Genomic DNA, 110,077 nt, shown 5'->3' with positions numbered 1-110,077 from the left:
TTACAGTATTGGGCTCAGTACCACCTGAAGCTACTATGAGGAGGGGGAAACTTTTCCTCTGCTATGGTTAATGCTTCCAGGCTGTTGAACTTCCTGGAAGGGGATTCCTGACAACTGAGTTCCTTTTGGAGGACCTGTTACAAAGGGAAAAAGAGAGAAAGCCCTTCCATCTATGCTGCTCCTCAGGTGTGCTCAACATCCCCAAGTGGCAGTGCCCAGGCTTCTTTAGCACCATCTCCCTTCTGAACACAATTGCTGCGTCACTCAGCAATACTAGAGCCCAGGCTTCCAGGGTTCCCTAGTCTTCTCTCCTGAAAGACATGAGCACATAGACTCGACTCCCTGCACTGCCAAGCTCAGAATCAGGCTGTGCCTGCTTTGGGGGTCAAGTTTCCAGGAAAGCCAGACCCCATTTCTTTCAGTCTCCACAGAGCTCCTGGAACAGTGCCCTGGGAACTTGGAGTTAGTTAGCTACAACATTATGACAGAAGAGAGGTGCAAAGAAGCCCCACATGTATCTAGAGACCTTGTCAAGCCCTTCTGAGAGGTGTTTACGTTTACCTCCACCATCACCAGTATACCCATGGAGATCTGAAGTTCCTGGTTGCATAACACCTAAGCTCACTCACGTTTGTCCACGTATGGGGTAGTGATTTAGTTTTAGTTGATCTGTAGTTACTTCTGGGGGGTGGGGGAAGGAAGGTAGAGCAGGACTCGGCATTTGTCTGAACTTCCTCTTCAGCATTCTCCAAGTCATATAGTCCTTTATCTCATCCACATCACCAAAGTCATTGCCCTCAAAATTGTTCTCATTGTCTGACATGACACCCTTCCCCCAGTGACCTTGTTTGGCACTCCAGACCCCTGTTCAGACTCACTAGCCAGGCGATCATACAAGGTGGGTGAAAACCCTAGCTTCATGTGAGTTCCAAGCTCAGAGGCTTTGCAGTTAGTTCAATGCATTGATATCACCCTCATGAAATTCTGAATGGCTTTTGAACAACGAAACTCATATTTCCACATTTTGCTGAATGGCTTTTGAACAACAGAACCCTTATCAAGCACTGGGCTCCACAAATCATGTAGCTTGTTTTGACTGCCATTGCAGGATGGCTGGGGCTGAACTGCCCAGAATAAATTCATTCACAAATCTAGGGGCCTAGCAGGATAGCTTGAGAGGCTGGATCAGGATCTCAGATCACAAAGGTCAGAAGTTACAGGGTATACAGTAACCACCAGGACTAGTCCAGACCCAAGAAGAAGAGCTGGAGAAATGGTTGGGCCACTGTGCCACAAAGCGTGTGGGAAGTCATCTTGGGAAACACACTGCCACATGCTGTCTATGTCCTATCTATCTAGCAGACCTGACTTCATCAAAGAAGTTGTGACTGCACCTTCTGCCCTGTGCTTCTCTGCCACACTCCCTGTCATTTGTTGATTTGGTTTGCTTTTCAGATCAGGAATCTATTCTGTTCACCTAGACTCAGAGGAACCCTAAAGGACTTGCCTTGGCCAAAGAGGCTGAGATGTCTATAAATCACTGTGGAGGGGCCGGGAGTTTGGTCTAGTGGTTAAAGTGCTTGCCTAGCATGCACGAAAACCCAGGTTTGATTCCTCGGTACCACATACATAGAAAAAAGCTGGAAGTGATGCTGAGGCTCAAGTGGTAGAGCTCTAGCCTTGAGAAAGTCCAAGGACAGTGCTCAGGCCCTGAGCCCAAGCCCAGGACTGGCAAAAAAAAAAAAAAAAAAATCACTGTGGAACAATGGGGAAAAAGTGGGCTAGGTGAACAGTGTCAGGTTTCCTCTAAGCAATGAAGACAACTTAAATGAGGAAGGCAAAGCAGGGGCAGAGTTTGTTTGCTACTCTGCCTAACTGTTCCTGGACAGAGCACTAGCTGCCCCTGGAAAGTCAGATGGGAATCCTGAGTCCCCAAGCCAGTCATACTGCTAGAGCTACAGCAGAGTCCAGGCAGCTCACAAGCAGGGCCAGGTTGGACCTGTAGAACACTGGTGGTGGGTGCTGGCTTCACGATGGTATCACTTAGGAGGCCTTTCCCACTCCCAACACTCTGGCCATACCCTGACACCAAACAAGCCAAAATCTCAAAGATGGGGTGCCAGCATTATGGTCATTTGTTCCTCACTGGGGTTCCCTGCTAACCTCCAAACCCTTGCACCAGAGATTCCTCACTGACTTTTCTCCAAGGACAAGAAGGAGGCAGCCTGAGCCCCTCTGCAGCTTATTCCAGTGGGATTCGAGTTCTCTGCAGCAACATTGGCTCTCCCTGGATAATTCTCTGAGGGAGAGTAGGAATGAGGGTGGGGGGGTTAGCCCATGCTCTTTCTTCCCACACCACCCCCACATTTGAAGACAGGACTCCAAGGGGGCAGTTTTCCATGCACGTGTGAACAGCAAACAAATTCAGTCTGGACACAAACTTCCTCACAGGAACCCCAGGCGGTGTTGAGCAGAGCCCTCCCACTTGAGCCCCCAGCTGATGGCCAACCCCTGCACCTGGCCGGGTAATGTCTCTCAGGACTTCTAGTGTCCCATCAGCGTGGCTTCTCCCATCCCGCTCTCCTCCTGGACTCACCCTCCCACCTTAGGGCAGGCGGCAAAGGCTCTCGTCACAGCAGCCCATTTGCAGAGCCTAAACAGGTGGCTGGGGACAGGGGAAGGTCTGATTTAGTACATAGGGCTTTGACTGGTTGGCCAACAAGCCCCAAAGTTCTCCACTGCACAAGTGTTGTCCACTTTGGTCCTTACCCGTCCTCTCTGACCAAGGCTTTTTCTGCCTTGCTCATCCTCAAAGGTGGCCACCCCTAAAGGACCAGACTAGCCTTTTTCTCCCCTGCATCATTTCTTTCTGCATCTCACTTGCTCCTGCACCCTGCCAGGCAGGCTTTCCTTTCTCTGAAGATATCTGCAGAGAAAGGTCTCCTGCTGAGAGCCTTGGACTGCCAAAGTTTCATTGATTTCTCCATCCAGATTCCCAGAGAAATTGGCCCCTTTGGTTTGACTTTTAGTTTTTGCCTTTTGTTGTTGTGTAGTTGCAGATGAATCTCTCCCTTCCCTCCCCTCTCCTCCCAGACCCAAGCACCCTGGGGTGGAAACTAATCATCGCTGCTCTTTGTAACTCTCATAAAACACAGCTCACAGAAAGAGCCTCAAACAAATACGTGTTTGTTAACTTCAGTCTAATTAAAGAACATAGATTTCAGAGAAGGTCTTCAAAGCAGCATTCGTTTAAAAAAAAAAAAAGTTTAGAAACACCAGGTAACTGCAAAGTGCAGTGTGTGTTAGCATACATCACCCCTAGCTGACTGTGCATTCCAAGGCGGAAGGAACAAACAACCTTGTTTGCTCTTGGCCTGTCAGGTGCAGGGGATGCGGGAGAGGTAAGGAAGGAGATGTGTGGGTTGGAGCTCAGATGGCCTTGGCAAGACCTGGGCACAGGAGTAGGTATGGAGTCGCAGGCCCTCTTACCTTGCAGAGCACTCACTGCTTAAGACCTGATAGGGTTGCCTACCATTTAGCATCTCTCTTGTGTTGGGTTCTGCTGTTGTTTTGCCAGTCCCGAGGCTTGAACTCTGGGCCTGAGTGCTGTCCCAGAGCCTCTTTGTGCTCAAGGCTATTGCTCTACCATTTGAGCCTCAGTGCCACTTACAGCTTTTTCTGAGTAGTTTATTGAAGAGTAGAGTCTCACTGACTCTTCTGCCCGGGATGGCTTTGAACCTTGATCCTCGGATCTCAGCCTCCTGAGTATAGAGGATTCTGGGCATGAGCCTCTGGCACCCATCTTCATCTCTCTGTTTTTGTTTCCATTATTAGTTTTGGTTTGTGCCTATACTAAGGCATTAAGTCCAGTGACCATACTCTCCCACTTACTTGGGAGTTTTGCTCAAGGCTGGCACTCTACCACTTGAGCCACATCTCTACTTCTGGATTTTCTTTTTGCTGGTTTTGGATTTGTCTGCCTGGACTGGCTTTGAACCCAGAACTTCAGATCTCAGCTTCCTAAGTATCTAAGGTTGTAGGTGTAAGCCATCAATGCCTTGTGTTGTTTTGTCGTGTTGTGTTCTGTTGGTAGTCCTCAGCTTTTAATCGAGGGCCTTGCACTTGCTAGTTAGGCAGGAGGTCTACCACCTGAGACAGCTAGCACCTCTTTGGGGGATGAAAAGGCTTCCTTTGGAAAGAGGAGAGAGGAGAAAGGAGAAGAGAGGACTGAAAAGGAGGGGATGTACATGGGACAGTAGCTGGGCACTGGTGGCTCACACTTGCCATCCTAGCTACTCAGAAGGCTGAGATTTGAGGATCACACTTCAAAGTCGGCCCAGGCAGGAAAGTCCCTGTAAAACTCTTATCTCCAAAAAAATACTATAAAAAACTCTGTGGCTCAAGTGATAGAGTGCTAGTCTTGAATACAAAGAGGCTCAGAGACAGCACCCAGTCCCTGAGTTCAAGCTTCAGGGCCAGAAAAAAAAAAATTTACTTTGGCCTGGTACAGGTGGCTCATGCCTGTAATCATAGGTACTCTGGGGGGGGGGGGGACAGGGAGGCTAAGATCTGAGGATCATAGTTTGAAGCCAGTCTGAGCAGGAAAGTCCATAAGACTCTTATCTCCAGAGATAGCACCCAGGCCCTGAGTTCAAACCCCACAACAGATAAAAGACAAAATGGAAAAGGTGAAGGTGGCAAAGATTCAAGGTATTGTGGGGAAAGGCAGCAAAGGGTGCACTGGAAGCTCCACTAGGACTGAAGCTGTGGCTGCATCTGTGTTTCTTCCCACAGTCCTGAGAAGAAACTTGTCCCTTACTCCAGTCACATACCTTAGTGCGGATCCTGAGTGATCTGGAAATGTTATAGTTCTTATAGTTATTATTATACTTCCCTCCTCTTCTTCTTTATTCCCTTCACCTGCAAACTAATGGATTAAGACAGGAGGAAGAGACCATAGGGGAGAGAAGAATGGGGAGAGGGGAAGAATTGGTTTAAGGAAGCTGGAGGGCTCCTAGAGAAACACATGTATGCATATATGTACATAGGTGACAAATATTTGTGTACATGAATGTATATGTATATGTACACATATACACACACTTTGATACATATACCCAGAACATACCCACACATTCACACCCATAATTGTATTTTTTTTTTTGCCAGTCCTGGGCTTGAGCTCAGGGTCTGAGCACTGTCCTTGGACTTTCTCAAGGCTAGAGCTCTACCACTTGAGCCTCAGCACCACTTCCGGCTTTTTTCTATGTATGTGGTACTGAGGAATCAAACCTGGGTTTTCATGCATGCTAGGCAAGCACTCTACCACTAGGCCAAACTCCTGGCCCCATACTTGTATTTTATGAGTGCCTATTTCTGTATGTTTCACCAAAACCAGATATTATCAATTCTTTTCATCTTTTTTGGGGGGGGCAGTCCTAGGGCTTGCTTTCAGGGCCTGTGCACTGTCTTTGGGCTTTCTCAAGGCTAGTGCTCAACCACTTGAGACACAGCACCATTTCCAGTTTTTGCTGTGTATGGGTACTGAGGAACTGAACCCAGGGATTCGTGCATACTAGGCAAGCACTCTTCCATTAGGCCACTCTTCTGGCCCTATCCAGTACCTCTTTTAGGTCAGTTCACAGGCTTCATACTATTCTCTTCACCAATCTGCTCAATAACCACTATGTCCTTTTATTGGACTGCTCAGGATGCCAGACCTTGTGTATTCCACTATTCCTGAGCTATGGGCCCAACCACTCCTAGACCACTGTCTAGTCTTGTGAGCCCAGCTTCTAAATGCATGAGTCCCAAACACAAACGATGGCTCCTATGCTGCAGGGACTGTAACAAAGTCACTGTCCCCACATTTCCATGGCATAATCTTGCTTGCAGAGTTCACAGTCCTCAGCAGTATTCCATACACAGCGAGTTACCATGCAAAGACCTGAGGCTTGAGGTACAAGGTAAAAGGTGACTCCCTTACTGGCATCTATCTGTCCTAAACTGAAGTGTCTTTATGTTTTAAGCAGTAGAGTCCTAGCCTTGAGCACAAAGTTCAGAGATAGTGCCCAGGCCCTGAGTTCAAGCCCCACAACTGATGAAAAAAAAAAACAAAAAACTTTTATCCAGGAGCCACTGGGTCATGCCTGAAACCCTAAGTGCTCAGAAGAGTCTGTCTGCCAGGGCAGAAAAGTCCCTGAGACTCTGCTCTCCAATTAGCCAAAAAAAAAAAAAAAACCATAAGAAGAGCTATGGCTCCAGTGGTAGAGCACTAGCCATGAGCAAAAACAGCTCAGGGTCAACACCCAGGCCCTGAGTTCAAGCCCCAACACTGGCACAAAATAAATAAAAATAATATCCATGAGCCTGCCACCACTCAGCTTTATCAAACATTTTAGAAGTTGTTTTCTGTAAAGAAATAAAACAATACCCAAAGTTGTCCCTCCCACATTGTATCAACTCTCCCACTACAGACAGAGCTCATCTCCATTTTGATTAGACCTTTTAATCTTGGGTGCTGTCCTTCTTCTATTGTGTCAACTTGGCTACATTCCTCAGAATTTTATTCCTAGCATGGCTCTGGGCAAGAGTGGCCACAGAGAAGTCTGGGGGAAGCTCAGGATGTTTTAGGGCTAGGAGAGCAGCCATGTTCATTTGCTGGCTTAATTTGAAAAGAGCTAGCTCCAAGCTTCTTCAGCTCCACCCAAGCCTTTTTTATTTCCCTCAGAAAAGTATCTGAGCTTAGTTCCAGCATGAAGGACTTCAGCTCATCTTAGGGGCACCCATACCAGCAAAGAGAACTTGGAGGAAGGGCCTGAGGGTTGAACTCAGGGCCTTGCACTAGCTCAGCTTGTATTCTTCCACTCAATCCATACCTCTAATCCTACATTTAAACTGTTAATTTGGAGATAGAATCCAGCTGACTTTTTTACCCCCCTGGCCTCAAATCATGCTCCTCCTTGTCTCAGTCTCCTGAACAGACATGTACCTTCAGCGTGTGGCTCCAGTACATTCTTACTCTTCCCTCTGGTTCCACTTTGTTTTTACTTTTCCTTACCTTCACATCCATCCTTCCATCCCAACTACCTACCTGAAGACCTCAGTCCAAAGAAATAATGCTTTCATAAAAATGTAGGTAATCAGCTGGGTGCCCACCTGTAACTCTAGGTGTTCAGAAGACTGAGATCTGCCAGCCAGGGCAGGAAAGTCCCTAAGACTCTGATTTCTGATTAGCCACCAAAAAATGCTCCAGTGGTAGAGCACTAGCCTTGAGGAAAAAAAAAAAAAAGGCTCAGGAACAGCACCTAGGCCAGGCCAACAAAACAACAACTATGTAACCAACTCTCACAATTATATAGGGTCAAATTCTCCTAAGAAATCCTTATTCACTCAGAGTTCTGCTTCTCAAGATCATGACTGATAAAGGATCTTTTAAAGAGGAACAGTAAATTGTGAACTTGGTCTTGTTATCTGAAGATTCTGTGATCTAATTAAACTTAAATATAGTAAACACTCTCAGCAGAAGTTACTGAGGGTAAAGAGATAACTGGTAGTTCATACTAAGTAATAGAAGGAAAAAAAATCATCATCTGTAAACAACACTAATCAGGTATTTATAGGAGTCAAAGCTTTGATGAGGGGCCAGCATTTTGGCCTAGTGGTAGAGTGTTTGCTTAGCATACATGAAGCCGTGGGTTCAATTCCTCAGTACACATACACCGAAAAAGCCAGAGTTGGTGCTATGGCTCAAGTGGCAGAGCACTAGTTTTGAGCAAAAAGTGTCCAAGGACAGTACCCATGTCCTGAGTTCAAGCCCAAGGACTGGCTTAAAAGCAAAACAAAACAAAAAACAAACCTGGGTGGGATAATGTGATGAAACGCGAGCTTGTTGGTACAAGTTGGGAATCTCAACACTTTGGACTGAGAGGCAAGAGGATTAAGAGCGCAAATCCAGCTAGGACACTGGGAATGTGGCTTCCTGGTAGCATATTTATCTAGGCCCTGAGTTCATCAAGCCCCAGAATTGGCAAAAAAAAAAAAAAAAAAAAAAAAGTCAGGACCCAGTGCTTCTTACTTATAAAACACAAATGCTTGGGTTTCAAAGCCACTAAGAAAATTCTGTGAGACCCTCCATCTCCAATTAACCAACAAAATGCTGGGCTAAATGTACGGCTCAACTTGCAGTGTGAAGGACTCCTAGCTCTTCTCTAGGACAAATTACATTCCCAACTTGCAGATCTTGTGGTTTTTTTTGTTGTTGTTTGAGCTCTTCAGATCAAGGCTAGTGGCTAGTGCTCTACCAGTTGAGCCACAGTGCCACTTCCAGTTTTTGGATGGTTAACTGGAGATAGATTCACAGACTTTAGTTCCCAGGCTGGCTTTGAAGCTCAATCTGAGGATTGAGGATCTCAGCTTCCTGAGTAGCTAGGATTAAAGGTGTGAGCCACCAGTACCCAACTTTGTTTTTGTTTTTTAATGTCTGTTGTGGGGCTTGAACTCAGGGCTTGGGCATTGTTCCTGAGCTCTTCAGCTCAAGGCTAGTGCTCTACCATGTTGAGTCACAGCACCACTTCTGATCTCTTCTGTTAAAAATGAGATCTTTGGTTGGGACAGCAGCACCCAACCCCTGAATTCATGCTCTAGGACCAGCACAAAAACAAAAACAAAAAAATGAGGTCTTCAACTGGAAAGAAGTGAGATCCTGAAAACCATAATGGGCAATACGTATGGTCAGATGACAAGGAATCTATAGACCATGAGCTAAATTCTGATGAACTTTCTCTCAGAACTCTTCTTGCTTAAACTACCTGTAACAGTCCTCCCTCAAGTGATAGGCTTCCACCTACTTCCAGTTCCTCCCAATGCTTGTAGGCCAAAGTCCAGAGAAGTCCCAGAAGACCAAGTACAAAGCATTACATTGGGAAGATGTGATAGACACCAGTTTACATGGACAGAAACCTCAGGAAATGTATGGACACAGATCCCAAACATGTGACATCAGGATAGAAACAAAATCAGTAACTCACTTAGCAGAGATTACACACTCAATGTGTTAGCTTCAGGGACTCTAACAGCTTGTTCAGTGACATGAGTGTGTGTGCATGTGTGTGTTTGTATATGTACTAGGACTAGAACTCGGTCTCAGTGCTGTCCCTAAGCATTTGTTGTTTGCCAGTTGTGGGGCTTGAGCTCAGGGCCTGAGCACTGTCCTTGGACTTTTCTCAACGCTAGAGCCTCTACCACTAGAGCCTCAACACCATTTCCAGCGTCTTTCTATGTATGTGGTACCAAGGAATCGAACCTGGGTCTTCGTGCCTGTTAGGCAAGCATTTTACCACTAGGCTAAACTCCTGGCCACCCCTAAGCTTTTTTGCTCCAGTCTTGTGCTCTACCATTTGAGCCACAGTTCCACTTCTGGCTTTTTTTTTTTCCTAGTTAACTGGAGAGAAAGCGTCTACTGGATTTTCCAGAAATGAACTTCTATGATACAGTATAAAAGGATTCTACCAGCTAAAGAATATTAGAAAGCTAGTATAGATTTATCACAGAAGATCTGTTTATCTATCACTTAACACCAGGTCTGTGAGCAACACATTCAAGAGGAACGTTCTGATATCCTTTAAGAAATCTTTAGTGGCTATCCTCTGTTGCCTAGAAATGATGATGGGAATGTCTGCTATGGGGATGGTGAAGTACCAGGCCTGGATGATTAAGTGATAGAACTTAAAGACAAGCTAGACACAGTGGCTCACGCCTGTAATCCAAGCTATTCAGGAGGCTGAGTTCTGAGGATCAAGGTTCAGAGCCAGTCCAAGCACAAAAGGACCCGAGACTCTTATCTCCAATTAAGCTCTAGAAAACAGGAAATGGGGCTTGGCTCAAGGGTAGGGCAGTAGCCTTGAGCTGAAGAGCTCAGAGATAGTGCCCAGGCTGAGTTTGAGTTCAAGCCCCATGACACATGACCCCCAAACACACACACACAAAAAAAGAATAAAAAGAAAAAGAACTTAAAGACAAAGTAGGTATGTTTACTTTTTCCAAGAACACATGGCATAAAAGAATTGACGAAAAGCCAGGTTGGAGGATTGGTGGTTACATACCTATAATTTTTTTTTTTTTTGGCCAGTTGTGGGGCTTGAACTCAGGCCCTGAGCACTGTCCTTGGACATTTCTCAAGGCTAGAGCTCTACCACTTGAGCCACAGCAACACTTCCAGCTTTTTTTCTATGTATGTGGTGCCAAGGAATCGAACCCGGGTCTTTGTGCATGCTAGGCAAGCACTCTACCACTAGGCCAAACTCCCGGCCCAACTATAATTTTTATTTTTATTTTTTGCCAGTCCTGGGCTTGAGCTCAGGGCCTGAGCACTGTCCTTGGATTTTCTCAAGGCTAGAGCTCTACCACTTGAGCCTCAGCACCACTTCCAGCTTTTTTTTTTTCTATGTATGTGGTACTGAGGAATCGAACCCAGGTCGTGCATGGTAGGCAAGCACTCTACCACTAGGGCAAACTCCTGGCTCCATACCTATAATTTTAACATTTGAGAGACTAAGACAGGAGGATTGCAACCTTAAAAAAAAAAAAAAAAAAGGGGGGGGGGGCCGGGAGTTTGGCCTAGTGGTTAAAGTGCTTGCCTAGCATGCATGAAGACCCGGGTTCGATTCCTCGGTACCACATACATAGAAAAAAGCCAGAAGTGGTGCTGAGGCTCTAGTGGTAGAGCTCTAGCCTTGAGAAAGTCCAAGGACAGTGCTCAGGCCCTGAGCTCAAGCCCAGGACTGGCAAAAAAAAAAAAGGGGGCGGGGAGTTTGGCCTAGTGGTTAAAGTGCTTGCCTAGCATGCATGAAGACCCGGGTTCGATTCCTCGACACCACATGCACAGAAAAAAGCCAGAAATGGTGCTGAGGCTCAAGTGGTAGAGCTCTAGCCTTGAGAAAGTCCAAGGACAGTGCTCAGGCCCTGAGCTCAAGCCCAGGACTGGAAAAAAAAAAAAAAAAAAAAAAAAAGCAGGACTAGTAATGTGGCTAGTGGTAGGGTATTTGCCTAGCATGCTTGAATTCCCGGGTTCAATTCCTCAGTACCACAAAAGACAGAAAAAGACAGAAATGGCACTGTGGCTCAAACAGTAGAGCCCTAGCCTTGAGCAAAAGAAGTTCAGGGACAGTGCTCAGGCCCTGAGTTCAAGCCCTAGAACTGGCAATAATAACAACAACAATAATAATATCAGACCACAAAGGGTCAGTGGGTCCCCAACAGGAAAGGCAAACTGAGTCTACAGTATGAAAATCAACCAAATACTAGAAAGGGGAAAATGCTTTGATCTTACTGGAAAATATGTTTTCTGATTTAAGCTGGTCTTCCATCAAAATTACCATTTATAAGCTTATAGACTACCTCATTTACTATCATGGCATTATTCTGATCAAATCATGGATTTCAGAGCAAATGAAATGCAGGTTTCACATAAATTGAACATAGAAATGTCCTATGATTTCACAACTATTCCTAGGTATACACTCAACAAAAATTCACAAATATGTTTACCAAGAAGCATGTTTAAACTGGGCGTGGTGGCTCATGCCTATAATCCTAGCTACTTAAGAGGCTGAGATCTGAGGACGGTGGTTCAAAGCCAGCCTGGGCACTAAAGATGAGGAGACTCTTATCTCCAATTAATCTCTAGAAAAGGGGAAGTGGGGCTGTAGCTGTAGGGGTAGGGCAGTAGCCTTGAGCTGAAGAGCCAATGGTCAGGCCAGGGGTAGGGTGGTAACCCTGAGTGGAAGAGCTCAGGGACAGTGCCCAGACCCAGAGTTCAAGCCTCATGTCCCACAAAAATAAAAAAAAAAAAAGGAAGAAAGAAAGAAAAGAAAAGAAGCATGTTTAAGGGTTGGGATGTAGCTCAGTGGCAGAGCACTTGCTGAGCAAGTGCAATGTCCTGGATTCAATCCCCAATAACGAAAAGAAAAGATATATAGGAATATATATAAATATATATAGGCTTATGTTTAAGCCATCATGCCTGTAATCCTAGATCCTCCCAAGACTGAGATTTGATTTTAGGATTATTGTTCAAAGCCAATCAGGGCAGGAAAATCCTTGAGACTTATTTCCAATTAATCATCCATAAAGCTGGAAGTGGAGCTGTGGCTCACATAGTAGAGTTCTACCCTTGAGCAAAAGAAAAGCTGAGGAACAGCGCCCAGGCCCTAGGCTAAAGCTCCAAGACCCTCACAAAACAAACAAAAGTTCCAAAAGACCCCACCTCTGCCCCAGGAAGGAAGCCCAGCCCTAGTCCCTCCCTGCCCCGCCCCTCCGAGTTTAAAAAACCTTAGCACACAGTCAGGTTTAGGGTCTTCTCCACGCAGCGCAGGGGCCCTGGGCTCCTCTCCGGTCCCGGGGTCGCGTCATGCCCGACCCTGCGCCCCAGCAGTCCGATCCGGCGGCAGCTCTGGTCCTGTCCCAGCGCTCGGGGTGCTCTCCAGCATCCCAGTCCCCCGGGTGCCCTCGCTGCCCGCCGCCGCCGCCACCGCCGCAGGGGCTAGGCTTGCCCGCAGCTGGCGGTCGCCTGGAGTCCTCCTTCTCCATCGAGGCCATCCTGGCGAGGCCCGGTCCCCGCGCGCAAGCCACCTCCCCTCCGCCAGTCACACGGTGCCTGGGGTGGAGCCCCTGGGCCGCTCTCCCCGGGTGTCCTGCCTCGGCTCTGTATTGGACCTACCCGACGGCAGCAGCGACGTGGCTGCCCACCTACCCGTTGTACTCCCAGCCCTCGGTGCCCCAGCTGCACATGGAGCACTTTTACTGTATGCAGGGCCCTGGCATCCCAGGTAGGTCGGGTTTGTGGGCAGAGGGATACAGTAGAGGACTGGGGCATTTGAAATGATCCAGTTGTAGAAACTCCTTTTTCTAATGGGAAAACTAGCCCTTTGTAATGAGTATCAGATATTTTCCCTCAGCTCATTGGCCTTTCAACTTGGATTTTGACATTTTTGTTGTCAAGTAGAAGTGTTTTGTTTTGTCTGGCCCGGGGCTAGAACTCCAGGCTTAGGCCCTCTCCCCATCTTGGCACTCCATTAACTTAAGGCTAGCACTCTATCACTTGAGCCATAGTGCCACTTCTGGCATTTTTTGTGATTAATTATAGACAAGTCTCGACTTTCTTGCCCTGTCCAGGCTGCCTTCAAACCATGATCCTCAGATCTCAGCCTCCTGAGTTCCTAGGAAGATAGGCATTATCTCACTGGCCCTTGGCATGTAGAAGATTTTTTAGATTTTTATTTTTTGTACTAACACTGAGACTTGAACACAGAGCCTGCATGCTGTCAATTAGCTTTTACCCCTGGACTGGTTCTCTACCACTTGAGTCATACCCCTACTTGCTTTTAGATGAAGAATTAGAGATAAGAGCCTTGTGGATTTTCTGGCCTGGGCTGGTTTGGAAATTAGATCGTCAGATCTCAGCCTTCTGAGTAGCTTAAATGGCAGGTAGAAGCCACCAACACCCAGCTACTATTTCAGACTCTGAAATAAGTTAGGAGAGACCAGGTAGGTGAGGCTATGTTTCTTCTGATCTTTTCCTTGTCTTGTTGTTGTCATCATCATCGTTGTCATCATTATCACATCATTTGTAGAGTTTGTTTGTTTTTTTTTGTTTTTTTGTTTTTTTGCCAGTCCTGGGCTTGAGCTCAGGGCCTGAGCACTGTCCTTGGACTTTCTCAAGGCTAGAGCTCTACCACTTGAGCCTCAGCACCACTTCCGGCTTTTTTCTATGTATGTGGTACCGAGGAATCGAACCCAGGTCTTCATGCATGCTAGGCAAGCATTTTAACCACTAGGCCAAACTCCCGGCCCCTCATTATCACATCATTATCTGTCAATTATCATCATACTCACCATGGTCTTTTATAGTCAGTCGTTTGAGGCTTGATTTCTGGGCCTGAGCGTTGTCCCTGAGCTTTTCAACTCAAGGCTGCTGCCCTACCCCTTGAGCCACAGAGCTACTTCTGGTTTTCTAGTGGTTAATTAGAGATAAGAGTGTCACAGACTTTTAGGGACTTTAGTGCCTAGGTTGGCTTTGAACCTTGATCCCCAGAGCTCAGCCTCCTGAGTAGCTAGGATCATAGGCATGAGTCACCGTACCCAGCTCTTGTCTTTTTATCCTCCTGCAGGCAGGCACCTTCCTGGTGGGTTCAGTTTGGAATCCTGGCACTCACTCCCTTCACTGGGTAGTCTCGATTGCCAGGCATCAGGGCCTCCCTCAGGTTAGGTGGGGATGGTTAATGTACTTGTCAAGTCATGCCTTTGTCTAGAACATTCTCCTCCCAGATAGAGCATGCAGTGGTTCACTCTCTCATCCCCTTTGTATCCTCACTTTATACCGTAGCTGATGTGTCTTCAGTGGCTCACAGCTTGACGAGCTGAGTGTGTGTCCCATAGAGAATATTTTGCTGGAGACATAGCTTAAGTGGTAGAGCACCTGCCTAGCAAACAGAAGGCCTTAAGTTCAAACCCCAGTATTGCCATAAAAGGGCAAGGGCATTTCTTTCCCCAGGTAAACAGAACACTTTGGCCTTCAGAAACTGGGAAGAAGGTGGTGCTGGTGGCTTATGCCTATAATCCTAGTTACTCAGGTGGCCGAGGTCTAAAGATGGTGGTTTGAAGCCAGCCCAGGCAGGAAAGCCTGTGAGACTCCCATTTACAATTAACCAGCAAGAAGTTAGAAGTAGAGCTGGGAATGTGGTTTAGTGGTAGAGTGCTTGCCTAACATGTATGAAGCCCTGATTCAAGTCCTCATTTCCATATAAACAGAAAAAAGCAGAAGTGCTAGAGTGCCAGCCTTGAGCAAAAAGAAGCTCAAGGCCCTATGTTCAAGCCCCAAGACTGGCAAAAAAAGATAGAAGTAAAGACATGACTCTAGTCTCTAGTAGTAGTAAGCCAGCTTTTGGAGAAGGGGGAGGGGAGAATGCTGAGATAGTGCTCAGAGTTCAAGCCCAAGTACCAGCACAAGAAAAACAGATGGGAAGAATTTTACACCTCATTCATGCCTAGGACTTTCTATTTTGTCTTGATGCCATGTTTGACCCACAGCAAACATTTATAAAGTAGTTATTGAGTGAATGAAAAGGGTTAAAATTCTGGAGGTTCCTTCTCAGCTTTACTCTGCTCTTTCCTAGAACAAAGAAAGAGCAGGAGTAGGAAGGTCAAGATGGAAACTCCTATTTTGAGCCAGAAGTCAAGCCACTTGGCAAGAAAGTAGTGAAGACAGAAGGAGTCTCATGACATTGTCCCTTCTTTCTCATTTCTGTGTTATGAGTTATTTCTGCAGTTTCTTTTGACTTTGCCTTCTTAGCAGGGAGGAAGGCAGGGCTGTGGGGAAAGTGCTTTCTCGCTGCTGGCTAACGCTCCTTCCTCCCCTGCTGATGGCTTCTATTTAGGCTTGGAGCTGGCTCACTGTCCTGGTCTGTGGAGCCCCCTAGACTTGGTACCTCCCAAGGATCGTGGAGAAAGTGAGAGACACCCAAAGAGGGTTCGAACTATGTTTAACCTGGAGCAGCTGCAGGAGCTGGAGAGAGTGTTTTCGAAACATCATAATCTGGTGGGGAAGAAGAGAGCCCAGCTGGCTGCCAGGCTCCACCTCACGGAGAACCAGGTGGGAGCAGGAACACCTGTGGAGCCTGGGCTGTGCCTGGGGGGGCTCACATTACCTCTGGAAGGTTCTGTATAATAAGAGGGAAGGCAGGGACGTGGGTTTTCTTCTGCTGTATAAAAAGTATTGGGGAGACAGGCTCTAATTTGTAATAACCTATGTAACGAGAGTAGTAGTAGTTTGGAGTCACATTATGGAAACTATATTTATTATCTAGAGCTTTGTGGTAAATATTTCCATAGCTAAATAAGGGAGCTATCAGCAAAATTAAGTATTCAAGAGACTTTTGCTGCGAGTAGTGGAGGTACTCAGGGCCTTGCACTTATTCAGCTTGCATGCTAGGCTGGTACTCTATCACCGAAGCTCACCTAAGCTTTGCCTCCAGCCTGGCTTTTTGGTACTTATTTTGGAGATGGAATATCAGGGACTTTTCTGCCTCAACTCTAGAGCCTCCAGTTCTCAGCTTCTGAGTAGCTAGGATTACAGGTGAGAGCCATTGATGCTCAGCGAATATATCCTTGAACTTCATACTTCCCTCCAGATATTGTACCATTTCTCTACTCAGTTCACAAACTTCTCAAGAACTTGGTAGGTCTTCTTTCTTATTCACTGTGCGTGCGTGCATGCATGCCTGTCCTGGGACTTGAACTCAGGACCTTTGCATTGTCTATGTGGTACTGAGGAATCAAACCTAAGGCTTCATGCATGCTAGGCAAGCACTCTACCATTAAGTCACCTTCCCAGCCCCTTCATTCACTCTTTAACTCATTCAAATTTCACTTCTTCCCCTCCCATTCTATCACAATTCTCAGGAAAACCTCTGATAACTTGCATGTTACCTACACCAACAGAAGCTTTCCTTTTCTCAACTCAGCACTCAGCAATGCTCTATACAGTTGACCATACCTTCCTTTACTGAAACAAATTCTTCCTTTGGCTTCCAGACAATTCTTCTTGTCCTCTTTTGCAGCTCTCTGTCTAAATCATTCTAGATTTTTCCTCCCCATTTCCAAACAGAGCACACCATGACACTTCTTCCTCTAAGATGTATTCAGAAGTGGTTTTTTTCCCCCTTGTTCCTAATTTATACCCTCAGCTCTCTTCCTGCTTCTGCCTTCTTCCACTCTTCATTGCCAGGTTTGCCATTCACTTATGATATAATAGTACTGTGTCATGTGCTACTCACAAGCCCCAAAGATGACACACTTCCTCTTGGTAGCTTTCAAGGTGCTGATTGTTAACCTCTCTTATTTTTTCTACCTTATCCCCTCTCACCTTCACTTACTGGTAGTTAAGCTTGTCTCCTTTCTGGTCCTCAGGTGTTCTTAGTTTAGTTTCCAAGTCAGAGACATCCTACAGGGTGTGCCTTGCTTTACCTAGCCTGCTCCTATCTCTTCTCATCAGGCTGAGTTCTCATCCTCTGAACTTAGATGAATGCGGGGTCCTCAGAACCCTCCAGACCCAAACCTGAGGTGTACTACCATTTGTGTGTTGATACACTTTGAATTTGTTTGGAGTCTCCATTTCTGCTAGACCACACGCTCCCTGAGGGTAAGGATGGTATCTCTGTTGCTCACCACTATGTCACTATAGCTTAGGATAGTTTCAAAAAATTATAGGCATTCACTAGAGATGATTCATATGGATGAACAGTACCTGAGTATTTTGGTGATGGTGGTATTGGTAGTAGTGGTTGTAAGACTTAAATTCAGGGCCTGGGTGCCGTTCCTGAGCCTCTTTGTTCTCAAGACTAGTGCTCTACCACTTGAGTCACAGCATGTGCCACTTCTGTTTTTTTCAGTGGCTAATTGGAGATGAGTCTTGTGGGGATTTTTCTTCCTAGGCTGGCTTTGAACTATGATCCTCAGATCTTAGCCTCCTGAGTAGTAGGATTGCAGGCATGAGCCACCAGTGCCCAGTTGTCTAGGTATTCTAAAGGAAGTGCTCCCCTTAGTAGGAAAAATAAATGTTGACCAGACAGTAAGGGGATTTACACTCTGGGACTCCGGAACAGCAGGTCCTACTAGCCACAGTCTGATGTTTGTTTACTGCACCCAATTATAGGTGAGGATCTGGTTCCAAAACCGCCGGGTCAAGTATCAGAAGCAGCAAAAAAATCTACCAGCCATGTCTGCCACCACTGCTTCCGTGGATGAGCCTACCAGCAGCTCTGACAGCAGCATCCAGAGAGAAGATGCGGAGTCAGGATCAGGCAGCTGAAGATGGAGACAGAGGCCCTTCCATGCTATCTGGGAGCCTAGGACATCCTCTGGTCCTAGCTGCTCTATGTATCAATGAATGCCTCCTCTGGATCCGAGAGCACCAGACGAGTTTTGTCAAGCAATTCCAGCTCTATCCTTGGCTAAGTAACTGGACATCTGAGAAATGTTGTTTCATCTGAATAATGGGTATTTCAATACCATATTTCTCCCAGAGGTGAGATGTCTGTAAAGCACTTAAAACATTCAGAATCAGCAGTAAGGGTCTGTAAATGTTAAGGCTTATAGGCCCCTCTCACCTGGGGGAGTCGTAACCATACCAGTCCTGGGTTCTCAGAAATTAGTCCTTTTTTTTGCCTGGCTGTGGAGGAAAAGGATCTCTAGTACAGAAGATTCTTCTGTACTAGAGATGTAGAATTGAGAGCAAGGAGGAGGAGGGGAAGGTGAGCTGTAGAGCCCATGTCTATTTCCCATAGTTTTATTTGCTCTCTTACCTTTCTAATAACCCTGGCTAAGTTGTCTTCTTGGACCAAAAAAGATACCTGACCACCGTCTACCTTCAGCTACATGCCTTTTCTCCTCATCTTTATTAAATAGAGAAAAAAATTCACCCTCACTTTTCATATGCTCCACTGTATTTTCACAAGGTAGTTAAGTGTTGCTGTCTCCCCCCTCCCCCCGCCACTCCCCAACTGCATAACCATGATTCAGGGTTTTCTTCCCTTCCAAACGTCTGCTTGTTTCTCTCTAGGAAGTCTACTGACTGTCTACTTTTGTGAAGGCAGAGCCCGCATCCCTATTTTCAGAGCTGATTTCCATAGGTCAGGTTATTTAGGGGCTGCAGGAGCTGAGGTGAGATTAGCACTGCCACCTGGTGGTGAGAGATAAGATTCCAGCCCCTTTTTTTTTTTTTTTTTTTTTTTTCTTTGGTGGGTCATGGGGCTTGATCTGGCCTGGGCACTGTCCCTGAGCTCTTCAGCTCAAAGCTACCGCCCTACCCTTGAGCCAAGCCCCACTTCCATTTTTCTAGATGTTAATTGGATATAAGTGTCTCAGGTTCTTTTGTGCCCAGGCTGGCTTTGAACCTTAATCCTCAGATCTCAGCCTCCTGAGTAGCTAGGATTACAGGCGTGAGCCACCGCACCTACACCAGCCTTTTCTGAGGGTGAGGGAGAGGAGTGTGAGGAAAAAGTAGTCTTTTCTGTCAAACTGAAATGCTTTTGTATTGTATATTGATATTTTTGGTATTATTTGCTTTTTTAATATATTTTTATTGTAATTAATAGAAGGGTTACATGATATTTGCCAGATAAATGGTGCATTAATTCCCACACATTGATACCCTTTCACATGTCATGGTCCCCATTTCCCTTCCCCCCTCTATTATTTGCTTTTTAAAGACTTATTTCTGTGCTGTTTATGACCAGCAGCCATGTGAGGAATGCAAATCTTGTGTCGAAGGAGTTAAGAGTGAAATTGCAATTATCAGCTGTGCTGCTGTGACCCACTCGCCAAATTAGGGAGATAAATATTTATCGAAGGAATTCAAAGAATAAAACTGCAACTGCCAAGTGTGTTGCTTGTTAGAGAAATCTTTATCAATGGAATTAAGTCCCCCCCCACTTTTTTTTTTGGCCAGTCCTGGGCTTGAGCTCAGGGCCTGAACCTGTTTTTGGACTTTCTCAAGGCTAGAGTTCTACCACTTGAGCCACAGCACCACGTCCAGCTTTTTTCTATGTATGCGGTACCGAGGAATTGAACCCTGGTCTTTGTGCGTGGTAGGCAAGCACTCTATCACTAGGCCAAACTCACGTGCCCCCCCCCCTTTTTTTTCTGTGGGTCACGTGGCTTGAACTGTGCCTGGGAACTGTCCCTGAGCTCTTTTCAGCTCAAGGCTACCACCCTCCCCCTGGGTCTGGGTGGGAGGTGTCCCTGAGCTCCTCAGCTCAAGGCTACCATCCTACCCTTGAGCCAAGCACCACTTGTTTTCTAGAGGTTAGTTGGAAATAAGAGTCTCAGGTCCTTTTTGTGCCTGGGGTGGCTTTGAACCTTGATCCTCAGATCTCAGCCTCCAGAGTAGCTAGGATTACAGGTGTCAGCCATGTGCCCCAGACCTCCCCCTTTTAAGTGGGAGCTTTCTGCTGACTTCATCAACCTCTCTCACTGTGTCTGTCAGCCACTCTGTTCCCAGTTCTGCTTTCAGCCAGCTGTGATGAAAACAAAAATTGTAAACCTTTTAAAAAACAATCTAACGTTGGTAATCAGTTATATTTAGAATGTGAGCCTAACTCCTTGACAAGGGACAGTTTGGACTGGGATAAAAACCTACTAAACTGCTCTGCCCAGTGTTCCTGCTTAGCTCTGGGTAGAGTGAGGCATTGCACCCTTTTGAGCAAAAGTAAATTGCTTGACAAAATTTGTATCTCTTGTGTGTCTATTCATTCCTGACACTGGAGAGTTGTGCTTTTTTTGTTGTTTTTGCCAGTACTGGGGCTTGAACTCCCGGGTTTGGGCACTGTACTTGGACTTTCTCAAGGCTAGCACTCTACCATTTGAGACACAGCACCACCTTCTTGGCTTTGTATGTGGTACTAAGGAATCAAACTTTGTGCGTGCTAGGCAAGCACTCTAGCACTAGGCCATGCTCCCCTCCTGCCCAGAGTTTCTAACAGGAGGGAGGAAAGGCCAGGAGCTGAGGCAATCTTGCACATCTGTTAACTTTTGAGCACTAAGTGGCAAGCATGAGAGGGCCAGGACCCAGGCTCAGAAAGTCTTTCCTGTCCAGTCTTGTTTCTGTATTCAGGAAAATCCTTCCTAATGTTGCACCAAGTCAACTCTAGTAATCAAAGAAATCCAGCTGCATTTAGATCTTTCAGGAAATACTAGCTTTTTAAAATAAAAATTAATATGTCAGTTAATTATCAAATAACAGGGCTATACTCAATCCTCAAATGTCAGCATGTGACCCTACCAAATACAGACATGGGACCCTTTTCAAGAGGCACTTTCCCCACTTTCAGGACAATATATCTATACATCTACATTCAAGGGGTCCTGACTGGATGTCTACTGTGGACTGTGGACCTCTCCTACCACCACAGGCTGTTCCAAGGTCCTTAAAGAATCCAAGGGCCCAGGTCCAGCTTGATCTTTTGGAGGACTATCTGCCTTGCTACTGGGGAGTTAAACTAGAATAAGCCACAGCGTGGACGGAGGCAACGACAGGCACACAAACATGATCTTAGATTCAGATGCATTAAGACTTCTGTGGCCACGAAGTCGCAGATAGAAGCTACACTGATGCCAAAGACAAGCAGCCCAGCCACACCCCAGTCCACCCCGGGCGACGCCGGAGGACAGTCCGGTGGAGGGGCGGGGCCTCCGGGGGCGGGGCTTCTAGGGGGCCGGGCGGTCGGGTCGGGTCGGGGTCAAGGGTCAGACGGCGGAGGCGCGCCCAAGATGGCGGCCTCCATGTGCGACGTGTTCTCCTTCTGCGTGGGCGTGGCGGGCCGGGCTCCGGCGGCCGTGGAAGTCCGTTTCGTGAGCAGTGCCAAGGTGAGGCCACATCGGATCCCTGCAGGCGTCCCTACGCCTCCCTGCGCTGGAGGCAGGCCCGGCCACCCCGTGTGCTTACAGGCTCCTGGGCCGCCCGGCCGCCGCGGCCCGGCCGCATGCCTGGGCTCCCCTTTTGTCCCTGGATTCTGTCCCGGGGCTCACGCTCCTGCAGCGGCCACGCGGGCGACTCCGGCAGGCCCCGGGGGTCTGCGTGTGCAGCGCCCTCCCAGCAGAAGCCAGGCCGCAGGGGAGGTGGAGGGGGCTGGAGGCGGTGGGGGTGGGGGGACCGGGCCTCGAGGTCCAGACTGTGAACATCGCTGCTGGGCCCCGAGACTGGTGCGCACGGGGGGCGTTTGGGGCAGGGGAGACTGAGGCAGGAGCAGCATGGATTTTTTTTCGAGACCTTTCCAAGTGACAAATACTGTTGGGAAGAGAGGCCAGGGCGATGTGGAGACCTCCCACACGCCTGGGGAGCGTTTGAGAGGTTTTAAACTGGAGAGCGACACGATTTTGCTCCTATTGTCTTGTTTTTAGAAGTTCCTAACATATGCATGTGAGAAAAGTAAAGACAAAAATCATTCTTTTTTTTTTTAATTGTATTTTATTGTCCGGGGGATGTATAGAGGGGTTACAGTTGTATTGGTCAGGCAGTGGGTGCAGTACTTTTTGAACATGGATACCCCCTCCCATGTTTTTCTCCCACTTTCCCTCCCCTCTTCACTCTATTTTTTTTTTTTTTGGTGGGGGTTATGGGGCTTGAATTCGGCCTGGGCGTTGTCCCTGAGTTCCACTTTCCACTTCCCCGTTTTTCTAGAGGTTGGAGATAAGTCTTTGGTCCTTGTATACCTGGGCTAGTAGCCTTGAACTTCCATCCTCAGATCTCAGCCTCCAGCGTAGGTAGGATTACAGGCATGAGCCACCACGACTTCACTCAAGAGTTTTTACTTGTGCATGTATATACCCCCCCCCCTTTTTTTTTTTGGACGGTGCTGAGTCTTGGACTCTGGATTCTGGGCCTGGGCGTTGTCCTTGAACTCTTCAGCTCCAGGCTACGGTCCTACTCCTGGAGCCACAGTGCCACTTCCACTTTTCTAGTGGTTAATTGGAGATCAGAGTCTCTGGGTCTTTAATGCCCATTTTTAGGCACTGCATTTTTTGATGCAGAATCTTTGAATATCATGAAACATGTTGATTTTAAAAGGAGAGTCATAGTTGTTTCACAGTTTACACAATCAAGCCAGTATTTATTATAGGCCCTGTGTATTGTCATTTGTTTTGTGTTTTTGGAACTTAGGACCTTGGGCTTATCAGACACACAGTTTTTTGTTTTTTGTGGTTTTTTTTGCCAGTCCTGGGGCTTGAACTCAGGGCCTGAGCACTGTTCTTGGGCTTTCTCAAGTGTAGAGCTCTACCATTTGAGCCACAGTACCCCTGTGGGCTTTTTCAATATATGTGGTACCAAGCTGTCAAACCTGGGCCTTTGTGTGTGCTAGGTGCGCACTCTCTCACTAGGCCAAACTCCTGGCCCTAGACATATAACACACTCTTCTGCTTGAGTTAAAACCTATCCCTAATGTTTCATTTTATCACCTGAGGTCAGTGGTCTTGGAGATTAATTTTTGTGCAGATAGTCTTCTGTTCTTAATAGCACTATTTTCTTTCTTCATTATCTTTGCTAGTTGACATGTGCAAAATTGTATTGCTTTATTCTCATTACATTTCTTTGGGTAATAGATTGAATAATTTATAATGTGTATGTATCTTTGGTCCTTGCTCAAAATGTTAGCACTCTAGTCATCTATCTTGCTGTCAGCATTTTCATATTGATTTGAGTTTCCCAGGGAAACTCTTTCTGCTTCAGAGTCATTGGAGCTCACCTACCCCTCAACATGAAGTCACCTTGGCTACATCCTTGGTCTTTTTTAGCTGCCCATATCTCCATCTCGCAGAGCCTCTATTACTCCTGGATGAGTCTGTCTCATCACTTGTAGCTTGCAATGGGATTCATGGGTAAACCTTCATGACCTCTTTCATCTAGCCCTCTCTTTTCTCCACTTCCCCCTCCCTTTAATACTTCAGCCAACCTCTTGTTCTTTCTTGGCCTTCTGTCAAATCCCTGGATGGTCACTAATCTGCTGCTGCTGGACAAAATTACATACCTATTGGTTAGTAGCAAGGTTACCTTCCTGAGCTTTTTTTTTTCTTCCATGTGTTATTTTCCACATGAGTGTTATGCCTAAGTTAAAATAAAGTGAGAATTACTTATTTGAAAGTTTGATAGAACTGTGTCATGAATCGAGGTAGATGAGTCTCATATGGAGTAGTTTGTTTTTCTTTTTCTCTTTAACCTCTTTGTATTGCTTCTATAAATATTGGCAAGAATGGAATGGTTCTTTTTTAAAATTTATTGTTATTAAGGTGTTGTACAGAAGGGTTTGTAGTTTCTTGCTTTTTTTTTTTTTTTTTTTTTTGCCAGTCGTGGGCTTGAGCTGAGGGCCTGAGCACTGTCCTTGGACTTTCTCAAGGCTAGAGCTGTACCACTTGAGCCTCAGCACCACTTCTGGCTTTTTTCTATGTATGTAGTACCGAGGAATCGAACCCGGGTCTTCTTGCATGCTAGGCAAGCACTTTAACCACTAGGCCAAACTCCTGGCCCCCGGTTTGTAGTTTCTTAAGTTAGGTATTGGTCAGTGACACCTTTGCTTTCCCCCAGTTTCCCTGCCTACAAATTGCATAGTTCATTTTCCACCGTGTATACTGAATACCATGAGGTAGAAGTGGCTTTCAGAAATTTCCCAATTTAGCCTGGTGCGGTGGCTCATACCTGTAATACTAGCTACTCAGGAGGCTGAAATCTGAGGATCAAGGTTCAAAGCCAGCCCAGGCACTAAAGAACACGAGACTCTTATCTCCAATTAATCACTAGAAAACAGGAAGTGGGGCTGTGGATCTAGTTGTGGGGTGGTAGCATTGAGCTAAGGAGCTCAGGGACAGTGCCCAGGCCCAGAGTTCAAGCCCCAGGACTGACAAAAATAAAAAATAAAAAAATAAACATTCCCAATTGTTGGCCTAGTGGTAGAGTACTTGCCTAGCATGCATGAATACCCAGGTTCTATTCCTTTGTACCACATTCACAGAAAAAGCTGGAAGTAGTGTTTTGGGCTCAAGTGGTAGAGCGATAGCCTTGAGGAAAGCCCAAGGACCAGTACTCAGGCCCTGAGTTCAAGCCAGGACTAGCAAAGAAAAAAAAAAAAACTTAATTGTTACACCAGTGACCCACGGATTGGAATAGAAACCGTACAATTTCCAGTCAGTGCCAACTGGAGTGCCATCCTGGTGAACACTAGCCTGATAGTTTAGTAGACTGACAGAGATTTCTTCCTTTTGAATTATTTTCTTTATTGTAGTGTGTTAAAAAAAATACATTTAATCAAGACTTTCAAAAGTTTGGGGCTGGAAGCATGGCCTAGTGGTAGAGTGTTTGCCTAGCCTGCACAAAACCCTGGGTTTGATTCCTTGATAACATACACAGAAAAAGCCGGAAGTGGTGCTGTGGCTCAAGTGGTAGAATGCTAGCCTTGAGGAAAGCCCTAGGACCGTGCTCAGGCCCTGAGTCCAAGCCCCAGCACTGGTAATAAAATAACAACTAAAAAGTTTACTACATGGTCTTAGAATTCTACATGGTTTAAACTTATTTTTTGTTGGGAGCCAGAGTGGAATCAAACTGTACCTTGATTTGCATCAGACAATGGCTTTATTGTCTAATTGTTTTCTGGCCTTATTCTGTTTAAATGACCTGAGAATTACCATATGAATGTAACACCTGGAAGTTCCCTGGGTCTCAAGGAGGGAAGAAGCTGGAGTGGAAAATAAACGGCAGTCTTTACCTGGACTGCGGACATCCCGGACCCGGTGTGTCTGTCTCTCTTTTATTTCTTCCTAGTCCTTGCCCCCTATTTCAGGAACCCCAATCTGCGAACCCTGGTTTGCTGCCGGCTGGCCCTGGCAACTTTTCAAAGTGACTATATGGTTTTCATTTTCTCTAGCTATTTTTCTTGAAATAATTTTTATGTCTTGGTAATGAGATTTTTTTTCATTCAAATTTAGGTGTGTTCATTTTTTTTTGTTTTGGAGAGGGCGTTGATGGTCCTGGGGGATTAAACTCAGGTCCTTGCACTTACAAGGCCAAAGTTCTACCATGTGAACCATATTTCCAGCCCCCTTTCACCTTGATTATTTTCATAGCATGAGCAGTGGGGGGTTACAGCACTTGCCACTGCATCCAACTATTGTGCTTTCCCCCTAGCTGGATAACATGTGCATGCCAGTGAGTCAGCCATTGTTTGAGATGGAATCTCCATTTTTTTTTGGGGGGGGGTTGGACTAGCCTCTAAGTATATGATTTCTCCATCTTCCCCTCCCAAGTAGCTAAGGTTATAGGTTTAAGCAACTACACTTGGCTCAAATTTAGTTTTGATATATTTTTGATATTTAGTCTTCCCAAAAGTAAAGGAAGATCTCTATCCAGTATTGGCACTTGAAATTGTCAGAATGGGTCCCTGTTCATGTTATTTTTGTCCTATAGAAGATGGGAGGCTAAGTTTTTATTTTGCTGGACTGAGTCCCAGAGGTACAGGACAGGGAGCTGGGGCTTTCAGGAAGAGTCAGAGGTGTACATAAGGCTTTGCCCCTGACTTTGTGCCACTGTAGTGTTCCCAGACTTGTTCATAAAGTTGAGATTTATGGCTTCTGAGTTGCCCAGAACCTGTCTTGGACTACATTATATATCTTTTGCTGTTCTGTGTTTGGCAAGAGCTGTATCTGACCGGAATGCCAGTGCTAAAAGGAAACAGGAAGCTACTCAGGAGCCCATATTGACAGGACATTTTCTTTTTTTTTTTTTTAATTTTTTAAAATTTTTTATTGTCGGGGTAATGTGTAGAGGGGTTACAGTTACATTTGCCAGATGACAGGACATTTTCTTGCAGTGCCAAGAGAATGCCCCCCCTCCTTTGTTATGGCAGTGCAGTATTGGCAAAAGCACCACCCCTCTTCTCTAAGTAAGAGGGCAGTAAGTGCCAGGAGGGCCAGCAACAGCCTGAGTTCTGAAGCCACCTCCCAAGTTACTGTGTGTATTCTAGAGTTGGAAAACAGAGTTGGTAGTTCAAAGATTGTATTCTAACTCTTCATGTGGTACTGGAACTTGAACTCAGAGCCTTATACTCTTCAGTGACTTTTTTTGCCCACAGCTGGCTTCCTCCCACTTGAGCCATGCCTCCAATTCCATGTAGTGAGTTAGACTAGTACTTCTTAAACTTCAACGAACTTGGAATGATCTGTGCATCTTGTTAAGATGCAGATTCAGGAGGTCTGGGATAGGGCCTGAGATTCTGCATTTCTTTTTATTGTTATTATTTAGAGTGTTTTATTAGTTTATATATATGTATATATACAGTACATACACACATGCACGCACACACATTTCACAATAATAGCAATATATTATGCGTCAGTAATAACAACAGCCTCCAGGCTCTGCAGCCAACTGAACATCCAGTAGACAAGATTCTGCATTTCCAAGAGTTTCTCAAATGATGCCTTTATTGACATCTATGTACTGCACATCTGCTAGGAAGGGTGTAGAGTTCATAGGTACATTTACTTGTGCTATATCATTGTATCCTGGAAACTACCTGGCAAGCATTATAATACTCACTTCTCACATGGGAAACAAATGCAAACAAGTGGAGCACTTGACTCCAAAGCTTCACAGGATGTTAGCATTAGGTCTGAAGCTCGTTATTTCCAATATAATGAGCACTTGGGTACAGTTACTGTGCTAGGTCTGTGGATACTCAGTTGACCCAGAGAAAGGGCAGTTCTTTCCCAAACTTAGCCGCCTTTCCTTGCAACCCTGAGCAGCAACATATCTGCTTGGGATACTATAAGGGTAGGAGGAGAACTAGAAATCTGCCGTGCTGTCCTCAGCTCCTGGCTTAGGAGACTGTAGTCTGATAGAAACAATCGGCTCTTCCCTGGGCATTCTAAAGATTCTTCTCTGAGTACTCAGAGTTGGCTGCTGTGGTGATACCCTCTGGCCCAGGCTTTCTACTCCAGATGGGCTGAAAGAGGTGCATTTAATAGTAGGTCAGAGCTACTTTTCCAAAGGAAGCATTTCTGGAGGCTCTTCCGGAGCCCTCAGAAGCAGTGTCCTCTGCTAAGAAGATGTAAGCATATGGGGGTGAGGCTGGATGACTTTCTGGGAACTCGTGGAGCTATGGTCTTTGTCTCTTCTCTATCCTCTTAGGGAAAAGGATTGTTTGCCACACAGCTGATCCAGAAGGGAGAGACTATCTTCATAGAACGGCCTCTGGTGGCTGCACAGTTTCTCTGGAATGCACTTTATCGCTACCGAGGTAAGCACATCTTGCCTACTACTTAGGGCTTCTGGCCTGGTTAGTTTTGTACATGGAAAAGAGTGCCATCTATTCTAGCTTATGACTCTGGATGTTGGGAGGAAAAGTCATCTTCCTGGAAAACTGTCTGAGAGCTGCACCTCTGTCCCCTTTTGTGGCTGGGGCTATACACCTGCAGTGGGAGTTCCTTCAAGACTGTTGCACAGTCTTCTGTAACATAAATGTCTTGACATCATGCTGAAGGGCTTTGTGCTAAAATGGATCCCTTGTACTGAAAAATCGTGCATGACCCTAAGTTAGGGGTCAGAGTGAGTGGGATGCTGGAGACAAATCATGATTGGAGGGTCATTCGGCTCCAGAAGCAGGCAGAAGCAGGCGGAAGCAGAATGAGGAAATCAAGGGCCAGGAGTTTGGCCTAGCTTTAGAGTGCTTTCCTAGCATGCACATACGTAGAAAAAGCTGGAAGTGGTACTATGGTAGAGTGCTAGCCTTGAGGAAAGCCCAAGGACAGTGTTAAGGCCCTAAGTTCAAGCCCCAAAACTGGCACAAAAAAAAAAGGAGGAAATCCATTCGTCCCATTCATTAATGTAGTCACGTTCACTCCCTGAACCTCCACAGAGCAGTTGTGCCAAGGGCACATGCCCCAGGAACAGTGTTGTGAAAAGAACAGATGCAGCCCCCTGTACTTAAGACTCTTATGCTATCATGTCTGGCTTCTTCCACAGCCTGTGACCACTGCCTTCGGGCACTGGAGAAGGCAGAGGAGAACGCCCAAAGGCTGACTGGGAAGCCAGGCCATGTACTGCCTCACCCAGAGCTGTGCACTGTGCGTAAGGACCTGCACCAGAACTGCCCCAGCTGCCAGGTGAGCAATCCTGAAAGGATTTGGGCACGGGAAGCTTTAGGTGAAGTCTTCACTGGGGAGACTAGAGCTCAGGTTGTTGGTCCTGGCTCTCCAGGACCACTGCAGGCATTAAAGAGATTTGGTAATTGTTTCACTTTTATCTTCCATGCCCCAGTTACATCACCTAGATTGAGAAAGTAGGCTTAGTGGGAGTGTGCCTTCTTCTTGGGAGTCTGATGGGCTCTTCCTTACACCTGAACAGCTATCTTCTTACGTGGTTTTACAGACTTAGGTTAGGTGCTCCCCACATGCCCCCAGACTACCCTATGTCTTCTCATCTCCTAATACTTCTGCGCTGTGTTCAGGGGTCATTGGTGGACAGAGTGCAATTAGAGGAGGTGAGCATGCTATGGGATGTCTGTGCCTCTTACCCTTCTCCCCATGGCCAGATCTTAGGGTGCTGACCTCCACCCCACCTAACAGGTGATGTACTGCAGTGCAGAATGTCGGCTGGCAGCTGCGGAGCAATACCACCGAGTCCTGTGTCCAGGCCCCTCCCTGGATGACCCACTGCATCCTCTCAATAAGTTGCAGGAAGCATGGAGGTAGGTCTCTTCCCCTTTTCAGGCAGGCTCTCCTGCTGTTTGGGCTCAGCAGCTTCCTTAGCTTACCATCCCCCAGACTTCCCCCTGTTTTACCATCCTCAGCATTTTCATTCCCAGAAAAAGCCCACTAAGCCCCTAGCAATGCAAAGGCTGCCTCAGCCCTGCCTGTCACTTTCTCTCTCTGGCAGTTGATGAAGTTGGTGGAAAGATTTCTCTGTAGTGGTCAAACTGGGATTCCCAGGACTTAGCTACTGGGAAAGGAATTTCTAGGCCAGATTTTTTTCTCTTTCCCCAGGAGTGTTCACTATCCCCCTGAGACAGCAAGCATCATGCTGATGGCCCGCATGGTGGCCACAGTGAAACAGGTGAGCCCACTTACTTCCAACGGTGACTTGTGGGCCTAGTTCAGCCCTGGTCTCAGGCTCTTCCTCACGTCAGAGCCCTCGCTTGGATGCAGTTGCCTTTGGTGTCCCAGAGGAGGATAGCTGCTGGCGTGATTGAAATCGGAGATCAGGCATAGGTAGTGGGGACTCAGTTTGCCTAGTCTTTGATTTGTGGGATGTCTTATACAGTAGCAGTTTAGAAATTTGGTTGATAAGCACCACTTTTTCAAGATAAGTCTTTCACATAATGTAAGATAAGACATTCCAAACTCTTTTGGTCTATTTTGTCCTTTCTCCACTTTTCCAAGTGTTTGGAGTTGGCTAGTCCATCTCTAGCTGGAGAGACACTTGCATGGGAGGTTGGGAGAAAAAGGGGCTTTCTGTCTGTCTCACATAGCCTGGGTGCCAGCCAGGTAGCGATGTCTCTTTGTTCACTGCAGGCCAAGGATAAGGATCGTTGGATCAGACTATTTTCCCAGTTCTGTAACAAAACGGCCAATGAAGAAGAGGAAATTGTCCACAAACTCTTGGGGGACAAATTCAAGGTTAGTCTTCTACCATGATCTGTCTTTGCCTCACACCCTCCCAAGTAGTCTGGGCTTACAGTGGGGAACTAACTATTGGTCTTTTCCCAGTTACGGAAAGGGTCCAAAAATCAATTCAGATGACATACTTTATGATGTAATGTAGATCTAAAATTGGGAAGTGGGAAAGTGAGGTGGTAACAGGAAGGAGGGTTGGATGCCTGCCCTGCGGTGCTCTTTACATTGTGTGGGAAGGCAAGAACACTGTCAGGGAAGTAGTGAGCAAATCAGTCTTAGTGGAGAATGGAGTCCACAGGAGTCAGGGAGCAGTGTGAATCTGCTAGCATACTAAATGCTCATTCCTAGCTAGACTACAGGTATTCACTGAGGGCCATAGTGGAGCTGCCTGAAGGTGGAAGCAGCTGTGTGGACAGGAGGCACACAGCAAGAAAGATGGGCCCTTTTGCACTGAATTCAGAGGAAAGGAGGGGAGAGCTGAGCTGGACCAATTACCAGGTCAGAAGAGTCCTAAGGGACGTGATGAGGCAGGGCTAAGCCAGGCTAGTACAAGTTCTAGAACATGGAGAAAGTTTGGATTTATGCCCTGTGTCAGAGCAGCCCAGTGATCTGACAAATGTATTTGGAGTTAAGGACTTTGTGGCTTCTTTTTTTTTTGTCACGGTACTTGGCTTGGGCACTGTCCCTGAGCTCTTCAGCTAAAGGCTACCGCTCTATCCCTTGAGCCACAGCACCATTTCCAGTTTTCTGGTGGTTAATTGGAGATAAGAGTCTCATGGGTACCCGAGTTGGTGGCCTTTGTGGCCTTTCTTTGCCCCCAGGAAAATCTCAGTCAGTAAAGCTGACTCTTTTTCCTCCCCTCACCTGATCTTCTAGGCCACACCTAGTTGCTAAAGGGGAAATCCCCAGGGATGAAATTCTCTCTCTGCTTCCCCTACACCAGGGCCAACTGGAACTTCTGCGGAGGCTCTTCACAGAGGCCCTGTACGAGGAAGCACTCAGCCAGGTAAGTGTGGAGAGGGCAAGTTACTCCAGTTCTCCAGGAGCAGCTAGGTCAGCATCCCTCTTGAGACAGCAGAGCCAAAGCCAACTTGGTCTTCTGGAATTGAAATGGGCCCTGCTCTCAGAAGTCTTGATGAATAGAAACAGGTTAGGGAGGAAAAAATGTAGTAGGTGATTGTAATCTCTCTGTTTCTCCCTCATAGTGGTTTACTCCAGATGGATTCCGGTCTCTCTTTGCCCTTGTTGGAACCAATGGCCAAGGAATTGGGACCAGGTTAGGAGAAAATGCTCTAGAACTGCTAGGTTTTCCCCTCAGGTCAGGGGGGAAGTGGATGGAAGAAGATAGTCACAGCTTCCTGTAAGACTCGGGTGGGGTTGGGAATAACTGACCAGGGTAGTTGTGAGTCAGAAAGAGGCAATGAGATCTGTTCTTCGGAGTCTTGCTTTGTTGGGTATTATAGGGCCTGGAGAAAGAGTCAGGATGGGGTGGGAGACCCTTTTGCCTGGACTTAACTTGCCTGGAGTTGGAGCCCCTATGACCTGGGCCTTCTCTTCAACTGTGGGCTACCTGGGATCCCCAGCTCCCTGAGTCAGTGGGTCCATGCTTGTGATGCTCTGGAGCTGAAGCCTCAGGACCGCGAGCAGCTAGATGCCTTCATTGACCAGCTGTACAAGGACATTGAAGCAGGTTGGTGAGATGGGACTAGGGCCTCACAGAACCTTGATGTAATCTCAGTGAGATGGCAGACCCCAGTTATTCCATTCCCCCTGGGAGCTCTGAATTAATGGTGGGGGAAGGTAATACCTTTTTTTGTCTGTGGAGAGCTTCAGATCAGTCCATAGACATGCAGGTGAAAAATGGCCTGAGATCCATGGCTCTATGGTGGGAAGAGGGGCATGCCAGACAAATAGAGGGATGTTACAGACAGAAGATTAAGGCTTGTCCTCAGAGAAGCAAATTTAGTGAAATAGTAGGGCTTGGCTACTTTAGTGTGGTGGGGTGGCAGGACAGCAGAGCCTAGTTTTCTTCATCGACCTGTAATATGTGTAGAATGATGTCCATATGTTACTATCTTACAGCAACTGGCGAGTTTCTTAACTGTGAAGGATCTGGCCTCTTCGTGCTTCAGAGCTGCTGTGAGTCACGGCACTGGGAAGGGCTGGATCCATACATTGCTGTCCTTGTTAGGTGGGCTCACAGCCACAGATCATCTTTCTTAGTTGGCCCTTTCTAGGCTGGCCAGGTCAAGTCTCGAAGTGGGGTTGGATCTTTTTTTTTTTTTTCCTTGTGGATCATGGAATTCTGAGCTGTCCCTTAGCTCTTCAGCCCAAGGTTATTGCTCTACCCCTGGACTTACAGCCCCATTTCTCGTTTTCTAGTAGTTAATTGGATATAAGAGTCATTCTTTAGTGCCTGGGCTGGCTTTGGACCACAACCCTCAGATCTCCACCTCCTGAGTAGTTAGGATTACAGGCGTGAGCCACTATGCCTGACTTAGGGTTGGACCTTTTACTTCATCATTTTTACCCATTCCATCCAACTGTGGTTTTTTTGGCTTTTCAGTGCTAGGCATCAAAACCAGGACCTCACATGATAGACAGAGCAATATACAACTGAGCTACTCCCTCCAGATTCTTGCTGTGCTTACAGCTGATTATCTGTTAAATATTATTTCTATGAAGATCTTTACAGGCCCACCTAAGGAAGGCACAGAGTGCTGCTGCTTGTAAAGGAGAAAGCATGAGCTTAGTACCACCACTGCCCTATTGGATGTGTTAGGGGAGCCTGGGAGATCCACAAGATCCTGGAGAGAGGGAGCCCCAGGCTTGGAGTCTCATCAAATTCGCTGGGGAGGACCAGGGTCAGCTCTGACAAATGCCTTTTCCAAATCTCAGCCTCCCATCCTGATTTCCTGACTACACATCCCTTTTCCAGGCTCTAGGTCTTCTCTATCTCCCCCAAACTGAGTTTTCTAGTAGCAGAGAGAACTGAGCTCAGCGGTCTAGTGTGGACATGCCTGCAGAGCCCTGTCCCTCTTTTATTGAGGCAGTGGAACTGACTAGTCTCAGGAGGCTGGAGTAAGTAGAGAATGGGAGTACAGTGGTACCTGTGTGCTGTGGTCCTCAAGGGAGAAGAGAGTACTGGGTGAGGAGGCAGGAAACTTGGAGCCTCATACCTCCTCAGTCCTGCTAGGATTCAGAGCAACAAAGAAAGGGATCTAGTGCTCTGCAGGGTTTTTTGTTTTGTTTTGTTTTGTGTTGTGTGTGTGTTAAGGCAATAGTTCTCATTACCTGCCTCTTGTGACCCAGGCAACCACAGCTGTGTCCCCAATGCAGAGACCTCCTTTCCAGAAAACAACTTCCTTTTGCATGTCACTGCCCTGGAGGATATTAAGCCAGGAGAGGTGAGGGGGACCAGGGCTGTGGGGGGGTGTTCTTCACCGGGATTGGGAGCACAAGTGGTTAGGCTCTTTAGCATTAGGCAGTTGAATGTATGCTGACATGCCCTAAAACCTGATTGTCATGCATGAGGGCCTGTGGGTATGTTCTAGCCCCCTCCCATTTGTCCAAAAACTAACACTGTATCAGAGAAGTGTTTGAGAGATAACTATTGCCCAGGTTCCTGTCTATAACCACCTTTTTGATCAACAGACCTGTAGCTTCTAAGAAAATAGTAGATAGCTATTTGTGGCTTGGGCCAAAGTGGGGCTAATATACTTTGGGATTACTGGTGGTTGGTGCAGTGCTTATAACATGGTTGAATTTTCTTCAAGTCCAAGTGGCATCACACTAAGATAATATTTGGTCCCAGCTACAGATGTTGGTCAGTGGCTGGCTTTTACCATGGCCTGAGGTAACTTCAGTTTCCTCTCTATCTCAGATACATTGTTGCAGCCTTGTAGTACCCACTTGCTAAGGCCTGTGGAAGGAGCATGGGAAGGGGCAGTGGTTGGAGACAAGGCAGTTCTTGGGGAGGTCTTAGTCCTATTTAGTGGAGACACAGACCATCAGACCCACTCTCCTCTGCTTCCACAGGAAGTCTGTATCAGCTACTTAGACTGTTGTCAGAGGGAACGCAGCCGCCACAGTCGCCACAAGATCCTCAGGTGCCAGCTGGGGTTGTGGGGCAGATGGGCTCTAGGGCTCACCATTGCAGAGGTTGCCTGACTTCTCACTCGTCATGCTTCCACCCTTGCAGGGAGAACTATCTGTTTGTATGTTCCTGCCCCAAATGCCTGGCAGAGGCTGATGAACCCAATGTGACCTCAGAGGAAGAAGAGGAGGAAGAAGATGAAGAAGGAGAGCCAGAAGATGCAGAGCTAGGGGATGAGATGACTGATGTGTGATATTACCCCACCCAGAGGGGGCCTTGCCCCAGACCCTGCCAGAAAAGGGGGGCCCTTCCCTCAGAGAAGAGGCTTGGAAGGAATATTCTACTCCCATTGCCTGCTTTCCTCCTTCAAGCACTCTCTACCGGAGGGTAGGACAGACTGGATCCCCCACTCCCCACCAGACCTCATGCCCTGAGCACTGCTGCTGAGTCACCTCAGGCCCTGCGCCATCACTGAGCCTTCTAGAACTGGCCTCCCACTGAGGTTACTCCATGTAGATGTGCGGGGCTGGGTTTCACAGTGTTTCTTCTTGGTCCCTCGACCCACACTCACTTATCCCCTTGAGGCTTGTCTCCTCCCAACTGGCTACTGACTTATTTTCAGGGGTACCAAAGTAGCACATCTAAGAACACACTGGTTTCATTGAAGCAGAAAGGGAAAGTGGAGTAGCCCTTCACCTTCTTCCTTGCTTCCTCCCTCACCTGCCTCAGAGCTGTAGCTGTAAGACAGTGACTGGCCCATTAGCCCAGCAGAAGAGGTAGGAGGGATGATCTGGGTTTAACAGAATTTCTGGCTCTCTATCAGGGAATGCTGGACCATTCCCACCGTTTGGACTTGGGAGAAGTGGAGACTTTAACTCCCCTCCCAGAGTCCAGGATCCCTGTACCTGTGCCTTGCTTCTCAGACCCTGGCACAGTGGTTGGTCCATGAGGTATGGAAGAGGCCACTGTCTTCCTCCAGAGAGGTATGCAGAAAATCATCACTGAGCAGTACAGCAGTATGGCTGAGACCTGGAGGATGAGACTGTGCTCCTGAATTTGGGATGTTCTACTCTTCCCCAAGGCCAGAGTGAGACTGGCCTCAAATGTCTTCCAGAAGCCTAAGGAGCTAGGCTACTTAAGAGATTAACTACAAGTGAACTACTCGGGTTGGGTGCTGTGGAGATTAAATCATCACTTACCAGTTTCTTCCTACTTGCCTTCTCTGAAGGGTCTTAATGCTGAGGAACCCCAGGGAGGACAAATGGGACCTGCCCATCTGGCATCCTCACCTAGTAGGTTCTAACTCTTGCACAGCAGCCAAGCCTTTCGTACCCGGCCTGCCCACTGTTCTCAATAAAACCTGAGTGGTGTCAGGCCTCTGAGCAATGCTTGGTAGAGAATGGCTAGTCAGGCCATACAGGGGGCATGCTGTAGGCTGGTGCAAAGGGACAGAGACTGGTCATTGGCAGCAACGTGTTTTCTAGGCTTTCCAGCTTGGGCTCATCTTTTGCCTTGGTCATACTCTGCTGTGCAAATGTTACTAAAGATACTATGTTACTAAAGACCTCTGGGGTCCCACCTCAATCCCCAGCACTAGGTTACAAGATGAATCTTCACAGGGGCTCAACTACCACTCTCTGGGGTTTCCTGAGCTCTTGAACTGTGTTGGGACTCCCCATAAGAAGTCTGAGCACCACAGGACCTTGGGAAGTCATTGTCTCTCAGCCACCATTGCCTTGCCTTAAAACAGCTGGTTGAGTCTGGAGGCCTCACCCTCCCATGCGTTCTTATTCTAGGACACTGTCACAACCCTGTTGAGAAGCTTTATTGCTACATCAGTGCGGGTTTATTGAGTCTCCAGACACCAGTTCCTTAAACTACCCCAGCAGTTGCTGTGGTCACTCTGAGGAGATCCTCGGTCCGGGAGGCCGAAGCAAGTGGTATGACAGGTGTCAGATGATTCAGGCTACTGCCTTTCACTCCTTTTGCTTGATTCTAGCCAGAAGACCTTGGGGCCTGGCTTTTGCCTGTCTCTTCCTTTAGCATGAAATGTCCTTGGAGGCCCTGGGGAGGGGAAAACCAGTGCTGTGGCTTCCTTCCTCAGCTCAGCCAAGGCTCCTTGCAATCGGCCTGGCTTCTACTTGTCCCCAGATGCTATCCCCAAATTCCAAATAGCAAATTCCTGGGTTTCCTTTTGCCAGCCCAGAGTTACTTATGGCTGGAATATGGGAGCAACACTTCTACCAGAAGGTCCAGGGAGGTTGCAGCAGCTCAAAGGTAGGGATGCTGGTGACATTGACTGGGATGGAGATGATGGCCCATGGCAGCCCATGCTGTTCCAGGGAGCGGCGGATCATGTAGCTGAGAGGGCATGAAGAGAAGTGGAGATGGTCACTTTCCAGCACCCCAGTTTCCCCCTGACTTTCCCCATCATTTTGGGTGTTCCGGATCCCAAGAACTCTGCTCTCCAATTGAAGTGTCCCCAGACTTGAGGGAATACATTGTTGATTACCCTTGACCTCCCAAAGTCATGGCATTCAGCTGGGTGCAACACAGACAACGAGCTCTCACCCATCTCGGCCGAGCAGGAAGAGGGCGGGAATGTCAGCCGTCCGCTGGGTGCTGTCCTGGATCATCTCCACGTAGAAGCTGTCATTGTCAACCGCATTATCACTGATGATCACAGCCCGACCACCATGCTCTTGTACAACTCGAGTCTTAGAAAGGAAGGAGCAACCTCTAGAAGAGATGATGACAAAATCAAGAGAACAGCAGGTGCTAACTACCCCCTCCCACACCATCTCCCTGAGAGGATAAAAAGGACCATGGAGAATATGTGTATAAAGGCTCTTAAGTAAATAGTTAAACGCATGGACAATCTTAAGACTTTTTTTTTTAGTGTTGCAGAACGAACCCAGGACCCCACACATGCTAATAAACAAGTAATTGCTACTATTTGAACCCATTCTAGTTATTTTGTACTTTGTTTCTGAGACAGGAGCTCCCTAACTTGACCAGGGTTGGCCTCCAACTCTTGATTCCTTTCTCTGGCTTCCAAGTAGCTGTGGTTATAGATAGATAGTGCCTTCATGCCTAGCCTTTAAGACTTTTTTTTTTTTTTTTGCACCAACACTGGGGCTTCAACCCAGGGCTGGGTGCTGCCCCTAGCCTTTTTTTTTCTTAAGATTAGTGCTCTGCTCTACTATTTAAATCAGAGCTCCATTTTCAGCTCTTTGCTGCTTGATGGGAGATACTAATTTCACAGACTGCTGACTAGGCTGGCTTTGAACCATGATGTTCCTGTCTTGGCCTGCATAGCTAGGGTTACAGGCATGAGTGGCCAGCATCCAGCTTCTCAATGACCCTTATAGGGAATGATTTAAAAAAAAAAAAAAAACTTTCACATCACTACTACCATCCATGATCTTAAAATCTGCCCTCTCCTGTGCCATGCCTACCCCAACTCCTTACCCCCTTTCCACCAGGGCGATCTGGTCCTGGATAAAGAAACCGTTGCTGAGTTCCCCACAGGCCTCTGGAGGTTCAGCAGGAACAAGGTGAATCTGTTCATACCTTGTATGCTGGAAAATGTTTAGATGTTAGGACAGGTGAGTGTTAACAAAGCACATCTGTAGTGGGACCAGGTGTCAATCCCACCTACTGGTGCCTCAGAAACAGTGAAGAAAAGGTAGGGTTCTTTTCTGAGTTGTTTGAGTTTTCAGTTCTGACAAAGGCCTGTTTGGTGGTTCAACTTCACTCTGCCTTTCTGTGAGATTGGCAGGGGAGCTATTTAAGGACTCAGGGAGGGAGACAGAGGTCCCCAAATATAGAACTGACAAAGCTTATCTCCTTGTTTTATCATTATCTCATGTCCCACAGTAAGATGGCTGTGCTTTCCAGGTGCCTAGGTCTGTGGTATGTTCAGGGAGTCATTTGGAGAACTTTCTGTATTGAGGCTCCTGGAGGACAGAACTAGTTTTGCTCCCTTCCCTGTCTCAGCACTCTGGTAGGATGAGGTCACCACAGTGAGGAAAGGGGGATGTTGAGGTCAGAGAAGCATACTTGAACTTACAAAGATACCACCAAAGTCCCTGGCAGGGGTGGCTGTGAAGATGTAGCGAATGTCCCCAGGGCTCAGCACTTGGAAGTACAAATAATCATGGATTCGCAAGCCTAAAGGAAAAAGGGTATAGATGAAGTCTCCCAGGTTTCTGTCAGTCTCCATGCATTAAACTAGGTGGCTATAATCTGGGCCCAAAGACTGACCCTGGATTCCCAGGGAGGTTGGGAGAGATGGTTTTTACCTTAAGGAGGGAAGTGTTAATGCAGACAGAATAACTGCAGACATTTTTGTCTGCTACTGCTCGCACAGGTGTCTAGAAAATATTGGAATGCTTGCAATAATCCATTTTTATTACTAAGTGAACATGAGAGTTTCTGAATGGAGATGAAGTGAACTGGACATGAAAACGAAATTTGGAGATCAAGTCTGGTACTATCTCTTGTCTTCTTCAGTGTGTTCCAGATTCTTAATTGTCTACCTATCTGTGTGTGTGTGTGTGTGTCCTTCCATCTGTCGTACTGGGACTTGAAATCTAGGTCAGGCTAGTACTTTACCACTTAAGCCACAAATTTACTTCCGCCTTTTGGTGGTTAACTGGAGATTAGAGTCTTATGGAATTTGCCTGCCTAGACTGGCTTCAAACCCCAGATCTCAGTCTCTTCAGTATCCAGGTATAAGCCAGTTATACTTAGCAATGTATGTATGTATGTATGTATGTATGTATGTATGCATGCATGCATGTATTTTTTTGTCCTTCATGGGGCTTAAACTTGGCCTGGGCACTGTCCCTGAGCTCTTCAGCTCAAGGCTAGTGCTCTACCACTTGAGCCACAGTGCCACTTCCAGTTTTTTGGTGGTTAATTCAAGATGAGAGTCTCACGGATTTTTGTACTGGGCTGGCTTTGAACAGCGAATCTTGGATCTCAGCCCCCCTGAGTAGCTAGGATTACAGGTATGACAGCCTTCTGTCTGTCATCATTCTTGCTCCTTAAGGATTATTACCTCAAACAATCACCAGGAATCTTGATAATTATTATCATCTTGCCACTTTTAAGGCTTCAGTTTGAGCTCCTTTATTCTTAATTCTATTCACCATTGCTTTTTTTTTTTTTTTTTTTTTTTTGCCAGTCCTGGGCTTGAGCTCAGGGTCTGAGCACTGCCCTTGGACTTTCTCAAGGCTAGAGCTCTACCACTTAAGCCTCAGCACCACTCGGCTTTTTTGTATGTATGTGGTACCAAGGAATCGAACCTGGGCCCTTGTGCATGCTAGGCAAGCACTCTACCACTAGGCCAAACTCCCGGCCCTCACCATTGCCTTTTTGATCTGTATCTTCCCATGTTCAAGTTTCCTTTTAGTGCCTTCATTTTTTTGGTCTTCTTGTAATCAGTTCCCTCTCCCTAGAAGGTTCCCTACTGCTAATCCACTTCCACATCTTTTTGTTTTTGTTTTATTTTGGTGTCAGTCTTGGGGCTTGGAATCAGGGCCTGGGTGCTGTCCCTGGGCTTTTGTGTACAATGTTAGTGCTCTACCACTTGAGCTACAGATCCACTTCCAGCTTTTTGATGGTTAACAGGAGATAAAAGTCTCATGGACTTCCCTGCCCCAGCTGGCTTCAAACTGCAATCCTCAGATCTCAGCATCCTGAGTAGTATTTTAGACAAGAACCAAGGGTGCTTGGCAACCACCTCCACTTCCTTACTTGGCTCACTCTTAGTCATCTTTCAGATTAGAACTTCCTTGTCATTTTCTGAGAAAACTGCCTCCTGCATGATGGTCCTTTCGTTTCCAATTCAGAGTGTACTTCCTTTTTTTTTTAAGCCACTTTCAACATAATTTATACTTAGACAGTATGCATCATTTTCTAATATCTGTCTCTTGCACTAGGGCAAGAAATCTAAGTTTGTAGCTTCATTTAGTGTTGAATCCCAGGTGCCTAAGATACAGTAAATACTCAGTAAAGGTTATTGAATGAATAACTGTTCAACTTCAAAGCTCTGAGCAAGTGACTTTCTGGAATAAACAGATTTTCTGAGGAATAGAAACTTCTATTCAACATCAAGGCTTAATGTTTTAATGAACTTGAGTCCATGAACACCTTAGCCCAGAGGGATTGATCAGTGTTGAAGGATGAGTTGTTACCACAAATCTGTCAGTCCAACCATCAAGATACTATCATTGTGTGCCAAGGATGGGGCTAATTATGGCTTTATTTGTCCTTGTATACGCCCAAGTCACAACTACCATACAGAGCTTCACAGAGGTGGCATTGTATATATAATCTTTTGTCCTGAGTGTGGGCACTGGCCATCAAAAACTGCTACACCGCCATGAAAAACAACAACAACAAAAACCCTCTTCAGACACACACCCTTGCCTGGCCTTTGCGTGTGCCATGTATATAAATTATGAATATGTGTATCTATTCACGTAGGTGTCTAGATGTATACATTTATGTGCTTGTGTAGGTGCAAGCAGCTTGTATGCATAGGTGCTTGTGCATGTGAGCCCCCGTGTAAGACTGTGTCCCTGAATATGTATGTGAATGCTCACATTTCTCCAGTGTGTACCTCCATCTGTCCCCCGTGCCTTCTGTTCTCACCTCAAGTCACCCGGGGCCGTTCTTAGGAAGAAGGGAGTTTGGGGGAACCTTCTCCGACACGGGGAGCTAAGGGCTCAGAACCCAACCGCAGGCTTGCTAATGGACCCGGGGTTATCATCCGCTTACTCCGGTTGTCCGTCCCCACATCTGTCCCAGTCCGAACTCGCGGGGTCCCCAAGGTGACCTGTGGACCCCCGGCCCGAGACGCGCGCAAGCTGGACCGTCAGCCCCGCCCCGCAGCCCCGCCCGTTGCCGCTCACCGTGGACTGCGACGCACGCGGGGAGCCAGAGCACGAGACAACACCAGCCCGCGGCGCCGGGGACCATCTCCAGGGCCCGGCCGGGCGCCGCGTCTCCTCTGCCGTCCCGCCGCGCTTCGCTCGCCGGACTTTAGCCTGACAGCTGCTCCGGCCTCCCGCCCACAGACCCGCTCTCCCTGCTGGTTGGCAGACAGGAACCACGTCCACGGCTGATTGGCTTTGACGCCTGCTCATGTAGCCGCACCTTCCGCCCTAGCCCACTTCCTATTGGCCAAGAGAAGTGGGGTCGAAGGCTGATTGGCCCAAACTCTAACAGCAACTGCTGGCCCCCACTGCGGCCCCGCCCCCGCGTTTCTCTCTATAGATTTTTCTCCCCCGGACTGCACCGGCAGTGGGCGGGTCCGAAAGGGCAGGGCACCGGTGGGCGGCTTGCTGGGCTCTCTTCAGCCGCCCAAAGGTCTGGCCGTTGGCTCTCTTGCAGTGGCTAGATCAGCCATGGCTTCTCCTGGCGTTCTTCCCTCCTCCCCAAATCCTCTTGGAGGAAGGCATGCGTCCAGCGCCCAGGTGGTTCTGGGCTCAGTTTCACCACCCGCTTGCCGCGCGCTCACGGCTGGCGGGTGCCGGGGCGCCCCGAGCACAGCCTCGCCAGGGGGCGCTGGCCGGTGCGGTTTGCCACGTCCGCTTCGCTCCCACTAACTGTGCCTGTCACCGTGGATATCTTTCTTAACCTATCTACCGTCGTTATCTGTAACACTGGAACAATAATAGTGCCACTGCCTGCCGGTGATCACATCGATCGCGAGGCGGTCGGCGTTCAATGGTAGCATTTACTGCATTCCTTAGTCTAGCGTTCGGGAGATGAAATCGAGGTTAGCAGGTGACGCGGATCGAACAAAGACCTTACTTGTTTTAAGAACAAGCAGCGCAGCTAGAATCCGGCGCCCTCTTGAAAGCCCGGTTTGGAGAGCGCCCCCCACAGCCCGGCCTGGGCCCTTCTAGCCGGGCGACTCGGCGGTCGCTAACCATAGAGTTGCGGAAGTGGCCCAAACCCCTTCCTTGAGCGGCCCGACGAAGCTTCCGGGGAGCGCCTTAGCGCGGGGCATTGTGGGCTTGCTGGGCGGCCCGGACAGCGACAGCGGAGGAGTGGCGGCCACTGAATAAGCTTCCAAAATGATGGTGAGTGGAGTCTCGCGCATCCGTCGCCATCCGCTGCCTTCTGGATGGTGGCTGGCGCCGCCCGGCCGGGGCCCGTCCTAAAGGCCCCTCTGCTGCTTCCCATGTCCGTCCTGGTCGCGAACCAGCCTCGGGGCCGGTCCAACCCGCTGCGGCCTTCCCGGGCCGCTGCGTGGACCTCGGGAGCACTTGGCCGAAGGTCGATCCGCAGACTACAGGTCCCAGGGTGCTGCGGGCCGAGAACCCACGTCGGGCACCCCTCTTTTCTAGTCCCCACTCCCACGTTACTGTGGAGGTCTGGATGGCCGCGCGTGCCCTCTCTGTAGCTGAACACTGACGGCTCCGGGATGTGCGGGGCATAAAGGCATGAGCTTCTAGAAGGCGCAGAGGCGGCGTGGGGACTTGAGAGCCAAGCGGAGCCCAAGTTTGACCCAGTATGGTCACTTTTATCCCCCAGCCCTGTCGCTGCTGCGTGCATTCAAACAGGCTCTGATCGTACCCGCGTTTAGTGTCTCCTGAGTGCACCACGCCCAGCGTCGTGCTGGAGATGCAACCTCAACCTGGAGAATGGTTCAGGCAGATGGGGCCACAGTGTCGGACCTAAGTTCAGACTCCGGTGACATTAGGGTGCTTGTATGTGTGCGTGTGCTAATGATGGAGTCCCGCAAAGGTCTATCCCTAGTGGACTACTTTCCCTCCCATAGCCGTAGCACTGCCCCTTTTTCAGTGCTTCAGCATTACCTACACCTAGCTGGGTAATGTATGCCTGTGATCCCAGCACTCCGGAAGCTGAGGCAGGTGGATCATGAGGTCCCCCAGTCTGGGTTACATAGTGAGAATCTAAGAACAAAATTCCTCCTTTCTAAAGGTACCTATTTTTCTCTCCCTTTTTTTTCTTTAATAGTTTATTTGAACAGAACAAATCGTGAATCATATTGCATATAATCAGTTTTACTGGAAAGTCAGTCCAGCTAATCAACCTAGTGTCTAGCAGGAGAATTTAGGCAAGAGGCAAAAGCAGTGATAGTAGGGGCCGGTTCGAGTCCTGGATACTACATACCTAGAAGAAGCCAAAAGTGGTTCTGTGACTCAAGTGGTAGAGCTCCAGCCTTGAGAAGGCGAAAAGACAGAGTTGAGGCCCTGAGTTCAAGCCAAGCAAGTGACAGTAAATTTTATAGGAAAAAATACAGCCGGATGTGGTGACTCATGCCTGTAATCCTAGCTACTCAGGAGGCTGAGATCTGAGGATCAAGGTTCAAAGCCAGCCCAGGCACAATAGGATCTCCAATTAACCTCTAGAAAACCGGAAAGTGGGACTTGGCCTGAGGGTAGGGCGATAGTCTTGAGCTGAAGAGCTCAGGGACAGCGCCCAGGCTGAGTTCAAGCCCTATGATTCCCCCCCCCCCCCAAAAAAAAGAAAAAAAGATACATTAAGTAGACTAGAAGTGGGTCATCTCTAGGGTGACAGTGACTTTATTTATTTTGGCAAAGCCCATTGTCCTGGGCTTTCGCAAGGCTAGAGCTCCACCACTTGAGCCATAGCACCATTTGTGGCTTTTTCTATGTATGTAGACATTATCAAGAAATCAAACCTGAGTCTTCATGTATGCTAGGCAACACTTTACCAGTAGGCCACACTCCTGGCCCCATGGGTACTGTCCTTGAGCTTTCTCTGGAAGTGGGGCTGTGGCTCAATGGGTAGGGGGCAGTACCTTTGAGCTCAAGAGCACAGGGACAGAGCTCAGACCAAGAGTTCAAGCCCCAAGACCACCCCCCCCCAAAACAAAAAGAGGTCAGCTTGGGGAAGAAAAGTCCTGAGACTCCCAAGAAAGCCGAGTGAGAGCACTAAGCGCTCAGTTCAAGCTCCAGTACCAGCATATACACACAAAAAGAATTTGCAGTAAGACCGTTGTTACTTGATTGCCAGTGGTTTTAAGTCAAGGAACCAGTGACGGGTTATGACTTTTGTAAAGATGCTGAATAGTGTTTTGTATGTAGCTTTGTATGCAGAGCAAGGTGTGGTCTTTACCTTTGACAAGCTCATACTTCTAAAGTAGAGTGTCAAGTTTCTGAATAGGAAGTAAAGCAGAAGATACGTGCTTCCCCTTTTTATCACTATAAAGACAACTTGGAAGGATTTGGGGGAGAAATGCCTACCTGGTGGTAAGAAGGTAGTTTTGGTAAGAGAAAATGTGTTTTTTTTTCTTTTTAAAGTTGAATTTATGCTTTTATTGTCTTCATATCAAGATGAAAGGTACTTTATTTTGTAGTCTAGAACTGAGTCTGACCCATTCTTGCTCTCATGCACATGGTTTCTCTAGCTCTGTTTCTGTTTGCTGGTGGTCTGACATAGTTCCTCAGATTTTTCCATTTTTTTAACATTAAAATTTTTTAAAATTTATTAACATTGATTTTTACATCATATTTCAAATGACATGTTTAACAAACAAGTGTTCAAGAAGGGAATCTATATACAATCACTGGCACTTAGTTTTTAGGACATAATCAAAATTAGGCTAAGGGTTTGTATATCATAGATACATAGATATATATTTATGAAATAAAACATGTCTATAGAGTCATAGGTTTTTTTTTTTTTAGAGTCATAGGTTTTTATGTCTATGTAGTTATGTTTATATTTCCAATACCATGTTCATAGCATTGGGTATGCAAATATTGAGTCCTCACTCTTATACTGTTTGGATCTAAAAGTCACATATTAAGGATACCATGCGCCTTTTGTTCCTTTGGTCTTGACTTGTCTCAACATGATTCGCTCTAGATTCATCCACTTCCCTGCAAATGCCATTATTTTATCTTGTCTGTTGGCTATGTAGAATACCACATTTTCTGTATCCATTCATCTGCAGTAGGGCATCTGGCTTGTTTCCATCACCTGGCTATTGTGAATAGTGCAGAGATGAACATAGCTGAGCAGGTGTCCTTATCATATCTTGGGTTATGATGTTCAGGGTAGATGCCCAGGAGTGGTATGGCGGGATCGTAGGGAAGGTCTATTTTCAGTTCTTTAAGAAACCTCCACACTGCTTTCCAGAGTGGCTGAACTAGTCTACATTCCCACCAGCAGTGTAGTAGGGTTACTTTTTCTCCACAACCCCGCCAGCATCTGTCATTGTCTGAATTCAAAATCTTGGCCATTCTTGTTGGGGTAAAGTGGTATCTTAGGGTTGTTTTTATTTGCATTTCCTTTATGACCATGTATGATGAACATTTTCTCCTATGCTTCTCTGCCATTTTAATCTCTTCTTCTGATAAGTCTCTCTTTAGTTCCGTTGCCCATTTAGTGAATGGTTTGTTGGGTTTGGGGGGGATTAGTTTCTTGAGTTCCCTGTAGATACTGGATATTATGTATTTGTCAGATGTATTATTGGTAAATATCTTTTCCCAGTTGGTTGGCTGTCTCTCTACTTTCGTAGCTATGCTTTTATATGTACAGAAACTTTTTATTTTTAGGTATCCCATTTATCGAGTCTCTCTCCAATCTGTTGTGACCCTGGGATTCTGTTCAGGAATCTTTTGCCTGTGCCTATGAGTTCCAGTGTCTCTCCTACTCTATCATGTAGCAGTTTCTCGGTTTCCAGTCTGACATTGAGGTCTTTGATCCACTGTATATCTTTGGCTCCTTTGTCAAATACAAGTTGACTATAGGTATGTGGTTCTATTTCTGGGTCTTCTATTCTGTTGCACTGATCTTCTGGTCTGTTTTTGTGCCAGTATCATGCTGTTTTTGTTATTATGGCTCTATAGTAGAGTTTGAAGTCTGGTATTGTAATACCACCTGCATTCCTCTTTTTGCCTAGAACTGTTTTGGCTATTCTAGGTCTTTTCTTGTTCTATATGAACCTTTGGATTGTGTCTTCTATTTCAGTAAAGAATGTCTTTGGGATTTTGATGGGGATTGCATTGGATTTGTATATCAATTTTGGCAGTATAGCCATTTTCACTATGTTGGTTCTCTCTAGCCATGAGCATGGGATGTCTTTCCATTTCCTAGTGTCCTCTTTAATTTCTTTTGTTAGGCTTTTATAGTTTTCATTAAATAATTCCTTTACATCTTTGGTTAAGTTAATTCCTAAGTATTTTATTCTTTTGGGGGCTGTTGCAAATGGGATCATTTTCTTGATTTGGCCTTCTGTTTGTGTATTGTTGGTGTACAAGAAGGCTACTGACTTCTAAAAGTTAATTTTGTATCCTGCCACTTTGCTAAAGTGGTTTGTTAATTCTAGGAGTTTGGGAGTGGAGTTTGTTGGGTCACTCAGGTAGATGATCATGTCATCTGCAAATAGGGATGGTTTAATTTCTTCTTTCCCGGAAATGTGGAGCCCTTTGATGTCCTTTTCTTTTTTTTTTTTTTTTTTTTTTTTTTTGCCAGTCCTGGGCTTGAGCTCAGGGCCTGAGCACTGTCCTTGGACTTTCTCAAGGCTAGAGCTCTACCACTTGAGCCTCAGCACCATTTCCGGCTTTTTTCTATGTATTTGGAACTGAGGAATTGAACCCCGGTCTTTGTGCATGCTAGGCAAGCACGCTACCACTAGGCCAAACTCCCAGCCTTTGATGTCCTTTTCTTGCCTTATTGCTCTGGCTAAGGGTTCCAGCACTATATTGAAGAGAAGTGGAGAGCGTGGGCATCCCTGTCTAGTTCCTGATTTTTAGGTAAATGGTTCCAGTCTTTTCTTGACAGCAAGGGCTTGCCAAGGTCCCTCCTAACCTCGACTTTTCCTCTACCAATACTTCTCTCCACGGAGTAACGGCGACTTAAAAAAATTTTTATGACATTGATTTTTACAACATATTTCAAATGTCAATTTAACGAACAAGTATTCAAGGGAATCACTGGCACATAGATTTTAGAACATAATTAAATGTAATTAAAATTAAGCTGAGGGTTTATATGTCAGACACATGTTAATCTATGTAATATAGCTATGGAGTGGAGTATATAGCCCATCATAGATATTTTTTTTTGCCATTCCTGGGCTTGAGCTCAGGGCCTGAGCACTGTCCTTGGACTTTCTCAAGGCTAGAGCTCTACCACTTGAGCCTCAGCACCACTTCCGGCTTTTTTCTATATATGTGGTACCAAGGAATCGAACCCGGGTCTTCGTGCATGCTAGGCAAGCACTCTACTACTAGGCCAAGCCCCCAGCCCCCTATCATAGATATTTATGTCTATGTAGTTTTGTTTTGTTTTTGCCAGTCCTGGGCTTGAGTTCAGAGCCTGAGCACTGTCCTTGGGCTTTCTCAAGGCTACAGCTCTACCACTTGAGGCACAGCACCACTTCCGGCTCTCTCTATGTGTGTGATAACTGAGGAATTGAACCAGGGTTTTTGTACATGCTAGACAAAGCATTCTACCTCTAGGCCAAATTCCCGGCCCAGATTTTTCAGTTTTTAAACTGCCATTCTTCAGATTCCAGCCTCCTGACTTAACAGGTATGAGCTACCAGCACCTGGCTAACCTTTTCTCTTGTTACTCCCTCTCAGTTCTTGGGATTTTTGTTTGGGGTTTGTAATAACCTGTCAAGCTGCTAAATTCTGGTTTTGTTTTTGTAAAAATGCATAACCTTCCCCACCACCTGTTGTGTGGTCCCATCCTTGTGGTTATTGACTGGGCATCATAAAGTGACATCATACAGTGGCGACCGCCTTGTGTCATTATAAACACCTGTGTATGGTTATAATCACCTGCGTGAGGTGTTTACCTTTAAAAGCCCAGCCACAGTGAAGCTCGGGGCTCCTGTCAGCCCGAAGATGGAGAGTGGTCACTGCGCTGATGCTATTCAAATGACTCCTAGCTCGGGTCACGGAGTGCTGGTAAACATTTGTGGGGGGTTCAGGTCTCCCCAGAGTGGCTGGGATAATACAGTTTTGGTGGACGTGATACTTGGGATTGGAATCAGGCAGGTGCTCTTAACATCGGAACCATGTCTCCAGCCCCTTTGCTTTAGTTACTCTTACTCTCAGGTGGCCTAGAATTTGTGGTCCTCCCACCTGAGACCCTGTGAAATATGCCACATCCTTGCTTTCCCAGAGTTTCCAGACATGTCTGCAAGAAATCCATTGCCTGGATAATGACCCCTCTGGTAGAGAAGAAAAAGAAACTTCACGGAGGTGTCAGAGAAAGCCTTATGAAATTAGTTTGAAAGAAGGAAACATTATTATATGAAGTAGGCCTGTCTTGTTTGTTTGTTTGTTTGTTTGTATTTTGTTTTGGTGGGTCATAGGGCCTGTGCACTGTCTCTGAGCTCTTTAGTTACAGGCTACCTCCCTACCCCTCAGCCTGGACCTTGTCCCTGAGCTCTTCAGCTCAAAGCTGTTGTGTACCCCTTGAGCCACAGCACCACTTCTGGTTTTCTAGTGGTTAATTCAAGGTAACAGTCTCACATTCTTTAGTGCCTGGGCCGGCTTTGAACGGCGATGCTCAGATCCTCAGCCTCCTGAGTAGCTAGGATTACAGGCGTGAGCCACCATGCCCGGCTAGGCCTATCATTTTTATGAAGCAGGACCAAGGTGCTTTTTTGTACTCCTGTTTTCCAACACTCCAGCTGGAGGTAGCTGGTAAAGCTGCCTGCTTGGATATCTCCAAGATAGCATCTCAAGCTGTTAAGTCACATCTGCTGTTCTAAACTGCCACACAGGCAAGGGAGTGTTGGCTGAGGATTGAGTCCTGAACAGGACCTGCACTACCTTCTGTGCTATGACTTCATTCTTTAGCATAGGGAATAAAGTTAAAAGTTGAAAAAGCTGTGATCATTCAGTTGGAATGACACTTGATTTGTTCTCTTGACTGGATTAGGACTTGACAAATCATTGTGCTATCTAGTACTCCTGCAGGGCAGACACACTTCACCTTTTGGAGGACTGGCAGTGCAAAATGGGTATGAATAGTATAGGACTGTACTTTAAAAGCCCCTCCATGATTCAGTTATGAAGGGACTGGGGATGTGTGTTTTCTGTCCTTTGCTCCTCGTGTCTCATGTAAGAGATGATAAAACACATTCATTGTTCTTTCTCCTCTAGCCCACACCAGTTATCCTGCTGAAAGAGGGGACCGATAGCTCCCAAGGCATCCCTCAGCTTGTCAGTAACATCAGTGCCTGCCAAGTGATTGCTGAGGCTGTAAGAACCACTTTGGGTCCCCGTGGCATGGACAAGCTTATTGTGGATGGCCGAGGTAAGTATGCAGAGTTCTTTCTGTGTAAAGGGGAAGCATCTGAAGACAATTGGGACAAGCAGATGTTGATACCAGAAGTTATACTGCTTGTGAGATAGCTAGTCCATCATTCTAATGCAGTGCCATTTTTTTCTTTTTCTTTTCTTTCTTTGGCCAGTCACAAAGACTGAACTCAGAGCTTGAGCACTGTCCTTGGGCTTTCCTCAGGACTTGTGCTCTACCACTTGAGCCACAGCACCACTTCCAGCTTTTCTATGTATGTGGTACCAAGGAATGGAACCTGGGTCTTCGTGCATGCTAGACAAACACGTTAGGAGAGTCCGCCGGCCCCAATCAGTGCCATTTTGTTGTGGTGGTTGCTGAGCTCATGTGGGAATGAATATATAGGTTCAGAACCCATTGTCTTGGAAAATGTGGTCTAGAATGTGAAATGTGATACAGTGGGTATTTTCTGCACTCACAGTGCCAAGACATGGTGAAAATTGCCCTGTATGCTTTAAATGTGTTAGTTGATGTGTGAAATACTAGAGTATTTGCTGTCATATGACCTATATTACTCCCTCTCCATGAAAGAAAAGAAGCTAAAAATAGGATGAAGACATGTATATAGGTATTTATTGCGGTAGAGTTTCACTGTAGGTTGTCTCAGACTTGAGATTCTACTTCCTCAGCCTCCCTAGTGCTGGCATTATAAGCATGTACTGTGCCTGGCTCATTTAAACCTTTTATTTTTTTTTTTTTCTTGTTTTGCCATTCCTGGTGCTTGAACTCAAGGACTGTGCACCGTTCTTATGCTTTCTCAAGAATAGCACTCTATTACCTGACCCACAGTACTACTTTCAGCTTTTTCTGTGATGTGGTACTGAGTAATTGAACCCAGGGCTTTATGCGTGTTACCACTAGGCCACACTCCAGGCCCCCCACCCCCTTTTTTTTCTTTTTTAGTTAATTTTTCTCTAAATAGTTGAAGCTTGCTGGGCACAGTGGCTCATGTCTGTAATCCTAGCTACTCAGGAGGCTGAGATCTGAGGATAAAGGTTCAAAGCCAGCCCAGGCACAAAAGGACCTGAGATTTTCAAGTGGGGCTTGACACAAGGGTAGGGTGGTAACCTTGAGCTGAAGAGTTCAGAGACAGTGCCCAGGCCAAGATCAAGCCCCATGACCCACAAAAGGTAAAAAAATAAAATAGTTGAAGCTTGTGACTTTAGCTCTTTGTACACATAGCAAACACCATGTAGAAAGATGGGATTAGTATCTTTCCCTTATATTACTGCCATGGTCCCCTCTGCCTCATCCCAATAAAAAGTATGTACATGCCTGTAATCTTAGCTTTGTGGGAAGCAGAAGTAGAAAAGGCCTGGGAAAATTTTATGCAGGCTTTATTTACTTCAATCCAAGGCTAAGCTGGGCACCAGTGGCTCACACCTGTAATCCTAGCTACTCAGGAGGCTGAAATCTGAAGATCTAAGTTCAGAGCCAACCTGGGCACAAAAGCCTGTGAGACTTATCTCCAGTTAACCACCAGAAGTGGCAATGTGGCCCAAATGGTGAGTGCTAGCCTTGAGCTCATGAGCTCAGGGACAGCACCAGGCTCAGAGTTCAAGTCCCATGAAAGACCAAAAAAAAAGCCTGCCAAGGTTACATGATTTGTAATTTCAGCTGGACTAATAGGCTAATTATAGCTAGACAGGAGGCAGAGATAGAAGAATTGAGGTAGGCTGTGGACTAAAGGAGTGCAAGAAGAAAAGTGAGACCCGAGCTGAAAAATAAACTATCATAAAAAGGGCTAGGTGGGTTGAGAGTTAGGCCTAGTGGTAGAGTGCTTGCCTAGCATACACAAAGACTCAGGTTTGATTCCTCAGCATCTCATACATCGAAATAATCCAGAAGTGGTGCTGTGGCTTAAGTGGTAGAGTTCTAGCCTTGAGAAAGCCCAAGGACAGTGCTCAGGCCCTGAGTTCAAGGCCCAGGACTGCCCCCCCCCAAAAAAGTGGGTGGGGCTAGGTATAGCCTATCAAATATGAGTCCCTGAATCAAACCCCAGTTCCCCCCCCCCCCCCAAAAAAAAGAATATTTCTGATCATAGGTCCAGTAGAACAGAATTTAAGAAAGGGACTTTAATTTTTTTTTGGTTTTTCTTAAGGCAAAGCAACAATTTCTAATGATGGGGCGACAATTCTGAAACTTCTTGATGTTGTCCATCCTGCAGCAAAAACCTTAGTGGATATTGCCAAATCCCAGGATGCTGAGGTAGGAAAATCAGTCATTGAGATTTCCCTGGTTGTTGGAACTTGTGCCAGGTTGCTACCTTGCTCTTCTTTCTGAGGGTTTTTTATTTTATGTCTGTGGTTATAATTACACAAGTAATGCATGCTTGTAAAATATTTAGGTGAAAGTTTATACAATTTCATAGCATGTAACTTTTCATACATTGTGGCAATTTAGGACCAAGCCTAAGAGTTGTCAAGTACATTAACCTTTCATAAGTTACTCACTTTATAAAGTAGGGTTAAAAGCTCTGACTTCCAGGCTTGGTGTGTGATAATAGAAAAAAATCTATGTTAGTCAAGCACAGTGTCTCATGCCTATAATCCTAACTACTTAGGAGGCTCAGATCTGAGGACCATGGTTCAAAGCCAGCCTTGGCACTAAAGATTCTGAGTCTTTTATATCCAGTTAACTACTAGAAAAGGGGAAGTGAGGCCATAGCTCCAGGGGTAGGGTGGTAGCCTTGAGCTGAAGAGCTCAGGGACAGCACCCAGGCCCACAATTCAAGCCCTATGACCCACAAACAAAAAAAAGAAAAGAAAAAAAATCAATGTTAACACTGGAGTCCTTATGAAAGATTTGCATTTTGGAGTACTGCCACACACACACATGCATAATTGAATTCAAACTTTAGTACTTGAAAAAAAAATAGGGTTTAGATGCCTGTCACGGAAGCACCATGTAAGAAGATTAGCAGACCAATAATGTGTTTATTTTATGTTGGTGAGGGGTATTTTTTGTTTGATTGTTTGTTTTGAGAAAGTCTTGTGGTGTAATCTAACTGGCCCAGAACTTTATTTTGTTGGTCATGGGCTTGAACTCAGGTCCTTGGCACTGTCTCTGTACTCTTTTGCTCAAGACTACTACTCTACTACTTTTTTTTTTTGCCAGTCCTAGGCTTGAACTCAGGGTCTGAGTACTGCTTTGGGTTTTCTCAGGGCTAGAACCCTACCACTTGAGCCACGGCACCACTCCAGCTATTTCTGTGTATATGTTACTGAGGGATTGGACCCTGTCTTCGTGCATGCTAGGCAAGCACTCTGCCACTTGAGCCACGGTTCCACTTCTGGTTTCAGCTGGTTAATTGGAGTCTCTTGGACTTTGCTGGCCTGCCTGACTTTGAACCGCAGTCTTCATATCTCAGCCTCTTGAGTAACTAGGATTATAGTCATGAACTACCAATGCCAGGCTATAATCTTATTTCAGAGCTTCACACATTTTACCCTACTGAAACTAGCCAATTAAGAGTAGATTGTGAACCTGAGCTTTACCAGTTTGAGCTGGGGCTTTTTAAGACCTGCAGCGTTAGCAATAAATAAGGAAGCAGCCTGCCTGTTCTGTGTGCTTGCAAGTCAGATTACTAGCTCATGGCGCACCCTTCTGTAAAAGTAGAATTTGCCTTGCAGAGACATTTGTTTATTTTTGTGTTTATTGTCATGACTTCGGTAGTTCTTAGCATAGTTATAACACTTGCTTTGTAGTCCAGGGTGGCCTTGAACTCATGAATCTCTTGTTTCTGCCTCTAAGTACTAGGCTTTTTCTTTTTCTTTTTCCTAGTCCTGGGCTTGAGCTCAGGGCCTGAGCACTCTCCTTGGACTTTCTCAAGGCTAGAGCTCTACCACTTGAGCCTCAGCACCACTTCCGGCTTTTTTTCTATGTATGTGGTACCAAGGAATCGAACCTGGGTCTTCATGCATGCTAGGCAAGCACTTTAACCACTAGGCCAGACTCCCGGCCCCAGGCTTTTTCTTTCTATATGTACATGCCAGGCAAGCGCTCTACCACTAGGCCAAACTTCCAGCCTGCCTTTTTTTTTTTTTTTTTTTTTGTCAGTTGTGGGGCTTGAACTCGGGGCCTGGGCATTGTCCCTGAGCTCTTCAGCTTAAGACTACTGCCCTAACCATACAGCCACAGCACCACTTCCGGTTTTCTGGTGGTTAATTGGAGTCTCTCAGACTTTAGTGCCTGGGCTGGGCTGGCTTTGAACCTTGGTCCTCAGATCTCAGCCTCTTGAGTAGCTAGGATTACAGGCATGAGCTACCACGCCTAGTATGTGACTTTAGAATATTGTTTATTCTGGTGCTGAGGCTCAAGTGGTAGAGCTCTAGCCTTGAGAAAGTCCAAGGACAGTGCTCAGGCCCTGAGCTCAAGCCCAGGACTGGCAAAAAAAAAAAAAAAAAAAAAAAAAAGAATATTGTTTATTCTTCATTTATGTCATGCTTCCTGGTGACATGATTATATGTGTCATATAAGCAGGATAAGAACTGTCTTCAGTTCTTTGTAGATGGTAATAAGGTCTTAAAAATGTTTTTATCTGTGAAGAGATGAACATTGAGTAGAACGCCTGTAAGTACAGTTTCGGTGCTTTGATGCCTGATCATCAGGAACTATTTGTTATCACCCTCTTTTAGGTTGGTGATGGCACCACCTCCGTGACCCTGCTGGCTGCAGAGTTTCTGAAGCAGGTGAAACCGTATGTGGAAGAAGGTCTGCACCCTCAGATCATCATCCGAGCTTTCCGGACAGCCACACAATTGGTATGGCAATACTGGCTCATTTGGTTTTGTGCCTGACTCTCCTGGTGAGGACAGTAATTTCACTGAGATGTGGAAGGACTTTGGGACAGTTATTTGGGAATTTCTTAACTTTTCCCTAGGAATCAAAGTTCTGCCATTTTAGTAGCTACTTAATGAACTGCATTAAGCCTTGGTTCAAGTCATACTGGTAATCTGAGATAGATTTGGAGAGCTGTTTTTTACCAACACTCCATCACATACCTTGAGCACTAGTTTTGTACCTTTGTGAACTAAGGTAAGCCATTTAATCTCCCTAGGACTTACTTTCTCTTTACTCTCTTTTTGGGTGATAACATAAAATGAAGTCTTGCATGAGGAGGGTTTTGGAGAAGATACCCTGTAATCCTAGCTACTCAGGAAGCTGAGATTCTGAGGATCTCAGGTTCAAAGCCAGCCTGGGCATTAAAGACCATGAGATTCTTAATCTCCAATTAATCACTAGAAAACAGGAAGTGGCATTGTGGCTCAGGGGTAGGACAGTAGCCTTGAGCTGAAGAGCTCAGGGACAATGCCAGGCCCAGCGTTCAAGCCCCATGACCACCAACAACAAAAAAGATTGATGTATATTGGCATATATAATTTAGGTGTGTTCATTTTCCTAAATAGTTCTAGGATCTAGGAATATTTCAGCTCTGGCGTAGAAATAGGGTTTGAGGGTAGACAGGCTAGAACTAGAGAGGTTAGGTCCACTTTACTGGTTTGTTTTTAGCATGAGAGGCTCACTCAACTTTTGTTCTTGCTAGGCCGTTAACAAGATCAAAGACATTGCCGTGACTGTGAAGAAGGAAGATAAAGTGTAAGTTTGCAATGGGCTTTGTCAGGGCTTTGACTTCTGTGGCAAAGGATAGAGAAATAAGCTGTAGTCCTACTTGGGCCTGTAGCTATTCGGCTTTTGATTGACCCCTGGGGATGTGCTCCACTTGCACACTACAAAAGAGGTTCTAGGTTGTAGTTTAAAATGCTGTTACATGTGAGGTCTTACTACAGCTGCCATCTGGCACTGGTAATCTTGTCCTTGAGGTACAGAAGTTGAAGTTGGAGGGGGTGGGGTTTAGAGGCTGGAAAGAAACTATCACTTACATATCACTGAAGAATCAGGTAAGACAGGTTGGTTTTCAAGATCTGATGCAAGTTCCAACCTTGGGTTCTAGGGAACAGAGGAAGCTGCTTGAGAAGTGTGCTATGACAGCTCTGAGCTCCAAGCTCATTTCACAGCAGAAAGCCTTCTTCGCCAAAATGGTGGTTGATGCTGTGATGATGCTCGATGAATTGCTACAGCTTAAAATGATTGGAATCAAGAAGGTCCAGGGTGGAGCGCTAGAGGTAAGACTACTGTGGTCCCCCTTATTGACCTTGCAGTCACACTAACCCTCTGCACAGCTTCATATGGTGGAAGGAGAATGCATATTGGACCTGTTGTCACTTAGGTTGTGCTTACCAGCTGCCAGTAGAGGCTGTGACTTTGGGCACACTTGTAAGCCATCATGGATGAGTGTTTATCAGCCAAACAGAAGGTTGGCCTAGATGATTTTCAGAATCTTGTTTCTACACATCAGTAGGAGGCAGGTGCCTTATCCATGACCTTCTGAGACAGCAAATCTGAAAGGTACTTTTCATTCTTCAATCCAAAGTGATGTCATCAAAAGTTTCCCTTTATATCTTGGATAGACAGTAATAGTTGAAACTATATAGAAGAGCCTAGAGTAAAGTGTCCCATATAGTACTCCTGCCCTATATACAGGTTTTATTTTCAGTTAACATCCCTTCAGAATTACTGTGTGCAGTTGCAGTATGTAAGCACATGCTGCGTTTTTTTTAATAGTTGCTTCTGATTGTGTGCTGTAATGATTTTTGTCCACTAAACATCATGTGTGAGCAGTTGGTCTGTATCATCCTGCGGAGCTCTTAATTCCACACGTAGGCTGTCCGGTAGACTGGCTGTATCCATGGTGTTATCCGAGTACCCGAAATCCTAGTTAATGCAACTGAGGAACAGGATTTTTAGTTTGTTTTAAATAACAATATGCAAATATCATGTAACCCTTAGATTAATTACAATAAAAAATAAACAAAATAACAATATGGCTGAAACCTATCCTTCTGGATAGCACAGCCTTAATCTTCTCTTTTTTTTCTTTAAAACACAGTAACTTACAGCGATGTACATTCTTTGATGCTAGTGTCTCCATGCTGCTTAAAAAGTGTTTTGTTTGGCCAGGAGTTTGGCCTAGTGGTTAAAGTGCTTGCCTAGCATGCATGAAGACCCGGGTGCGATTCCTCAGTACCACATACATAGAAAAAAAGCCGGAAGTGGTGCTGAGGCTACAGTGGTAGAGCTCTAGCCTTGAGAAAGTCCAAGGACAGTGCTCAGGCCCTGAGCTCAAGTCTAGGACTGGCAAAAAAATAGTCTTTTTTGTTTTTGTTTTTTCAATATTAAAATGCAGGGCCTTCTGGGAATGTGGCTTAGTGGTAGAGTGTTTGCCTAGTATACATAAAGCCCTAGGTTGATTCCTCAGTACCATATAAACAGAAAAGGCCAGAAGTGGTGTTGTGGCTCAAGTGGTAGAGTACTAGCCTTGATCAAAAGAATCTCAGGGACAGTGCCCAGGCTCTGATCTCAAGCCCCAGGAATTGGGGCGGGGGAGGGGGAGTGCTTGTTTTTGCTAACCCATACATCCAGGCCTTTTTGCTTTAGAGTGAGATCTTGCTTTTTGCCTTGGGCTCTTACTACCTATACCCTCCTGCATAGCCAGGATGAGAGGCACACAACACTCCTATGCCCAGCTTACAGATTTGACAGGGGTTCTTGCTTACTTTTAACCCTAGCTGGCCTCAAATTTCAATCCTATTCCCCATCTCTTAAGTAGCAAGGTTTGCAGATGTGAACCACACGCCAAGCCCTGTATTTCTTTTGACTTTTTCCATTTCTGTTTCTAATTTTTGCATATTTTTGTTATTGTCAGTTATGGTTCTTAAACTCTGGGATTAGGCACTGTCCCTGAGCTCTTTAGCCACAGCACCACTTCCTATTTTTTGCATATTTTGAGCTCTACATTCTCTTATCATCCTTACTTGGCCTCCAAGTGCTGGAATTGTGGTCATGTGCCACTGCCACCATGCCCATCTTTAAAATGAATGAGCTTTGAAACCAGATACTTTAAGCCACGCTCAGGTTTTCCCCAAAATTCGCACTCATTAAATACATGGGTTATTTTGAGACAGGGTCTTACTATGTAGCATAGGCTGACTTTTAAATTAAGTGCTGGGATTATAGATATGCACAATATGTCTTGCCTTATGTAAAACTATTAAAACCAGACCCAGAATTCAATAAATGTTGCAAGTGATTATTCTCAGAGTTAACTAAGGATCTCCTAATTGCTATCTGTAGCTTATCAGTCTCCTTCTGAAACTTCCTGTTTCTATTTGTTACTGAATTCACATGGTTCTCTAAACCAATATTTCTCTGTTGATTCATTCATGGTTAGTATATTAGACACTTAGAACTTTAGGGTCATCTTTGAAGACCTGACTCCACATAACCTGTCAATCACTACTTTACATGCTAACTCGTAATTGCTTCTTTAGACACACACACACAGTTTTTCTGCACTTTCCCCTGCCCCTTCTGCTCACTGTATTTTTTTCATATATTTTATTGTAATTAATAGAGGGGTTACATTATATTCACCAGATAGAAGGTGCATAACTTCACAAACATATACTTCTTCCTGCCCAGTGGTTGCCCTCTATTTTACATTTCAGCAACTTCAGAAGGCTTTTTCTTTCCTGATGCTATAACACTGCCTCCATCTCTTAGGAGTGTCCTTTTCCTGTTTGACTAATTTTGCTTGTCTACCATAATTCAGCCTAGGCATCATTCCTTTAGGAGACTAATTTGAATGATTCAGGAATTGGGGATCGATAATATTCACTGGTAAGCTTTAGTATTAAAGATTATACTGATAGAGAACCCGAAAGTCATTGTACTGATTTTTCATGGAATCTCGTGGCTGGAGAGCCACAGTGACAATGGCAGGGAGGTTCTGATTCATAAGACCTTTGTCTTCTGGAAAGAGGAAACACCTAGACCACAGAACAAAGGCTTGGGGTATATATGTTTATGTGCATGTATATGTGCATTTGTGTATGCCTGTGCATGTGCAGTAGATTTTGAGAGGGTGGTTGGAGGAAGAAAGAAAAGGCATTGTTTGTGCCTTACAATCAATGCCTGGCTCATCTAGCGTCACATTTGAATATAGTGTTCACATATTGGCAGGTGCTTCAGAGGCCAGCAGACAGGCTTACACACACATTTGAATGTTTTCCCTCATATTGAAGAGACAATAAAACATTTCAGGATTTCTTTTTGACAAATTATTTGTCCCCACTATTGTGGTAATGAGAAGGCTTTGTTACAGTAGTGAAATAAAAATAGTTAGGTCTTTTGAGGTTCATGAACTGAAATAAAAAATCATGGATTTGATTTATGCTAGTATTAAACAATTGGCTGCTTCTTTAATAGGAGTCTCAGCTGGTGGCTGGTGTTGCGTTTAAGAAGACTTTCTCTTATGCTGGGTTTGAAATGCAACCTAAGAAGTACAAAGACCCCATGATTGCCCTTTTAAATGTTGAGCTGGAACTGAAAGCCGAGAAAGATAATGCTGAAATCAGAGTCCATACAGTACAGGTATGTATCTCCCCCCAGTCCTGCAAAGCTAGTGGAAATAGGCAGATTTATGGTTCAGGACGTTGTGTATTGGCTGGCTCTGGCCCAGCTCTGCTTCTGAGTTTCCTGTGGGCCCCTTCTTCTATTCCATTTCTTTCTCTCTTGAATGATTCAACCTGAGATAATCTGGATATGAAAGACTCATTGAGTTACTATGCTTTGGCTCTGGGAATGGGGTTGGCAGGGATTCTTCAGCTACACAGCCTGCCTGCTGCTTTCTGCTTTTGTGTTTGAAAGTATAAAGTGGTTCCTGTCCATTTAAGGCCCTTGTCTGTCTACCCCTGTTACATAAATCAGATAAATCATTATTTTTTTGATAGGGGTGTGATCTATATCTTAGCCTATCGTATATGCCAATTTTCATCAAAAGTATCCTCATCATTTTCTGAATCTCTTCAGGATTATCAGGCAATTGTTGATGCTGAATGGAACATTCTCTATGACAAACTGGAGAAGATTTACCAATCTGGAGCCAAAGTTATTTTGTCTAAACTCCCCATTGGAGATGTGGCCACACAGTATTTTGCTGATAGGGACATGTTCTGTGCTGGCCGCGTGCCTGAGGAGGATCTGAAGAGGACAATGATGGTAACAAATTTCATAAACCTGAAGAGTTTTTATCTGCCCCTGGTATAACGGAGTAGTTTCATGTTGTCACTGTTGGCTACTTTGCTGCTAATGTTTATGTGTCTAGTTAATACTCATCATCAGGAGGCAAATCTGGTTTGTGATGGAACCAAGCAGTAATGCTCTTAACAGCTAGACAGACTCAACTAATGATGCCTGATATGATGCTTTTAGACCTAGATTATTGTTCATTTACCAGGGCTAATGCACCCTAGTTTTAGGTGTGGAGTCTTAAACTGAAGCAAAGGAGTCCTTGTAATTTTGTTTTGTTTTATTTTATAATAAAATATATATCACCCTGATAATATAAAAAATTTTTTAAAAGAATACAAAATTTGAAAGAAAAAAAATACTGGAATTTGAGCTAAGGGCTCTGTACACTTGCTAAGGCAGGTCCTCTACACCGATGCCATGCCACCAGTTCTACTTGTTACTTTAGAGATGGAGTCCGATGAGTCTTTCTGCCCAGGTTGGCTTGAAAACCAAGCTCTCTAGATCTCAAACTCCTAGGATTATTAAGCATGAGTAATCAGTGCCTAGTCCTTATCTCTTTAATGGGGCTACTTCCCCTGTCATGCTTTGTTCTGTTTTGGGGGGGAGCAATAAGGATTTTGCCTGGAGAGCAAGAAAGGTCGTTTATCAGAAACCTCTATAGTGCTGAAGCAATGTCTAGAATGGGGACTGAGTGGCAGGAAGCCAACTAGCCTTATTGTGAGTCTTCACTTATTTCCTTGCTTAGGCCTGTGGAGGCTCAATCCAGACCAGTGTAAATATTCTGACTCCAGAAGTGTTGGGTCGCTGCCAGGTGTTTGAAGAGACACAGATTGGAGGGGAGAGGTAAGTTTATCTGGGCTACACTTAGGATAAGAGCTGTTTGAGTCATCTTCTGGGTGTGGTCTGTGCCATTTACTGTTTCTTTCTTTTTTTTTTTTTTTTGCCAGTCCGGGGCTTAAGCTCAGGGCCTGAGCACTGTCCTTGAACTTTCTCAAGGCTAGAGCTCTACCACTTGAGCCTCAGCACCATTTTCGGCTTTTTTCTGTGTATGTGGTACTGAGGAATCGACCCCCTGGTCTTCGTGCATGCTAGGCAAGCACGCTACCACTAGGCCAAACTCCCGGCCCCCTGTTTTTTTTTTTTTTTCCCTGATTCTACCTTTTTGAGGCCATATAGAGCACAAATGCACAGGATGCCAGAAAGATCTGGTTGGGCCTATGTCTTTGATGCCTTTGATACAGTCTCAGGCCTTCCCAGAGAAATGCCTTTTAAGATTTGGATTGAGCAGCCTGAGTGAATAATAGAAGAGCAGTCGCAAAGTGTTGGGTGGGCTTAGCTGGGAGAAGAGACATGGCAGGATGGTGACAGAAAGGAGTTGTTCATGTGTGTATGGTTTCATCCTGAATGTAGGTACAATTTCTTTACCGGATGTCCCAAAGCCAAAACTTGCACCTTCATCCTCCGTGGTGGTGCTGAACAGTTTATGGAGGAGACAGAGCGATCCCTTCATGATGCCATCATGATTGTCAGAAGAGCCATCAAGGTACTGGGCTAGTTGGCCTTTTGGCTAACTAAACTGTGGATTTGTGTGTGATCCCTCTTCTATATAACATACCTTCCTTGGGTGGCCTGTTGGGCCCTGATTTTCCCTATAAATCATGGAGTGACCCAGCTTCCATCCCAAAAGTGGGTCACACTCTCCTAAATGCTAGAGCTGATGAAGCCAACTGTCTTAATGATGATGCCAGTGTCCTCCAACTTGAATGACCCTTGGATAAACTTCACGTTCTTCTGTAGGCAGAAGTATAGATAGTAGCCATATCCGAGCTTCTGAGACTTGGGGTGGAGGAAGAAATAAGTGGAACTGGGCTAGGGGCCTGCTTGTATTGAAAAGTGGTCTGATTTCTACAGAATGATTCGGTGGTAGCTGGTGGTGGGGCCATCGAGATGGAGCTTTCCAAGTACCTGCGAGATTACTCGAGGACTATTCCAGGAAAACAGCAGCTCTTGATTGGGGCCTATGCCAAGGCTTTGGAGATTATCCCACGCCAGTTGTGTGACAATGCTGGTTTTGATGCCACAAATATTCTCAACAAGCTGCGGGCTCGGCATGCCCAGGTAGGTCCTTTCTCGTCAGGATGCAGGGACTAAGTGTATGGGGTTGGATTCTCAAGAGTGTTGTGCTGTGCTTGCTTAAAGTGTGCACATTTGGCCTGGCTGATGGCTGGAACTAAACCCCTTACTGCAGAGTACCTGCCTCCTTTGCAGTCACAGGGAAGGCCATGCTGCCGTTCCTAGAAATAGCTTCTGGGAGAAGGCCTGGACAGGAATAGTTGGCAGGCAGGTTGGACCAGGTCACTGGCAGACAGGTTCTTGTTGTGACACCATATCATTTCCTTAAAGAAGCACTGTCAAGTTCAGAGTGGGGATTCATGACAATCTTACTCTTTTTTGAAGAGCACAGAAGAAAATTGAGAGCAGTTCCATATTGCCTCCTTTCTTTTCCTCCTCTTTCAGGGGGGCATGTGGTATGGGGTGGACGTCAACAATGAAGACATTGCAGACAACTTCCAGGCCTTCGTGTGGGAGCCAGCTATGGTGCGGATCAATGCCCTGACAGCTGCCTCTGAAGCTGCATGCCTTATTGTGTCTGTTGATGAGACCATCAAGAACCCCCGATCCACTGTGGACACTCCCCCATCGGCGGGCCGGGGCCGAGGCCGGGTCCATTAAGAGGCATCACACCCTAGCCAGCAGGCTGCTGTGGGCCCACTCGACCTCCCCTGCTTGATGTATTGTGTAAAAGGAAGGGATAGTAATCGGTCCACTCTTCTCACTGGCGGTTATTTAAATAAAATTGAAAACTTAGAACTAACTTTCGTAATTATTTTGTCACAATAGGTTTGTTTTCCTTAATGCTTGATTACTGTCATTATTGGTGGTAGTGCTGGTATTAGGGGTTTGAAATTGGGGCCTCATGCTTGCTAGACAAAGACACCCTACCTACCCTATGAGCCAGCCAACCAGCCTTTTGGGACAGGAATAAATGATCTGCTGCCTCTTATACTCACAAATGGGTAGGAGAAAATTCTCTGCTAGTCTGGGATGAACTCTAGAGTAGTGCCTGTCTGGAAGTTTTCTAGTGCTTACATTTTTGGTCCTGGAAGTAGTTAGGAGATGTAGGAGATGGGAGGTGGCTCTATCACATCCTATTTGTTTCTATCTAGCCTGAGCTTCTGTGCCAGAACTTTATATTTTTGTCACCTCCATATTCTTGAGGCTCAGACTTTGGTTCCTTCTTCCTCAAGATTTGAAGTTGGCTCTAGAAGGGATGTGTTGGGTAAGTCACAATCTCTGATCACCTCTATAGTATGTTGAGATAGCAGCTGGAAAAATACCCACTGGTCTGTTTTTTTAGTTGCCAGTGGGTGATCTTGTGGATTCTGCTTTCTTGTGACCCAGTGGTCACAAGTTTGGAAGGGCTGAAAAATCCAGCAGGGTCTAACAGCTACTTTATTACATTGGTCTTGATAGTTACTGGTAATATAGCTGGCAAAAAAGGATTGTTGCTTTGGGTTATTGAGTCAATTTTAGAAAATTTTGAGCCTTGTGTTTAGACTTGGAAGCAGAATGGGGTAATACGCAAGTCCATGCATCAGACCTAGCACCTTTCCTGTAACCTCGTAGTCTTTAGGTGATAGATGTCTGAGACTCAAATGTTCCATCTGCAAGGTAAAACAGCTGGCTTGCAGTTACTAGCATTAAATGCTCATTCTGAGTCAAAGCTTTTGTTCTTTTTTTTTTCTGATTTTAGGACCCCAATAATCAAATTAGTACAAGCCCATTTTGTTTGTCTATGGTAGCAACTGGTCTGCAGTGAAAGGCCAACTGGCTGGCTAGAACTTCCCGGGGAGGTGCTTGAGTGAGCAGTGGGGTAGTGCCTGCTGCTCCTGCTGCACTTGCCTGGATTTGCCCTTGAAAATGTCCTCTGCCAGCTGAAGTCAGAGGTATTTTGTCCCAGGGTTGGTATACAGACATTGGAAGCAGGATTAAGCTTATGACATTGACCCCCCCCCCCCCAATTCTTCATTGTCCCCATTGATGCTGATTGGGTGATCTGCTTCAGTACGCATTAGAAAGGATAAGAGACTGCCACATGTCACTTCTCCGGTGCACATAGACCAATTTCACCATCTTTTATTGGATACAGAAGCATAAATTCTCTGATACCCATGAGTCCTTTTAAATACATACACTCAAGGTACATTCAGCAAGGGCATCTATGAGTAATGTTGAGCAAAGTGCTGGGGTGGCATTGCCTGGGTGGAGCAGAGAAGTGGGGCCAAGAAAGGCCCCCTGGGGGCTGGAGGTACAGGCACCACTTTAGAAACAAATGTAAAACTGAAGTTGCTCTCTAGCCTCTGCCTGATGTGCTTGGGGTAGGGGAAAAATACCCTCTCACACACTACAGGCTAGCACAGTCTGGCTGTGTGAGGAAGGCCGGCCTAGGGGCCATTTGTGGAGGTCCCACCAGGAGTGCCCTCTAGAGCTAAGCCCACTGGCAATAGCCCTGAGGTAAGTCTAGGAAACTTGAGGCCTCTGCCTCTGGGTACAAGACCCTTGCCAGGGCAAAGCTGCATCTGCTGGCAGTGGCAGAGGGTGGCCCTATGGTGGGGTGCCTGCCTGATTGTCAGGGCAGTCTTGGAACTAAGGTCCGAGGAGTTGGGCAGGGAGGCCCTGGTATTCTACTCTCCACCCAGTCCTCAGGCAAGGCCTACAGATCACTTGTCCAGGAATAAACACATACACACGATACACAGTTATATATACAGAGATGTGGCCTGGGAAAAAGGCTGGATGAGAAAGCATAGCCACCAGTAGAGAGAAATGCCAGGTTCCTGGGCGGGAAGTTACGCTCATTAATGACCGGTATCCTGAAGCTGATCTCATCGATGGGTTAACTCCTCCGGCACTTGAGCTATACCCTACTTGCTGCCTACTGTTCCCACTCCAAGCTTGCCAGGAGCTAGGTCTTTGGCACCAACTGTCATCCAGAAAGTTTCTTCCCAACCTTGCACCTTAGAAGGATTGGGACCTTGAAGATAGGACCCAAAAGCAAAGGACACCAAACCTTGGTGTACCAGGCCTCGTGAGAGAGGCCTCTTCCTCCCCTTTTCTCTACCCCCCCTTCTCCCCGCGCTGTGATCCACCTTTAGGCAATCCTGGAGGAAGTGGCTCAACCTCTACTGTCTCAGGGTAAAGAAAACATGAATGACTTGGTCTCAATATGGTCTCTCCTGGCTGGTGGAAAGCTGGAGATACTAGATAGGTAAGTACATAGTCACATCACATGTATATACATGCGCCTTCTTCCTGCCAGTGCCATGGGGAAAGCCTAAATAACACCTGAAGTGCTCAAGGTAAATGTGCTGAAACTTTAGGCATTTGGGCCAGGCTGTATGACAGTAAGAGTAATAGGAATGCCAAATAGCCACCAGCCTGGAACCTCTCTATAGATCTGAGATCCCTGCCTTGGTTTGCTTCTGTTTACATCTTACTGGGAATGAGACAGGAAGATGGGCTCTCCTTTGAGGGGGCAGAGCTGGAGTGGAATGATCCTAAGAAAGCTGGGTCCCCTGACCTGGCTCCTCATCTGCACCCCATGTGTGTGGTAGCCAAAAAAGTGAATAAGTGGAGTACCCCAGCAAGCAAAAGCACCCAGTAGGCAGCGGGGCTCATCCCCTTGGGAGGAAGCGAATGAACAGCATCAGGGTGCGGGTGGGGAGCTGCAAAGCTGCTGGTTGTCCAGGGCATGCATAAAGGCCAGGGCATTCAGAGCTGTCAGCCCAGGGGCGTGTGTACAAGGGACACATTGTGACCTGTTACTTGTATTGGCAAAAGCTCAGGCCTGTGCAGTATATACTCCCACAGCCTTTGTTCACAGTTAGAAAATACAGGGTGAGAACTTGCTGGCTTTCCTAGAAACAGTCTGAGGGCAGTCATGCACCAGGGACGAATCTCATTCCCTACAGGGCTTCTGTAAGTGAATGATGAGCCATTAGTCCTCTCAGCTTAGCCTGTGCACCCTGAGTCCCTCCAGGGTTGGCAGCTAGTGCCCAAGTAAATATCACCTGGGGAGAAACTGCTCAGAGTCTTGTGTCTGGAGATGGGGCTCCTTGGGGTATAGAACATATCTCAGTTCAGCAGGCTTAAGCCAAGCAAGGCATCCCTTTGTGCTTTGTCCTGGAGACAAGGAGGGCAGCACCTCTGGTCCTACGGTCACAGGGGGCAGGGCTACAGGAGTGCAGCTTACAAGGTAGTTCACACAGGTGGACTTCCACCTCTTCCTAGACCCCCTGAAGGAAAGGAAAGTTGTGCTGCTGTTTCCTATGACCCCTGGAGACGGGGCTGGGGAGGTGGGAGGCAGATGGAGGCAGCTGTTGAGGGTAGGTGCAGGTGTGCCACATAGCCAAGGCTTTATTCAAGGCTGGACATGGAGTGGCCAACAAGATACCCTTGGCATATCTTTACAAGCCACAGGAAGAAAAGTCAGAGCTATGACAAAGCGCCAGGAGAGAGCTCCAGGAACTGAGTACCTTGCTGAACCCCAAGGGTGCAGCTCTGAAGAGGAACTTTTAGAAGATAACCCAAGGCTGTCTTTTGATAACAAACCAACTCGTGGCACAGCCAGATCCCAGGAACAGACTGGACACAAGAGGGCCAGCAACTGAAGTTCTAAGCAGAGTAAAGGAAACCCTAAGATAGATTTAGGTTAGGTGCATGAAAGACCTGTCCAAATGAAGATTTTGTAAGTTCCCATAGGTCTAAGCCATTGTAGTTCTGCAAAGAGGAGTTAGGAGTAGCAGTCTTCAGAGTCTTGCTAGAACCGCAGCCTTTGGATACTAAAAGGGAAGGTGAAGACTTCTCACTAGCGTTCTGTGGTTTCTAGGCCCCTAGGCTAAGACCCTAAAGTAGCCTCCACCCATGACTGATAGAAACCTGGTTGAATCTCTTCAGATGTTCTTCCTTGGTCTCGGGGCTGGCTTCCTGAAGCCACATCCTTCAACAAGCTCACTAGACCAAGAAACAAAGCAAGCCACCCTCCTCCAGGCTCCAGCACAGCGGGAACCTCAGTGCTCCCCCTCCCCAATAATCTTGAGGTCTAAAAGGCATGTCTACCCAAGCACCTGGGTTAAGAGGAAATTCCTTCTCACTACAGTTGGCTTTCCAGGGCTAGGACCTTGACCCTCGCTTAGTTCCCTGGAGATTGAAGGACAGATATAAAAACACACACCTTACAGCTCTCCATTTAGCTCTTGGTGTGTGGTGGGGGATGTGGTGGTTGGGAGGAGAAGTCTTGGCAAAAAAAAATTTCTCCACCTGGTAAGCTCCTCCACTGCTGTCACCTTAGGAGAGTGGTCTGGTCTCATGCTGGGAAGAAATTCTGAGTGACTTCTCTTTCCAACTCACCTACTCACCTTCACAGCTTTCAGCTGCCCCAGTCCCTAGCCTCAGATTATGTGGGCCCAGAACCTAGGTGAGCAATCTTTAGGGGATGCCCCATAGAAAGCCTGGCAGGAGCAGGGAGGGAAAGAGCCCCTCCCAGCTAAATCTCAGCTGCCATGTGGAGTCCTCTCTAGCCTGGAGTCTGACAGGCCCCTGACTGGGAGGCAGGGCCTTGAGAAGGAGGGGCCTTGCCCAAATAGCTGGGGGGCCACTGGGTGGTTATTGCAGTTCCTCCAGGCTATGGTACCAGGTCCTGGTCCTGACAACTGCTTGCTGGCTGTGCCAGAAGGCTGCTCCAGCTTGGTGTAGGGTGAGGGTTGGAGGGCAGCTCGGTCCACGCCCCTGCCCTTGAGGAGGCAGTGCCCCTGGCTGGCCCATTGTCCTGCTGCTCCAGGGCAGGATCTTTAACCCTTCCCTGGAAGCTGGAGGTAAACACTTGGCCTCCAAAGGTCCAGTCCACCAAACCAGGATCCCAGAGGTCCAAAATGTGCCTTGGCGTGGGGCTGGCAGGGACTCTGCCGCCCCCCTGCCCGGGTTAGCAGCCACCTTCTACCTTGATGTGCAGGATCTTGGAGAAGCCAGGCCTTCGCCGTAGAGCCTATGGACAGAGCCCTGGATTAGTTGTCCACAGGCAAACAGGTTGACTCCATCTACCATACTCAGCCATCAAGTCACCAGCCCCAGCCTGTTGTTTGGGGTCTTGGGTGACCTCAGATCCAATCTCACCTGGAGTTTTGTCACCATATCTTCAAATAGCTTCTGCGCCTCAGGGCTGCTGGGCTCCTTGAAGTAATCTGCAATCCCAATCTGGACCACAATGGACTTGAGGTTTCGACAAATGCCTGGTAAAAAGGGGGCAAAGGAGACCTATGTTTTGCCTGTTCCCTCCTTGCTTCTCACTACCTAATGAAGTCAGACCCCCCTCCATTCCAAGAATATTCCAAGATTAACCTCAAAATGTGAAGAGAGCAGACTCAGGCTAGCTGGAGATTTAACTGGATAGAAGAAAGTAGACAAAAGCACACTGGGAAGATGACAACTGCTCAGTGGCTCTAACAATTCCTCTGGCAAAGGCAACAGGTTGTATCATGTCCTGGCATCTGGAAGTGACTTAAGGTACAGAGTGGCTAAGATGAGGCTGGAGTATGAAAGCAGGACAGACAGGGAGCAAACCAAGTGGGAGCAGAGCACTTAAATCGGGGCCATGAAGTCCAAGAGAAGTAGAGCAAGGTCAGGGGCGAGGAGAGGCCTTGAGAGCATGGGTTTTGGAGGCTGAGCAATAAGTTCTGGGGTAGCATACAGGGCATGGCCATGAGGCTGGAGGAGAGGGAAGAGGATCTTGGCCGTGATAAGGTCAGGTGACCTTTAAGTAACAGGGATACAAGGTCCTCCTAGGTGTGCCACATGGTCCCAGAGAGTGGTCTTGTTTGGGCAAGAAGCAGCCCAGACTAAGTACATCCATATTTTAATGAAGTCAGAGGAGTGACTGAGGGGTTGGCATGAGGGAGTAGGGGGGCAGAAAAGCCAGAGAGAGAACTCTTCACTCCAAGAGAACACTAAGGACTACACACATTATCTCCTTTAATCTCTCCCATTCTAGAAAATCAGAAGAAAACAGTAATGTAGACCTCAGGTAATTTGCCCAAAGTCACAACTAAAGGGCAAGAAGGATGGGTATGATGACTCCCATAATCTTAGTTATTCAGGCTGATAATCAAAGGATTGCAGTTCAAAGTTAGCGTGGGTAGAAAAATCCATGAGATACCTCCCAAATAACCAGAAAAAAGCCTAACAAGCATAAGGTCCTGAGTCCAAACCCTGATGCCAGGAGGAAAAAAAATCACCCAACAGACCCAAGAACTGCACCCCAGGTCCAGCTCTGTAATCTGCTGCCTGTTGTCTCCCCCCTGGCTGGAAGTTTCCAAAAGGAACCAGGGGAGCCTGGCTGGCTCTACAAAGCAACAAATGTCTTGGAATGAGCTGTTAAGACCAGATGCTGGTGGACCTGGAATGCCACACTAACCTCAGAAACACTGGTGACAAAGCCAGGATTAAAACCTTGCTTCGTCTACCCCCGGAACTGGTGCTTGCTAATTAGGACAGACAGGAAATATTTTTGCTACCTCTGATGATATGCAGTGAACAGCCTTCCCCTGCTCTGCAGTACCCCACTGCTTACTGTTGAAATGCAGCAGTGCCTTGGGGGTGACGGGCGTGGCTGTGAGCACCAGCATCTCCAGTCCCTTCAGACCTTCTCGGCAGACCTCAGCCGCCACCTCCTGGGTGATCTCTGACACGTGGTCCAGCTCCAGAACTTGCAGCCGCATGCAATTTCTTGCTAGGAAGAGAAAGAAGAAAGGCGTGCTGACAAACCCTGCACAGGATCCTGGGCCTCTTGCCCCTGTGAAAATTCTCAGGGTAGCATCGTCCATGACTGCTCCCTACCGCAGCCCCGAGGAAACACTTACCAAGTGATGCTAAGCCCTGTACCCCACAGCCAGCACCCCCAACGCCCAGGGCCCGTAGGTGAGGCCAGCATCGACCAATCATCTGCAGGCAGCGGTTACTGAAGCGAGTAGGCTGCTGGCTGGATAGAAAGGAAGGAGGCTGTCAGAGAAACCTCTGGATGACGGACACCCCAAGCATGTTCCTCCTTGGGGATCCATTTCCGATTCAGGTGAATACCCTACTAACCACCTAGCTGATGAGATCAAAGCTGACATCACCCCTTGGCTCTTCCCCTCTCACCTCTTGCAGTTTCTGGATTATACCAGTCTCTGCCAACTCCTGTTCTACACTGCCGACACTCACTCCTCATTCCTACAGCCACTCATGGTGTCACTCAGAAGTTAGTTATCTCTGCCAGAGCTGAGACAACTCTACCAGGCAGGCCTTGGGGATGCAGTGTAACCGCACAGACAAGGTCCCTTGCGCCCCTATTGCACAGAACATTGGCAGTCTGATTTTAACCCACCCCCACCTGTGTGTGTGTGTGTGTGTGTGTGTGTGTGTGTGTGTGTGTGTGTGTGTGTATGTGTGCAGGTCCTGGGGCTTGAATTCCAGGCTTGGGTGCTGTCTCTTTTTGCTCAAGGCTAGCACTCCACCACCTGAGCCACAGTGCTATTTCCCAGCCTTTTTTGAGTAATTTATTGGTGATGAGTGTCACAGACTTTCCTACCTGGTCTGGCTTCAAGCCATGATCCTCAGATCCCAGCCTCCCAACTAACGAGATTTACAGGTATGAACCACCAGTATCCCACCATAACACTCCTTTAATTTTTATTTATTTATTTATTTTTGCTAGTCCTGGGGCTTGAACTCAGGGCCTGAGCACTGTCCTTGGGCTTTTCTCAAGTCTAGCACTCTACAACTTGAATCATAGCCTCCCCTACCCACCCTCTGCTTTCTTTATTTAAAAAAAAAAAAACAGGCTGGGAATGTGGCTTCATGGTAGAGTACTTGCCTAGCATGCATGAAGCCTTGGGTTCAATTCCTCAGTACCACATAAACAGAAAAAGCCAGAGTGGCAATGTGGCTTAAGTTCTAGACTTGAGGGATAGTGTCCAGACCCTGAGTTCAAGCCCCAGGACTGACACTGACACACACACACACACACACACACACACACACACACACACACACACCCTCATTTCAACTTCCTGAAATTCATTTTATATGATCAGAAACACAAGGCATTATGCCTTTGTGTTCTTCCCCTAAGAACTACTTTGGTCTGCCTGTGTCGTTAAGCCCGTTCTTGTCCTGGCCACATTACACTAAAACTGCTCTTTTGCAGCATTTCATCCTTTCACATTTGCCCAGATAACAGCCATATCTTTGCCATCTGCTATGCCGTAGGGACTAGGGATATAGAAATGGACATTCACAGACTTTGCTCTGAGAACTGAGAATCTAATAAAGGAGGCTGAGGTAGAAATGAATGCAGAATGGACGACAGAAGAGGTCAGAATGAGTCGTAGTGACAGTTGAGCAGGGACACAATGACAGATCCCACCAGGGTGTTGGTGAAGGCATACTAGATGGCTGAAGCTAGCACAAGGAAGTGGCTGGGAAGTAAGACATGGAATGGAACAGTCCAATCCAGGATGACACCACACCCTGTCTTCTCCAGTCAACCCTATTAGATTGAGACAGAGTCTTGCTAAGTTGTCCAGGCTGGCTCTTGAACTGACAATCCTGCTCTGATTCCCTAGTGCTAGGGTAGCAGGCATGCATCACCACATCCCATTTCTTTTGGGCAGAATATACACTGACCTCTCTGATCTGCCCATCATATGACTATTTTAAGCTAATGGTTTTGTTTGTTTGTTTTGTTTTGTTTTTTTGCCAGTCCTGGGCTTGAGCTCAGGGCCTGAGCACTGTCCTTGGACTTTCTCAAGGCTAGAGCTCTACCACTTGAGCCTCAGCACCACTTCTGACTTTTTTCTATGTATGTGGTACCGAGGAATCGAACCCGGTTCTTCATGCATGCTAGGCAAGCACTTTAACCACTAGGCCAACCTCCCGGCCCTAAGCTAATGTTTACTGAATGCTTACTAAGGCCCTGAAAGCCCTGTGGATATGATCTGATTGGTACCAGCAGTAACCCTAATAATGATAGATTCCTAATATCACTTTCACTTTGTTAAGTAGAGAAACTAAAAGGGGAAGGTTATCCAAAATGGCACTGGTGGCAAGAAAGGATATGACTCCGGGCCCTATTTTTAAAGCCCTGTTCCTCATGCCTCAATACCTGAATTAATGTGTGAGTAGTCCTCCCGACAGTAGCTATGAACTGCTCAGATTTGCTCAGCCCTTAGGCCCCACAGTAGGCCCAAACTGGCTCCTCCCCACCCATCCCTAACCTAGACTCACCAGGGGTGAAGTGGTGCCACCTGGAGGGAGACAATCTCTCTGCAGCCTGCACCCAGGGCCCAAATGACCTCGTGGCCCACAGGGTCTGTGGCACTCCTGTTGAAAAGACAAACCGAGTGGTCCACCCTTCCTTTGGGCAACAGAGCTCTGGAGGGACATTTCCCCAAGAGCCTGGGGAAAGGCAGAGTCTAGGGATCCTTATGGCCTAAGGCTAAGAGGGCCTTGCTTCTGGTGGGGGAACCTACCTGTAGGTGACAGCCTGCAGGGCACGGCAGTAGCAGCTGGCCAGCCAGAGTGAGCGGTCGGTGAGGATGTTGGGACAGTGGGAGATGCGCAGGATCAGCAGGTTCCCCCCAGCCGCCTTCAGCAGGGACTCCAGCCCTGCTTCAAGGCAGCCCCTGGAGATGACCAAGAGGTCAGGGAGATACTCGTGGTCACCAACTCCTCTGGGAAGCAGCCCCGGTTAATTCCGTGTCTATAACCCAGGGGCAGCCTTCCAGCCCCCACAGGCCTCACCGGGTGCTCCTGGCATATTCTTCCTTGCTCTCCTTCTTTCCCCGCTGTCGGGGCTTCAGGTTCTGCAGTGTCAGTGAGTGGGCCTGGGTGCACCACTGAGCCAGCATTGCCAGGAACTGTGGGAAAAGTAGGTGATTTGTAGAAGACAGGGCTCAACTTGGTTGAGGTGGGCCAAGGCCAGAACAAGAGGCCCCATGAGAACACTTTGGAGAACTAAACTAAAGGGGTATTTTTAAGAATTGCAAAGACCAGGCACAAGGGGCCAGATCTGCCAGAGGGAAAGTGGGTCCCAGCAGGGTATGGGTAGGCACCTTGGAACAGACCCGGGCATTTTCAAGGAGCACTCTTGTCCACACAGCAGGGTGGCGGGCCACAAAGCGCCAGTCTCGGCAGACCTCCGCAGCATGTAGCAGTGTGCGTGTGTCCAGGTAGGTGAAGATGCAGAACAGAGCAGCTCGCATCTTGAGGATCTCTGGGCTGATGACCTCGTTAGAGCGGGAGGGGCTACCCCGCTCCGCTCGCCGGCCTCGAGCACTGCCTCCTCCTTCAGAGCGCACTGTAGAATAGCAGGAGTCAGAGGAGACAGAGGAGGGTCAAAGGCCAGTGGAAGGAGGTGGGAGGGGAGCTGGGACTGGACAGGAAGAATGCAGATAAGAGTTGCATGCTAGGGAACAGTACCTTTGTTTTCCCTCCTCTACAAATACCTCCATTCCTAATTCTACAAATTATAAAAGCTCCCCTTCCTCACATAAACTTTCTTAAGGGTCACCCCTGATCCTAACACTCGCAAGCCTCCCACAGAAGTGCATGACCAGGGTGCAGCTGGATGGGAGAGGCTCCTCCTTCTGTGCCAAGGCCTTCAGAGTCCAGACTCAGCATTCAGCTACCCTCCTACATCTGTGATTGAGCAGACCTACATCCCCTGCACACATGCGTGCACACATGCACACACTCCTTAAACAGAGCATTCTTGTGTGATAGACAACCTGAATTTTCTTATGCCACTACATCCCTGCCCTGCCACACAAGTCCTGCTGTAGGCTTGAAGGGTACTGTATAGGAGGATGGAAAAGTCTGGGGAAAGAGGAAGGGAGAGAGAGGAACCCAGGGAAGTCCCTACCTCTGCCCATTCTCCCAGGGCTTACCTGAGAGCCGGCAGCTGTTCAGTGGCCCGGACATAGCTGGCCCAGAGCGGGGAGTGTCCGAGGGGCCTTCAGCCTCAGATTCAGTGGTTCGGGAACCCACATCTGAGACATCCCCTTCTTCCCCCTCAGTGCTGTGTCGGCGAGGTCTTCGCTGCCAATTTTGGATAGCCTGGCGTCTCAGGCCTGAGCTGCGAGGGGGCTGGGACCGCTCAGAGCCACCATTGGCAGCTTGGGCCCGTGAGCCCAATCCCCCAGGGCCAGTGTCCTCAGGGGCTCCCTCCTCTGGCCGGGGCAGCTCCAGGCTGTCACTGTCATAGCAACCTGAGCTCTGGGATGCAGCTGGCACACGACTGGAGGCCCTGGGGCAGGGTGGATCAGATGGTGAGGGCAAGAGGCACTGGATAACCCAAACTCCCCATCAAGGATCAAGGGCAACCCAACACCCTATTTCCCCAAAGTGCCCTCTGAATGTTATGACCCCAGGGCTGGGCAGAGAAGGGGACAAGCACCCAACAAGCCAGTGGCTCTTCCGAGGCTTACCCTGTGCTGGGAGAGGAGCCATGCCGTGATACCGCATATGCACTCGGCACAGCCGGGCCTGCATGGTGTTCTCGCTGTGGGTGGACCCCCAGAGCAGGAAGGGTGGGAAGAGGAAGGAAGAAGAGGCAAGAGGAGGGGAAGGCAAAAGCAAGAGAGAAGGTGGGTAAAAGATGGAGACAAGAGAGGAAGAAAAAAAAAAAGAGGGGAAAAAAGTTGGGAAAGATGGACGAATAGACAGACAGTCCAGACAGGCAGGCCCACCCGTCCCCTCCCCACCCACCTCCAGCTTCCCAGACCCAGGCTTATGGCTCCAAGGCTCTCTCTTAAGGAGATGGGCAGAGATGGGTCTGTGAAGCCTGGGACCACTGAAGCATATATACTCCACCTTTGGGGACTGTCACCCTGCCCAGTCAGAGGGTCCCTAGTTCTGTACCCCTCCTTCAGGTATGGAGTTAGTCTAAGAGCCAAAGAAGGGCAGCCCAGAACATTCCAGAGGATTTGAGGCCATGTGTGAGGGAAGGCTGTGGGGCCACATGAGCAAGTGAAGAAGGGAAACTGGACACTCACCAATCTGCCTGGGCCACGGGCCCCACCCGGACCACTGCCCCCACCTCCGCGCCCCAGGCTGGCGCTCGGTGTGCTGCCACAGCTGCTACTGATGACCTGCAGCTGCCGCTCAGCGCGGTCTGCCCGCTCCAGGAGCTCCTCAATGAACTGCTGCAGTCGCAACTTGGCGCTGGCCTCCCGTGCTGCTGTCTCCTTCAAAAACTGGTCGATCTGCACCACCTCCCTGGGCCCAGAGCAATCTCTTACCCAAGGGCCTCAGCCTGGCTGCCACCACCCTCTGGGAGTGAACTTTCCAGCAGGGTAGCATGAAGCAGAGATGCTTATGATGTCTTACTCATGGCTACATAGGTTCAAGCAGAATAGCCTCCCATTACACAGCCCCACACAGCGCGCGCGCACACACACACACACACACACACACACACACACACACACACACAGAGAAAAACTTGGTCCACAGATAACACTTGCAGCCACAGACATCCATCCCTATAACTGGACGCAGCCTCATACAGAAACACAGACTCACCTAATTGCCTGTGGCCTTAAAATACTACCTCCCTACAAGGAGTACTCCTAGGACACTTACCCCACATACTCCTAGGCCTCATACACAGCCCCTTGTATTCATTTTCACGTTCATTCTTATGCATGTGTGGAGATCCTGAGACTCAACCATGGAGGCATAGTCCCACCACTACATTGAAACCTACATACACACTTTAAAAAGTACATTGCTGGGACCAGGAGCATGGCCTAGTGGTAGAGTGCCTGTCTAGGCATGAAGTCCTGGATTCGACTGACTAGCTGGGTGCCGGAGGCTCACACCTGTAAGCCTAGCTACTCAGGAGGCTGAGATCTGAGAATCACAGTTCAATAACCCAACCCATGGGCCAGGAGCATAGCCTAGTGTTAGAGTGCTCTCTTAGCATGCATGAAGCCCTGGGTTCGATTCCCCGGTACCACACACACACAGAAAAAGCTGGAAATGGTGCTGTGGCTCAAGTGGCAGAGCACTACTAGCCTTAAGCAAAAAGTGTCAAAGGACAGTACCTAGGCCCTGAGTTCAAGTCCCAGGATTGGAAAAAAAAAGCCAGCCCAGGCAGGAAAGTCTACAAGATTCTTATCTCTGAAATAACCACCAGAAAGCCAGAAGTGGAGCTGTGCTAGCCTTGCATACAAAAGCTAGTCTTGAGCAAAAAGGGAAAGCTAAGGAACAGTGCCACAATCCTGAATTAATGTCCCAATACTCTCCCTCCCTCCCAACACACAAATACATTAAGTTATATCAATGCATAAAGAAATATACAAGCTTATGTTTGTAGCAAACTCCAGGAGTGCATAACCATACAGCAAACAGCATACCAACAGAGCTGACTGAGCATGAGCTCCAAACACGCAGTGCTGTTCACTATCCATTTAACATTTACTGAGCACTTTTTTTTTTTCCAGTCATGGGGCTTGAACTCTGGGTTTGGGTGCTGTCTCTGAGCTCTTCAGCTCAAGGCTGCCACCCTAACCCTGGGCCTGGGTACTGTCCCTGAGCTCTTCAGCTCAAGACTACCACCCTACCCCTTGAGCCACAACCCCATTTCCCACTTTTTTAGTGATTAATTGGAGATAAGAGTTTCATGGTCTTTAGTGCCCAGTCTGGCTTTGAACTGAGATCCTCAGATCTCAGCCTCCTGAGTAGCTAGGATTACAGGTGCGAGCCACTGCACCTGGCTTTACTTAGCACTTTCTAAGTGCCAGATGCTTTCTATAAGTATCAGGAAAACAAAAACTGAAAAACTGCCTGTGTGAGCTTATATGGCAGTATGGACATATGTGTAACATCTATAGCAGCATAATCCTATACTTAAAGACTACAGGGATGAGAAGCCAGAGAAGACTGAGAAGGGACAGATGAAAAAGATGGAAGGGAACTGAATGTGTAGTGGTATACACTTGTACTCCTAGCACCATCAGGAGACTGAGGCAGGAGGATCTGGAGTGTGAGGCCAGATTGGGCAACATAGCAAGACCCTGTCTCAAAAAATAAAAATTCCAGATGAGTGCAGCCAAGACTACAGCCAAGGAGAGAAAGTATTCCAAGCATCAGCTGGGTCCACTGCTCCTGATGGGTTATGACTACCATGTGTTCTCGGTGACATGTGATGACATGGAAGACTGATCACAGTGGGTTCAAGAAAGAATGGGGGCTGGGCACTCATTAGTGGTTCACACCTCTAAATCTGGATATTCAAGAAGCTGAGATCTGATGATCCCAGTTAAAACTGGTCCAGCCAGGAAAATCCGTGAGACTGTTATCTCCAATTAACCAGCAAAAAGTTATAAGTGGAAATGTGGCTCAAGCAGCCACATTTGAGTGAAAAAGCTAAAGGACAGTCTCAAGAGACATACTGTATGTATGTGTTGAAATATCACATTATTAATGTATAGAATTGTTAAAGTAGTCCAAAAATATAAGCAAATAAATACATTTCTCCAAGTAATAAAAGTTTTTCTGGGGCTGGGAGTTTGGCCTAGTGGTTAAAGTGCTTGCCTAGCATGCACAAAGACCTGGGTTCGATTCCTCGGTACCACATATAGAAAAAAAAAAGCTGGAAGTGGTGCTGAGGCTCAAGTGGTAGAGCTCTAGCCTTGAGAAAGTCCAAGGACAGTGATCAGGCCCTGAGCTCAAGCCCAGGACTGGCAAAAAAAAAAAAAAAAAGTTTTTCTGTAAGAAGCAGAGAGAAAGGGGGAGGTAGAAGTAAGGGGCCAGTTCAGTAGGGCATACCAGAGAAACAGCATCATGTTTGCATGCTGTCAGAAATTATGGACTGGAAAAATCTGATGGTGGAAAAGGAAGAAGAGAGAATTGGGAGAATTGAGCACATCTTTTTTTTTTTTTTGCCAGTCCTGGGCTTGTGCTCAGGGCCTGAGCCCTGTCCTTGAACTTTCTCAAGGCTAGAGCTCTACCACTTGAGCCACAGTACCACTTCCGGCTTTTTTCTATGTATGTGGTACTGAGGAATCGAACCCTGGCCTTCATGCATGCTAGGCAAGCACTCTACCCTAGGCCAACTCCGGCCTCTTCAGCACGTCTTTGAGTAGGCAAAAGGAAAGAGGATCTGCTACCAAATGCATGTGTTAGACCTGTACTGAATCAAACACAAGCCGTTATGATACTCTTGGACCCACATAAAGCACTATCAATGCTCACCACCACAAATTCTCATTCTAAAATCACAACCACGTACACTTTGGTGGGGGTGGCACCCCCGAGACACCCGTGAACACCCACCCACCAGGCCTCGAGGGCCCACTCACTGCTGCTTGCGGCTCAGCTCCTGTTCCTTGTGCACCAGGTCCTGTTTGAGCGATGCCAGCAGCTCCACGCTCACGTCCACCTGGCGCGAGAGCTCAGACGCGCGCTCCTCCAGCTCCTCCTTCTCGCGCCCCAGCCGCGCGCTCTCCTGGCGCGCAGTCTCCAGCTCCGCGGCTTTGCGTTCCAGCTCTGCCTGCAGCCGGCCCACCTGGCCGGCGATCTTCTGCTCCACCTCCTCGCTCAGCCGCTCCAGCCTCCGGTCCACCTCCAGCTTCTCCAGCGCGCGGATCTTGAGGCGCGCCAGCCCCTCCTCGTAGGCCACATCGGCGGGGGAAGGGGAGGCGGGCGAGGCGGAGGCAGGCCCGGAGCAAGGGCCAGGGCCGGACCCCGGCGGTGGCGTGGAGCACGCCGAGGACGCCACTGACTTGCGGGCGAACAGTTCTCCCAGCGGGATCTCGATCTCGCGCAGGGCGTAGCGCGCGGCGGGCACGAGGCCTGGCTCGCCCAGCTCCTCGCAGGGCAGGCTGGCTGGCACCAGGTCGCCGGGGAAGTGGGCAAGGGGCGCGTGGTGGTGGTGGTGGTGCAGCAGGTGTGGTGTTGCCGGCGATGGTCCGGCCGCCTGCTCCTTGCCCTGGAAGGATGTGCTCTCGAAGACCTCGCGCCGGGCGCCCGGCACGGCCAACAGGGCGGCGGGCTCCGGAGACAGCGGGAACCCGGAGGCGGCGGCCGCGGCGGCGGCGGCGGCGGCGGCGGCCGCGCCGTCGCAGATGCTATTGGTCTTGGAGAGGATGTACAGCGTTTCGTACGTGTGGCTGTACTCTAGGTGCGCGCGCAGCGACGACAGGCTCCGGAAACGCTTGTGCTCCCCGCAACGCGGGCAGCGGTACGGCAGGTCCAGCGAGGCCATGGCCCCGCTGTCCCCGCAGCGCGCCGGCTCCACGGCGGCCACCTCGCCCGTCAGCCGGGCGCGCTCATGGGAGGCTGCGGGCGGCCCCTCCTGTGGGATCAAGAAGGTTCCGAACGCCCGCAGCCAGGGCCCAGGAAGCTAGAAGAGAGGGGATAAGTCTCAGGAAGGAGGACGGTATTCTTGGCCCCACCCACATCTCCCAGTCCTGTTAAGGAAGAAATCAGCTTCTCCAGAATGGAAGAGCCAATGGTACACGTCCCAAGGCCCAAACAGGTGGGAGAGTGAGAATTTCTCCTGAGCAGGATTGGAGGGTGGAACCCAGGGCCCGAGGCAAAGGATCTACCACAGAACTATGTACACCCAGCTCTTGGCTCTTTTGAGAAAGGGCTTTCCAATGTAGCTCAGGATGGCACTGAACTGGTGGAGAAATCCTCCTAGCTCTTAGCTTGCTAGGTGCCGGGGATTGAAGGTACCGGGGATTGGAGGTGTGCAGCAGCCCTCCACTCCACTTGAGAATTCTCTATTTTCAGACTTTTTAAAGGAATTTATTCATAATACTTCCAAACTGGAAACAACCTAAGTGTTCAACAGAAGGGAAATTCCATTATATTTATAATGGAATACTACTCAGTAATAAGAAAAGGATGTACAACACAGATGAATCCATTTAGTATTATGTTGTAGGAAAGAAGTCAGTCCACAGTGCATACTGAAAGATTCTACAGAGATGGAGTTCAAGACCAGATGCAACTGATGACTGAAGCTCCTCTGTGGGGGCTCTGTGGATTGGAAGGAGACTTACATAATGTTAAAAAAATATGTGCTAGGGCACTGGCTTACATCTGTAATCCTAATTACTCAGGAGGCTGAGATCTGAGAATCATGGTTCAAAGCCAGCCTGGACACAAAAGTCCATGAGACTTTTATCTCCACTTAACTGGAAGTGGTTCTGTGGCTCAAGGGGTAGAGCACAAGCCTTAAGCTAAGAGCTCAGGGACAGCATCTAGGCCCAGAGTTCAAGCCCCGTGACCAACCAAAAAACAAATGTTGATCTAAGTGGTACTTATACAGGTATATAACTATGTGAACCATCATCAATATACTCTGAAGATCAGTGTTTTTGATGTACTTTAGTGTATTCATTGCAAATAATAAGTACTCAGAAAGAAGCAGACTAGAGATATAGCTTAAGTAGTACAGCACCAGCCTTAAGTGAAAAAGCTAAGCAGGACCAGAAGACTCTGAGTTCAAGCTACAGACCTGGTATAGAAAACAAACAAAGTTTCATCTCATGCCATATCGAACACACAGGCTGGACTACTGGTACCATGTTGTAATGACCACAATGATACCTAATGATTCCAGTGTGTGTCACTGTTTATTCCCTCAATAAGTGTCCCTGAACTACCCTTTCCTCCAAGGATCTTCTTATCTGCCCCTTACCATCTATGGAACAAGCTCCATACATTTTGAAATCTTAGTCCTTCACCTTCAATTCCTGCTGCCCATATCCCCATCTGTCACTCATCCACTGCCTTGTGAGTCCTCCACCCCTCCTCTGCCATCTTTTTCCTAACTGCCTGCATTCAACCCTCAGCCACCCTCTTCTTCTCAGGGTCACAGACCACCTACTAATCCAGCTGCCATTAGGGTCTTCACCCAGCTGGCCTCCTGATCTGTCGTCTGTCTTCATGGGCTCCCATGACACTGCTATTGGCTGGATTTTCCTCTGGTTGAATTTTGTTGTTTGTTTTCATTTTTTGTTTTGGTAGGTCATGGTGCTTGAACTCTGAGCCTGGGCACTGTCCCTGAGTTCTTCAGCTCAAGGCCACTGCTGTACCCCTTGAGTCAAGGCTCTACTTCCCATTTTCTGGTGGTTAATTGGAGATAAGAATCTCACAGCCTTTCATGCCCTGGCTGGCTTTGAGCCTCTTAAGTGGCTAGGATTACAGGTGTGAGCTACCAGTGCCTGGTTGGATTTTCTCCTGGGTTCTGTGATTTCTTGTTCTTGCTGCCTCCCTAAACTAGGGTATCCATAACCAAAGCAATCTGACTCACTCTCGCCTTGCAGCTGTGACTCTCGGCTCTGCCTCTCTTTCCTAATCCACTCCTAAGCTCCAGTGGCCAATTCTGTGTAACAAACATACTCCCTTTGCAACCCAGTCTTCTGGTACTAACACTGTGCTTTGACCTGGGGGTACCAGGCTTTCTCTACCACTTTCTCCATCCATATATAACACCTAGAGGATGTGACATAGGCCTGGCCAATCTGAGTCCTGGGATGGACATGGAGAACTGAAGGTGACTCAATAAATTCAGTGACTCTTCTGAAACTACAAGTGGGGAAGAAATTCATGTTTTGGGGGATCAGGATTCTAGCCAGAGCCACTAGAGCCACTTATATCTCTTTTGTTGGAAGAACCATCTGAGAATGAAGCCAACCTAAAAAATGGAACTGAGATGGAGTTCACAAAAGCCTGAGGTCCTGGCCTGCTCAATTACATGAAAAAAAGCCATTTCTTCCTTTTTTTTTTTTTTGCCAGTCCTGGGCTTGAGCTCAGGGCCTGAGCACTGTCCTTGGACTTTCTCAAGGCTAGTGTTCTACCACTTGAGCCTCAACACCACTTCTGGCTTTTTTCTATGTATGTGGTACCGAGGAATTGAACCTGGGCCTTTGTGCGTGCTAGGCAAGCACTCTACCACTAGGCCAAACTCCCAGCCCAATTTCTTTCTTTTGCTTCATCTAGTTGAGTCTGTATTCCTTGCCCCAGAAAAAAAGTTCTAACCAAGAAATTAGAACCAAGGTAGATTTTTTTCCCCCAAGTAATAGACTTTAAGAAGGAATTATCTGGGGCAGGGGGTATAGGCTTATTTGTCACATTTTAGGTTGACAGCCTTCATTTTGAGACATCTGCAGGCCTGGCCTGGCCACAGCCAAATTGCACCTACCCCCAGCCCCAACTGCGTCATAGTCCTGGTGTCCATTCCCGGTTACATACTATTTCTAATGTCCAGACGCAAGGTGCCTGGACTTGACTATGTGCCCCAGAATAGAATGTTTTCTCTGGTTATGGGCTAGCTAGAGAATGTATTATCTGGCTAAGTGCCAGATATAGGATGTTTTCCTGGTGGTAAGCTAGCTATAGGATGTTTGGCCCTGCCCGGCTGGTATCTCCATTGTCCAGCTGCAATCACAAAGATTTCCTGTTCCCAGTCCCTTCTCTGGGACCCCAACACCTACACCCTATAACTGCTTCCCCTGCCTGAGAGCACTTTGCCCTTCTCTTTCCCACGAGAGATAGGCCTGTCCACTGTGGACATTAAATCTTGCTGTTTTCTACGTGACTTGTGTCTGTGTGGTTTTCTGGGTTGGTGCTTACAGGGGGCAGGGCATAAGTACCATTCTCCACTTGGCAGTTGGTGGACCCTATCTTTCACACAGTAGTGAACATCTGTGCCCTGGGGCTGAGGCCATGTACCTACCAAGACTAGAACTTCAGGGAATCCGTAGAAGGACATCAGGATGTTAATGACAAGGTCTTTCCTGTGGCTTAGTCAGATCTAACAAGAGATACTTTCTGCTAAAAGGGAACCATCTGCCAGCAGAGGAAGAAAATGGCTTGCCTGGAGAGTCCCTTTCTGCCTGAGGTGGGTAATCCAATATGGCTGAGAGTCAGATAATTAAGAGCCAGTTCTCTGCTTCAAGCAATAGTCAGCTCAAGCAGAGAAAAGGCTGGAAACTCCAAGGGAGACCAGCCTAAGGCCTCAGGGGCCTCTTGACTCCTCAGGCCCTGCTTTGTCCTCCTAGTTTTAAGGGATGCTTCTATTATAAGCAGCCTTTTGTTAGGATGTGGCTTGAGTAGGAAGGGGCAAAGGAGCTCTGCCTCTCACCCCATGCTAGGGGTCTACATTGCCCTTTGGCAGGGGCCCAGCTAGAAGCCTGGGAAGCCTAGGTTTAAGATGTGCAAATGACTGGGGCCTGTTGCTAAGAGACAACTCCATCCTTCCTCCCCCCCCCCCCCCCCCCCGCCACTCCCACTAGAGACTCTATTCAAGAATGATCATTTCCAGGCCAGGTGTGTGGCTCAGGTCTGTAATTCCAGTTCACAGGAGGCTGAGACAAAAGATTACAAGTTCGGAGGTAGGCTAGGTTACACAGGGAAGTCCTGTCTCAAAAAACAAAAACAAGTCTGGGCTCTGGTGGATCACACTGATAATCCCAGCTACTCAAGAGGCTGACATCAGAGGACTGAGACTCAAAACTAACCTGGCAGAAAAGTTCTTGAGGGCTGGGAGCATGGACTAGTGGTAAGAGTGCTTGCCTAGCATGCAGAAAGCCCTAGGTTTGATTTCTGAGTACCACATACACAAAAAAGCTAGAAGTGGTGCTGTGGCTCAAGTGGTAGAGCACTAGCCTTGAGAAGGCCCAAGGACAGTGCTCAGACCCAAGAAAAGAAAATAAAACAAAAGTCCTTGAGACACCATCTCCAACTAACCAGCAAAATGACAGACTGGAGATGTAGCTCAAGAGGTAGAACACTAGCTGTGACCAAGACAGCCAATTGAGAACAAAGCCCTGAGTTCAAACCTCAGTATAAGTCCACAAAAATAAAGACAAAACAAAATCAAAACAATTTAAAACTTTGGATGAGGTCTCTGGCTTTGGCTAACACTCAGGGGATGAATAAATGCAAACCGACTGAATGGCCTCCTATCAGTTAAAGGAAATGTATCGCCAGAAAGTTGCAGAAAACCTGCTAGGACCACTCAGCTTCCAAAACTGACCCCCCTACCCTTTCCCCAGTGCTCCTGTCACATGTGACACAACAGTATGAAGGACAAAGACTGGAAAATCTCAGCAGTGGGCTGGAGCCGGGGTTCCTTGTGTGCCACTCAATCAAGGGGGTGGCCCACGGAGCTTCTCCTTCCCTCCCCTCTACTAGGCAGGCAGGAGAGGAGGGGTTGTTCACTCAGCAGTTCCATTTTCCCTTCACCTTTGTAGTCTGGCAGACTGCAAAGACCCTGAGGGCTAGCATCAGACAGACCTAACCCAACAGGCCATTGCTAAGATCTTGAATGGGGTGAGAATGTGCAAAGGCTCCTTAAGAAGGTGGGATAACCATGTTTTAGGATTTGTGAGGCACAGTTGCATTTGATAAAGAGGAAAAATGTTTAAAAATTAGGATGGGGTTGGGGCAGTCTGTATAGCTCTGGGAACAGCCAAGTGTAGAATGTACTGTCAACATGTATTGATTCTGCTGCTCAGTTCCACTGCCTCTTTGTAGACTGACCCCCTCCCCACAGTTTCCCTCACTTTGGATGGACAGAGCTGGCCCAGGGAAGCACAAGTGACCTGTCGTCTTCTGCCGGACACCGATGGTGCACATATCTTGATGCTAGCCAATCCAGGCACACTTGGCCCAGCACAGACATAAACCCACAGATGCCTGTGCCATTTCTCACCTCTTTGTGGGAAACATAAAAATGACTTACTCCAGATACCCCTTGAACAACCAGATATGTCTGAAGCCTTCACTCAGGACTTACTCTTTAGGAGAGATGGCAATTTTTTTCCAGTCTGGGCTTGAAGCCTGGACACTGTCCTTGGACAGGATTTGCTCAAGGCTAGCACTCTGCCACTTGAGCCACAATGCCATTTCTGGCTTTTTCTGTGTATGTGGTACCTAGTAATCCAATTCAGGGCTTCGTGCATGCTAGGCAAGCGTTCTTTCCACTAGGCCAAATTCCCAGCTCATCGCCTGGCTGTTTCTTTCTTTACCTTGATTTACATGATAAGACCTGTTCCACAGTCTTTTCTCTTTGTTGACTTGCCTGTGAACAACTTTGCTCATTTTTATATATTCATATTTCTTTATTGATTTGCAAAGGCTTTTGCAATATTGATCTTTTGTCATTTATAATAACTGAAAATAGTTTTCTCAAGTATTGGCTTTTACTTGTGTTTATGATTTTTATCAATGTACTAAAAGTTTTAAAGCATAGTTCGGTAAAATCTTTATGGCTCCTGTTTTTGCTGTCATGCTTAGGAGGTCTGTTCTCACCCAAATATAAACAGTTACATACATGTTTTTAGTCCTGTGATTTCATTTTGTTAAATACCAAAATATTTTTTAAATTAGGACTTTAAATAAATGCCCATGATAATCACAATCTGACAACGACTCATAAAAGTATGAAAACATTTCAGGCTGTATGAGGTTCTTTTTTACATTAGGATTTTTTTCACCAGTCCTGGGGCTTGAACTCAGGGCCTGAGCACTGTCTTTGAGATTTCTCAAGACTAGGGCTCTACCACTTGAGCCACAGTACCATTTCTGGCTTTTTCTATGTATGTGGTACTGAGGAATCCAACCCAGGTCTTTGTGCATGCTAGGCAAGCACTCCACCACTAGGCCAAACTCCTGGTCTCACATTAGGATTATTAGTATCTAGAAATGTGTGTGTGTATGTGTGTGTGTGAGAGAGAGAGAGAGAGAGAGAGAGGGAGAGAGAGAAAGAGAGGGGGGGAGGGAGAGAGAGAGGGAGAGAGAGAGAGAGAGAGAGAGAGAGAGAGAGAGAGAGAGAGGGAGAGGGAGAGGGAGAGGGAGAGGGAGAGGGAGAGGGAGAGGGAGAGGGAGAGGGAGAGGGAGAGGGAGAGGGAGAGGGAGAGGGAGAGGGAGAGGGAGAGGGAGAGAGGGAGAGAGGGAGAGAGGGAGAGAGGGAGAGAGGGAGAGAGGGAGAGAGGGAGAGAGAGAGAGAGAGGGAAGGGGAGAGAGAGAGGGAGAGAGAGAGAGGGAGGGGGAGAGAGAGAGAGGGAGAGAGAGCCTTGGTACAAGGACTTGGAGCTCAAATGACTCATACTCTTGCTCCATGTTTTTGTCCTTGCCTGGTGCTCCACCACTTTGAGCCATGCCTCCAATATCTAGAACATTTTGGTTTGCATTTTGAGATACATTAAAAAGAACAACTTTTCAGTATGGGCATTTTTTGTTCTTGCTTTAATAATAGAATGCTATGATGAACTCCTATTCATTTAGTACCCATTAAAAAGTCAACCAGTGGTCAAAGTTTCATCTGAAGGGCTAGGAGTTTGGCCTAGTAGTAGAGTGCTTGCCTAGCATGCACTTGATATCCCTGCTTCACACTTTCCCCACTCTTGACACTGGATAAATTTTAGTAAATCCTACATTATTTTATTCATAAGCACATTAGTATCTGTGAGATGACTTTAACTGTGTGTGTGTGTGTGTGTGTGTGTGTGTGTGTGTGTGTGTGTGTGTGTGTGTGTGTAACAGCACTGGGTCTTAAACTCAGGGCCTGAGAGCTGTCCCTTAGTTTTTTCCACTCAAGGCTGACACTCTATCACTTGAGCCACAGCTTCACTTCTAGCTTTTTGGTGGTTAACTAGAGATGAGTTTCACAGACTTTTCTGCTCAGTCTGGCTGTGAACCTCAATCCTCAGATCTCAGCTTTCTGAATAGCTAGGATTACAGGTATGAGCCACTGGCTTGTCTTAATGTCTTAACTTTCTTTAAAAAAAACATACTTGAGCTGGGCTTATACCTATAATCCTAGCTTTATTCAGGAGGCTGAGATCTGATGATCAAGGTTCAAAGCCAGCCCAGGCACTAAAGAATGTGAGACTCTTATCTCCAATTAACCACTAGAAAACGGGAAGTGGGGCTGTGGTTCCTGGGGTAGGATGGTAGCCTTGAGCTGAAGAGCTCAGGGACAACACCTAGGCCCAGAGTTCAACCCATCACACACATATACACACACACACGCTTGGGCTGGCAGCATATGCCTGTAATCCCAGAACTCGGAAATGAGGGAAGGGAGGATGCTGAATTCTGGGCCAGCCTGAGCCACATGAGATACACTTTTAAAAAAAGCTCTTTAGGGCCGGGAGTTTGGCCTAGTGGTAGAGTGCTTGCCTAGCATGCATGAAGACCCAGGTTCAATTCCTTGGTACCACATACTTAGAAAAAGCCAGAAGTGGTGCTGAGGCTCAAGTGGCAGACCTCTAGCCTTGAGAAAAATCCAAGGATAGTGCTCAGGCCCTGAACTTAAGCCCAGGACTGGTAAAAAAAAAAAAAAAAAAAAAGAGCTCTTTACATATGAGCAATATTTGGCTATCTGAGTTTGGCTTATCTCACCATGATGATCTTCATTTTCCTGTAAATAACACAATTTCATTATTCTTTATGGATGAATATTTTATTCTATTTTTGCAACATATTACAACTCTATAATTAATTTCAAAATGAAAAATGTAAAAATATGAAAGCAAGGGCTGGGGACATAACTCAGTGGTAGAGTATTTGCCTAGCATAAGTCATGCCTTGGGCTCAACACACATACAGCACCAGAAGAAAAAAGAATTGGTTATTGTTCTTTCAGTGTTGGCTTCCTTTAGGTAAATTAAAATCCCAAAGGAAACCTAGGAAAGTAAATACAAAAGATGGTTCTCTGAGAGAAAAAAAAAAAGAAGCAAAATTAACAGCTCTCTAGACAACCTAGAGGAGACAATGAATGAGTGAGTGAGGGAGGGAGGGAAGGAGGATGGTATATATAACATTATGAATGAATAAAGGAATACAACCACTGGAATACAGAAGTTTTCTTAAATTATTAAAGTGTATCAGATACAACTCTTGGCCCAAATTCTTGAAAATCTGAATGGACTGAATGCTTCTTGGAAAATATAAATTTTCAAACTGACCAAAGAAGAAATAGAAACCTAAATAGACAACTGGGAATGTGACCACAGACATTAGAGTTGTCACACACTCATACAGTTGTTCAAGATTATTATGTAATGTATGTCAGCTTGGTGTCAGGGAACCTATGTGAGCATGTCCATTCCAACTAAGTGGTGGTACTGGGATTTGAATTAAGACCTCATGCTTGCTAGGCAGTTGTCTACCATTTCAGCCCTTTATTTTTTATTTTTATTTTATTTTTTTTGTGCTGGTCTTGAGGGTTGAATTCAGATTCTGGGTACACTGTCCCTGAGCTGTTTTGCTCAAGGCTAGCACTCTGACACTTGAACCCCAGCTCTACTTCTAACTTTTTATTTTGCTAGTCCTGGGGCTTGAACTCAGGGACTGAGTGCTGTCCTTGGACTTTCTCAAGGCTAGAGTTCTACCACTTGAGCCACAGCACCACTTTCGGCTTTTCCTATGTATGTGGTACCAAGGAATCGAAACTAGGTCTTTGTGCATGCTAGGCAAGCACTCTACCACTAGGCCAAACTCCTGGCTCCTACTTCTAACGTTTTGATGGTTAACTGGAGATAAGAGTCTCACAGATTTTCCTGCCTATGCTGGCTTGGAACCAAGTTTCTCAGATCTCAGCCTCCTGAAGTACCAAAGATTACAGGTGTGAACCACCAATGCCCGGCTCCCCAAGAACTTTTTTTTTGTCAGTCCTGGGCTAGAACTCAGGGCCTGGGCACTGTCCTTGGGCTTTCTCAAGGCTAGCACTCTACCACTTGAACCACAACACCACTTTTGGCTTTTTCCTCTGCATGTGATACTGAGGAACCCAGGGCTTCATGCATACTAGGCGAGCACTCTATCAATAAGGCTAAGTTCCCAGCCCCTCACCAAGAACTTTTGAAGTACGCTTTCCTACCTCGGAACCTACTAGCCAGGTTCCAAAACAGAGGGTGGGAGAAGTCTCAGGATGGGGGCTTTTAGAGAGATGTACAAAGTAAAGGATAAGAGGCTTCTGGGATTCTAGTGGCTCTTCATACAAGTCCATTCATCATTTCACTCCATCTGCTGGAGGTGAGGAATGAGAATGAACCATTTTAAGAAGGTGTGTTTGTGTGTGTGTGCACATGCACATGCCAGGGCCTAGGCATTGTTCCTGAGCTTCTTTTGCTCAAGGCTAGCACCCTACCACTTGAGCCACAGGGCCACTTCTGGCTTTTTCTTTTTCTTTTTTTTTTTTTTTTTTTTTTTTGTAGTTAACTGTAGATAAGAATCTTATAGACTTTCCTGCCTAGGGTGCCTTCAAACTGTGATTCTCAGATCTCAGCCTCCTGAGTAGCTACGATTACAGGCATGAGTCACTGGTGCCCAGCTCATTTTCTATTCATTTTTGTTTCAATTTACACATCTCTTAAGCATAGAGATGAACTTTTGCCGGGCTGTAAGCAAGGAGGTGATGGGGAAAGAGGGTGGGGTGGTGCAGATAGGTGGGAAAAAAGAAAAATAGAAGTGTTGTGTACTCAAATTTCATCATGGTTCTCTATTTTGAGCACAGTGATGGCAAAAACAGAGGTTTTCCTTTGCATTCTACTTTCCTCAGTCAGCAACCTTTGCAGTCCTAAGACTTGTCACTTTTCCTAACCTGATTCTATTTCCTTGTGATCCACAGACATTTCCTGCTCCTTCTCACATCTCAAATGCCGATCTCAAGTCTATGTACTTTATTTTGAGTCTAGGTGAAGGTTTTCTTTGGATAGGATTCTATAGGCTGAACTAACCAGAGGTGACTTTCCTCCTTCCCTATTTTTTTTCCTTTTTATTGTGTGCCACTATTTGAGTTTGAACTCTGGGTCTGGGCACTGTTCCTCAGTTTGCTGCTCAAGGCTGGTGGTCTCCCACTTGAGCCACAGCTTCACTTCTGGATTTCTGGTGGTTAGTTGAAGATAAAAGCCTCTCAGTTTGTCTATCCATGCTGATTTTGAACTACAGTGCTCAGATCTCAGCCTCATGAAGCTAGGATTGCAGGCATGAGCTACTAGTGCCTGGCTCTTCGTTTCTCTTTCTTTTTCAGAAATTTCTTTCCCTCCTTCCTCTCTTTTTTTCTTTCTCTTTTCTTCCTCCTTCCCTCCATTCTTCCCTCCCTCCACTTTCAGATGAATGGTCTCACTTCTTCAAACGAGTTGGGCCTCACAAGATATCTGTCACCTTCTCACATGTTGATGCTGCCAGAAACAGCTCATCTTGCCTGTCTGTGACTTTTGCTGCAAGCAAAGACACTGATAATTCCTACAGTGAACATGATTATTTTCATCCTGTCTTCATTTCCTTCTGGTAATAGCAACACCCCATCTTTCTTTGGTAAGTCACCCATCTATTCCATGTTGCTTTGGTGGGGCTACCAGTCCTAAGTGGATATACAACCCATGCCTGGCCAATCACCATACTCCACCTTCCTAGCCAGTGACTGACCCAAGGATGGGCACTTTCCTCTAACAAACTCATCAGAGACCTTTACTGAGAGTTCATATGAAAGATCCAGGGAATGTCTTTTCCTTCTGGGATCACATGCTCGGATAATAAATCTGTAGCTGGGCTTGAGCAACTTGCATTCACCATGTGAAAGTCCATGCAGGGTGAAGGAAAAATACTCAAGCACTCATAAAATGAAGCTGAACCTAGAGCGGAAAACAGTACTCATTGCTTGTTGAAAAACTGGGTTCAGATAAACCCACAACATACTCATCTCCCTTTTCTACAGTTCCATAAATTGGGAAAGATAATTTGTGTTTAGGTGGTTGAGGTTAGAATGCTGTCACAATCAGGAGTCCTAACTGAAACTCTCCCATATCTGTATTTCTACTGTAGACTTCTTTTTTTTTTTTTTCCAAAGGCCAGTCCTGGGCCTTTGAGCTCAGGGCCTGAGCGCTGTCCTTGAACTTTCTCAAGGCTAGAACTCTATTAGTTGAGCCACAGCACCACTTCTGGCTTTTTTTTTTATGTTTGTGGTACCAAGGAATTGAACCCAGGTCTTTGTGCATGCTGGGGAAGCACTCTACCACTAGGCCAAAATCCCGGCCCTAGACTTCTTATATAAGCTCTATTCAAACATAATTCATTCTATGTACACGTACTAAGCACTTGCTCTGATCCATGCACTGTGCTACAAACAAGGTCCAATCTTTGCCTTGAAGCAGCTTGTGATCTTCTGAGGGAGACTGAGGCATCAGATGATATGGTTCAAAGACAAATAGTATGTATGAGGCTTTCACAAGATTCTACACTACACCTAACTCGAGGAATTGGGGGAGTAGGAAGCCATTCATTAGAGCTGTTAACATCTAAGCTTACTTGCTTGCTTATTTATTTATTTATTTATTTATTCATTTATTTGTGCGCATATTCTCCATTCCCTCCCCCATGTAGGTAGGCAAGTAGTGCTGGAATTGAACCTAGGACCTTGTACTTACTAGAAAAGCACTCTACCACTTGAGCTACAACTGCAATCTCTGAACTGACTTTTTTGGGATCAATCATGGGGCTTGAACTCAGTGCCTAGTCACTGTCTCTGAGCTTTTTTGTTCAGCTCTATCATTTCAGGCCATAGCACTACTTCCAGTGTTCTAGTGGTTAACTGGAGATAAGAGTCTCATGGATCTTTCTTCCCAGGCTAGCTTTGAATTATGATCCTTAGATCTTAGCCTCCTGAGTAGCTATGATTACAGGTGTAAACTGCTGGCACCCTGCTAAAACTGACGTGTGTGTGTGTGTGTGTGTGTGTGTGTGTGTGTGTGTGTGCATATGTGCTGGTCTTGGGGCTTGAACTCAGGGCCAGAACACTGTCCCTGAGCTTTTTTGCTCAGGATAGTTCTCTACCACTTGAGCTACAGCTCTACTTCAGGCTTTTTGGTGATTAATTAGAGATAGAGTCTGCTTTGGGCTGGCTTCTGGTTTTGAACTTCAGATCTCAGCCTCCTTAATAGCTAGGTTTATAGGCATGAGCTATCATCTCCTGGCAATTTTTTCAATTGTTTCTAGAAGAATCTAGTAGAAATGGAGGGATAAGAAGACTTCCAGTTCTGTATTGGTATGTAAAACTTGACATAGCTAACCCTGAACTTGCAATACTGTTAAAATGGCTTATTTCCATTTTCATCACCTACTCAGCACCCTGGATAGCAACCCTCCTAAGTCATCGCTGAATTCTCCAAAAGTCACTCTGATAGCTCCCTGACTGTTGATTATTGACTACACATCTAAATACTTGATTCTTTCTTTCTTTTTCCTTCCTTCCTTCTCCTTCTCTTCTAGTCTTTTTTTTTTTTATGGTGGGTCACAGGGCTTGAACATGGCCTGGGTGCTGTCCCTGAGCTCTTCAGCTCAAGGCTACCACCCTACCCTTGAGCCAAGCCCCACTTCCCGTTTTCTAGAGGTTAACTGGAGATAAGAGTCTCAGGTCCTTTAGTGCCCAGTCTGGCTTTGAACCACAATCCTCTGATCTCAGCTTCCTGAGTAGTTAGGATTACAGTTGTAAGCCACTGCACCCAGCTATATATTTCCTTTTATACAATGTCTTCCTTCCTGCACTCCTTTTCTTTCTTCCTTCCTTCCTTCCTTCCTTTCTTCCTTTCTTTCTTTCTTTCTTTCTTTCTTTCTTTCTTTCTTTCTTTCTTTCTTTCTTTCTTTCTTTCTTTCTTTCTTTCCTGTTTACTAGGCAGCTATTATAGCACTTGAACCATATTTCCAACCCTTTTTTGCTTTAATTCTTTTTCAGGAAAGATGTTGTATTTTCGCTCAAGATAGGCCTCAGACCACAATCTTACATAGCTATAGCCTCCTGACCCTCCCCATAGCTAGGACGACAGGCTGCACACCATAGAACTCCTCTAAATATTTGATTCTATGTCTTTCTTTTCCTATAGCCACTGTCCAACTGAGACTTACATTCTCATCTATCTGGACCATTGATATTGTCTCAAACTGGAGACTATAATTCACATGGCTTCTGAAGCTGCAAATATGGAGGCAGTCATGTCATTGCTATTCTGAAACTGTATTTGAAGGCTGGTTATCTCCTGAGAGGTAAAGTACACCTGCCATGCCAGTCTTCAAACCTGGCTCTAATCTGATGATCACTTAGCTTTGCTAGCTTGAACTTTTGTCTCTTCTCTCTCACATGCACTGTCAGTAAGCCCTGTGGGATTTTGTTCCACTGGAAAGTACTAGATGTTGTCACATCCTCAAGTCTAGGTTTATGCTAGTCCCTCTTCCCTTTTTCCAGTTGGTAAATTCTAAAGGCCCGTTCAAATGCCCCCCTTTCCATGAGGCCTTCCCCAACTCCCTTTTCCAATATGCTTCCACAATCAAGCATGAGTCACTCTGTGTGTGTGCACGTGCGTGTGCTTGTGTGCATGTGTGTGTGTGTGTGTGTGTATATGTGTGCTGGTCCTGGGGCTTGAACTCAGAGCCTGGGCTGGTTTTGAATAGCAATCCTGAGATCTCAGCCTTCTCAGTAGCTAGGATTACTGGTTGCGAATCACCAGTGCCCAGCTCCCTGAGTCATTCTCCACCATAGCTTTTCAAGGCTAATGGGTACACTGGACTGATGATCATGGACCTCTTGGAATCTAGCTGCCAAGAGCAACTGGGATAGACTACTGATTAGAGACTATGCACAGAGACACTTTAGAATGTTAAGAGGCCATCTTGATGTGACTCTGTAAGAGATTCCAACTAAGACCAGCAGGGCTCATAGACATAGTCATGGCTGACACACAGCCATAAGAAAAAATACCACTAGTAACCAGGAGTAGTGGCATATGCCTGCAATTCAAGCAAGCAGGAGGCTGGTGCAGGAGGGTCACAAGTTTGAGGTCAGCCTGAGCAATTTAGTCAAATTCTGACTCATAAAAAAGTGACAATAAAAGAACTAGGAATGTTGTTCCTTGCCTAGCATGCATGAGACTCTAGGTTCAATCTCTAGTACCATAAAAAGAAAATAGGGCCAGGAGTTTGGCCTAATGGTAGAGTGCTTGCCTAGCATGCATGAAGAGCCAGGTTCGATTCCTTGGTACTACATACATAGAAAAAAGGCAGAAGTGGTGCTGAGGCTCAAGTGGTAGAGCTCTAGCCTTGAGAAAGTCCAGGGACAGTGCTCAAGCCCTGAGCTCAAGCCCAGGACTGGCAAAAAAAAAAAAAAAAAAAAAAAAGAAATGTTACTCAAACTCTCCAAAATCTGGGGGTAGTTTGTTATAAAACAGTGAAGACCTGAAACCCAGACAAAGTAGGTACTTAACTCAAAATCCCATCCCTTATGTGGGATTAAAATCACTATTATGCTCCTTTGCTTAGGAACTGAATGTTACATCAACTCTGAAATGTTCATAGGAAGACTCAAAGTAGCACCTAATAAATATTTGTTGAACAGACAAATTAATCCATCTATCAAAGTGGTAGGAATGTCTAGGAAATTCAAAGGCAGGACAGCAATTACCTTTTAACAACCAGCATCACCTCTCTAGAAATATTCCCAAATGATAATTAAAGAAAAACTAAGAAATCTGCAATGTAGAAACAATAGTGTGGACATCATCACTGTCACCCATTTAATTCAGATCAGACAAAGTACAGAAGTTAGCAGCATATTTTTGTTTTATAGTCTATTCCCCTATCATGCTCCTAACTCACTACCACGCACATGACATTTTCTGTCCCACCCACTTGGCTTTGGAAGCTCACCAACCCTCTTTGCACATAAAGCCCACATGTAGGAAGGGAACAGAGAATGAGAAAATTACAGAAATGAGAGAGAAGATTTCCATGTTTTTAGACACATTTAGAAGCTAAAGAAATGAAGGGGCCTTCAAGAGGCACCTGCCAGCAGGTGGAGGTGTATGTCTTCTAAGAATGGGAAAGCAGCTGGGGATGCTGGCATTAAACCCCTGGTGATAGGAAATAAAGGAATGCCCCCTGCCCAATTCCCTAGGATTCTCCAGGAGGGTTGGGCCCTAGCCCAGCAGCTGTAGCCTCAACATATGTACCTGCAGCACAGTTGCTCCAGACTGGTGAAAACCCACAGGAAGCATGCACCCAGTCCTCTGTTTCCTGGCAGCTCAGACACTGCTTTTCTGTTCTAAGCATCCCCTTTCCTGCAAACAAGCATCTGCCTCCCAAGGTCACACATACAGTCTCCAGCACCTGGGTCCCACACCTAGAAAACCATCTGCACCCCTCCATGCAGGCCCAACCTAATGCCGAGAGCAGGCCCCACTCAGTTCTCAAAGGCAGACTGTGGGGCAGTGCATACAGACACACTGTCACACACACACATGCAAAGCAATGCAGTGGGCCCACATATTTAGACATTGTGGACAGTCATCTGCACAAGCACTGGGAGGTGAAGGGACAGAAACATGTGTACACACACATGCACACCTCCAGAATACCACACGTGCATACCAGCATGCAGGGACACTGCACAGGTGTCCACCCAGGCCTTGGCACCAAGCCCCTCCCCCACGTCCTCAGGACCAGGTGGAGAGGGCTGGGGTACCAAAGAGCTCCCCTTCCTTGTCCCTCTCGCCTTAGTACTTCAAGGTCCTGAGTCTCAGTGGGGTTTGGGGACCCCCCTCCCCGCCCCCAACCAGTCTAGGAGACAGACCGGCAGGTGGGGGGAGGGGAAGCCCAGTCTTCACCGTTCTGATTTTAATTCCCTAGATTAACTCCTTCTCCGCCCTTGCTCGGCTGGCTCAGGACCCCTTCCAGGAGGGCGGCCTCACAGGCCTCCCGGGGGCAGTGAGGGGCGGGGGGGGGGCAGATGGGAAGGAGGAGGTAGCGGTTGGGGACCTCCCAGCCCGGCCTCTCCAGGAGCAGTCCCGCAGCACGCCCGAGACTCGCCCTTACCTCCTCCACCCCACGGCGAAACCAGGCACCGCGGCCCTGGGCTGGGGGTGCAGAGGCAGCCCTCCGCGTGCCGAGTCCAGACGCTGGGCCGCCGCGGGGCCTCGGATCCCGTTCCCCCGGCAGCCTCGGTGGCCGCCGCGGCTGGCGCCCCCGCCTCCCTCTCGGGGCGGGGGCGGCCGAGCCTCCCAGCCAGTCGCAGCGGGAGGGGCACACAAACTGGGTGGGGGGGAAAGGATGGAGGAGGAGGGGGGGAAGAGGGAGTGAGGAGGAGGGGGCGCGCAGCCCCAGGAAAGGGAGGGAAGGGGGAGGGAGGCGGCGAGGGGGTGGGGCCAAGCCAGCCCCTCCTCCGGGGCGGGAGCTCGGGCGAGCTGGGGAGCGGCAGACGCGGCCCGGAGCGGCTGCGCCGGGACCCCACGTTTTCCGCGGACGGTGGCCCGGGTGGGGGAGGGGCCGGCGGCGCCGCCCTGGGGGCGCGGGAACCCCGCGCCGCACCCGCTCCGGGGGCTCGGTCTGCAGGGCTCCCGACGCCACCCAGTGCGCTCCTTCCTCCCGGAACCTCCGGCTGCGGCTTCGGCTACCCACCTTGAATCAGGGCCTCTACGTCCGTCAGAACCTACTCCGGTGGCTCGGGCCTGCTACCACCCGGGGGCAGGTGGGCGGTGCGGTGGCCCCGAAAGGGGGCGGGGGCTACTCGTGCGCTCTACACCGCGGTCCTTATCTCAGCCTCTTGGTCTGTGTGCCTTGTGCACCCGGCAACCTCGGGTCAGAGGGTAGTTTTCGTGGAGATCTCCCGGGATGGGGGCTGCGGCAGTTCCATCCTGTTCTGAACCCAACCCTGCACTCAGGGTGTGGCCTAGGGACTCTCCAGGTTCTCTCCTAGCCAGACGCCAGATTTCCAGAGGCTGGAGCACTCCACCTCTGGATTGAGGCCTTTTCAACTGGTAAGGCAGGCCCAGTTTGGCTGGAGGAAGTCTGCAGGGCTGTAGTGGGGCCTGAGATAAAAGACAAGGGTTTGAGGGGGGTCCCAATACTGAACTGAGCCTTGGATTTGGAAAAAGAAAAGCAGTATTTCTCCTTGAGGGTCGTTCTTGGGGCATCTTGCATTCAAGGCCTTGGGGAACAGTCCCTAAGTAGAAATCCAGCCTAGCTCCAGCACCCCACCCATATATCTAAGGCTTTTCTGGACCTCATTTTATGCCTGTGAAGGCAGAAACATTGGAGAATTCGTTGTCTTAAAGGTTAATTTATAGACTTGTCAGGTGGTTTTTGAGGAAAGGGAAATGTAGTAAGAACTGGACATTGCATGGCCAATCAGACCAAGCTCCCCCTTTCTTTTCCCCTAGCTCCTGAATGTCTTTCTTCCTCCTAAAGTCTAAGATTGAGCAAAAAAGAAATTACTTCTGAGACCTAAATAACAGCACCAATTAATCAAATGCCAAGCATTATGCTTATGCATACCATTTTATCTTACTAATAGGCCTGTTAAACAGACACTATTTTTTTTTTAAAGGAAGTTGCTATTTTATTTATTTATTTATTTTTGCCAGTCCTGGGCTTGAGCTCAGGGCCTGAGCACTGTCCTTGGACTTTCTCAAGGCTAGAGCTCTACCACTTGAGCCTCAGCACCACTTCTGGCTTTTTTCTATGTATGTGGTACTGAGGAACGGAACCCAGGTCTTCACGCATGCTAGGCAAGCACTTTAACCACTGGGCCAAACTCGTGGCCCCTAAACAGACACTATTATTGGCCCCACTTTGCAAATGGAGAAGTTAAAGTTCAGAATTCCACAAATAGCATGACCAGGATTCGAATACATGTTACTCAATTCCAATATATGTTCAACCACTCAAGCACTCTCCTGCCATCCCTTCGGTATAGTAAAATCTCCTTAGCCTTCTATTAAAATACAGATTATAAAACCCACCTGTTTATGTGCATAGCCAAAAATATCAATATATCATGTTGGTTTCATCTTTGTTGTTGTGATATTTGCCCTCACTTTGTGCTTCCAGTGAATGTATGGAAACAGTTTGGTTCACACTGTGCATATGTGCATGTGTATGCCTACATGAATATGTATGTATGCAACACAAGTGGATGTACATATGAATACACAAGTATGTACATGGGTGTACTCAGGGTGTGTATAGTTGTGTAAGCATTTATCCATATTTATTTGTATAAGTTCATGTGCATGTGCGCATGTGTGACCATGCTATATTTCACAGACAACAGTTCCTGCTTGGTTGTTATGGGAACCACAGTTCTAAAAATGTTAAACTGAATCCCATTCCATGTGGGCCTGAGAAACCGAGAGGGAGGGAGGGAGAGCCAGGGAGAGAGAGAAAGATCGAGAGAGACAGAGACAGACAGAGAGAAAGATAGATGGGGGGAGGGGCTCAGTGACACCTGGGGTCTCAAAGTTGAGGCAAAGAACTCATGGTTAAGCAAGAGGTATGGTCCTACTTATGGGATCACTCATTTGAACACTAGGCCTGAGCACTGTCCCTGAGGTCTTCAGGCCCAAGGCTAGTACTCTATCACTCTGAGCCACAGAGCCACTTCCTGGTTTTCTGGTGGTTAATTGGAGATAAGAGTCTTATAGATTTTCATGCCCAGGCTGGCTTTGAACTTTGATCCTCAGATCTCAGCCTACTAAGCAGGATTACGGGCGTGAGCCACCAATGTCTGGCAAAGCTTCTTTTTCTTTCTTTCTTTTTTTTTTTTTTTTTTTTTTTGCCAATTCTAGTGCTTGAACTCAGGGCCTGGGCACTGTCTTGTACACTTTTTTCTCAAGACTAGTGCTCTTCCACTTGAGCCTCAATGCCACTTCTGCCTTTTTCTGTGTATGTGGTACAGAGGAATCAAACCTAGGATTCTGTGCATGCTAAGTGAGTAAGTGAGCACTCTACCACTCAGCCATGCTCCCAGCCTAGCTCTTTTTTTTGGGGGGGGGGGGTTCAACAAATCAACACAATAATTAAGTATCTAAGTGTGCTGGGCAGTAGATTTGGTGAGATGGGGGTTGTAAATGTAAATCAAACAATGTTTCTGTCCTTGAAGGAAAATAGAGTGGAAACAGGACAAATACAGAGGGAGAGATGATGGAGGCTGTTGGAAGATAAATTATGATCAGATACAGACTTTTTTTTGCCAGTCCTGGGCCTTGAACTCAGGGCCTGGGCACTGTTCTTGAGCATTCTCAAAGCTAATGTTCTACCACTTGAGCCACAGCACCACTTCCACCTTTTTTTAGATGTATGTGGTACTGAGGATTCGAACCCAGGTCTTCATGCATGCTAGGCAAGCACTCTATCACTAGGCCAAACTCCCAGCCTCTCAGATATAGAATGTTTTAACTGTAATTATAAATGTTAGTTTAGAAAACTTTATTGTTAGTGTTGTGCAATGTGGGAAGGAAGGTGAAAAAAAGACAGAGGGACAACAGGCAGCAGTTTGGAATATACATAGTTTGCCTTATATAGGGCACAGGGATACAGTAAAAGGAAAGGGCAGACATTTGAGTTGCTTTTTCAGATTCCCCCACATCTTACCTCATTTTTCTTTCCCAGTGTACTAGTGAGAATTCAGTATGTCTCTGTTACTGATGATTGTGTGTTGAGTTCCTCAGGACTTTAGAAAGTAAAAAGGTGAACTGGCTCACACTTGTGATCCCAGCTACTCGGGAAACTGTGATCTGAGGATCAAGGTTGGAAGTCAGCCTGGGCAGGAAAGGCTATGAGACTCTTAATCTGCAATTAACTACTCCAAAGCTGGAAGTGAAACTATAGCTCAAATGGTACAATGCTTACCTGAGTGGAAAAGCTCAGGGACAGTGCTCAGGCCCTGATTTCAAGCCCCAGGATTCCCACCCCTCACCAAAACAAGCAAACAGAAAGTAAGAAAAATTGGAGCAGTACCCTATCATTTAGTAGGCACTTGATATTTGAGGGATTGTATGGATATGCACAGGTCTTGAAACTGGAAGGCTTGGGTACAAGCCTACTTTAGTCTCCCACTATGTGAGAAAAATCCTCTCTCTTTTTTTTCTTTTTTCCAGTCCTAGAGCTTGAACTCACAGCCTGGGCACTGACCTTGGGATTTTTCATCAAGGCTAGCACTCTGTCACTTGAGTCACAGCACCACTTTTGGCTTTTCTATGTTTGTGGTACTGAGGAATCAAACCCAGGTCTTCATGCATGCTAGGAAAGCATTCTACCACTAGGCCAGACTCCCGGCCATCCTCTAACTTCTTGATCCTCAGTCTTTATAAGCGCCTTCCAACTATTGTGTTAGGATATGATTCTGTGTGAATGTCATAGCCAAGGTGTGTGTGTATGTAGATGGCATGGGGTGAGATGGGCGGCATAGAGAAAAGATGTGGGCAATACTTGGATTCCACTTTCAATAATATTGTCAACTAGGGAGCCCAAAGACTCTCCTGCTACAGAATATGTGGACTATTTCACGAACTACATGTATCAAATAAAATAGACTGAGAGTAAGAACCAAAGCATGAGATGTGTTGAAATTAACCAAAGAAGATATGGGAAGGGATTCTATTGCTTCTGTGTGCTGACCTGGGTGGGCCCTGGTTGGAATAGGGAAAGCTAGCTGCCTTTGAAAAATTATAACCACTTGAGTTTCAGTTTGAACCCACACACCTGCATGATACAGTATTCCCAAGCCAAGAAATGTGCAAAATATTGCTTACCATCAGATGATATTCTTGGAGTGCCTCACAGAACTCTGGCCCTGAGTTCAAGCCCCAGTACAGATAAGACAAAACCATAAATTTTAACTCACAAGCTACAAAGAAAACAATGTACCATGAAGAAGAGAAAATAATATCCTGAAGAATGTAAGTTTCAGAGCAAAATTGACCCCCCACAAAACTGTAGGAAATCAAACAAAAGACTGTCATTATTTGTGGGGTGTGTGTGTATGTGTGTATGCTGCACCCCATCTTGATGCCTCAGGGCCTAAGCACTGTCCCTGAGATTTTGTGTTCTACCACTTTGAGCCACAGTGCCATTACTGGCTTTTTGGTAGTTAATTGGAGTTAAAAGTCTCATGGACTTTCCTGCTTCGGTTGGTATGGAGCCTCAATCCTCAGATCTCAGCCTCCAGAGTAGCTAGGATTACAGGCATGAGCCACTGAAACCCAACTTGTCATTATTAACGGGACTTGGGTATCTGGAAGGATAGATTTTAGGTAGATTATACTTGGAATGGCAGTAGGACACCCATATGGAGATGGTTACAAGTCAGAACTCTGGACTTGGTGGTTAGGAAAGTATCTACATAGGGAGGATGTTTGAAGATTGGCAATGAATGTGCTCTTCAAGGAGAACAGAAATAGGAAAGGAGGGCTAAAAATTGAGTCTGTGGGAGATGCCTACATTTTGAGAGCCAGATGAAAAAGAAGAGCAAGTAAGGAAGAAAATGAGCTTTATGACAGTCCTTGATTGTGTTTGGATCTTGGGGATTGTGTTCCTTTCCTTCCTTCTTTCCTCCTTCTTTCTTCTCCTCCTTTTTTATGTGGTCTGATTATTCATTTAAAAATATATTATTTAGGGGCCGGGAGTTTGGCCTAGTGGTTAAAGTGCTTGCCTAGCATGCACGAAGACCCGGGTTCGATTCCTTGGTACCACATATATAGAAAAAGCCGGAAGTGGTGCTGAGGCTCAAGTGGTAGAGCTCTAGCCTTGAGAAAGTCCAAGGACAGTGCTCAGGCCCTGAGTTCAAGCCCAGGACTGGCAAAAAAAAATATATTATTTAGATATTGTACAAAGAGGTTACCACTTCATAAGTCAGATAATGGATACATTACTTTAAGGGGTACAATGACACCCTTTCATTTGCTTTTGGCTTTCTGATTTTTAAATTTTAATTTTCTCTATCTCTAGCAAAGCATTCTCTTCCCTCAAAATCCCTAGGAGAAGCACCAGTGATTAGGGTCATAGGAGGAACTTCTTAGCTGGGAGTTCTAGAACCAGTCTTGGCTCTGTTGCCAGGGTTACTACTAAGTCACTTCATTGGAGTTTGATTTTCTCATTAGTAATATTAGGCTTAATATTAGGGTGTGGGGACAGGATGGGGAACAATAGAGCTAAAAGGACTTAATAGAACCTCGTCTAAAGTGGTAAGGACTGGATTGGGAATGTGGCTTAGTGGTAGAGTGCTTGTCTAGCATGCGTGAAGCTCTGGGTTTGATTCCTCAGTTCCACATAAACAGAAAAGACCAGAAGTGGGGTTGTGGATTAAATGGTAGGGTGGTAGCCTTGAGCAAAAGGAGCTTAGGCACCAGGCCCTGACTTCAAGCCCCATGACTGGCCATAAATACAAAAATAAATAAATAAAGTAGTAAGCGTTTTGGCCATCTACAATGTGCCTGCTGGGTAATTCATCACTTGAGCCTCTCCAAAGGGTCCTCTGCAAGCTAGTCTTCTAAAATGTTAATTCCCCTAGAAGAGGTAACATCAAGCCATTTGCTACAAGTTATCATAAAGATTTGAAGCTTTTATGAAAGCACTTAATAATATCTCGGATTTGGAAGTGGATCAAGCGGTAGAGTGATAGCCTTAGCTGAAGAGCTCAGGGACAATGCACAGGCCTAGAGTTCAAGCCCTACAACCAAAAAAAATTTAACTAATTTAGTGAGAAAAAAATAAAAATTATCTGACCATATCATTTTGTCTCTAGCCAATCGATTGCGGGAGAAGATGGGGTGAAGAAGTCAGGGGAGCAGAAACAAGAATGATTTGGCATTACCAGGCTGAGAACAGTTCAACCCAGAAGGGAAAAAAGGAAGTCCTACAGGGAGATGGGATATGTGACAACTTATGTTCCAATGTAGGACCAAGGTGGGTAGAGTTCAGAAAGGGGGAGATCTGCCTTCTTCTTTATAGGATCATGCTATCCCCACTACCCTCTGCCAGTTCCCCCAAACCATGAAGGATTCCTCTGGAAGGAGAGCTTAGGAAAAGGTTGTGGAAGGTATAAAGATGGATAGTTAAGTGCATCTTTGGAAGAACTGAGGTGACCACAAGGCCTGCTCCTCACTCCCAAGTGTGGCAGTGAAGAATTCTATGACCCTTTCCATCCTTACAGCATACGACTATTAAACAGCTCCAGGGGGCCTTTAGGCATTCAAGAGCAGCACTGAACTGCAGCCTTTTACTGTTGTTGCTACTGCTTAAGGCTCCATCTAGTGCCCAACTTGGTTCTCACTGCCTGTTCTGAGATTAGAAACCTCCATTCCAGGGTTGGAAAATAAGCATTGGCTTTATTTAGTTAGATATGTCTGGGCATATCAACCAGAAAGTTATCTCCACTGCTTCATCTTTTGTTGCTGTTGTTGTTGGGGTTGGGGGTTGAACTCAGGGATCTGGCATTTGCTAGGCAGGAGCCCTACCATTTGAGCCACTCTGCTAGCCCTGCTTCCTCATCTTTAAGTTGGGCCTTATGCCTGCTTTGCTTGAGACTGACAATTAAGTCAAACAATATATGTAAAATGTTTAGCACCCATGCCTTTCAAACATTTTGTAGAAACATACTCAGCTCTTAGGTGTACTGTGATCAAATACATCATTTCCTTCAATACACATTTACAGCATGCCTACTATGTGTCACCGAACCTGGTAGATGTGTTTGTCAGTAGGTGTGTACTGTGTTCTGCATCCTATGAGTCTGGGGATCTCATTTGCCTCCATGCACGTATGATCCTGAAGGAGGCGTTGGGGGAGGGAGGATAGGGTCAGGAGCTTACAAGGCCAATTCGGTAAGCTTTTAGCACAATGGTTTTAATTGCAAAAATAAACAGTTTTTTCAACTGCTTGAGAGTAGCGTCTGCTTTACAAAAATTAACAACAACGAAAAGGAAATAACCCCAAAGCAAAAAAGAAAACGTTACATCCAATGGCTGCTGGAAAGACAATGCTGTACAAAGTTCCGCGCGAGACCCGCTCAGCGCAGCCCCAGCCTGTCTCGGGGGGGTGGGGCAGGGGGACCGAAAAGGGGGCGTGGGGCGTGCGTCTATTACAAATGGCTGTCTTCAGTCCCAAGGAAAGGCCTACACTGTGGGTGCCCCGAGAGGACTTGCCCCAGAGCGTGGCTGACAACGAAGCCGGCGGCGCCAGGACAGCGGGAGCTATCCACGAAGCTGGTGCTGAACCGGGCTCGTGCGGCGGGCGCTTCAAGGAAAACTGGAAGCAGGGCTGCAGGCCGGTTCCCGGGCGTGCGAGGAAGAGCGGGAAGAACAGCGGGAAGGGGGAACCGGTCCGGTCTCGCGTACGCCGAGTGGCGGCGCCTCAATCCGCCAGCCAGCTCCCGCTCACAGCCCGGCAAAGGACAGGCCCAGCGAGTAAAAGCCGAGCCCCTTGAGCCGCTCCTCGGCGCGCGCCTTCTGCTTCAGGTGGACCTTGCTGTGCCGTTTCTTCTCGTCGCTGCGGGCGAAGCGGCGGCCGCACACGTCGCAGGCAAAGGGCTTCTCCCCGGTGTGGGTGCGCACGTGCGTGGTGAGGTGGTCGCTGCGGCTGAAGTTGCGGAGGCAGATGCGGCACTGGAAGGGCTTGTGACCGGTGTGGATGCGCAGGTGGCGGTTGAGCTCGTCGGAGCGCGCAAAGCTCCGCACACAGCTCTCCACCGGACAGGCGAAGGCTTTGGCGTGCGGCCGCGGGCAGAAGCACCGCGCGCTACACTTGCCGCCCCGGCGCCCTTTACGCCGCGCCTTGGCCGCGGGGAAAGCCGTGGCCGGCGGCGGCCCGGGGGGCGCCGCCACGCTGCCGCCGCTCCCCGGGATGTCGGTCACCAGGGTTTTGGGGAAGTCCGCCGGCGTGGCGGTGCCGCGGAGGCTCAGCGGGGAAAGCTGCTGCGGCGGCGGCTGCGTGCGGGCCAGGAACTCTCCGCCGTCTCCGCCGCTCCCTCCCTCCCCGCCCGGAGGGGTCAGGAGCCCCGGGAGGCCCTCGGCCCCCTCGCCCAGCTCACCCGGGGCCAGCGCGAAAGCATCATAGGCCCCGGCGGGGTAGAGTCTGTTGGCCGGGCCGGCCGGCAGCTCCGCGGGGCAGCTGATGGACAGCAAGTCCTCAATCTTGGTCCCCAGAGAGGGAAACCGGGCTTCGGGGGCGGCCGGGTAGCTCCCCTGAGACCCGCAGGGCCCCGGGGCGCCCACAGAAAGCAGCTCCCAGGGAGCGTAGGGACCTTTGAAGGCCGCCGCCGCCGCCGCGTCCAGCGCCGGAGAGGCCGGAGGCGCCCGCAGGCCCGGCTTGACGTCGGGCGGGGAGAGCTGAGGCTCGAACAGGCACTGCGAGGGGACGCCCGCCGAGGGCGAGGCCTCCCAGAACGCCTCCGAGAAGGCGGCCGCGCTCAGATCCGGGGAGTAGAGGTCCGGAGGACCCGGGAGGAGGGCGTCGGGGCCCGTGGGAAAAGGAGTCTCCAGGGGAGAGCGAGATGCCGCCGCCTCGGGGCCCGGGAAGGGTGCCAGGCCCAAAATGCCCGACATGAGGTTGAAGAGGGCCTCGGGGTCGTGGGGGTGCTCCGGGACCGCTTGGATGAAGAAGCTGCCGCTGTAGCTGAGGCCCGGAGGGGGCGTGGGCGCCGGGCCCTCCAGGAGGCAGGAGTCGGCCGAGTCCCCCGCGACGCCGCAGCTGCTCAGAGCCCAGCTCAAGAAGTCACCTGCCGGGAGGGGAGCAGGGATCAGCGCCCGGGCACCTCCCGAAGGGCGCGCCTCCGCCTCGGCAGCGCCTACCCAAGACATCCCCAGGCAGGGCCCGGCCGACGTCCCGAGTGTCCCACACCAGCATGCACACGGGAAAACGCACGTGCGCGGGCCCCGGGGCGGCCGGCCGCACGCTCGAGCCCGGCGGAGGCGCGGGCGGCCTAGTGGGGGATGGGGACGCGAGTGCGCACCCCGCGACCCCCGTGCCGGCCGGCGCCCCGGCCCCTCCGTCCCCTCCGTCCCCGGTCCCCGCGCTCGCGGCGGGGCTCCTTACCTCCGGTGTAGCCGGCGGCTGGAGGCGCGTCCCTGGCGGGCAGCTGGGACGAGTCGGTGCCGGGGTCGGCGCCACAGCCTTCGGCGGACTTGTCGAGGAGCGCGTCGGGGCTGGAGAACTCGCTCAGGTGGAGCATGGCGCGGCGCTGGCTGCGGGGCGCCCGAGGCCTCGCCCGTGGGGCTGGGGGCTGGCGGCGGAGGGGAGGCTGGCGGTGGCGGCGCCCCGCAGCGCGCAGACCCCCCTGGCGCCCGAGCTCCGAGCGCTCGGCGTTCGCCTCAGGGAAATGGGTCAGGGGGCCGCGGCGCCCGGCCCTCCCGCAGCGGCCTCGGGCGGCGGCTTTTCGCCTTTTCAAAGCACAGCCGGGCTCCCCCAACCCACAGACCCCCACTTATATAGCTGCGGCGGCGCTGGCTCCGGGCTTCCGACTCCCCGGGCCACTGCCATTTTGGGAGGCCCCGGCCCTGCCGTCGTGACGTAAATGCCCAAATATGGACACAGGATGTGTGCCGGGGACTCCCGAAAAGGAAAACTCGGGCCGTGACGTCGCGGCCGCCGCCGCCGCCGCCGCGTGCGCGCGCATTCCCCGAGCGCGGAGCGCGGAGCCCGGGGGCCGCGGGAGCCCCCGACCCCGCTGGTCCTGCGCGGAGCCGGCGCGGGGCACCTGCTTCCCGCCTGGAGGCCGAGCCGGAGAGCAGCCCCGGAGGACCACGCGCGAAGCTGGGACCCGCCCTTTGCCAGCCGCCAACGCTGGCTTTTCTTCACCTAGACATCTGCTGCAGGAAAGAAACCGAGCATCAAGTTTCAGGCCCCCTCCGTAAGCGCTAGAGATTATTGGCCTCAATGTAGGATTTTTCCTCGTATCCCCCTCTCCATTTTCTTAGGGTATGTGCCTAGGTGTCACCTACAAGAAATAATGTGCTGAGCTAAACAGCACCATAATCTAGGACTGTATAATGGGGGCTGAGCCAGGGTAAATGGAAGGGGAAGGATCTCTGTCCTTAGGTAGCCACATGTCAGTTTTGGGGGCATTCCCCCCCCTGAAAAAATAAACTATGTATATGCCAGTATACACATCCCCCCCCCCGCCGAATAGATGCGAGATTCCGCCGCGTCAGAAGTGCCTAGTTGCTCTTACTCCATTGTAAGGACTTGAAGTTTGCCATTGGCCATCTATCCATGAACACTTCTAGCCGTTTTCACTTCACATGTGGGGGATATGTTCCTGTGAATGTAAGTCTGGGCCAAAGGTTACTTAAAGTTTTGATAGACAATCGTTAAATTGTCCTGGAGAAGTAAACCCATTCCCTGCTCCCTCCTCCCAACCTTCAGGAAGTGGGAATGCCTCTGCAGACTTTCTGCCTTCAGATAAGGGGATATTTTTCCCAATCCCACAAAGAGACAACAGGAATCAATCCTTAACAGAGGCTTTGAATCTTCACTGCAAAAGCATAAAAGTCAATTCTAGCAAAGACATCTGTGGTCCTACTGTGTTCGCCTCTCTTCTACTATGGTTCCTCCCCCCCCCCACATTCACCTCAACTTCACATTGCCTTTTATTAAATGTTTAGTTTAGCTTAGCCCATTGCAGTCTTTTCTGAAGCCAACCAAATGAGGGGATTGAATAATACATAGAGTCGTACTTGCTTTAGTTTTAATGAACCACTTTTGTTCCCTGGACTCTGAGTGATGGAAAATAAGAAGAACAGGTATAAGGATTCTCTTTTCCTTTTTTTTTTTAATGTCCTTGCAATAGAAACATCTCTGCGCAGGTATTGGACTATGATATGATTGGCAGAGTATCTCCCAGCCTCTTCTACCATACCCCATTTTCATTTTCATAAAAGAGTGCTTGAGATTGCCTGAACCCCACCAAGTTTTAATTCTTCTACCCATTATGCAAGCATCCATTCATTCAGTTTCCCAGTGTTCATTCAGTATTTGTTTCATAAGTGCTTGGGCCTGCTGGTAACTTTTAATTTTTCCTATACTGGAGAAACCCATCTCTATCCTTAATTTCTTACTTCTCCTTACCACAGTATCCTACAAGGGTTCACACATGTCCCATCACCTGCAAAGTATAAACTGGGCACTTCAGCATATGCCCATAATTCCAACACTCAGGAGGCTGAGGTGGGAGTATTGCAATTTTGAAGTTAGTGTGGACTTTATAGTAAGAGCATCCCTACTACCACCACCACAATAACTATATACCCCGAAAAATGTATGTGGACACATTTAGATGCATCTTCGCAAGTCTGCAATCATGCATGCAAAGATTTTGGTACTCATCCCCCTGCAGTGTGTTCTAAGAAATGGCCAGAGACACAGTTCTATATAAGCAACAATACATATGTGCCCATGGGAAATCCAGAAACCCAGTGCTTGACTGTAAGAATTAGACACACAGAGCACTCACTGTTTGCCTAATACTCTTATTCAGCCTAGAGGTTTGATAGTAATCCAAATACGTTGCCAAGGACAGATAAGCCCATACCAGACATGCGGGGCACACATGCCTCAAATTCACTCTGGCATCTTGCTGCCTGGGAGAGTGGGGGAGGGGGGAGTTTGGCTGGGCCGGTTTCCAGGGCTCCCCAGGTCACCCCGTCGGGCCAGATTGGCCAGCCCCAGGTTGTCCATCCCTTCTGCTGTTCTTCCCTCTGCCACAGCATTCCTCCTCCTTCTTAGTCATGGCTAATTCCCCTAGTCCTGTGGTGAAGTGCCAGGCCATTGCTGCTTTCTGCCAAGGACTGTTGGACTAGGTTTGAACTAGAACAAGGGTCTAAGTCACCCTAATTTCTTCTTGTTTGAGACCAGGCCTGAAGGCGCAACTAGGGAGTAGGTGTGATTAGGAAAGGAGGTAGGGTAGACCATTTTCGCTCTGAGTGAAGCTGACACACTCACATCACAGTGTCCACACTTCCAGTGCATGGGTGCATGTGTCTGTGTACGCAGGTGCGTGTGCACATATAAGGATAGAAAACTCTGGAGAGCAATTTGAATCTGTGTTTTTTGAGGGGGGACTGGGCTTTTATGCTCTAGACTGACACTCTATCAGTTGAGCCATAGTGCCACCTCTGGCTTTTTGGTGATTAATTGGAGTTAATCTCACACCCTTAGCCAGGAGTTTGGCCTAATGATAGGGTGCTTGCCAAGCATGGATGAAGACCCGGGTTTGATTCATAGGTACCACATACATAGAAAAAGCCAGAAAATGGTGCTGTGGCGCAAATGGTAGAGCTCCAGCTTTGAGAAAGCCCAAAGACAACACTGAGGCCCTGAGTTCAAGCGCCATGACTGGCAAAAAAAAAAAAAAAAAAAGGAATCTCATCCCCTTTCCTACCTGAGATCCTTAGATCTCAGTCTCCTGAGTAGCTAGAATTATAGGTGTTCCACCTGAATTTGGTTCCTTAACTGAATAGATGACAGGAGGTGGGGGTGGGGTAGGATCCTGAACCAGTCCTTTGCAGCTCAGCCCCTCTAGCCCCTCCCCTCTTTCCAGCATTTAACAACTTCAAAAAGAGTCTGAGCCCAGATGGAATAAAGGTCTTTGGAAGGGAAGAGAGGAGAGAGGGGCTTAGATCTCTGAGCTCCACTTTAAATCAAAATTCAAATATAAAAGCACAAATTTACAAAAAAGAAAAAAAAAGGAATCACATATGCTGAGCACTTAACACACACACGCACACATCACCTCATTTCAAAAAGCACAAAAGTCCTTGGAATAACAAATTGCAAATTCTCTTTACAAATGAGGAAACAGACTCAGAAAGGTTAAACGGGCTGCCAAGGCCCATTTCTACTGTAGGATGAGAATGAGTGGTGGATAATTTAAGAAAAGATCATTCTTTATGAAAAGATTCACTCTCAGACCGCTTTAGATGGAAGAACATCCTCTAGTTTCAAATAGGATGTGGGATACAAACTCAGTCTGCCCAGCAATCACCCTGGGAAGACGTCTCTGGAGTAACTATTATGGACAAGACTTCAGTGGGTCACAGAGAAGCATGCTAAGAAGGAGCCATATGAAGTATTTAGGAGGTGTTGTAGAAGTTGCTGTTGGTAATTTTAAGGTGTGTGCATGTGTGCATGGCGTTGGGGAGCACTGGAGGGAATCTCTTCTGAGGCCAGGTGAGGTAAGAAGAGTTTATTTTCTGGACAAGCACTGATAAACACTAGCTGAATGAAGGAATGAATGAATGAACTCATTCACCAATCATTCATTGAGCACAGCACCATGCCAGTGCTGTGCAGGTTTCAGATGGCAAGGATGTGGCAAAGTCTGAGACCGGAAGCCCGGCATCTAGGGGT

General features: G+C 47.4%; 6 protein-coding genes across 6 annotated transcripts; 3 read left to right on the top strand and 3 right to left on the bottom strand.

Annotated features, from left to right (window-relative positions):
• The first annotated feature begins 12,409 nt into the window (after positions 1–12,409).
• On the top strand, positions 12,410–17,866 carry Noto (notochord homeobox). The gene is made up of 3 exons (XM_090337571.1): positions 12,410–12,827; positions 15,435–15,649; positions 17,711–17,866. Exons 1-3 carry the CDS (start codon positions 12,410–12,412, stop codon positions 17,864–17,866), a joined length of 789 nt encoding a protein of 262 aa, XP_090193697.1.
• Positions 17,867–21,305: 3,439 nt separating this feature from the next.
• Positions 21,306–36,062, top strand: Smyd5 (SMYD family member 5). The gene is made up of 13 exons (XM_090336695.1): positions 21,306–21,420; positions 27,728–27,836; positions 28,562–28,701; positions 29,164–29,285; positions 29,581–29,650; positions 30,109–30,213; positions 31,154–31,216; positions 31,416–31,486; positions 31,794–31,900; positions 32,293–32,349; positions 33,523–33,617; positions 34,249–34,319; positions 34,412–36,062. The coding sequence occupies exons 1-13, from the start codon at positions 21,325–21,327 to the stop codon at positions 34,557–34,559; spliced, it is 1,254 nt and encodes a 417-aa protein (XP_090192821.1). The 5' UTR covers positions 21,306–21,324; the 3' UTR covers positions 34,560–36,062.
• Positions 36,063–36,112: 50 nt separating this feature from the next.
• Pradc1 (protease associated domain containing 1) lies at positions 36,113–41,827 on the bottom strand. Its single transcript, XM_090336696.1, has 5 exons — positions 41,230–41,827; positions 38,379–38,479; positions 37,778–37,887; positions 36,878–37,045; positions 36,113–36,667 (listed from the first exon to the last, which is right to left on the bottom strand). Exons 1-5 carry the CDS (start codon positions 41,294–41,296, stop codon positions 36,547–36,549), a joined length of 567 nt encoding a protein of 188 aa, XP_090192822.1. The 5' UTR covers positions 41,297–41,827; the 3' UTR covers positions 36,113–36,546.
• Positions 41,828–42,233: 406 nt separating this feature from the next.
• Cct7 (chaperonin containing TCP1 subunit 7) lies at positions 42,234–62,675 on the top strand. The gene is made up of 12 exons (XM_090336694.1): positions 42,234–42,405; positions 49,444–49,597; positions 51,741–51,847; positions 54,277–54,402; positions 55,185–55,237; positions 55,593–55,764; positions 58,967–59,131; positions 59,570–59,758; positions 60,537–60,634; positions 61,202–61,334; positions 61,703–61,909; positions 62,309–62,675. Exons 1-12 carry the CDS (start codon positions 42,400–42,402, stop codon positions 62,522–62,524), a joined length of 1,626 nt encoding a protein of 541 aa, XP_090192820.1. The 5' UTR covers positions 42,234–42,399; the 3' UTR covers positions 62,525–62,675.
• A 1,284-nt stretch (positions 62,676–63,959) lies between these two features.
• Positions 63,960–95,999, bottom strand: Fbxo41 (F-box protein 41). The gene is made up of 13 exons (XM_090336693.1): positions 95,774–95,999; positions 78,253–79,295; positions 74,941–75,163; positions 74,374–74,447; positions 73,834–74,192; positions 73,000–73,244; positions 72,689–72,804; positions 72,418–72,570; positions 72,173–72,268; positions 69,766–69,884; positions 69,477–69,635; positions 68,024–68,139; positions 63,960–67,895 (listed from the first exon to the last, which is right to left on the bottom strand). Exons 2-13 carry the CDS (start codon positions 79,155–79,157, stop codon positions 67,833–67,835), a joined length of 2,628 nt encoding a protein of 875 aa, XP_090192819.1. The 5' UTR covers positions 79,158–79,295; positions 95,774–95,999; the 3' UTR covers positions 63,960–67,832.
• Positions 96,000–103,567: 7,568 nt separating this feature from the next.
• Egr4 (early growth response 4) lies at positions 103,568–106,153 on the bottom strand. Its single transcript, XM_090336127.1, has 2 exons — positions 105,767–106,153; positions 103,568–105,449 (listed from the first exon to the last, which is right to left on the bottom strand). The coding sequence occupies exons 1-2, from the start codon at positions 105,900–105,902 to the stop codon at positions 104,110–104,112; spliced, it is 1,476 nt and encodes a 491-aa protein (XP_090192253.1). The 5' UTR covers positions 105,903–106,153; the 3' UTR covers positions 103,568–104,109.
• Between the last annotated feature and the right edge of the window lie 3,924 nt (positions 106,154–110,077).

The sequence above is a fragment of the Megascapheus bottae genome, chromosome 7 (genome assembly GCF_031878675.1).
Source record: "Megascapheus bottae isolate mThoBot1 chromosome 7, mThoBot2.hap1, whole genome shotgun sequence".
Classification (NCBI taxonomy): Eukaryota; Metazoa; Chordata; class Mammalia; order Rodentia; family Geomyidae; genus Megascapheus; species Megascapheus bottae.
The sequence above is the reverse complement of the archived record's forward strand: the minus strand, read 5'-3'. Positions and strand labels throughout refer to the sequence as shown.

Excerpts from the sequence above, each read along its gene's own strand:
- Noto (XM_090337571.1), top strand. The coding sequence starts at position 12,410 with ATGCCCGACCCTGCGCCCCAGCAGTCCGATCCGGCGGCAGCTCTGGTC. Across the intron at positions 12,828-15,434 it reads GCAGGGCCCTGGCATCCCAG|GCTTGGAGCTGGCTCACTGT; the intron begins GTAGGTCGGGTT and ends GCTTCTATTTAG. Across the intron at positions 15,650-17,710 it reads TCCACCTCACGGAGAACCAG|GTGAGGATCTGGTTCCAAAA; the intron begins GTGGGAGCAGGA and ends ACCCAATTATAG.
- Smyd5 (XM_090336695.1), top strand. The coding sequence starts at position 21,325 with ATGGCGGCCTCCATGTGCGACGTGTTCTCCTTCTGCGTGGGCGTGGCG. Across the intron at positions 31,217-31,415 it reads ACGAGGAAGCACTCAGCCAG|TGGTTTACTCCAGATGGATT; the intron begins GTAAGTGTGGAG and ends TCTCCCTCATAG. Across the intron at positions 32,350-33,522 it reads CTTCGTGCTTCAGAGCTGCT|GCAACCACAGCTGTGTCCCC; the intron begins GTGAGTCACGGC and ends CTTGTGACCCAG.
- Pradc1 (XM_090336696.1), bottom strand. The coding sequence starts at position 41,296 with ATGGTCCCCGGCGCCGCGGGCTGGTGTTGTCTCGTGCTCTGGCTCCCC. Across the intron at positions 38,480-41,229 it reads CGCGTGCGTCGCAGTCCACG|GCTTGCGAATCCATGATTAT; the intron begins GTGAGCGGCAAC and ends TTTTTCCTTTAG. Across the intron at positions 37,888-38,378 it reads GGGACTTTGGTGGTATCTTT|CATACAAGGTATGAACAGAT; the intron begins GTAAGTTCAAGT and ends AACATTTTCCAG.
- Cct7 (XM_090336694.1), top strand. Across the intron at positions 51,848-54,276 it reads CCAAATCCCAGGATGCTGAG|GTTGGTGATGGCACCACCTC; the intron begins GTAGGAAAATCA and ends ACCCTCTTTTAG. Across the intron at positions 55,238-55,592 it reads GTGAAGAAGGAAGATAAAGT|GGAACAGAGGAAGCTGCTTG; the intron begins GTAAGTTTGCAA and ends CTTGGGTTCTAG.
- Fbxo41 (XM_090336693.1), bottom strand. The coding sequence starts at position 79,157 with ATGGCCTCGCTGGACCTGCCGTACCGCTGCCCGCGTTGCGGGGAGCAC. Across the intron at positions 75,164-78,252 it reads GAGCTGAGCCGCAAGCAGCA|GGAGGTGGTGCAGATCGACC; the intron begins GTGAGTGGGCCC and ends CTCTGGGCCCAG. Across the intron at positions 74,448-74,940 it reads CCCGTGGCCCAGGCAGATTG|CGAGAACACCATGCAGGCCC; the intron begins GTGAGTGTCCAG and ends GTCCACCCACAG.
- Egr4 (XM_090336127.1), bottom strand. The coding sequence starts at position 105,902 with ATGCTCCACCTGAGCGAGTTCTCCAGCCCCGACGCGCTCCTCGACAAG. Across the intron at positions 105,450-105,766 it reads AGCCGCCGGCTACACCGGAG|GTGACTTCTTGAGCTGGGCT; the intron begins GTAAGGAGCCCC and ends CCCTCCCGGCAG.